This window comes from Syngnathus floridae, chromosome 12, assembly GCF_059516105.1.
Source record: "Syngnathus floridae isolate MCC-2025c chromosome 12, RoL_Sflo_1.0, whole genome shotgun sequence".
Lineage (NCBI taxonomy): Eukaryota > Metazoa > Chordata > Actinopteri > Syngnathiformes > Syngnathidae > Syngnathus > Syngnathus floridae.
In genome coordinates this window covers 11,380,639-11,521,374 of record NC_142424.1, presented here as the reverse complement: position 1 = coordinate 11,521,374, position 140,736 = coordinate 11,380,639, and positions in this window count along the sequence as shown.

Sequence of the window (140,736 nt, the reverse complement as noted above, 5' to 3'; positions counted from 1 at the left end):
ATGTGCTCCTCCCGTCGCTCTGGTTGGGTGCGCATAGTAAAAAGTGCTCTTGGCAGCTAGAGAGTGCCGCGTTGACCACTGCGCATGAAGAAATAAGCACTTGCAACGTTTGGTTTAGGTTTTAGGTGCATTTTTAATTTTATTGCTTAAATCGCATTTTCTCGACGAGCTGAGCACGTTTTCTGAAATGTGCTCCTCCCGTCGCTCTGGTTGGGTGCGCACAGTAAAAAGTGCTCTTGGCAGCTCGGGAGTGCCGCTTTGACCACTGCGCATGAAGAAATAAGCACCTGCAACGTTTGGTTTAGGTTTTAGGTGCATTTTTAATTTTATTGCTTAAATCGCATTTTCTCGACGAGCTGAGCACGTTTTCTGAAATGTGCTCCTCCCGTCGCTCTGGTTGGGCGCGCATAGTAAAAAGTGCTCCTGGCAGCTAGAGAGTGCCGCGTTGACCACTGCGCATGAAGAAATAAGCACCTGCAACGTTTGGTTTAGGTTTTAGGTGCATTTTTAATCTTATTGCTTAAATCGCATTTTCTCGACGAGCTGAGCACGTTTTCTGAAATGTGCTCCTCCCGTCACTCTGGTTGGGTGCGCACAGTAAAAAGTGCTCTTGGCAGCTAGGGAGTGCCGCGTTGAGCACTGCGCACGAAGAAATAAGCACTTGCAACGTTTGGTTTAGGTTTTAGGTGCATTTTTAATTTTATTGCTTAAATCGCATTTTCTCGACGAGCTGAGCACGTTTTCTGAAATGTGCTCCTCCCGTCACTCTGGTTGGGTGTGCACAGTAAAAAGTGCTCTTGGCAGCTAGAGAGTGCCGCGTTGACCACTGCGCATGAAGAAATAAGCACCTGCAACGTTTGGTTTAGGTTTTAGGTGCATTTTTAATTTTATTGCTTAAATCGCATTTTCTCGACGAGCTGAGCACGTTTTCTGAAATGTGCTCCTCCCGTCGCTCTGGTTGGGTGCGCACAGTAAAAAGAGCTCCTGGCAGCTAGGGAGTGCCGCGTTGACCACTGCGCACGAAGAAATAAGCACCTGCAACGTTTGGTTTAGGTTTTAGGTGCATTTTTAATTTTATTGCTTAAATCGCATTCTCTCGACGAGCTGAGCACGTTTTCTGAAATGTGCTCCTCCCGTCGCTCTGGTTGGGTGCGCACAGTAAAAAGTGCTCTTGGCAGCTCGGGAGTGCCGCGTTGACCACTGCGCATGAAGAAATAAGCACCTGTAACGTTTGGTTTAGGTTTTAGGTGCATTTTTTATTTTATTGCTTAAATCGCATTGTCTCGACGAGCTGAGCACGTTTTCTGAAATGTGCTCCTCCCGTCGCTCTGGTTGGGTGCACACAGTAAAAAGAGCTCCTGGCAGCTAGGGAGTGCCGCGTTGACCACTGCGCACGAAGAAATAAGCACCTGCAACGTTTGGTTTAGGTTTTAGGTGCATGTTTTATTTTATTGCTTAAATCGCATTCTCTCGACGAGCTGAGCACGTTTTCTGAAATGTGCTCCTCCCGTCGCTCTGGTTGGGTGCGCGTAGTAAAAAGTGCTCCTGGCAGCTAGAGAGTGCCGCGTTGACCACTGCGCATGAAGAAATAAGCACCTGCAACGTTTGGTTTAGGTTTTAGGTGCATTTTTAATTTTATTGCTTAAATCGCATTTTCTCGACGAGCTGAGCACGTTTTCTGAAATGTGCTCCTCCCGTCACTCTGGTTGGGTGCGCACAGTAAAAAGTGCTCTTGGCAGCTAGAGAGTGCCGCGTTGACCACTGCGCATGAAGAAATAAGCACCTGCAACGTTTGGTTTAGGTTTTAGGTGCATTTTTAATTTTATTGCTTAAATCGCATTTTCTCGACGAGCTGAGCACGTTTTCTGAAATGTGCTCATCCCGTCACTCTGGTTGGGTGCGCACAGTAAAAAGTGCTCCTGGCAGCTAGGGAGTGCCGCGTTGAGCACTGCGCACGAAGAAATAAGCACCTGCAACGTTTGGTTTAGGTTTTAGGTGCATTTTTAATTTTATTGCTTAAATCGCATTTTCTCGACGAGCTGAGCACGTTTTCTGAAATGTGCTCCTCCCGTCACTCTGGTTGGGTGCGCACAGTAAAAAGTGCTCCTGGCAGCTAGGGAGTGCCGCGTTGAGCACTGCGCACGAAGAAATAAGCACCTGCAACGTTTGGTTTAGGTTTTAGGTGCATTTTTAATTTTATTGCTTAAATCGCATTTTCTCGACGAGCTGAGCACGTTTTCTGAAATGTGCTCATCCCGTCACTCTGGTTGGGTGCGCACAGTAAAAAGTGCTCCTGGCAGCTAGGGAGTGCCGCGTTGAGCACTGCGCACGAAGAAATAAGCACCTGCAACGTTTGGTTTAGGTTTTAGGTGCATTTTTAATTTTATTGCTTAAATCGCATTTTCTCGACGAGCTGAGCACGTTTTCTGAAATGTGCTCCTCCCGTCACTCTGGTTGGGTGTGCACAGTAAAAAGTGCTCTTGGCAGCTAGAGAGTGCCGCGTTGACCACTGCGCATGAAGAAATAAGCACCTGCAACGTTTGGTTTAGGTTTTAGGTGCATTTTTAATTTTATTGCTTAAATCGCATTTTCTCGACGAGCTGAGCACGTTTTCTGAAATGTGCTCCTCCCGTCGCTCTGGTTGGGTGCGCACAGTAAAAAGAGCTCCTGGCAGCTAGGGAGTGCCGCGTTGACCACTGCGCACGAAGAAATAAGCACCTGCAACGTTTGGTTTAGGTTTTAGGTGCATTTTTAATTTTATTGCTTAAATCGCATTCTCTCGACGAGCTGAGCACGTTTTCTGAAATGTGCTCCTCCCGTCGCTCTGGTTGGGTGCGCACAGTAAAAAGTGCTCTTGGCAGCTCGGGAGTGCCGCGTTGACCACTGCGCATGAAGAAATAAGCACCTGCAACGTTTGGTTTAGGTTTTAGGTGCATTTTTTATTTTATTTCTTAAATCGCATTGTCTCGACGAGCTGAGCACGTTTTCTGAAATGTGCTCCTCCCGTCGCTCTGGTTGGGTGCACACAGTAAAAAGAGCTCCTGGCAGCTAGGGAGTGCCGCGTTGACCACTGCGCACGAAGAAATAAGCACCTGCAACGTTTGGTTTAGGTTTTAGGTGCATGTTTTATTTTATTGCTTAAATCGCATTCTCTCGACGAGCTGAGCACGTTTTCTGAAATGTGCTCCTCCCGTCGCTCTGGTTGGGTGCGCGTAGTAAAAAGTGCTCCTGGCAGCTAGAGAGTGCCGCGTTGACCACTGCGCATGAAGAAATAAGCACCTGCAACGTTTGGTTTAGGTTTTAGGTGCATTTTTAATTTTATTGCTTAAATCGCATTTTCTCGACGAGCTGAGCACGTTTTCTGAAATGCGCTCCTCCCGTCACTCTGGTTGGGTGCGCACAGTAAAAAGAGCTCCTGGCAGCTAGGGAGTTCCGCGCTGACCACTGCGCACGAAGAAATAAGAACCTGCAACGTTTGGTTTAGGTTTTAGGTGCATTTTTTCTTTTATTGCTTAAATCGCATTCTCCTGACGAGCTGAGCACGTTTTCTGAAATGTGCTCCTCCCGTCGCTCTGGTTGGGTGCACACAGTAAAAAGAGCTCCTGGCAGCTAGGGAGTGCCGCGTTGACCGCTGCGCACGAAGAAATAAGCACCTGCAACGTTTGGTTTAGGTTTTAGGTGCATTTTTTATTTTATTGCTTAAATCGCATTCTCTCGACGAGCTGAGCACTTTTTCTGAAATGTGCTCCTCCCGTCGCTCTGGTTGGGTGCGCGTAGTAAAAAGTGCTCCTGGCAGCTAGAGAGTGCCGCGTTGACCACTGCGCATGAAGAAATAAGCACCTGCAACGTTTGGTTTAGGTTTTAGGTGCATTTTTAATTTTGTTGCTTAAATCGCATTCTCTCGACGAGCTGAGCACGTTTTCTGAAATGTGCTCCTCCCGTCACTCTGGTTGGGTGCGCACAGTAAAACGTGCTCTTGGCAGCTAGAGAGTGCCGCGTTGAGCACTACGCACGAAGAAATAAGCACCTGCAACGTTTGGTTTAGGTTTTAGCTGCATTTTTAATTTTATTGCTTAAATCGCATTTTCTCGACGAGCTGAGCACGTTTTCTGAAATGTGCTCCTCCCGTCACTCTGGTTGGGTGCGCACAGTAAAAAGAGCTCCTGGCAGCTAGAGAGTTCCGCGTTGAACACTGCGCACGAAGAAATAAGCACCTGCAACGTTTGGTTTAGGTTTTAGGTGCATTTTTAATTTTATTGCTTAAATCGCATTCTCTCGACGAACTGAGCACGTTTTCTGAAATGTGCTCCTCCCGTCGCTCTGGTTGGGTGCGCACAGTAAAAAGAGCTCCTGGCAGCTAGGGAGTGCCGCGTTGACCACTGCGCACGAAGAAATAAGCACCTGCAACGTTTGGTTTAGGTTTTAGATGCATTTTTTATTTTATTGCTTAAATCGCATTCTCTCGACGAGCTGAGCACGTTTTCTGAAATGTGCTCCTCCCGTCACTCTGGTTGGGTGCGCACAGTAAAAAGTGCTCCTGGCAGCTAGGGAGTGCCGCGTTGAGCACTACGCACGAAGAAATAAGCACCTGCAACGTTTGGTTTAGGTTTTAGCTGCATTTTTAATTTTATTGCTTAAATCGCATTTTCTCGACGAGCTGAGCACGTTTTCTGAAATGTGCTCCTCCCGTCGCTCTGGTTGGGTGCGCACAGTAAAAAGAGCTCCTGGCAGCTAGGGAGTTCCGCGTTGACCACTGCGCACGAAGAAATAAGCACCTGCAACGTTTGGTTTAGGTTTTAGGTGCATTTTTAATTTTATTGCTTAAATCGCATTCTCTCGACGAGCTGAGCACGTTTTCTGAAATGTGCTCCTCCCGTCGCTCTGGTTGGGTGCGCACAGTAAAAAGTGCTCTTGGCAGCTCGGGAGTGCCGCGTTGACCACTGCGCATGAAGAAATTAGCACCTGCAACGTTTGGTTTAGGTTTTAGGTGCATTTTTAATTTTATTGCTTAAATCGCATTTTCTCGACGAGCTGAGCACGTTTTCTGAAATGTGCTCCTCCCGTCGCTCTGGTTGGGCGCGCATAGTAAAAAGTGCTCCTGGCAGCTAGAGAGTGCCGCGTTGACCACTGCGCATGAAGAAATAAGCACCTGCAACGTTTGGTTTAGGTTTTAGGTGCATTTTTAATTTTATTGCTTAAATCGCATTCTCTCGACGAGCTGAGCAGGTTTTCTGAAATGTGCTCCTCCCGTCGCTCTGGTTGGGCGCGCATAGTAAAAAGTGCTCCTGGCAGCTAGAGAGTGCCGCGTTGACCACTGCGCATGAAGAAATAAGCACCTGCAACGTTTGGTTTAGGTTTTAGGTGCATTTTTAATTTTATTGCTTACTTCGCATTTTCTCGACAAGCTGAGCACGTTTTCTGAAATGTGCTCCTCCCGTCGCTCTGGTTGGGTGCGCATAGGAAAAAGTGCTCCTGGCAGCTAGAGAGTTCCGCGTTGACCACTGCGCATGAAGAAATAAGCACCTGCAACGTTTGGTTTAGGTTTTAGGTGCATTTTTAATTTTATTGCTTAAATCGCATTCTCTCGACGAGCTGAGCACGTTTTCTGAAATGTGCTCCTCCCGTCGCTCTGGTTGGGTGCGCACAGTAAAAAGTGCTCTTGGCAGCTCGGGAGTGCCGCGTTGACCACTGCGCATGAAGAAATAAGCACCCGCAACGTTTGGTTTAGGTTTTAGGTGCATTTTTAATTTTATTGCTTAAATCGCATTTTCTCGACGAGCTGAGCACGTTTTCTGAAATGTGCTCCTCCCGTCGCTCTGGTTGGGTGCGCGTAGTAAAAAGTGCTCCTGGCAGCTAGGGAGTGCCGCGTTGACCACTGCGCATGAAGAAATAAGCACCTGCAACGTTTGGTTTAGGTTTTAGGTGCATTTTTAATTTTATTGCTTAAATCGCATTCTCTCGACGAGCTGAGCACGTTTTCTGAAATGTGCTCCTCCCGTCGCTCTGGTTGGGTGCTTACAGTAAAAAGAGCTCCTGGCAGCTAGGGAGTTCCGCGTTGACCACTGCGCACGAAGAAATAAGCACCTGCAACGTTTGGTTTAGGTTTTAGGTGCATTTTTAATTTTATTGCTTAAATCGCATTCTCTCGACGAGCTGAGCACGTTTTCTGAAATGTGCTCCTCCCGTCGCTCTGGTTGGGTGCGCACAGTAAAAAGTGCTCTTGGCAGCTCGGGAGTGCCGCGTTGACCACTGCGCATGAAGAAATAAGCACCTGCAACGTTTGGTTTAGGTTTTAGGTGCATTTTTAATTTTATTGCTTAAATCGCATTTTCTCGACGAGCTGAGCACGTTTTCTGAAATGTGCTCCTCCCGTCGCTCTGGTTGGGCGCGCATAGTAAAAAGTGCTCCTGGCAGCTAGAGAGTGCCGCGTTGACCACTGCGCAAGAAGAAATAAGCACCTGCAACGTTTGGTCTAGGTTTTAGGTGCATTTTTAATTTTATTGCTTAAATCGCATTTTCTCGACAAGCTGAGCACGTTTTCTGAAATGTGCTCCTTCCGTCGCTCTGGTTGGGTGCGCACAGTAAAAAGAGCTCCTGGCAGCTAGGGAGTGCCGCGTTGACCACTGCGCACGAAGAAATAAGCACCTGCAACGTTTGGTTTAGGTTTTAGGTGCATTTTTAATTTTATTGCTTTAATCGCATTCTCTCGACGAGCTGAGCACGTTTTCTGAAATGTGCTCCTCCCGTCGCTCTGGTTGGGCGCGCATAGTAAAAAGTGCTCCTGGCAGCTAGAGAGTGCCGCGTTGACCACTGCGCATGAAGAAATAAGCACCTGCAACGTTTGGTTTAGGTTTTAGGTGCATTTTTAATTTTATTGCTTAAATCGCATTCTCTCGACGAGCTGAGCAGGTTTTCTGAAATGTGCTCCTCCCGTCGCTCTGGTTGTGCGCGCATAGTAAAAAGTGCTCCTGGCAGCGAGAGAGTGCCGCGTTGACCACTACTGCACATGAAGAAATAAGCACCTGCAACGTTTGGTTTAGGTTTTAGGTGCATTTTTAATTTTATTGCTTAAATCGCATTTTCTCGACGAGCTGAGCACGTTTTCTGAAATGTGCTCCTCCCGTCGCTCTGGTTGGGTGCGCATAGTAAAAAGTGCTCTTGGCAGCTAGAGAGTGCCGCGTTGACCACTGCGCATGAAGAAATAAGCACCTGCAACGTTTGGTTTAGGTTTTAGGTGCATTTTTAATTTTATTGCTTAAATCGCATTTTCTCGACGAGCTGAGCACGTTTTCTGAAATGTGCTCCTCCCGTCACTCTGGTTGGGTGCGCACAGTAAAAGGTGCTCCTGGCAGCTAGGGAGTGCCGCGTTGAGCACTGCGCACGAAGAAATAAGCACCTGCAACGTTTGGTTTAGGTTTTAGGTGCATTTTTAATTTTATTGCTTAAATCGCATTTTCTCGACGAGCTGAGCACGTTTTCTGAAATGTGCTCCTCCCGTCACTCTGGTTGGGTGCGCACAGTAAAAAGTGCTCCTGGCAGCTAGAGAGTGCCGCGTTGACCACTGCGCATGAAGAAATAAGCACCTGCAACGTTTGGTTTAGGTTTTAGGTGCATTTTTAATTTTATTGCTTAAATCGCATTTTCTCGACGAGCTGAGCACGTTTTCTGAAATGTGCTCCTCCCGTCGCTCTGGTTGGGTGCGCACAGTAAAAAGTGCTCTTGGCAGCTAGAGAGTGCCGCGTTGACCACTGCGCATGAAGAAATAAGCACCTGCAACGTTTGGTTTAGGTTTTAGGTGCATTTTTAATTTTATTGCTTAAATCGCATTTTCTCGACGAGCTGAGCACGTTTTCTGAAATGTGCTCCTCCCGTCACTCTGGTTGGGTGCGCACAGTAAAAAGTGCTCCTGGCAGCTAGGGAGTGCCGCGTTGAGCACTGCGCACGAAGAAATAAGCACCTGCAACGTTTGGTTTAGGTTTTAGGTGCATTTTTAATTTTATTGCTTAAATCGCATTTTCTCGACGAGCTGAGCACGTTTTCTGAAATGTGCTCATCCCGTCACTCTGGTTGGGTGCGCACAGTAAAAAGTGCTCCTGGCAGCTAGGGAGTGCCGCGTTGAGCACTGCGCACGAAGAAATAAGCACTTGCAACGTTTGGTTTAGGTTTTAGGTGCATTTTTAATTTTATTGCTTAAATCGCATTTTCTCGACGAGCTGAGCACGTTTTCTGAAATGTGCTCCTCCCGTCGCTCTGGTTGGGTGCGCACAGTAAAAAGTGCTCTTGGCAGCTCGGGAGTGCCGCTTTGACCACTGCGCATGAAGAAATAAGCACCTGCAACGTTTGGTTTAGGTTTTAGGTGCATTTTTAATTTTATTGCTTAAATCGCATTTTCTCGACGAGCTGAGCACGTTTTCTGAAATGTGCTCCTCCCGTCGCTCTGGTTGGGCGCGCATAGTAAAAAGTGCTCCTGGCAGCTAGAGAGTGCCGCGTTGACCACTGCGCATGAAGAAATAAGCACCTGCAACGTTTGGTTTAGGTTTTAGGTGCATTTTTAATCTTATTGCTTAAATCGCATTTTCTCGACGAGCTGAGCACGTTTTCTGAAATGTGCTCCTCCCGTCACTCTGGTTGGGTGCGCACAGTAAAAAGTGCTCTTGGCAGCTAGAGAGTGCCGCGTTGACCACTGCGCATGAACAAATAAGCTCCTGCAACGTTTGGTTTAGGTTTTAGGTGCATTTTTAATTTTATTGCTTAAATTGCATTTTCTCGACGAGCTGAGCACGTTTTCTGAAATGTGCTCCTCCCGTCGCTCTGGTTGTGCGCGCATAGTAAAAAGTGCTCCTGGCAGCTAGAGAGTGCCGCGTTGACCACTGCACATGGAGAAATAAGCACCTGCAACGTTTGGTTTAGGTTTTAGGTGCATTTTTAATTTTATTGCTTAAATCGCATTGTCTCGACGAGCTGAGCACGTTTTCTGAAATGTGCTCCTCCCGTCGCTCTGGTTGGGTGCACACAGTAAAAAGAGCTCCTGGCAGCTAGGGAGTGCCGCGTTGACCACTGCGCACGAAGAAATAAGCACCTGCAACGTTTGGTTTAGGTTTTAGGTGCATGTTTTATTTTATTGCTTAAATCGCATTCTCTCGACGAGCTGAGCACGTTTTCTGAAATGTGCTCCTCCCGTCGCTCTGGTTGGGTGCGCGTAGTAAAAAGTGCTCCTGGCAGCTAGAGAGTGCCGCGTTGACCACTGCGCATGAAGAAATAAGCACCTGCAACGTTTGGTTTAGGTTTTAGGTGCATTTTTAATTTTATTGCTTAAATCGCATTTTCTCGACGAGCTGAGCACGTTTTCTGAAATGTGCTCCTCCCGTCACTCTGGTTGGGTGCGCACAGTAAAAAGTGCTCTTGGCAGCTCGGGAGTGCCGCGTTGACCACTGCGCATGAAGAAATAAGCACCTGCAACGTTTGGTTTAGGTTTTAGGTGCATTTTTTATTTTATTGCTTAAATCGCATTGTCTCGACGAGCTGAGCACGTTTTCTGAAATGTGCTCCTCCCGTCGCTCTGGTTGGGTGCACACAGTAAAAAGAGCTCCTGGCAGCTAGGGAGTGCCGCGTTGACCACTGCGCACGAAGAAATAAGCACCTGCAACGTTTGGTTTAGGTTTTAGGTGCATGTTTTATTTTATTGCTTAAATCGCATTCTCTCGACGAGCTGAGCACGTTTTCTGAAATGTGCTCCTCCCGTCGCTCTGGTTGGGTGCGCACAGTAAAAAGTGCTCTTGGCAGCTCGGGAGTGCCGCGTTGACCACTGCGCATGAAGAAATAAGCACCTGCAACGTTTGGTTTAGGTTTTAGGTGCATTTTTAATTTTATTGCTTAAATCGCATTTTCTCGACGAGCTGAGCACGTTTTCTGAAATGTGCTCCTCCCGTCGCTCTGGTTGGGCGCGCATAGTAAAAAGTGCTCCTGGCAGCTAGAGAGTGCCGCGTTGACCACTGCGCAAGAAGAAATAAGCACCTGCAACGTTTGGTTTAGGTTTTAGGTGCATTTTTAATTTTATTGCTTAAATCGCATTTTCTCGACAAGCTGAGCACGTTTTCTGAAATGTGCTCCTCCCGTCGCTCTGGTTGGGTGCGCACAGTAAAAAGAGCTCCTGGCAGCTAGGGAGTGCCGCGTTGACCACTGCGCACGAAGAAATAAGCACCTGCAACGTTTGGTTTAGGTTTTAGGTGCATTTTTAATTTTATTGCTTAAATCGCATTCTCTCGACGAGCTGAGCACGTTTTCTGAAATGTGCTCCTCCCGTCGCTCTGGTTGGGCGCGCATAGTAAAAAGTGCTCCTGGCAGCTAGAGAGTGCCGCGTTGACCACTGCGCATGAAGAAATAAGCACCTGCAACGTTTGGTTTAGGTTTTAGGTGCATTTTTAATTTTATTGCTTAATTCGCATTTTCTCGACAAGCTGAGCACGTTTTCTGAAATGTGCTCCTCCCGTCGCTCTGGTTGGGTGCGCATAGGAAAAAGTGCTCTTGGCAGCTAGAGAGTGCCGCGTTGACCACTGCGCTTGAAGAAATAACCACCTGCAACCTTTGGTTTAGGTTTTAGGTGCATTTTTAATTTTATTGCTTAAATCGCATTTTCTCGACAAGCTGAGCACGTTTTCTGAAATGTGCTCATCCCGTCGCTCTGGTTGGGTGCGCATAGGAAAAAGTGCTCCTGGCAGCTAGAGAGTGCCGCGTTGAGCACTACGCACGAAGAAATAAGCACCTGCAACGTTTGGTTTAGGTTTTAGCTGCATTTTTAATTTTATTGCTTAAATCGCATTTTCTCGACGAGCTGAGCACGTTTTCTGAAATGTGCTCCTCCCGTCGCTCTGGTTGGGTGCGCACAGTAAAAAGAGCTCCTGGCAGCTAGGGAGTTCCGCGTTGACCACTGCGCACGAAGAAATAAGCACCTGCAACGTTTGGTTTAGGTTTTAGGTGCATTTTTAATTTTATTGCTTAAATCGCATTCTCTCGACGAGCTGAGCACGTTTTCTGAAATGTGCTCCTCCCGTCGCTCTGGTTGGGTGCGCACAGTAAAAAGTGCTCTTGGCAGCTCGGGAGTGCCGCGTTGACCACTGCGCATGAAGAAATAAGCACCTGCAACGTTTGGTTTAGGTTTTAGGTGCATTTTTAATTTTATTGCTTAAATCGCATTTTCTCGACGAGCTGAGCACGTTTTCTGAAATGTGCTCCTCCCGTCGCTCTGGTTGGGCGCGCATAGTAAAAAGTGCTCCTGGCAGCTAGAGAGTGCCGCGTTGACCACTGCGCAAGAAGAAATAAGCACCTGCAACGTTTGGTCTAGGTTTTAGGTGCATTTTTAATTTTATTGCTTAAATCGCATTTTCTCGACAAGCTGAGCACGTTTTCTGAAATGTGCTCCTTCCGTCGCTCTGGTTGGGTGCGCACAGTAAAAAGAGCTCCTGGCAGCTAGGGAGTGCCGCGTTGACCACTGCGCACGAAGAAATAAGCACCTGCAACGTTTGGTTTAGGTTTTAGGTGCATTTTTAATTTTATTGCTTAAATCGCATTTTCTCGACGAGCTGAGCACGTTTTCTGAAATGGGCTCCTCCCGTCACTCTGGTTGGGTGCGCACAGTAAAAAGAGCTCCTGGCAGCTAGGGAGATCCGCGTTGACCACTGCGCACGAAGAAATAAGCACCTGCAACGTTTGGTTTAGGTTTTAGGTGCATTTTTTATTTTATTGCTTAAATCGCATTCTCTCGACGAGCTGAGCACGTTTTCTGAAATGTGCTCCTCCCGTCGCTCTGGTTTGGTGCACACAGTAAAAAGAGCTCCTGGCAGCTAGGGAGTGCCGCGTTGACCGCTGCGCACGAAGAAATAAGCACCTGCAACGTTTGGTTTAGGTTTTAGGTGCATTTTTTATTTTATTGCTTAAATCGCATTCTCTCGACGAGCTGAGCACGTTTTCTGAAATGTGCTCCTCCCGTCGCTCTGGTTGGGTGCGCGTAGTAAAAAGTGCTCCTGGCAGCTAGAGAGTGCCGCGTTGACCACTGCGCATGAAAAAATAAGCACCTGCAACGTTTGGTTTAGGTTTTAGGTGCATTTTTAATTTTATTGCTTAAATCGCATTTTCTCGACGAGCTGAGCACGTTTTCTGAAATGTGCTCCTCCCGTCGCTCTGGTTGGGTGCGCACAGTATAAAGAGCTCCTGGCAGCTCGGGAGTGCCGCGTTGACCACTGCGCACAAAGAAATAAGCACCTGCAACGTTTGGTTTAGGTTTTAGGTGCATTTTTTATTTTATTGCTTAAATCGCATTCTCTCGACGAGCTGAGCACGTTTTCTGAAATGTGCTCCTCCCGTCGCTCTGGTTGGGTGCGCGTAGTAAAAAGTGCTCCTGGCAGCTAGAGAGTGCCGCGTTGACCACTGCGCATGAAGAAATAAGCACCTGCAACGTTTGGTTTAGGTTTTAGGTGCATTTTTAATTTTATTGCTTAAATCGCATTTTCTCGACGAGCTGAGCACGTTTTCTGAAATGTGCTCCTCCCGTCGCTCTGGTTGGGTGCGCACAGTAAAAAGTGCTCTTGGCAGCTAGAGAGTGCCGCGTTGACCACTGCGCATGAAGAAATAAGCACCTGCAACGTTTGGTTTAGGTTTTAGGTGCATTTTTAATTTTATTGCTTAAATCGCATTTTCTCGACGAGCTGAGCACGTTTTCTGAAATGTGCTCCTCCCGTCACTCAGGTTGGGTGCGCACAGTAAAAAGTGCTCCTGGCAGCTAGAGAGTGCCGCGTTGACCACTGCGCATGAAGAAATAAGCACCTGCAACGTTTGGTTTAGGTTTTAGGTGCATTTTTAATCTTATTGCTTAAATCGCATTTTCTCGACGAGCTGAACACGTTTTCTGAAATGTGCTCCTCCCGTCACTCTGGTTGGGTGCGCACAGTAAAAAGTGCTCTTGGCAGCTAGAGAGTGCCGCGTTGACCACTGCGCACGAAGAAATAAGCACCATCAACGTTTGGTTTAGGTTTTAGGTGCATTTTTAATTTTATTGCTTAAATCGCATTTTCTCGACGAGCTGAGCACGTTTTCTGAAATGGGCTCCTCCCGTCGCTCTGGTTGGGTGCGCACAGTAAAAAGAGCTCCTGGCAGCTAGGGAGTTCCGCGTTGACCACTGCGCACGAAGAAATAAGCACCTGCAACGTTTGGTTTAGGTTTTAGGTGCATTTTTTATTTTATTGCTTAAATCGCATTCTCCTGACGAGCTGAGCATGTTTTCTGAAATGTGCTCCTCCCGTCGCTCTGGTTGGGTGCACACAGTAAAAAGAGCTCCTGGCAGCTAGGGAGTGCCGCGTTGACCGCTGCGCACGAAGAAATAAGCACCTGCAACGTTTGGTTTAGGTTTTAGGTGCATTTTTTATTTTATTGCTTAAATCGCATTCTCTCGACGAGCTGAGCACGTTTTCTGAAATGTGCTCCTCCCGTCGCTCTGGTTGGGTGCGCGTAGTAAAAAGTGCTCCTGGCAGCTAGAGAGTGCCGCGTTGACCACTGCGCATGAAGAAATAAGCACCTGCAACGTTTGGTTTAGGTTTTAGGTGCATTTTTAATTTTGTTGCTTAAATCGCATTCTCTCGACGAGCTGAGCACGTTTTCTGAAATGTGCTCCTCCCGTCACTCTGGTTGGGTGCGCACAGTAAAAAGTGCTCTTGGCAGCTAGAGAGTGCCGCGTTGAGCACTACGCACGAAGAAATAAGCACCTGCAACGTTTGGTTTAGGTTTTAGGTGCATTTTTAATTTTATTGCTTAAATCGCATTTTCTCGACGAGCTGAGCACGTTTTCTGAAATGTGCTCCTCCCGTCACTCTGGTTGGGTGCGCACAGTAAAAAGAGCTCCTGGCAGCTAGAGAGTTCCGCGTTGAACACTGCGCACGAAGAAATAAGCACCTGCAACGTTTGGTTTAGGTTTTAGGTGCATTTTTAATTTTATTGCTTAAATCGCATTCTCTCGACGAGCTGAGCACGTTTTCTGAAATGTGCTCCTCCCGTCGCTCTGGTTGGGTGCGCACAGTAAAAAGTGCTCTTGGCAGCTCGGGAGTGCCGCTTTGACCACTGCGCATGAAGAAATAAGCACCTGCAACGTTTGGTTTAGGTTTTAGGTGCATTTTTAATTTTATTGCTTAAATCGCATTTTCTCGACGAGCTGAGCACGTTTTCTGAAATGTGCTCCTCCCGTCGCTCTGGTTGGGCGCGGATAGTAAAAAGTGCTCCTGGCAGCTAGAGAGTGCCGCGTTGACCACTGCGCATGAAGAAATAAGCACCTGCAACGTTTGGTTTAGGTTTTAGGTGCATTTTTAATCTTATTGCTTAAATCGCATTTTCTCGACGAGCTGAGCACGTTTTCTGAAATGTGCTCCTCCCGTCACTCTGGTTGGGTGCGCACAGTAAAAAGTGCTCTTGGCAGCTAGAGAGTGCCGCGTTGACCACTGCGCATGAAGAAATAAGCACCTGCAACGTTTGGTTTAGGTTTTAGGTGCATTTTTAATCTTATTGCTTAAATCGCATTTTCTCGACGAGCTGAACACGTTTTCTGAAATGTGCTCCTCCCGTCACTCTGGTTGGGTGCGCACAGTAAAAAGTGCTCTTGGCAGCTAGAGAGTGCCGCGTTGACCACTGCGCACGAAGAAATAAGCACCATCAACGTTTGGTTTAGGTTTTAGGTGCATTTTTAATTTTATTGCTTAAATCGCATTTTCTCGACGAGCTGAGCACGTTTTCTGAAATGGGCTCCTCCCGTCGCTCTGGTTGGGTGCGCACAGTAAAAAGAGCTCCTGGCAGCTAGGGAGTTCCGCGTTGACCACTGCGCACGAAGAAATAAGCACCTGCAACGTTTGGTTTAGGTTTTAGGTGCATTTTTTATTTTATTGCTTAAATCGCATTCTCCTGACGAGCTGAGCATGTTTTCTGAAATGTGCTCCTCCCGTCGCTCTGGTTGGGTGCACACAGTAAAAAGAGCTCCTGGCAGCTAGGGAGTGCCGCGTTGACCGCTGCGCACGAAGAAATAAGCACCTGCAACGTTTGGTTTAGGTTTTAGGTGCATTTTTTATTTTATTGCTTAAATCGCATTCTCTCGACGAGCTGAGCACGTTTTCTGAAATGTGCTCCTCCCGTCGCTCTGGTTGGGTGCGCGTAGTAAAAAGTGCTCCTGGCAGCTAGAGAGTGCCGCGTTGACCACTGCGCATGAAGAAATAAGCACCTGCAACGTTTGGTTTAGGTTTTAGGTGCATTTTTAATTTTGTTGCTTAAATCGCATTCTCTCGACGAGCTGAGCACGTTTTCTGAAATGTGCTCCTCCCGTCACTCTGGTTGGGTGCGCACAGTAAAAAGTGCTCTTGGCAGCTAGAGAGTGCCGCGTTGAGCACTACGCACGAAGAAATAAGCACCTGCAACGTTTGGTTTAGGTTTTAGGTGCATTTTTAATTTTATTGCTTAAATCGCATTTTCTCGACGAGCTGAGCACGTTTTCTGAAATGTGCTCCTCCCGTCACTCTGGTTGGGTGCGCACAGTAAAAAGAGCTCCTGGCAGCTAGAGAGTTCCGCGTTGAACACTGCGCACGAAGAAATAAGCACCTGCAACGTTTGGTTTAGGTTTTAGGTGCATTTTTAATTTTATTGCTTAAATCGCATTCTCTCGACGAGCTGAGCACGTTTTCTGAAATGTGCTCCTCCCGTCGCTCTGGTTGGGTGCGCACAGTAAAAAGTGCTCTTGGCAGCTCGGGAGTGCCGCTTTGACCACTGCGCATGAAGAAATAAGCACCTGCAACGTTTGGTTTAGGTTTTAGGTGCATTTTTAATTTTATTGCTTAAATCGCATTTTCTCGACGAGCTGAGCACGTTTTCTGAAATGTGCTCCTCCCGTCGCTCTGGTTGGGCGCGGATAGTAAAAAGTGCTCCTGGCAGCTAGAGAGTGCCGCGTTGACCACTGCGCATGAAGAAATAAGCACCTGCAACGTTTGGTTTAGGTTTTAGGTGCATTTTTAATCTTATTGCTTAAATCGCATTTTCTCGACGAGCTGAGCACGTTTTCTGAAATGTGCTCCTCCCGTCACTCTGGTTGGGTGCGCACAGTAAAAAGTGCTCTTGGCAGCTAGAGAGTGCCGCGTTGACCACTGCGCATGAACAAATAAGCTCCTGCAACGTTTGGTTTAGGTTTTAGGTGCATTTTTAATTTTATTGCTTAAATTGCATTTTCTCGACGAGCTGAGCACGTTTTCTGAAATGTGCTCCTCCCGTCGCTCTGGTTGTGCGCGCATAGTAAAAAGTGCTCCTGGCAGCTAGAGAGTGCCGCGTTGACCACTGCACATGGAGAAATAAGCACCTGCAACGTTTGGTTTAGGTTTTAGGTGCATTTTTAATTTTATTGCTTAAATCGCATTTTCTCGACGAGCTGAGCACGTTTTCTGAAATGTGCTCCTCCCGTCGCTCTGGTTGGGTGCGCACAGTAAAAAGTGCTCTTGGCAGCTAGAGAGTGCCGCGTTGACCACTGCGCATGAAGAAATAAGCACCTGCAACGTTTGGTTTAGGTTTTAGGTGCATTTTTAATTTTATTGCTTAAATCGCATTTTCTCGACGAGCTGAGCACGTTTTCTGAAATGTGCTCCTCCCGTCACTCTGGTTGGGTGCGCACAGTAAAAAGTGCTCCTGGCAGCTAGAGAGTGCCGCGTTGACCACTGCGCATGAAGAAATAAGCACCTGCAACGTTTGGTTTAGGTTTTAGGTGCATTTTTAATCTTATTGCTTAAATCGCATTTTCTCGACGAGCTGAACACGTTTTCTGAAATGTGCTCCTCCCGTCACTCTGGTTGGGTGCGCACAGTAAAAAGTGCTCTTGGCAGCTAGAGAGTGCCGCGTTGACCACTGCGCACGAAGAAATAAGCACCATCAACGTTTGGTTTAGGTTTTAGGTGCATTTTTAATTTTATTGCTTAAATCGCATTTTCTCGACGAGCTGAGCACGTTTTCTGAAATGGGCTCCTCCCGTCGCTCTGTTTGGGTGCGCACAGTAAAAAGAGCTCCTGGCAGCTAGGGAGTTCCGCGTTGACCACTGCGCACGAAGAAATAAGCACCTGCAACGTTTGGTTTAGGTTTTAGGTGCATTTTTTATTTTATTGCTTAAATCGCATTCTCCTGACGAGCTGAGCACGTTTTCTGAAATGTGCTCCTCCCGTCGCTCTGGTTGGGTGCACACAGTAAAAAGAGCTCCTGGCAGCTAGGGAGTGCCGCGTTGACCGCTGCGCACGAAGAAATAAGCACCTGCAACGTTTGGTTTAGGTTTTAGGTGCATTTTTTATTTTATTGCTTAAATCGCATTCTCTCGACGAGCTGAGCACGTTTTCTGAAATGTGCTCCTCCCGTCGCTCTGGTTGGGTGCGCGTAGTAAAAAGTGCTCCTGGCAGCTAGAGAGTGCCGCGTTGACCACTGCGCATGAAGAAATAAGCACCTGCAACGTTTGGTTTAGGTTTTAGGTGCATTTTTAATTTTGTTGCTTAAATCGCATTCTCTCGACGAGCTGAGCACGTTTTCTGAAATGTGCTCCTCCCGTCACTCTGGTTGGGTGCGCACAGTAAAACGTGCTCTTGGCAGCTAGAGAGTGCCGCGTTGAGCACTACGCACGAAGAAATAAGCACCTGCAACGTTTGGTTTAGGTTTTAGCTGCATTTTTAATTTTATTGCTTAAATCGCATTTTCTCGACGAGCTGAGCACGTTTTCTAAAATGTGCTCCTCCCGTCACTCTGGTTGGGTGCGCACAGTAAAAAGAGCTCCTGGCAGCTAGAGAGTTCCGCGTTGAACACTGCGCACGAAGAAATAAGCACCTGCAACGTTTGGTTTAGGTTTTAGGTGCATTTTTAATTTTATTGCTTAAATCGCATTCTCTCGACGAGCTGAGCACGTTTTCTGAAATGTGCTCCTCCCGTCGCTCTGGTTGGGTGCGCACAGTAAAAAGAGCTCCTGGCAGCTAGGGAGTGCCGCGTTGACCACTGCGCACGAAGAAATAAGCACCTGCAACGTTTGGTTTAGGTTTTAGATGCATTTTTTATTTTATTGCTTAAATCGCATTCTCTCGACGAGCTGAGCACGTTTTCTGAAATGTGCTCCTCCCGTCACTCTGGTTGGGTGCGCACAGTAAAAAGTGCTCCTGGCAGCTAGGGAGTGCCGCGTTGAGCACTACGCACGAAGAAATAAGCACCTGCAACGTTTGGTTTAGGTTTTAGCTGCATTTTTAATTTTATTGCTTAAATCGCATTTTCTCGACGAGCTGAGCACGTTTTCTGAAATGTGCTCCTCCCGTCGCTCTGGTTGGGTGCGCACAGTAAAAAGAGCTCCTGGCAGCTAGGGAGTTCCGCGTTGACCACTGCGCACGAAGAAATAAGCACCTGCAACGTTTGGTTTAGGTTTTAGGTGCATTTTTAATTTTATTGCTTAAATCGCATTCTCTCGACGAGCTGAGCACGTTTTCTGAAATGTGCTCCTCCCGTCGCTCTGGTTGGGTGCGCACAGTAAAAAGTGCTCTTGGCAGCTCGGGAGTGCCGCGTTGACCACTGCGCATGAAGAAATTAGCACCTGCAACGTTTGGTTTAGGTTTTAGGTGCATTTTTAATTTTATTGCTTAAATCGCATTTTCTCGACGAGCTGAGCACGTTTTCTGAAATGTGCTCCTCCCGTCGCTCTGGTTGGGCGCGCATAGTAAAAAGTGCTCCTGGCAGCTAGAGAGTGCCGCGTTGACCACTGCGCATGAAGAAATAAGCACCTGCAACGTTTGGTTTAGGTTTTTCGGTGCATTTTTAATTTTATTGCTTAAATCGCATTCTCTCGACGAGCTGAGCAGGTTTTCTGAAATGTGCTCCTCCCGTCGCTCTGGTTGGGCGCGCATAGTAAAAAGTGCTCCTGGCAGCTAGAGAGTGCCGCGTTGACCACTGCGCATGAAGAAATAAGCACCTGCAACGTTTGGTTTAGGTTTTAGGTGCATTTTTAATTTTATTGCTTAATTCGCATTTTCTCGACAAGCTGAGCACGTTTTCTGAAATGTGCTCCTCCCGTCGCTCTGGTTGGGTGCGCATAGGAAAAAGTGCTCCTGGCAGCTAGAGAGTTCCGCGTTGACCACTGCGCATGAAGAAATAAGCACCTGCAACGTTTGGTTTAGGTTTTAGGTGCATTTTTAATTTTATTGCTTAAATCGCATTCTCTCGACGAGCTGAGCACGTTTTCTGAAATGTGCTCCTCCCGTCGCTCTGGTTGGGTGCGCACAGTAAAAAGTGCTCTTGGCAGCTCGGGAGTGCCGCGTTGACCACTGCGCATGAAGAAATAAGCACCCGCAACGTTTGGTTTAGGTTTTAGGTGCATTTTTAATTTTATTGCTTAAATCGCATTTTCTCGACGAGCTGAGCACGTTTTCTGAAATGTGCTCCTCCCGTCACTCTGGTTGGGTGCGCACAGTAAAAAGTGCTCTTGGCAGCTAGAGAGTGCCGCGTTGACCACTGCGCACGAAGAAATAAGCACCATCAACGTTTGGTTTAGGTTTTAGGTGCATTTTTAATTTTATTGCTTAAATCGCATTTTCTCGACGAGCTGAGCACGTTTTCTGAAATGGGCTCCTCCCGTCGCTCTGGTTGGGTGCGCACAGTAAAAAGAGCTCCTGGCAGCTAGGGAGTTCCGCGTTGACCACTGCGCACGAAGAAATAAGCACCTGCAACGTTTGGTTTAGGTTTTAGGTGCATTTTTTATTTTATTGCTTAAATCGCATTCTCCTGACGAGCTGAGCATGTTTTCTGAAATGTGCTCCTCCCGTCGCTCTGGTTGGGTGCACACAGTAAAAAGAGCTCCTGGCAGCTAGGGAGTGCCGCGTTGACCGCTGCGCACGAAGAAATAAGCACCTGCAACGTTTGGTTTAGGTTTTAGGTGCATTTTTAATTTTATTGCTTAAATCGCATTTTCTCGACGAGCTGAGCACGTTTTCTGAAATGTGCTCCTCCCGTCGCTCTGGTTGGGCGCGCATAGTAAAAAGTGCTCCTGGCAGCTAGAGAGTGCCGCGTTGACCACTGCGCATGAAGAAATAAGCACCTGCAACGTTTGGTTTAGGTTTTAGGTGCATTTTTAATCTTATTGCTTAAATCGCATTTTCTCGACGAGCTGAGCACGTTTTCTGAAATGTGCTCCTCCCGTCACTCTGGTTGGGTGCGCACAGTAAAAAGTGCTCTTGGCAGCTAGAGAGTGCCGCGTTGACCACTGCGCATGAACAAATAAGCTCCTGCAACGTTTGGTTTAGGTTTTAGGTGCATTTTTAATTTTATTGCTTAAATTGCATTTTCTCGACGAGCTGAGCACGTTTTCTGAAATGTGCTCCTCCCGTCGCTCTGGTTGTGCGCGCATAGTAAAAAGTGCTCCTGGCAGCTAGAGAGTGCCGCGTTGACCACTGCACATGGAGAAATAAGCACCTGCAACGTTTGGTTTAGGTTTTAGGTGCATTTTTAATTTTATTGCTTAAATCGCATTTTCTCGACGAGCTGAGCACGTTTTCTGAAATGTGCTCCTCCCGTCGCTCTGGTTGGGTGCGCACAGTAAAAAGTGCTCTTGGCAGCTAGAGAGTGCCGCGTTGACCACTGCGCATGAAGAAATAAGCACCTGCAACGTTTGGTTTAGGTTTTAGGTGCATTTTTAATTTTATTGCTTAAATCGCATTTTCTCGACGAGCTGAGCACGTTTTCTGAAATGTGCTCCTCCCGTCACTCTGGTTGGGTGCACACAGTAAAAAGTGCTCCTGGCAGCTAGAGAGTTCCGCGTTGACCACTGCGCATGAAGAAATAAGCACCTGCAACGTTTGGTTTAGGTTTTAGGTGCATTTTTAATCTTATTGCTTAAATCGCATTTTCTCGACGAGCTGAACACGTTTTCTGAAATGTGCTCCTCCCGTCACTCTGGTTGGGTGCGCACAGTAAAAAGTGCTCTTGGCAGCTAGAGAGTGCCGCGTTGACCACTGCGCACGCAGAAATAAGCACCATCAACGTTTGGTTTAGGTTTTAGGTGCATTTTTAATTTTATTGCTTAAATCGCATTTTCTCGACGAGCTGAGCACGTTTTCTGAAATGGGCTCCTCCCGTCGCTCTGGTTGGGTGCGCACAGTAAAAAGAGCTCCTGGCAGCTAGGGAGTTCCGCGTTGACCACTGCGCACGAAGAAATAAGCACCTGCAACGTTTGGTTTAGGTTTTAGGTGCATTTTTTATTTTATTGCTTAAATCGCATTCTCCTGACGAGCTGAGCACGTTTTCTGAAATGTGCTCCTCCCGTCGCTCTGGTTGGGTGCACACAGTAAAAAGAGCTCCTGGCAGCTAGGGAGTGCCGCGTTGACCGCTGCGCACGAAGAAATAAGCACCTGCAACGTTTGGTTTAGGTTTTAGGTGCATTTTTTATTTTATTGCTTAAATCGCATTCTCTCGACGAGCTGACCACGTTTTCTGAAATGTGCTCCTCCCGTCGCTCTGGTTGGGTGCGCGTAGTAAAAAGTGCTCCTGGCAGCTAGAGAGTGCCGCGTTGACCACTGCGCATGAAGAAATAAGCACCTGCAACGTTTGGTTTAGGTTTTAGGTGCATTTTTAATTTTGTTGCTTAAATCGCATTCTCTCGACGAGCTGAGCACGTTTTCTGAAATGTGCTTCTCCCGTCACTCTGGTTGGGTGCGCACAGTAAAACGTGCTCTTGGCAGCTAGAGAGTGCCGCGTTGAGCACTACGCACGAAGAAATAAGCACCTGCAACGTTGGGTTTAGGTTTTAGCTGCATTTTTAATTTTATTGCTTAAATCGCATTTTCTCGACGAGCTGAGCACGTTTTCTGAAATGTGCTCCTCCCGTCACTCTGGTTGGGTGCGCACAGTAAAAAGAGCTCCTGGCAGCTAGAGAGTTCCGCGTTGAACACTGCGCACGAAGAAATAAGCACCTGCAACGTTTGGTTTAGGTTTTAGGTGCATTTTTAATTTTATTGCTTAAATCGCATTCTCTCGACGAGCTGAGCACGTTTTCTGAAATGTGCTCCTCCCGTCGCTCTGGTTGGGTGCGCACAGTAAAAAGAGCTCCTGGCAGCTAGGGAGTGCCGCGTTGACCACTGCGCACGAAGAAATAAGCACCTGCAACGTTTGGTTTAGGTTTTAGATGCATTTTTTATTTTATTGCTTAAATCGCATTCTCTCGACGAGCTGAGCACGTTTTCTGAAATGTGCTCCTCCCGTCACTCTGGTTGGGTGCGCACAGTAAAAAGTGCTCCTGGCAGCTAGGGAGTGCCGCGTTGAGCACTACGCACGAAGAAATAAGCACCTGCAACGTTTGGTTTAGGTTTTAGCTGCATTTTTAATTTTATTGCTTAAATCGCATTTTCTCGACGAGCTGAGCACGTTTTCTGAAAAGTGCTCCTCCCGTCGCTCTGGTTGGGTGCGCACAGTAAAAAGAGCTCCTGGCAGCTAGGGAGTTCCGCGTTGACCACTGCGCACGAAGAAATAAGCACCTGCAACGTTTGGTTTAGGTTTTAGGTGCATTTTTAATTTTATTGCTTAAATCGCATTCTCTCGACGAGCTGAGCACGTTTTCTGAAATGTGCTCCTCCCGTCGCTCTGGTTGGGTGCGCACAGTAAAAAGTGCTCTTGGCAGCTCGGGAGTGCCGCGTTGACCACTGCGCATGAAGAAATTAGCACCTGCAACGTTTGGTTTAGGTTTTAGGTGCATTTTTAATTTTATTGCTTAAATCGCATTTTCTCGACGAGCTGAGCACGTTTTCTGAAATGTGCTCCTCCCGTCGCTCTGGTTGGGCGCGCATAGTAAAAAGTGCTCCTGGCAGCTAGAGAGTGCCGCGTTGACCACTGCGCATGAAGAAATAAGCACCTGCAACGTTTGGTTTAGGTTTTAGGTGCATTTTTAATTTTATTGCTTAAATCGCATTCTCTCGACGAGCTGAGCAGGTTTTCTGAAATGTGCTCCTCCCGTCGCTCTGGTTGGGCGCGCATAGTAAAAAGTGCTCCTGGCAGCTAGAGAGTGCCGCGTTGACCACTGCGCATGAAGAAATAAGCACCTGCAACGTTTGGTTTAGGTTTTAGGTGCATTTTTAATTTTATTGCTTAATTCGCATTTTCTCGACAAGCTGAGCACGTTTTCTGAAATGTGCTCCTCCCGTCGCTCTGGTTGGGTGCGCATAGGAAAAAGTGCTCCTGGCAGCTAGAGAGTTCCGCGTTGACCACTGCGCATGAAGAAATAAGCACCTGCAACGTTTGGTTTAGGTTTTAGGTGCATTTTTAATTTTATTGCTTAAATCGCATTCTCTCGACGAGCTGAGCACGTTTTCTGAAATGTGCTCCTCCCGTCGCTCTGGTTGGGTGCGCACAGTAAAAAGTGCTCTTGGCAGCTCGGGAGTGCCGCGTTGACCACTGCACATGAAGAAATAAGCACCCGCAACGTTTGGTTTAGGTTTTAGGTGCATTTTTAATTTTATTGCTTAAATCGCATTTTCTCGACGAGCTGAGCACGTTTTCTGAAATGTGCTCCTCCCGTCGCTCTGGTTGGGTGCGCGTAGTAAAAAGTGCTCCTGGCAGCTAGAGAGTGCCGCGTTGACCACTGCGCATGAAGAAATAAGCACCTGCAACGTTTGGTTTAGGTTTTAGGTGCATTTTTAATTTTGTTGCTTAAATCGCATTCTCTCGACGAGCTGAGCACGTTTTCTGAAATGTGCTCCTCCCGTCACTCTGGTTGGGTGCGCACAGTAAAACGTGCTCTTGGCAGCTAGAGAGTGCCGCGTTGAGCACTACGCACGAAGAAATAAGCACCTGCAACGTTTGGTTTAGGTTTTAGCTGCATTTTTAATTTTATTGCTTAAATCGCATTTTCTCGACGAGCTGAGCACGTTTTCTAAAATGTGCTCCTCCCGTCACTCTGGTTGGGTGCGCACAGTAAAAAGAGCTCCTGGCAGCTAAGGAGTTCCGCGTTGAACACTGCGCACGAAGAAATAAGCACCTGCAACGTTTGGTTTAGGTTTTAGGTGCATTTTTAATTTTATTGCTTAAATCGCATTCTCTCGACGAGCTGAGCACGTTTTCTGAAATGTGCTCCTCCCGTCGCTCTGGTTGGGTGCGCACAGTAAAAAGAGCTCCTGGCAGCTAGGGAGTGCCGCGTTGACCACTGCGCACGAAGAAATAAGCACCTGCAACGTTTGGTTTAGGTTTTAGGTGCATTTTTAATTTTATTGCTTAAATCGCATTCTCTCGACGAGCTGAGCACGTTTTCTGAAATGTGCTCCTCCCGTCGCTCTGGTTGGGTGCGCACAGTAAAAAGTGCTCTTGGCAGCTCGGGAGTGCCGCGTTGACCACTGCGCATGAAGAAATTAGCACCTGCAACGTTTGGTTTAGGTTTTAGGTGCATTTTTAATTTTATTGCTTAAATCGCATTTTCTCGACGAGCTGAGCACGTTTTCTGAAATGTGCTCCTCCCGTCGCTCTGGTTGGGCGCGCATAGTAAAAAGTGCTCCTGGCAGCTAGAGAGTGCCGCGTTGACCACTGCGCATGAAGAAATAAGCACCTGCAACGTTTGGTTTAGGTTTTTCGGTGCATTTTTAATTTTATTGCTTAAATCGCATTCTCTCGACGAGCTGAGCAGGTTTTCTGAAATGTGCTCCTCCCGTCGCTCTGGTTGGGCGCGCATAGTAAAAAGTGCTCCTGGCAGCTAGAGAGTGCCGCGTTGACCACTGCGCATGAAGAAATAAGCACCTGCAACGTTTGGTTTAGGTTTTAGGTGCATTTTTAATTTTATTGCTTAATTCGCATTTTCTCGACAAGCTGAGCACGTTTTCTGAAATGTGCTCCTCCCGTCGCTCTGGTTGGGTGCGCATAGGAAAAAGTGCTCCTGGCAGCTAGAGAGTTCCGCGTTGACCACTGCGCATGAAGAAATAAGCACCTGCAACGTTTGGTTTAGGTTTTAGGTGCATTTTTAATTTTATTGCTTAAATCGCATTCTCTCGACGAGCTGAGCACGTTTTCTGAAATGTGCTCCTCCCGTCGCTCTGGTTGGGTGCGCACAGTAAAAAGTGCTCTTGGCAGCTCGGGAGTGCCGCGTTGACCACTGCGCATGAAGAAATAAGCACCCGCAACGTTTGGTTTAGGTTTTAGGTGCATTTTTAATTTTATTGCTTAAATCGCATTTTCTCGACGAGCTGAGCACGTTTTCTGAAATGTGCTCCTCCCGTCACTCTGGTTGGGTGCGCACAGTAAAAAGTGCTCTTGGCAGCTAGAGAGTGCCGCGTTGACCACTGCGCACGAAGAAATAAGCACCATCAACGTTTGGTTTAGGTTTTAGGTGCATTTTTAATTTTATTGCTTAAATCGCATTTTCTCGACGAGCTGAGCACGTTTTCTGAAATGGGCTCCTCCCGTCGCTCTGGTTGGGTGCGCACAGTAAAAAGAGCTCCTGGCAGCTAGGGAGTTCCGCGTTGACCACTGCGCACGAAGAAATAAGCACCTGCAACGTTTGGTTTAGGTTTTAGGTGCATTTTTTATTTTATTGCTTAAATCGCATTCTCCTGACGAGCTGAGCATGTTTTCTGAAATGTGCTCCTCCCGTCGCTCTGGTTGGGTGCACACAGTAAAAAGAGCTCCTGGCAGCTAGGGAGTGCCGCGTTGACCGCTGCGCACGAAGAAATAAGCACCTGCAACGTTTGGTTTAGGTTTTAGGTGCATTTTTAATTTTATTGCTTAAATCGCATTTTCTCGACGAGCTGAGCACGTTTTCTGAAATGTGCTCCTCCCGTCGCTCTGGTTGGGCGCGCATAGTAAAAAGTGCTCCTGGCAGCTAGAGAGTGCCGCGTTGACCACTGCGCATGAAGAAATAAGCACCTGCAACGTTTGGTTTAGGTTTTAGGTGCATTTTTAATCTTATTGCTTAAATCGCATTTTCTCGACGAGCTGAGCACGTTTTCTGAAATGTGCTCCTCCCGTCACTCTGGTTGGGTGCGCACAGTAAAAAGTGCTCTTGGCAGCTAGAGAGTGCCGCGTTGACCACTGCGCATGAACAAATAAGCTCCTGCAACGTTTGGTTTAGGTTTTAGGTGCATTTTTAATTTTATTGCTTAAATTGCATTTTCTCGACGAGCTGAGCACGTTTTCTGAAATGTGCTCCTCCCGTCGCTCTGGTTGTGCGCGCATAGTAAAAAGTGCTCCTGGCAGCTAGAGAGTGCCGCGTTGACCACTGCACATGGAGAAATAAGCACCTGCAACGTTTGGTTTAGGTTTTAGGTGCATTTTTAATTTTATTGCTTAAATCGCATTTTCTCGACGAGCTGAGCACGTTTTCTGAAATGTGCTCCTCCCGTCGCTCTGGTTGGGTGCGCACAGTAAAAAGTGCTCTTGGCAGCTAGAGAGTGCCGCGTTGACCACTGCGCATGAAGAAATAAGCACCTGCAACGTTTGGTTTAGGTTTTAGGTGCATTTTTAATTTTATTGCTTAAATCGCATTTTCTCGACGAGCTGAGCACGTTTTCTGAAATGTGCTCCTCCCGTCACTCTGGTTGGGTGCGCACAGTAAAAAGTGCTCCTGGCAGCTAGAGAGTTCCGCGTTGACCACTGCGCATGAAGAAATAAGCACCTGCAACGTTTGGTTTAGGTTTTAGGTGCATTTTTAATCTTATTGCTTAAATCGCATTTTCTCGACGAGCTGAACACGTTTTCTGAAATGTGCTCCTCCCGTCACTCTGGTTGGGTGCGCACAGTAAAAAGTGCTCTTGGCAGCTAGAGAGTGCCGCGTTGACCACTGCGCACGCAGAAATAAGCACCATCAACGTTTGGTTTAGGTTTTAGGTGCATTTTTAATTTTATTGCTTAAATCGCATTTTCTCGACGAGCTGAGCACGTTTTCTGAAATGGGCTCCTCCCGTCGCTCTGGTTGGGTGCGCACAGTAAAAAGAGCTCCTGGCAGCTAGGGAGTTCCGCGTTGACCACTGCGCACGAAGAAATAAGCACCTGCAACGTTTGGTTTAGGTTTTAGGTGCATTTTTTATTTTATTGCTTAAATCGCATTCTCCTGACGAGCTGAGCACGTTTTCTGAAATGTGCTCCTCCCGTCGCTCTGGTTGGGTGCACACAGTAAAAAGAGCTCCTGGCAGCTAGGGAGTGCCGCGTTGACCGCTGCGCACGAAGAAATAAGCACCTGCAACGTTTGGTTTAGGTTTTAGGTGCATTTTTTATTTTATTGCTTAAATCGCATTCTCTCGACGAGCTGACCACGTTTTCTGAAATGTGCTCCTCCCGTCGCTCTGGTTGGGTGCGCGTAGTAAAAAGTGCTCCTGGCAGCTAGAGAGTGCCGCGTTGACCACTGCGCATGAAGAAATAAGCACCTGCAACGTTTGGTTTAGGTTTTAGGTGCATTTTTAATTTTGTTGCTTAAATCGCATTCTCTCGACGAGCTGAGCACGTTTTCTGAAATGTGCTCCTCCCGTCACTCTGGTTGGGTGCGCACAGTAAAACGTGCTCTTGGCAGCTAGAGAGTGCCGCGTTGAGCACTACGCACGAAGAAATAAGCACCTGCAACGTTTGGTTTAGGTTTTAGCTGCATTTTTAATTTTATTGCTTAAATCGCATTTTCTCGACGAGCTGAGCACGTTTTCTGAAATGTGCTCCTCCCGTCACTCTGGTTGGGTGCGCACAGTAAAAAGAGCTCCTGGCAGCTAGAGAGTTCCGCGTTGAACACTGCGCACGAAGAAATAAGCACCTGCAACGTTTGGTTTAGGTTTTAGGTGCATTTTTAATTTTATTGCTTAAATCGCATTCTCTCGACGAGCTGAGCACGTTTTCTGAAATGTGCTCCTCCCGTCGCTCTGGTTGGGCGCGCACAGTAAAAAGAGCTCCTGGCAGCTAGGGAGTGCCGCGTTGACCACTGCGCACGAAGAAATAAGCACCTGCAACGTTTGGTTTAGGTTTTAGATGCATTTTTTATTTTATTGCTTAAATCGCATTCTCTCGACGAGCTGAGCACGTTTTCTGAAATGTGCTCCTCCCGTCACTCTGGTTGGGTGCGCACAGTAAAAAGTGCTCCTGGCAGCTAGGGAGTGCCGCGTTGAGCACTACGCACGAAGAAATAAGCACCTGCAACGTTTGGTTTAGGTTTTAGCTGCATTTTTAATTTTATTGCTTAAATCGCATTTTCTCGACGAGCTGAGCACGTTTTCTGAAAAGTGCTCCTCCCGTCGCTCTGGTTGGGTGCGCACAGTAAAAAGAGCTCCTGGCAGCTAGGGAGTTCCGCGTTGACCACTGCGCACGAAGAAATAAGCACCTGCAACGTTTGGTTTAGGTTTTAGGTGCATTTTTAATTTTATTGCTTAAATCGCATTCTCTCGACGAGCTGAGCACGTTTTCTGAAATGTGCTCCTCCCGTCGCTCTGGTTGGGTGCGCACAGTAAAAAGTGCTCTTGGCAGCTCGGGAGTGCCGCGTTGACCACTGCGCATGAAGAAATTAGCACCTGCAACGTTTGGTTTAGGTTTTAGGTGCATTTTTAATTTTATTGCTTAAATCGCATTTTCTCGACGAGCTGAGCACGTTTTCTGAAATGTGCTCCTCCCGTCGCTCTGGTTGGGCGCGCATAGTAAAAAGTGCTCCTGGCAGCTAGAGAGTGCCGCGTTGACCACTGCGCATGAAGAAATAAGCACCTGCAACGTTTGGTTTAGGTTTTAGGTGCATTTTTAATTTTATTGCTTAAATCGCATTCTCTCGACGAGCTGAGCAGGTTTTCTGAAATGTGCTCCTCCCGTCGCTCTGGTTGGGCGCGCATAGTAAAAAGTGCTCCTGGCAGCTAGAGAGTGCCGCGTTGACCACTGCGCATGAAGAAATAAGCACCTGCAACGTTTGGTTTAGGTTTTAGGTGCATTTTTAATTTTATTGCTTAATTCGCATTTTCTCGACAAGCTGAGCACGTTTTCTGAAATGTGCTCCTCCCGTCGCTCTGGTTGGGTGCGCATAGGAAAAAGTGCTCCTGGCAGCTAGAGAGTTCCGCGTTGACCACTGCGCATGAAGAAATAAGCACCTGCAACGTTTGGTTTAGGTTTTAGGTGCATTTTTAATTTTATTGCTTAAATCGCATTCTCTCGACGAGCTGAGCACGTTTTCTGAAATGTGCTCCTCCCGTCGCTCTGGTTGGGTGCGCACAGTAAAAAGTGCTCTTGGCAGCTCGGGAGTGCCGCGTTGACCACTGCACATGAAGAAATAAGCACCCGCAACGTTTGGTTTAGGTTTTAGGTGCATTTTTAATTTTATTGCTTAAATCGCATTTTCTCGACGAGCTGAGCACGTTTTCTGAAATGTGCTCCTCCCGTCGCTCTGGTTGGGTGCGCGTAGTAAAAAGTGCTCCTGGCAGCTAGGGAGTGCCGCGTTGACCACTGCGCATGAAGAAATAAGCACCTGCAACGTTTGGTTTAGGTTTTAGGTGCATTTTTAATTTTATTGCTTAAATCGCATTCTCTCGACGAGCTGAGCACGTTTTCTGAAATGTGCTCCTCCCGTCGCTCTGGTTGGGTGCTTACAGTAAAAAGAGCTCCTGGCAGCTAGGGAGTTCCGCGTTGACCACTGCGCACGAAGAAATAAGCACCTGCAACGTTTGGTTTAGGTTTTAGGTGCATTTTTAATTTTATTGCTTAAATCGCATTCTCTCGACGAGCTGAGCACGTTTTCTGAAATGTGCTCCTCCCGTCGCTCTGGTTGGGTGCGCACAGTAAAAAGTGCTCTTGGCAGCTCGGGAGTGCCGCGTTGACCACTGCGCATGAAGAAATAAGCACCTGCAACGTTTGGTTTAGGTTTTAGGTGCATTTTTAATTTTATTGCTTAAATCGCATTTTCTCGACGAGCTGAGCACGTTTTCTGAAATGTGCTCCTCCCGTCGCTCTGGTTGGGCGCGCATAGTAAAAAGTGCTCCTGGCAGCTAGAGAGTGCCGCGTTGACCACTGCGCAAGAAGAAATAAGCACCTGCAACGTTTGGTCTAGGTTTTAGGTGCATTTTTAATTTTATTGCTTAAATCGCATTTTCTCGACAAGCTGAGCACGTTTTCTGAAATGTGCTCCTCCCGTCGCTCTGGTTGGGTGCGCACAGTAAAAAGAGCCCCTGGCAGCTAGGGAGTGCCGCGTTGACCACTGCGCACGAAGAAATAAGCACCTGCAACGTTTGGTTTAGGTTTTAGGTGCATTTTTAATTTTATTGCTTTAATCGCATTCTCTCGACGAGCTGAGCACGTTTTCTGAAATGTGCTCCTCCCGTCGCTCTGGTTGGGCGCGCATAGTAAAAAGTGCTCCTGGCAGCTAGAGAGTGCCGCGTTGACCACTGCGCATGAAGAAATAAGCACCTGCAACGTTTGGTTTAGGTTTTAGGTGCATTTTTAATTTTATTGCTTAAATCGCATTCTCTCGACGAGCTGAGCAGGTTTTCTGAAATGTGCTCCTCCCGTCGCTCTGGTTGTGCGCGCATAGTAAAAAGTGCTCCTGGCAGCGAGAGAGTGCCGCGTTGACCACTGCACATGAAGAAATAAGCACCTGCAACGTTTGGTTTAGGTTTTAGGTGCATTTTTAATTTTATTGCTTAAATCGCATTTTCTCGACGAGCTGAGCACGTTTTCTGAAATGTGCTCCTCCCGTCGCTCTGGTTGGGTGCGCATAGTAAAAAGTGCTCTTGGCAGCTAGAGAGTGCCGCGTTGACCACTGCGCATGAAGAAATAAGCACCTGCAACGTTTGGTTTAGGTTTTAGGTGCATTTTTAATTTTATTGCTTAAATCGCATTTTCTCGACGAGCTGAGCACGTTTTCTGAAATGTGCTCCTCCCGTCACTCTGGTTGGGTGCGCACAGTAAAAAGTGCTCCTGGCAGCTAGGGAGTGCCGCGTTGAGCACTGCGCACGAAGAAATAAGCACCTGCAACGTTTGGTTTAGGTTTTAGGTGCATTTTTAATTTTATTGCTTAAATCGCATTTTCTCGACGAGCTGAGCACGTTTTCTGAAATGTGCTCCTCCCGTCACTCTGGTTGGGTGCGCACAGTAAAAAGTGCTCCTGGCAGCTAGAGAGTGCCGCGTTGACCACTGCGCATGAAGAAATAAGCACCTGCAACGTTTGGTTTAGGTTTTAGGTGCATTTTTAATTTTATTGCTTAAATCGCATTTTCTCGACGAGCTGAGCACGTTTTCTGAAATGTGCTCCTCCCGTCGCTCTGGTTGGGTGCGCACAGTAAAAAGTGCTCTTGGCAGCTAGAGAGTGCCGCGTTGACCACTGCGCATGAAGAAATAAGCACCTGCAACGTTTGGTTTAGGTTTTAGGTGCATTTTTAATTTTATTGCTTAAATCGCATTTTCTCGACGAGCTGAGCACGTTTTCTGAAATGTGCTCCTCCCGTCACTCTGGTTGGGTGCGCACAGTAAAAAGTGCTCCTGGCAGCTAGGGAGTGCCGCGTTGAGCACTGCGCACGAAGAAATAAGCACCTGCAACGTTTGGTTTAGGTTTTAGGTGCATTTTTAATTTTATTGCTTAAATCGCATTTTCTCGACGAGCTGAGCACGTTTTCTGAAATGTGCTCATCCCGTCACTCTGGTTGGGTGCGCACAGTAAAAAGTGCTCCTGGCAGCTAGGGAGTGCCGCGTTGAGCACTGCGCACGAAGAAATAAGCACCTGCAACGTTTGGTTTAGGTTTTAGGTGCATTTTTAATTTTATTGCTTAAATCGCATTTTCTCGACGAGCTGAGCACGTTTTCTGAAATGTGCTCCTCCCGTCACTCGGGTTGGGTGCGCACAGTAAAAAGTGCTCCTGGCAGCTAGAGAGTGCCGCGTTGACCACTGCGCATGAAGAAATAAGCACCTGCAACGTTTGGTTTAGGTTTTAGGTGCATTTTTAATTTTATTGCTTAAATCGCATTTTCTCGACGAGCTGAGCACGTTTTCTGAAATGTGCTCCTCCCGTCGCTCTGGTTGGGTGCGCACAGTAAAAAGTGCTCTTGGCAGCTAGAGAGTGCCGCGTTGACCACTGCGCATGAAGAAATAAGCACCTGCAACGTTTGGTTTAGGTTTTAGGTGCATTTTTAATTTTATTGCTTAAATCGCATTTTCTCGACGAGCTGAGCACGTTTTCTGAAATGTGCTCCTCCCGTCACTCTGGTTGGGTGCGCACAGTAAAAAGTGCTCCTGGCAGCTAGGGAGTGCCGCGTTGAGCACTGCGCACGAAGAAATAAGCACCTGCAACGTTTGGTTTAGGTTTTAGGTGCATTTTTAATTTTATTGCTTAAATCGCATTTTCTCGACGAGCTGAGCACGTTTTCTGAAATGTGCTCATCCCGTCACTCTGGTTGGGTGCGCACAGTAAAAAGTGCTCCTGGCAGCTAGGGAGTGCCGCGTTGAGCACTGCGCACGAAGAAATAAGCACTTGCAACGTTTGGTTTAGGTTTTAGGTGCATTTTTAATTTTATTGCTTAAATCGCATTTTCTCGACGAGCTGAGCACGTTTTCTGAAATGTGCTCCTCCCGTCGCTCTGGTTGGGTGCGCACAGTAAAAAGTGCTCTTGGCAGCTCGGGAGTGCCGCTTTGACCACTGCGCATGAAGAAATAAGCACCTGCAACGTTTGGTTTAGGTTTTAGGTGCATTTTTAATTTTATTGCTTAAATCGCATTTTCTCGACGAGCTGAGCACGTTTTCTGAAATGTGCTCCTCCCGTCGCTCTGGTTGGGCGCGCATAGTAAAAAGTGCTCCTGGCAGCTAGAGAGTGCCGCGTTGACCACTGCGCATGAAGAAATAAGCACCTGCAACGTTTGGTTTAGGTTTTAGGTGCATTTTTAATCTTATTGCTTAAATCGCATTTTCTCGACGAGCTGAGCACGTTTTCTGAAATGTGCTCCTCCCGTCACTCTGGTTGGGTGCGCACAGTAAAAAGTCCTCTTGGCAGCTAGAGAGCGCCGCGTTGACCACTGCGCATGAACAAATAAGCTCCTGCAACGTTTGGTTTAGGTTTTAGGTGCATTTTTAATTTTATTGCTTAAATTGCATTTTCTCGACGAGCTGAGCACGTTTTCTGAAATGTGCTCCTCCCGTCACTCTGGTTGGGTGCGCACAGTAAAAAGTGCTCCTGGCAGCTAGGGAGTGCCGCGTTGAGCACTGCGCACGAAGAAATAAGCACCTGCAACGTTTGGTTTAGGTTTTAGGTGCATTTTTAATTTTATTGCTTAAATCGCATTTTCTCGACGAGCTGAGCACGTTTTCTGAAATGTGCTCATCCCGTCACTCTGGTTGGGTGCGCACAGTAAAAAGTGCTCCTGGCAGCTAGGGAGTGCCGCGTTGAGCACTGCGCACGAAGAAATAAGCACTTGCAACGTTTGGTTTAGGTTTTAGGTGCATTTTTAATTTTATTGCTTAAATCGCATTTTCTCGACGAGCTGAGCACGTTTTCTGAAATGTGCTCCTCCCGTCACTCTGGTTGGGTGTGCACAGTAAAAAGTGCTCTTGGCAGCTAGAGAGTGCCGCGTTGACCACTGCGCATGAAGAAATAAGCACCTGCAACGTTTGGTTTAGGTTTTAGGTGCATTTTTAATTTTATTGCTTAAATCGCATTTTCTCGACGAGCTGAGCACGTTTTCTGAAATGTGCTCCTCCCGTCGCTCTGGTTGGGTGCGCACAGTAAAAAGAGCTCCTGGCAGCTAGGGAGTGCCGCGTTGACCACTGCGCACGAAGAAATAAGCACCTGCAACGTTTGGTTTAGGTTTTAGGTGCATTTTTAATTTTATTGCTTAAATCGCATTCTCTCGACGAGCTGAGCACGTTTTCTGAAATGTGCTCCTCCCGTCGCTCTGGTTGGGTGCGCACAGTAAAAAGTGCTCTTGGCAGCTCGGGAGTGCCGCGTTGACCACTGCGCATGAAGAAATAAGCACCTGTAACGTTTGGTTTAGGTTTTAGGTGCATTTTTTATTTTATTGCTTAAATCGCATTGTCTCGACGAGCTGAGCACGTTTTCTGAAATGTGCTCCTCCCGTCGCTCTGGTTGGGTGCACACAGTAAAAAGAGCTCCTGGCAGCTAGGGAGTGCCGCGTTGACCACTGCGCACGAAGAAATAAGCACCTGCAACGTTTGGTTTAGGTTTTAGGTGCATGTTTTATTTTATTGCTTAAATCGCATTCTCTCGACGAGCTGAGCACGTTTTCTGAAATGTGCTCCTCCCGTCGCTCTGGTTGGGTGCGCGTAGTAAAAAGTGCTCCTGGCAGCTAGAGAGTGCCGCGTTGACCACTGCGCATGAAGAAATAAGCACCTGCAACGTTTGGTTTAGGTTTTAGGTGCATTTTTAATTTTATTGCTTAAATCGCATTTTCTCGACGAGCTGAGCACGTTTTCTGAAATGTGCTCCTCCCGTCACTCTGGTTGGGTGCGCACAGTAAAAAGTGCTCTTGGCAGCTAGAGAGTGCCGCGTTGACCACTGCGCATGAAGAAATAAGCACCTGCAACGTTTGGTTTAGGTTTTAGGTGCATTTTTAATTTTATTGCTTAAATCGCATTTTCTCGACGAGCTGAGCACGTTTTCTGAAATGTGCTCATCCCGTCACTCTGGTTGGGTGCGCACAGTAAAAAGTGCTCCTGGCAGCTAGGGAGTGCCGCGTTGAGCACTGCGCACGAAGAAATAAGCACCTGCAACGTTTGGTTTAGGTTTTAGGTGCATTTTTAATTTTATTGCTTAAATCGCATTTTCTCGACGAGCTGAGCACGTTTTCTGAAATGTGCTCCTCCCGTCACTCTGGTTGGGTGCGCACAGTAAAAAGTGCTCCTGGCAGCTAGGGAGTGCCGCGTTGAGCACTGCGCACGAAGAAATAAGCACCTGCAACGTTTGGTTTAGGTTTTAGGTGCATTTTTAATTTTATTGCTTAAATCGCATTTTCTCGACGAGCTGAGCACGTTTTCTGAAATGTGCTCATCCCGTCACTCTGGTTGGGTGCGCACAGTAAAAAGTGCTCCTGGCAGCTAGGGAGTGCCGCGTTGAGCACTGCGCACGAAGAAATAAGCACCTGCAACGTTTGGTTTAGGTTTTAGGTGCATTTTTAATTTTATTGCTTAAATCGCATTTTCTCGACGAGCTGAGCACGTTTTCTGAAATGTGCTCCTCCCGTCACTCTGGTTGGGTGTGCACAGTAAAAAGTGCTCTTGGCAGCTAGAGAGTGCCGCGTTGACCACTGCGCATGAAGAAATAAGCACCTGCAACGTTTGGTTTAGGTTTTAGGTGCATTTTTAATTTTATTGCTTAAATCGCATTTTCTCGACGAGCTGAGCACGTTTTCTGAAATGTGCTCCTCCCGTCGCTCTGGTTGGGTGCGCACAGTAAAAAGAGCTCCTGGCAGCTAGGGAGTGCCGCGTTGACCACTGCGCACGAAGAAATAAGCACCTGCAACGTTTGGTTTAGGTTTTAGGTGCATTTTTAATTTTATTGCTTAAATCGCATTCTCTCGACGAGCTGAGCACGTTTTCTGAAATGTGCTCCTCCCGTCGCTCTGGTTGGGTGCGCACAGTAAAAAGTGCTCTTGGCAGCTCGGGAGTGCCGCGTTGACCACTGCGCATGAAGAAATAAGCACCTGCAACGTTTGGTTTAGGTTTTAGGTGCATTTTTTATTTTATTGCTTAAATCGCATTGTCTCGACGAGCTGAGCACGTTTTCTGAAATGTGCTCCTCCCGTCGCTCTGGTTGGGTGCACACAGTAAAAAGAGCTCCTGGCAGCTAGGGAGTGCCGCGTTGACCACTGCGCACGAAGAAATAAGCACCTGCAACGTTTGGTTTAGGTTTTAGGTGCATGTTTTATTTTATTGCTTAAATCGCATTCTTTCGACGAGCTGAGCACGTTTTCTGAAATGTGCTCCTCCCGTCGCTCTGGTTGGGTGCGCGTAGTAAAAAGTGCTCCTGGCAGCTAGAGAGTGCCGCGTTGACCACTGCGCATGAAGAAATAAGCACCTGCAACGTTTGGTTTAGGTTTTAGGTGCATTTTTAATTTTATTGCTTAAATCGCATTTTCTCGACGAGCTGAGCACGTTTTCTGAAATGCGCTCCTCCCGTCACTCTGGTTGGGTGCGCACAGTAAAAAGTGCTCCTGGCAGCTAGGGAGTGCCGCGTTGAGCACTGCGCACGAAGAAATAAGCACCTGCAACGTTTGGTTTAGGTTTTAGGTGCATTTTTAATTTTATTGCTTAAATCGCATTTTCACGACGAGCTGAGCACGTTTTCTGAAATGTGCTCATCCCGTCACTCTGGTTGGGTGCGCACAGTAAAAAGTGCTCCTGGCAGCTAGGGAGTGCCGCGTTGAGCACTGCGCACGAAGAAATAAGCACCTGCAACGTTTGGTTTAGGTTTTAGGTGCATTTTTAATTTTATTGCTTAAATCGCATTTTCTCGACGAGCTGAGCACGTTTTCTGAAATGTGCTCCTCCCGTCACTCTGGTTGGGTGTGCACAGTAAAAAGTGCTCTTGGCAGCTAGAGAGTGCCGCGTTGACCACTGCGCATGAAGAAATAAGCACCTGCAACGTTTGGTTTAGGTTTTAGGTGCATTTTTAATTTTATTGCTTAAATCGCATTTTCTCGACGAGCTGAGCACGTTTTCTGAAATGTGCTCCTCCCGTCGCTCTGGTTGGGTGCGCACAGTAAAAAGAGCTCCTGGCAGCTAGGGAGTGCCGCGTTGACCACTGCGCACGAAGAAATAAGCACCTGCAACGTTTGGTTTAGGTTTTAGGTGCATTTTTAATTTTATTGCTTAAATCGCATTCTCTCGACGAGCTGAGCACGTTTTCTGAAATGTGCTCCTCCCGTCGCTCTGGTTGGGTGCGCACAGTAAAAAGTGCTCTTGGCAGCTCGGGAGTGCCGCGTTGACCACTGCGCATGAAGAAATAAGCACCTGCAACGTTTGGTTTAGGTTTTAGGTGCATTTTTTATTTTATTGCTTAAATCGCATTGTCTCGACGAGCTGAGCACGTTTTCTAGAATGTGCTCCTCCTGTCGCTCTGGTTGGGTGCACACAGTAAAAAGAGCTCCTGGCAGCTAGGGAGTGCCGCGTTGACCACTGCGCACGAAGAAATAAGCACCTGCAACGTTTGGTTTAGGTTTTAGGTGCATGTATTATTTTATTGCTTGAATCGCATTCTCTCGACGAGCTGAGCACGTTTTCTGAAATGTGCTCCTCCCGTCGCTCTGGTTGGGTGCGCGTAGTAAAAAGTGCTCCTGGCAGCTAGGGAGTGCCGCGTTGACCACTGCGCAAGAAGAAATAAGCACCTGCAACGTTTGGTTTAGGTTTTAGGTGCATTTTTAATTTTATTGCTTAAATCGCATTTTCTCGACAAGCTGAGCACGTTTTCTGAAATGTGCTCCTCCCGTCGCTCTGGTTGGGTGCGCACAGTAAAAAGAGCTCCTGGCAGCTAGGGAGTGCCGCGTTGACCACTGCGCACGAAGAAATAAGCACCTGCAACGTTTGGTTTAGGTTTTAGGTGCATTTTTAATTTTATTGCTTAAATCGCATTCTCTCGACGAGCTGAGCACGTTTTCTGAAATGTGCTCCTCCCGTCGCTCTGGTTGGGCGCGCATAGTAAAAAGTGCTCCTGGCAGCTAGAGAGTGCCGCGTTGACCACTGCGCATGAAGAAATAAGCACCTGCAACGTTTGGTTTAGGTTTTAGGTGCATTTTTAATTTTATTGCTTAATTCGCATTTTCTCGACAAGCTGAGCACGTTTTCTGAAATGTGCTCCTCCCGTCGCTCTGGTTGGGTGCGCATAGGAAAAAGTGCTCTTGGCAGCTAGAGAGTGCCGCGTTGACCACTGCGCTTGAAGAAATAACCACCTGCAACCTTTGGTTTAGGTTTTAGGTGCATTTTTAATTTTATTGCTTAAATTGCATTTTCTCGACAAGCTGAGCACGTTTTCTGAAATGTGCTCCTCCCGTCGCTCTGGTTGGGTGCGCATAGGAAAAAGTGCTCCTGGCAGCTAGAGAGTGCCGCGTTGAGCACTACGCACGAAGAAATAAGCACCTGCAACGTTTGGTTTAGGTTTTAGGTGCATTTTTAATTTTATTGCTTAAATCGCATTTTCTCGACGAGCTGAGCACGTTTTCTGAAATGTGCTCCTCCCGTCGCTCTGGTTGGGCGCGCATAGTAAAAAGTGCTCCTGGCAGCTAGAGAGTGCCGCGTTGACCACTGCGCAAGAAGAAATAAGCACCTGCAACGTTTGGTCTAGGTTTGAGGTGCATTTTTAATTTTATTGCTTAAATCGCATTTTCTCGACAAGCTGAGCACGTTTTCTGAAATGTGCTCCTTCCGTCGCTCTGGTTGGGTGCGCACAGTAAAAAGAGCTCCTGGCAGCTAGGGAGTGCCGCGTTGACCACTGCGCACGAAGAAATAAGCACCTGCAACGTTTGGTTTAGGTTTTAGGTGCATTTTTAATTTTATTGCTTAAATCGCATTTTCTCGACGAGCTGAGCACGTTTTCTGAAATGGGCTCCTCCCGTCGCTCTGGTTGGGTGCGCACAGTAAAAAGAGCTCCTGGCAGCTAGGGAGATCCGCGTTGACCACTGCGCACGAAGAAATAAGCACCTGCAACGTTTGGTTTAGGTTTTAGGTGCATTTTTAATCTTATTGCTTAAATCGCATTTTCTCGACGAGCTGAGCACGTTTTCTGAAATGTGCTCCTCCCGTCACTCTGGTTGGGTGCGCACAGTAAAAAGTGCTCTTGGCAGCTAGAGAGTGCCGCGTTGACCACTGCGCATGAAAAAATAAGCTCCTGCAACGTTTGGTTTAGGTTTTAGGTGCATTTTTAATTTTATTGCTTAAATTGCATTTTCTCGACGAGCTGAGCACGTTTTCTGAAATGTGCTCCTCCCGTCGCTCTGGTTGTGCGCGCATAGTAAAAAGTGCTCCTGGCAGCTAGAGAGTGCCGCGTTGACCACTGCACATGGAGAAATAAGCACCTGCAACGTTTGGTTTAGGTTTTAGGTGCATTTTTAATTTTATTGCTTAAATCGCATTTTCTCGACGAGCTGAGCACGTTTTCTGAAATGTGCTCCTCCCGTCGCTCTGGTTGGGTGCGCACAGTAAAAAGTGCTCTTGGCAGCTAGAGAGTGCCGCGTTGACCACTGCGCATGAAGAAATAAGCACCTGCAACGTTTGGTTTAGGTTTTAGGTGCATTTTTAATTTTATTGCTTAAATCGCATTTTCTCGACGAGCTGAGCACGTTTTCTGAAATGTGCTCCTCCCGTCACTCTGGTTGGGTGCGCACAGTAAAAAGTGCTCCTGGCAGCTAGAGAGTGCCGCGTTGACCACTGCGCATGAAGAAATAAGCACCTGCAACGTTTGGTTTAGGTTTTAGGTGCATTTTTAATCTTATTGCTTAAATCGCATTTTCTCGACGAGCTGAACACGTTTTCTGAAATGTGCTCCTCCCGTCACTCTGGTTGGGTGCGCACAGTAAAAAGTGCTCTTGGCAGCTAGAGAGTGCCGCGTTGACCACTGCGCACGAAGAAATAAGCACCATCAACGTTTGGTTTAGGTTTTAGGTGCATTTTTAATTTTATTGCTTAAATCGCATTTTCTCGACGAGCTGAGAACGTTTTCTGAAATGGGCTCCTCCCGTCGCTCTGGTTGGGTGCGCACAGTAAAAAGAGCTCCTGGCAGCTAGGGAGTTCCGCGTTGACCACTGCGCACGAAGAAATAAACACCTGCAACGTTTGGTTTAGGTTTTAGGTGCATTTTTTATTTTATTGCTTAAATCGCATTCTCCTGACGAGCTGAGCACGTTTTCTGAAATGTGCTCCTCCCGTCGCTCTGGTTGGGTGCACACAGTAAAAAGAGCTCCTGGCAGCTAGGGAGTGCCGCGTTGACCGCTGCGCACGAAGAAATAAGCACCTGCAACGTTTGGTTTAGGTTTTAGGTGCATTTTTTATTTTATTGCTTAAATCGCATTCTCTCGACGAGCTGAGCACGTTTTCTGAAATGTGCTCCTCCCGTCGCTCTGGTTGGGTGCGCGTAGTAAAAAGTGCTCCTGGAAGCTAGAGAGTGCTGCGTTGACCACTGCGCATGAAGAAATAAGCACCTGCAACGTTTGGTTTAGGTTTTAGGTGCATTTTTAATTTTGTTGCTTAAATCGCATTCTCTCGACGAGCTGAGCACGTTTTCTGAAATGTGCTCCTCCCGTCACTCTGGTTGGGTGCGCACAGTAAAAAGTGCTCTTGGCAGCTAGAGAGTGCCGCGTTGAGCACTACGCACGAAGAAATAAGCACCTGCAACGTTTGGTTTAGGTTTTAGCTGCATTTTTAATTTTATTGCTTAAATCGCATTTTCTCGACGAGCTGAGCACGTTTTCTGAAATGTGCTCCTCCCGTCACTCTGGTTGGGTGCGCACAGTAAAAAGAGCTCCTGGCAGCTAGAGAGTTCCGCGTTGAACACTGCGCACGAAGAAATAAGCACCTGCAACGTTTGGTTTAGGTTTTAGGTGCATTTTTAATTTTATTGCTTAAATCGCATTCTCTCGACGAGCTGAGCACGTTTTCTGAAATGTGCTCCTCCCGTCGCTCTGGTTGGGTGCGCACAGTAAAAAGTGCTCTTGGCAGCTCGGGAGTGCCGCTTTGACCACTGCGCATGAAGAAATAAGCACCTGCAACGTTTGGTTTAGGTTTTAGGTGCATTTTTAATTTTATTGCTTAAATCGCATTTTCTCGACGAGCTGAGCACGTTTTCTGAAATGTGCTCCTCCCGTCGCTCTGGTTGGGCGCGCATAGTAAAAAGTGCTCCTGGCAGCTAGAGAGTGCCGCGTTGACCACTGCGCAAGAAGAAATAAGCACCTGCAACGTTTGGTTTAGGTTTTAGGTGCATTTTTAATTTTATTGCTTAAATCGCATTTTCTCGACAAGCTGAGCACGTTTTCTAAAATGTGCTCCTCCCGTCGCTCTGGTTGGGTGCGCACAGTAAAAAGTGCTCTTGGCAGCTCGGGAGTGCCGCGTTGACCACTGCGCATGAAGAAATAAGCACCTGCAACGTTTGGTTTAGGTTTTAGGTGCATTTTTAATTTTATTGCTTAAATCGCATTTTCTCGACGAGCTGAGCACGTTTTCTGAAATGTGCTCCTCCCGTCGCTCTGGTTGGGCGTGCATAGTAAAAAGTGCTCCTGGCAGCTAGAGAGTGCCGCGTTGACCACTGCGCAAGAAGAAATAAGCACCTGCAACGTTTGGTTTAGGTTTTAGGTGCATTTTTAATTTTATTGCTTAAATCGCATTCTCTCGACGAGCTGAGCACGTTTTCTGAAATGTGCTCCTCCCGTCGCTCTGGTTGGGTGCGCACAGTAAAAAGAGCTCCTGGCAGCTAGGGAGTGCCGCGTTGACCACTGCGCACGAAGAAATAAGCACCTGCAACGTTTGGTTTAGGTTTTAGGTGCATTTTTAATTTTATTGCTTAAATCGCATTCTCTCGACGAGCTGAGCACGTTTTCTGAAATGTGCTCCTCCCGTCACTCTGGTTGGGTGCGCACAGTAAAAAGAGCTCCTGGCAGCTAGGGAGTTCCGCGTTGACCACTGCGCACGAAGAAATAAGCACCTGCAACGTTTGGTTTAGGTTTTAGGTGCATTTTTTATTTTATTGCTTAAATCGCATTCTCCTGACGAGCTGAGCACGTTTTCTGAAATGTGCTCCTCCCGTCGCTCTGGTTGGGTGCACATAGTAAAAAGAGCTCCTGGCAGCTAGGGAGTGCCGCGTTGACCGCTGCGCACGAAGAAATAAGCACCTGCAACGTTTGGTTTAGGTTTTAGGTGCATTTTTTATTTTATTGCTTTAATCGCATTCTCTCGACGAGCTGAGCACGTTTTCTGAAATGTGCTCCTCCCGTCGCTCTGGTTGGGTGCGCGTAGTAAAAAGTGCTCCTGGCAGCTAGAGAGTGCCGCGTTGACCACTGCGCATGAAGAAATAAGCACCTGCAACGTTTGGTTTAGGTTTTAGGTGCATTTTTAATTTTATTGCTTAAATCGCATTCTCTCGACGAGCTGAGCACGTTTTCTGAAATGTGCTCCTCCCGTCGCTCTGGTTGGGTGCGCGTAGTAAAAAGTGCTCCTGGCAGCTAGAGAGTGCCGCGTTGACCACTGCGCATGAAGAAATAAGCACCTGCAACGTTTGGTTTAGGTTTTAGGTGCATTTTTAATCTTATTGCTTAAATCGCATTTTCTCGACGAGCTGAGCACGTTTTCTGAAATGTGCTCCTCCCGTCACTCTGGTTGGGTGCGCACAGTAAAAAGTGCTCTTGGCAGCTAGAGAGTGCCGCGTTGACCACTGCGCATGAAGAAATAAGCACCTGCAACGTTTGGTTTAGGTTTTAGGTGCATTTTTAATTTTATTGCTTAAATCGCATTTTCTCGACGAGCTGAGCACGTTTTCTGAAATGTGCTCCTCCCGTCACTCTGGTTGGGTGCGCACAGTAAAAAGTGCTCTTGGCAGCTAGAGAGTGCCGCGTTGACCACTGCGCATGAAGAAATAAGCACCTGCAACGTTTGGTTTAGGTTTTAGGTGCATTTTTAATTCTATTGCTTAAATCGCATTTTCTCGACGAGCTGAGCACGTTTTCTGAAATGTGCTCCTCCCGTCACTCTGGTTGGGTGCGCATAGTAAAAAGTGCTCTTGGCAGCTAAAGAGTGCCGCGTTGACCACTGCGCACAAAGAAATAAGCACCTGCAACGTTTGGTTTAGGTTTTAGGTGCATTTTAAATTTTATTGCTTAAATCGCATTTTCTCGACGAGCTGAGCACGTTTTCTGAAATGTGCTCCTCCCGTCGCTCTGGTTGTGCGCGCATAGTAAAAAGTGCTCCTGGCAGCTAGAGAGTGCCGCGTTGACCACTGCACATGAAGAAATAAGCACCTGCAACGTTTGGTTTAGGTTTTAGGTGCATGTTTTATTTTATTGCTTAAATCGCATTCTCTCGACGAGCTGAGCACGTTTTCTGAAATGTGCTCCTCCCGTTGCTCTGGTTGGGTGCGCGTAGTAAAAAGTGCTCTTGGCAGCTCGGGAGTGCCGCGTTGACCACTGCGCATGAAGAAATAAGCACCTGCAACGTTTGGTTTAGGTTTTAGGTGCATTTTTAATTTTATTGCTTAAATCGCATTTTCTCGACGAGCTGAGCACGTTTTCTGAAATGTGCTCCTCCCGTCGCTCTGGTTGGGCGTGCATAGTAAAAAGTGCTCCTGGCAGCTAGAGAGTGCCGCGTTGACCACTGCGCAAGAAGAAATAAGCACCTGCAACGTTTGGTTTAGGTTTTAGGTGCATTTTTAATTTTATTGCTTAAATCGCATTCTCTCGACGAGCTGAGCACGTTTTCTGAAATGTGCTCCTCCCGTCGCTCTGGTTGGGTGCGCACAGTAAAAAGAGCTCCTGGCAGCTAGGGAGTGCCGCGTTGACCACTGCGCACGAAGAAATAAGCACCTGCAACGTTTGGTTTAGGTTTTAGGTGCATTTTTAATTTTATTGCTTAAATCGCATTCTCTCGACGAGCTGAGCACGTTTTCTGAAATGTGCTCCTCCCGTCACTCTGGTTGGGTGCGCACAGTAAAAAGAGCTCCTGGCAGCTAGGGAGTTCCGCGTTGACCACTGCGCACGAAGAAATAAGCACCTGCAACGTTTGGTTTAGGTTTTAGGTGCATTTTTTATTTTATTGCTTAAATCGCATTCTCCTGACGAGCTGAGCACGTTTTCTGAAATGTGCTCCTCCCGTCGCTCTGGTTGGGTGCACATAGTAAAAAGAGCTCCTGGCAGCTAGGGAGTGCCGCGTTGACCGCTGCGCACGAAGAAATAAGCACCTGCAACGTTTGGTTTAGGTTTTAGGTGCATTTTTTATTTTATTGCTTTAATCGCATTCTCTCGACGAGCTGAGCACGTTTTCTGAAATGTGCTCCTCCCGTCGCTCTGGTTGGGTGCGCGTAGTAAAAAGTGCTCCTGGCAGCTAGAGAGTGCCGCGTTGACCACTGCGCATGAAGAAATAAGCACCTGCAACGTTTGGTTTAGGTTTTAGGTGCATTTTTAATTTTATTGCTTAAATCGCATTCTCTCGACGAGCTGAGCACGTTTTCTGAAATGTGCTCCTCCCGTCACTCTGGTTGGGTGCGCATAGTAAAAAGTGCTCTTGGCAGCTAAAGAGTGCCGCGCTGACCACTGCGCACAAAGAAATAAGCACCTGCAACGTTTGGTTTAGGTTTTAGGTGCATTTTAAATTTTATTGCTTAAATCGCATTTTCTCGACGAGCTGAGCACGTTTTCTGAAATGTGCTCCTCCCGTCGCTCTGGTTGTGCGCGCATAGTAAAAAGTGCTCCTGGCAGCTAGAGAGTGCCGCGTTGACCACTGCACATGAAGAAATAAGCACCTGCAACGTTTGGTTTAGGTTTTAGGTGCATGTTTTATTTTATTGCTTAAATCGCATTCTCTCGACGAGCTGAGCACGTTTTCTGAAATGTGCTCCTCCCGTTGCTCTGGTTGGGTGCGCGTAGTAAAAAGTGCTCCTGGCAGCTAGAGAGTGCCGCGTTGACCACTGCGCATGAAGAAATAAGCACCTGCAACGTTTGGTTTAGGTTTTAGGTGCATTTTTAATTTTATTGCTTAAATCGCATTTTCTCGACGAGCTGAGCACGTTTTCTGAAATGTGCTCCTCCCTTCGCTCTGGTTGGGTGCGCACAGTAAAAAGAGCTCCTGGCAGCTAGGGAGTTCCGCGTTGACCACTGCGCACGAAGAAATAAGCACCTGCAACGTTTGGTTTAGGTTTTAGGTGCATTTTTAATTTTATTGCTTAAATCGCATTCTCTCGACGAGCTGAGCACGTTTTCTGAAATGTGCTCCACCCGTCGCTCTGGTTGGGTGCGCACAGTAAAAAGTGCTCTTGGCAGCTCGGGAGTGCCGCGTTGACCACTGCGCATGAAGAAATAAGCACCTGCAACGTTTGGTTTAGGTTTTAGGTGCATTTTTAATTTTATTGCTTAAATCGCATTTTCTCGACGAGCTGAGCACGTTTTCTGAAATGTGCTCCTCCCGTCGCTCTGGTTGGGCGCGCATAGTAAAAAGTGCTCCTGGCAGCTAGAGAGTGCCGCGTTGACCACTGCGCAAGAAGAAATAAGCACCTGCAACGTTTGGTTTAGGTTTTAGGTGCATTTTTAATTTTATTGCTTAAATCGCATTTTCTCGACAAGCTGAGCACGTTTTCTGAAATGTGCTCCTCCCGTCGCTCTGGTTGGGTGCGCACAGTAAAAAGAGCTCCTGGCAGCTAGGGAGTGCCGCGTTGACCACTGCGCACGAAGAAATAAGCACCTGCAACGTTTGGTTTAGGTTTTAGGTGCATTTTTAATTTTATTGCTTAAATCGCATTCTCTCGACGAGCTGAGCACGTTTTCTGAAATGTGCTCCTCCCGTCGCTCTGGTTGGGCGCGCATAGTAAAAAGTGCTCCTGGCAGCTAGAGAGTGCCGCGTTGACCACTGCGCATGAAGAAATAAGCACCTGCAACGTTTGGTTTATGTTTTAGGTGCATTTTTAATTTTATTGCTTAATTCGCATTTTCTCGACAAGCTGAGCACGTTTTCTGAAATGTGCTCCTCCCGTCGCTCTGGTTGGGTGCGCATAGGAAAAAGTGCTCTTGGCAGCTAGAGAGTGCCGCGTTGACCACTGCGCTTGAAGAAATAACCACCTGCAACCTTTGGTTTAGGTTTTAGGTGCATTTTTAATTTTATTGCTTAAATCGCATTTTCTCGACAAGCTGAGCACGTTTTCTGAAATGTGCTCCTCCCGTCGCTCTGGTTGGGTGCGCATAGGAAAAAGTGCTCCTGGCAGCTAGAGAGTGCCGCGTTGAGCACTACGCACGAAGAAATAAGCACCTGCAACGTTTGGTTTAGGTTTTAGCTGCATTTTTAATTTTATTGCTTAAATCGCATTTTCTCGACGAGCTGAGCACGTTTTCTGAAATGTGCTCCTCCCGTCGCTCTGGTTGGGTGCGCACAGTAAAAAGAGCTCCTGGCAGCTAGGGAGTTCCGCGTTGACCACTGCGCACGAAGAAATAAGCACCTGCAACGTTTGGTTTAGGTTTTAGGTGCATTTTTAATTTTATTGCTTAAATCGCATTCTCTCGACGAGCTGAGCACGTTTTCTGAAATGTGCTCCTCCCGTCGCTCTGGTTGGGTGCGCACAGTAAAAAGTGCTCTTGGCAGCTCGGGAGTGCCGCGTTGACCACTGCGCATGAAGAAATAAGCACCTGCAACGTTTGGTTTAGGTTTTAGGTGCATTTTTAATTTTATTGCTTAAATCGCATTTTCTCGACGAGCTGAGCACGTTTTCTGAAATGTGCTCCTCCCGTCGCTCTGGTTGGGCGCGCATAGTAAAAAGTGCTCCTGGCAGCTAGAGAGTGCCGCGTTGACCACTGCGCAAGAAGAAATAAGCACCTGCAACGTTTGGTCTAGGTTTTAGGTGCATTTTTAATTTTATTGCTTAAATCGCATTTTCTCGACAAGCTGAGCACGTTTTCTGAAATGTGCTCCTTCCGTCGCTCTGGTTGGGTGCGCACAGTAAAAAGAGCTCCTGGCAGCTAGGGAGTGCCGCGTTGACCACTGCGCACGAAGAAATAAGCACCTGCAACGTTTGGTTTAGGTTTTAGGTGCATTTTTAATTTTATTGCTTAAATCGCATTCTCTCGACGAGCTGAGCACGTTTTCTGAAATGTGCTCCTCCCGTCGCTCTGGTTGGGCGCGCATAGTAAAAAGTGCTCCTGGCAGCTAGAGAGTGCCGCGTTGACCACTGCGCATGAAGAAATAAGCACCTGCAACGTTTGGTTTAGGTTTTAGGTGCATTTTTAATTTTATTGCTTAAATCGCATTTTCTCGACAAGCTGAGCACGTTTTCTGAAATGTGCTCCTCCCGTCACTCTGGTTGGGTGCGCAGAGTAAAAAGTGCTCTTGGCAGCTAGAGAGTGCCGCGTTGACCACTGCGCATGAAGAAATAACCACCTGCAACGTTTGGTTTAGGTTTTAGGTGCATTTTTAATTTTATTGCTTATATCGCATTTTCTCGACGAGCTGAGCACGTTTTCTGAAATGTGCTCCTCCCGTCACTCTGGTTGGGTGCGCATAGTAAAAAGTGCTCTTGGCAGCTAAAGATTGCCGCGTTGACCACTGCGCACAAAGAAATAAGCACCTGCAACGTTTGGTTTAGGTTTTAGGTGCATTTTAAATTTTATTGATTAAATCGCATTTTCTCGACGAGCTGAGCAAGTTTTCTGAAATGTGCTCCTCCCGTCGCTCTGGTTGTGCGCGCATAGTAAAAAGTGCTCCTGGCAGCTAGAGAGTTCCGCGTTGACCACTGCGCATGAAGAAATAAGCACCTGCAACGTTTGGTTTAGGTTTTAGGTGCATTTTTAATTTTATTGCTTAAATCGCATTCTCTCGACGAGCTGAGCACGTTTTCTGAAATGTGCTCCTCCCGTCGCTCTGGTTGGGTGCGCACAGTAAAAAGTGCTCTTGGCAGCTCGGGAGTGCCGCGTTGACCACTGCGCATGAAGAAATAAGCACCCGCAACGTTTGGTTTAGGTTTTAGGTGCATTTTTAATTTTATTGCTTAAATCGCATTTTCTCGACGAGCTGAGCACGTTTTCTGAAATGTGCTCCTCCCGTCACTCTGGTTGGGTGCGCACAGTAAAAAGTGCTCTTGGCAGCTAGAGAGTGCCGCGTTGACCACTGCGCACGAAGAAATAAGCACCATCAACGTTTGGTTTAGGTTTTAGGTGCATTTTTAATTTTATTGCTTAAATCGCATTTTCTCGACGAGCTGAGCACGTTTTCTGAAATGGGCTCCTCCCGTCGCTCTGGTTGGGTGCGCACAGTAAAAAGAGCTCCTGGCAGCTAGGGAGTTCCGCGTTGACCACTGCGCACGAAGAAATAAGCACCTGCAACGTTTGGTTTAGGTTTTAGGTGCATTTTTTATTTTATTGCTTAAATCGCATTCTCCTGACGAGCTGAGCATGTTTTCTGAAATGTGCTCCTCCCGTCGCTCTGGTTGGGTGCACACAGTAAAAAGAGCTCCTGGCAGCTAGGGAGTGCCGCGTTGACCGCTGCGCACGAAGAAATAAGCACCTGCAACGTTTGGTTTAGGTTTTAGGTGCATTTTTTATTTTATTGCTTAAATCGCATTCTCTCGACGAGCTGAGCACGTTTTCTGAAATGTGCTCCTCCCGTCGCTCTGGTTGGGTGCGCGTAGTAAAAAGTGCTCCTGGCAGCTAGAGAGTGCCGCGTTGACCACTGCGCATGAAGAAATAAGCACCTGCAACGTTTGGTTTAGGTTTTAGGTGCATTTTTAATTTTGTTGCTTAAATCGCATTCTCTCGACGAGCTGAGCACGTTTTCTGAAATGTGCTCCTCCCGTCACTCTGGTTGGGTGCGCACAGTAAAAAGTGCTCTTGGCAGCTAGAGAGTGCCGCGTTGAGCACTACGCACGAAGAAATAAGCACCTGCAACGTTTGGTTTAGGTTTTAGCTGCATTTTTAATTTTATTGCTTAAATCGCATTTTCTCGACGAGCTGAGCACGTTTTCTGAAATGTGCTCCTCCCGTCACTCTGGTTGGGTGCGCACAGTAAAAAGAGCTCCTGGCAGCTAGAGAGTTCCGCGTTGAACACTGCGCAAGAAGAAATAAGCACCTGCAACGTTTGGTTTAGGTTTTAGGTGCATTTTTAATTTTATTGCTTAAATCGCATTCTCTCGACGAGCTGAGCACGTTTTCTGAAATGTGCTCCTCCCGTCGCTCTGGTTGGGTGCGCACAGTAAAAAGTGCTCTTGGCAGCTCGGGAGTGCCGCTTTGACCACTGCGCATGAAGAAATAAGCACCTGCAACGTTTGGTTTAGGTTTTAGGTGCATTTTTAATTTTATTGCTTAAATCGCATTTTCTCGACGAGCTGAGCACGTTTTCTGAAATGTGCTCCTCCCGTCGCTCTGGTTGGGCGCGCATAGTAAAAAGTGCTCCTGGCAGCTAGAGAGTGCCGCGTTGACCACTGCGCATGAAGAAATAAGCACCTGCAACGTTTGGTTTAGGTTTTAGGTGCATTTTTAATCTTATTGCTTAAATCGCATTTTCTCGACGAGCTGAGCACGTTTTCTGAAATGTGCTCCTCCCCTCACTCTGGTTGGGTGCGCACAGTAAAAAGTGCTCTTGGCAGCTAGAGAGTGCCGCGTTGACCACTGCGCATGAACAAATAAGCTCCTGCAACGTTTGGTTTAGGTTTTAGGTGCATTTTTAATTTTATTGCTTAAATTGCATTTTCTCGACGAGCTGAGCACGTTTTCTGAAATGTGCTCCTCCCGTCGCTCTGGTTGTGCGCGCATAGTAAAAAGTGCTCCTGGCAGCTAGAGAGTGCCGCGTTGACCACTGCACATGGAGAAATAAGCACCTGCAACGTTTGGTTTAGGTTTTAGGTGCATTTTTAATTTTATTGCTTAAATCGCATTTTCTCGACGAGCTGAGCACGTTTTCTGAAATGTGCTCCTCCCGTCGCTCTGGTTGGGTGCGCACAGTAAAAAGTGCTCTTGGCAGCTAGAGAGTGCCGCGTTGACCACTGCGCATGAAGAAATAAGCACCTGCAACGTTTGGTTTAGGTTTTAGGTGCATTTTTATTTTTATTGCTTAAATCGCATTTTCTCGACGAGCTGAGCACGTTTTCTGAAATGTGCTCCTCCCGTCACTCTGGTTGGGTGCGCACAGTAAAAAGTGCTCCTGGCAGCTAGAGAGTGCCGCGTTGACCACTGCGCATGAAGAAATAAGCACCTGCAACGTTTGGTTTAGGTTTTAGGTGCATTTTTAATCTTATTGCTTAAATCGCATTTTCTCGACGAGCTGAACACGTTTTCTGAAATGTGCTCCTCCCGTCACTCTGGTTGGGTGCGCACAGTAAAAAGTGCTCTTGGCAGCTAGAGAGTGCCGCGTTGACCACTGCGCACGCAGAAATAAGCACCATCAACGTTTGGTTTAGGTTTTAGGTGCATTTTTAATTTTATTGCTTAAATCGCATTTTCTCGACGAGCTGAGCACGTTTTCTGAAATGGGCTCCTCCCGTCGCTCTGGTTGGGTGCGCACAGTAAAAAGAGCTCCTGGCAGCTAGGGAGTTCCGCGTTGACCACTGCGCACGAAGAAATAAGCACCTGCAACGTTTGGTTTAGGTTTTAGGTGCATTTTTTATTTTATTGCTTAATTCGCATTCTCCTGACGAGCTGAGCACGTTTTCTGAAATGTGCTCCTCCCGTCGCTCTGGTTGGGTGCACACAGTAAAAAGAGCTCCTGGCAGCTAGGGAGTGCCGCGTTGACCGCTGCGCACGAAGAAATAAGCACCTGCAACGTTTGGTTTAGGTTTTAGGTGCATTTTTTATTTTATTGCTTAAATCGCATTCTCTCGACGAGCTGACCACGTTTTCTGAAATGTGCTCCTCCCGTCGCTCTGGTTGGGTGCGCGTAGTAAAAAGTGCTCCTGGCAGCTAGAGAGTGCCGCGTTGACCACTGCGCATGAAGAAATAAGCACCTGCAACGTTTGGTTTAGGTTTTAGGTGCATTTTTAATTTTGTTGCTTAAATCGCATTCTCTCGACGAGCTGAGCACGTTTTCTGAAATGTGCTCCTCCCGTCACTCTGGTTGGGTGCGCACAGTAAAACGTGCTCTTGGCAGCTAGAGAGTGCCGCGTTGAGCACTACGCACGAAGAAATAAGGACCTGCAACGTTTGGTTTAGGTTTTAGCTGCATTTTTAATTTTATTGCTTAAATCGCATTTTCTCGACGAGCTGAGCACGTTTTCTGAAATGTGCTCCTCCCGTCACTCTGGTTGGGTGCGCACAGTAAAAAGAGCTCCTGGCAGCTAGAGAGTTCCGCGTTGAACACTGCGCACGAAGAAATAAGCACCTGCAACGTTTGGTTTAGGTTTTAGGTGCATTTTTAATTTTATTGCTTAAATCGCATTCTCTCGACGAGCTGAGCACGTTTTCTGAAATGTGCTCCTCCCGTCGCTCTGGTTGGGTGCGCACAGTAAAAAGAGCTCCTGGCAGCTAGGGAGTGCCGCGTTGACCACTGCGCACGAAGAAATAAGCACCTGCAACGTTTGGTTTAGGTTTTAGATGCATTTTTTATTTTATTGCTTAAATCGCATTCTCTCGACGAGCTGAGCACGTTTTCTGAAATGTGCTCCTCCCGTCACTCTGGTTGGGTGCGCACAGTAAAAAGTGCTCCTGGCAGCTAGGGAGTGCCGCGTTGAGCACTACGCACGAAGAAATAAGCACCTGCAACGTTTGGTTTAGGTTTTAGCTGCATTTTTAATTTTATTGCTTAAATCGCATTTTCTCGACGAGCTGAGCACGTTTTCTGAAAAGTGCTCCTCCCGTCGCTCTGGTTGGGTGCGCACAGTAAAAAGAGCTCCTGGCAGCTAGGGAGTTCCGCGTTGACCACTGCGCACGAAGAAATAAGCACCTGCAACGTTTGGTTTAGGTTTTAGGTGCATTTTTAATTTTATTGCTTAAATCGCATTCTCTCGACGAGCTGAGCACGTTTTCTGAAATGTGCTCCTCCCGTCGCTCTGGTTGGGTGCGCACAGTAAAAAGTGCTCTTGGCAGCTCGGGAGTGCCGCGTTGACCACTGCGCATGAAGAAATAAGCACCTGCAACGTTTGGTTTAGGTTTTAGGTGCATTTTTAATTTTATTGCTTAAATCGCATTTTCTCGACGAGCTGAGCACGTTTTCTGAAATGTGCTCCTCCCGTCGCTCTGGTTGGGCGCGCATAGTAAAAAGTGCTCCTGGCAGCTAGAGAGTGCCGCGTTGACCACTGCGCACGAAGAAATAAGCACCTGCAACGTTTGGTTTAGGTTTTAGGTGCATTTTTAATTTTATTGCTTAAATCGCATTCTCTCGACGAGCTGAGCACGTTTTCTGAAATGTGCTCCTCCCGTCACTCTGGTTGGGTGCGCACAGTAAAAAGTGCTCCTGGCAGCTAGGGAGTGCCGCGTTGAGCACTACGCACGAAGAAATAAGCACCTGCAACGTTTGGTTTAGGTTTTAGCTGCATTTTTAATTTTATTGCTTAAATCGCATTTTCTCGACGAGCTGAGCACGTTTTCTGAAATGTGCTCCTCCCGTCGCTCTGGTTGGGTGCGCACAGTAAAAAGAGCTCCTGGCAGCTAGGGAGTTCCGCGTTGACCACTGCGCACGAAGAAATAAGCACCTGCAACGTTTGGTTTAGGTTTTAGGTGCATTTTTAATTTTATTGCTTAAATCGCATTCTCTCGACGAGCTGAGCACGTTTTCTGAAATGTGCTCCTCCCGTCGCTCTGGTTGGGTGCGCACAGTAAAAAGTGCTCTTGGCAGCTCGGGAGTGCCGCGTTGACCACTGCGCATGAAGAAATAAGCACCTGCAACGTTTGGTTTAGGTTTTAGGTGCATTTTTAATTTTATTGCTTAAATCGCATTTTCTCGACGAGCTGAGCACGTTTTCTGAAATGTGCTCCTCCCGTCGCTCTGGTTGGGCGCGCATAGTAAAAAGTGCTCCTGGCAGCTAGAGAGTGCCGCGTTGACCACTGCGCACGAAGAAATAAGCACCTGCAACGTTTGGTTTAGGTTTTAGGTGCATTTTTAATTTTATTGCTTAAATCGCATTCTCTCGACGAGCTGAGCACGTTTTCTGAAATGTGCTCCTCCCGTCACTCTGGTTGGGTGCGCACAGTAAAAAGTGCTCCTGGCAGCTAGGGAGTGCCGCGTTGAGCACTACGCACGAAGAAATAAGCACCTGCAACGTTTGGTTTAGGTTTTAGCTGCATTTTTAATTTTATTGCTTAAATCGCATTTTCTCGACGAGCTGAGCACGTTTTCTGAAATGTGCTCCTCCCGTCGCTCTGGTTGGGTGCGCACAGTAAAAAGAGCTCCTGGCAGCTAGGGAGTTCCGCGTTGACCACTGCGCACGAAGAAATAAGCACCTGCAACGTTTGGTTTAGGTTTTAGGTGCATTTTTAATTTTATTGCTTAAATCGCATTCTCTCGACGAGCTGAGCACGTTTTCTGAAATGTGCTCCTCCCGTCGCTCTGGTTGGGTGCGCACAGTAAAAAGTGCTCTTGGCAGCTCGGGAGTGCCGCGTTGACCACTGCGCATGAAGAAATAAGCACCTGCAACGTTTGGTTTAGGTTTTAGGTGCATTTTTAATTTTATTGCTTAAATCGCATTTTCTCGACGAGCTGAGCACGTTTTCTGAAATGTGCTCCTCCCGTCGCTCTGGTTGGGCGCGCATAGTAAAAAGTGCTCCTGGCAGCTAGAGAGTGCCGCGTTGACCACTGCGCAAGAAGAAATAAGCACCTGCAACGTTTGGTTTAGGTTTTAGGTGCATTTTTAATTTTATTGCTTAAATCGCATTTTCTCGACAAGCTGAGCACGTTTTCTGAAATGTGCTCCTCCCGTCGCTCTGGTTGGGTGCGCACAGTAAAAAGAGCTCCTGGCAGCTAGGGAGTGCCGCGTTGACCATTGCGCACGAAGAAATAAGCACCTGCAACGTTTGGTTTAGGTTTTAGGTGCATTTTTAATTTTATTGCTTAAATCGCATTCTCTCGACGAGCTGAGCACGTTTTCTGAAATGTGCTCCTCCCGTCGCTCTGGTTGGGCGCGCATAGTAAAAAGTGCTCCTGGCAGCTAGAGAGTGCCGCGTTGACCACTGCGCATGAAGAAATAAGCACCTGCAACGTTTGGTTTAGGTTTTAGGTGCATTTTTAATTTTATTGCTTAATTCGCATTTTCTCGACAAGCTGAGCACGTTTTCTGAAATGTGCTCCTCCCGTCGCTCTGGTTGGGTGCGCATAGGAAAAAGTGCTCTTGGCAGCTAGAGAGTGCCGCGTTGACCACTGCGCTTGAAGAAATAACCACCTGCAACGTTTGGTTTAGGTTTTAGGTGCATTTTTAATTTTATTGCTTAAATCGCATTTTCTCGACAAGCTGAGCACGTTTTCTGAAATGTGCTCCTCCCGTCGCTCTGGTTGGGTGCGCATAGGAAAAAGTGCTCCTGGCAGCTAGAGAGTTCCGCGTTGACCACTGCGCATGAAGAAATAAGCACCTGCAACGTTTGGTTTAGGTTTTAGGTGCATTTTAAATTTTATTGCTTAAATCGCATTTTCTCGACAAGCTGAGCACGTTTTCTGAAATGTGCTCCTCCCGTCGCTCTGGTTGGGTGCGCATAGGAAAAAGTGCTCTTGGCAGCTAGAGAGTGCCGCGTTGACCACTGCGCTTGAAGAAATAACCACCTGCAACGTTTGGTTTAGGTTTTGGGTGCATTTTTAATTTTATTGCTTAAATCGCATTTTCTCGACGAGCTGAGCACGTTTTCTGAAATGTGCTCCTCCCGTCACTCTGGTTGGGTGCGCATAGTAAAAAGTGCTCTTGGCAGCTAGGGAGTGCCGCGTTGACCACTGCACATGAAGAAATAAGCACCTGCAACGTTTGGTTTAGGTTTTAGGTGCATTTTTAATTTTATTGCTTAAATCGCATTTTCTCGACGAGCTGAGCACGTTTTCTGAAATGTGCTCCTCCCGTCACTCTGGTTGGGTGCGCACAGTAAAAAGTGCTCTTGGCAGCTAGAGAGTGCCGCGTTGACCACTGCGCATGAAGAAATAAGCACCTGCAACGTTTGGTTTAGGTTTTAGGTGCATTTTTAATTTTATTGCTTAAATCGCATTTTCTCGACGAGCTGAGCACGTTTTCTGAAATGTGCTCCTCCCGTCACTCTGGTTGGGTGCGCACAGTAAAAAGTGCTCCTGGCAGCTAGGGAGTGCCGCGTTGAGCACTGCGCACGAAGAAATAAGCACCTGCAACGTTTGGTTTAGTTTTTAGGTGCATTTTTAATTTTATTGCTTAAATCGCATTTTCTCGACCAGCTGAGCACGTTTTCTGAAATGTGCTCCTCCCGTCACTCTGGTTGGGTGCGCACAGTAAAAAGTGCTCCTGGCAGCTAGGGAGTGCCGCGTTGAGCACTGCGCACGAAGAAATAAGCACCTGCAACGTTTGGTTTAGGTTTTAGGTGCATTTTTAATTTTATTGCTTAAATCGCATTTTCTCGACGAGCTGAGCACGTTTTCTGAAATGTGCTCCTCCCGTCACTCTGGTTGGGTGCGCACAGTAAAAAGTGCTCTTGGCAGCTAGAGAGTGCCGCGTTGACCACTGCGCATGAAGAAATAAGCACCTGCAACGTTTGGTTTAGGTTTTAGGTGCATTTTTAATTTTATTGCTTGAATCGCATTTTCTCGACGAGCTGAGCACGTTTTCTGAAATGTGCTCCTCCCGTCGCTCTGGTTGGGTGCGCACAGTAAAAAGAGCTCCTGGCAGCTAGGGAGTGCCGCGTTGACCACTGCGCACGAAGAAATAAGCACCTGCAACGTTTGGTTTAGGTTTTAGGTGCATTTTTAATTTTATTGCTTAAATCGCATTCTCTCGACGAGCTGAGCACGTTTTCTGAAATGTGCTCCTCCCGTCGCTCTGGTTGGGTGCGCACAGTAAAAAGAGCTCCTGGCAGCTAGGGAGTGCCGCGTTGACCACTGCGCACGAAGAAATAAGCACCAGCAACGTTTGGTTTAGGTTTTAGGTGCATTTTTTATTTTATTTCTTAAATCGCATTCTCTCAACGAGCTGAGCACGTTTTCTGAAATGTGCTCCTCCCGTCGCTCTGGTTGGGTGCACACAGTAAAAAGAGCTCCTGGCAGCTAGGGAGTGCCGCGTTGACCACTGCACATGAAGAAATAAGCACCTGCAACGTTTGGTTTAGGTTTTAGGTGCATTTTTAATTTTATTGCTTAAATCGCATTTTCTCGACGAGCTGAGCACGTTTTCTGAAATGTGCTCCTCCCGTCACTCTGGTTGGGTGCGCACAGTAAAAAGTGCTCTTGGCAGCTAGAGAGTGCCGCGTTGACCACTGCGCATGAAGAAATAAGCACCTGCAACGTTTGGTTTAGGTTTTAGGTGCATTTTTAATTTTATTGCTTAAATCGCATTTTCTCGACGAGCTGAGCACGTTTTCTGAAATGTGCTCCTCCCGTCACTCTGGTTGGGTGCGCACAGTAAAAAGTGCTCCTGGCAGCTAGGGAGTGCCGCGTTGAGCACTGCGCACGAAGAAATAAGCACCTGCAACGTTTGGTTTAGTTTTTAGGTGCATTTTTAATTTTATTGCTTAAATCGCATTTTCTCGACCAGCTGAGCACGTTTTCTGAAATGTGCTCCTCCCGTCACTCTGGTTGGGTGCGCACAGTAAAAAGTGCTCCTGGCAGCTAGGGAGTGCCGCGTTGAGCACTGCGCACGAAGAAATAAGCACCTGCAACGTTTGGTTTAGGTTTTAGGTGCATTTTTAATTTTATTGCTTAAATCGCATTTTCTCGACGAGCTGAGCACGTTTTCTGAAATGTGCTCCTCCCGTCACTCTGGTTGGGTGCACACAGTAAAAAGTGCTCTTGGCAGCTAGAGAGTGCCGCGTTGACCACTGCGCATGAAGAAATAAGCACCTGCAACGTTTGGTTTAGGTTTTACGTAGGTGCATTTTTAATTTTATTGCTTAAATCGCATTTTCTCGACGAGCTGAGCACGTTTTCTGAAATGTGCTCCTCCCGTCGCTCTGGTTGGGTGCGCACAGTAAAAAGAGCTCCTGGCAGCTAGGGAGTGCCGCGTTGACCACTGCGCACGAAGAAATAAGCACCTGCAACGTTTGGTTTAGGTTTTAGGTGCATTTTTAATTTTATTGCTTAAATCGCATTCTCTCGACGAGCTGAGCACGTTTTCTGAAATGTGCTCCTCCCGTCGCTCTGGTTGGGTGCGCACAGTAAAAAGAGCTCCTGGCAGCTAGGGAGTGCCGCGTTGACCACTGCGCACGAAGAAATAAGCACCAGCAACGTTTGGTTTAGGTTTTAGGTGCATTTTTTATTTTATTTCTTAAATCGCATTCTCTCGACGAGCTGAGCACGTTTTCTGAAATGTGCTCCTCCCGTCGCTCTGGTTGGGTGCACACAGTAAAAAGAGCTCCTGGCAGCTAGGGAGTGCCGCGTTGACCACTGCGCACGAAGAAATAAGCACCTGCAACGTTTGGTTTAGGGTTTAGGTGCATTTTTTATTTTATTGCTTAAATCGCATTCTCTCGACGAGCTGAGCACGTTTTCTGAAATGTGCTCCTCCCGTCGCTCTGGTTGGGTGCGCGTAGTAAAAAGTGCTCCTGGCAGCTAGAGAGTGCCGCGTTGACCACTGCGCATGAAGAAATAAGCACCTGCAACGTTTGGTTTAGGTTTTAGGTGCATTTTTAATTTTATTGCTTAAATCGCATTTTCTCGACGAGCTGAGCACGTTTTCTGAAATGTGCTCCTCCCGTCGCTCTGGTTGGGTGCTTACAGTAAAAAGAGCTCCTGGCAGCTAGGGAGTTCCGCGTTGACCACTGCGCACGAAGAAATAAGCACCTGCAACGTTTGGTTTAGGTTTTAGGTGCATTTTTAATTTTATTGCTTAAATCGCATTCTCTCGACGAGCTGAGCACGTTTTCTGAAATGTGCTCCTCCCGTCGCTCTGGTTGGGTGCGCACAGTAAAAAGTGCTCTTGGCAGCTCGGGAGTGCCGCGTTGACCACTGCGCATGAAGAAATAAGCACCTGCAACGTTTGGTTTAGGTTTTAGGTGCATTTTTAATTTTATTGCTTAAATCGCATTTTCTCGACGAGCTGAACACGTTTTCTGAAATGTGCTCCTCCCGTCGCTCTGGTTGGGCGTGCATAGTAAAAAGTGCTCCTGGCAGCTAGAGAGTGCCGCGTTGACCACTGCGCAAGAAGAAATAAGCACCTGCAACGTTTGGTTTAGGTTTTAGGTGCATTTTTAATTTTATTGCTTAAATCGCATTCTCTCGACGAGCTGAGCACGTTTTCTGAAATGTGCTCCTCCCGTCGCTCTGGTTGGGTGCGCACAGTAAAAAGAGCTCCTGGCAGCTAGGGAGTGCCGCTTTGACCACTGCGCACGAAGAAATAAGCACCTGCAACGTTTGGTTTAGGTTTTAGGTGCATTTTTAATTTTATCGCTTAAATCGCATTCTCACGACGAGCTGAGCACGTTTTCTGAAATGTGCTCCTCCCGTCACTCTGGTTGGGTGCGCACAGTAAAAAGTGCTCCTGGCAGCTAGGGAGTGCCGCGTTGAGCACTACGCACGAAGAAATAAGCACCTGCAACGTTTGGTTTAGGTTTTAGCTGCATTTTTAATTTTATTGCTTAAATCGCATTTTCTCGACGAGCTGAGCACGTTTTCTGAAATGTGCTCCTCCCTTCGCTCTGGTTGGGTGCGCACAGTAAAAAGAGCTCCTGGCAGCTAGGGAGTTCCGCGTTGACCACTGCGCACGAAGAAATAAGCACCTGCAACGTTTGGTTTAGGTTTTAGGTGCATTTTTAATTTTATTGCTTAAATCGCATTCTCTCGACGAGCTGAGCACGTTTTCTGAAATGTGCTCCTCCCGTCGCTCTGGTTGGGTGCGCACAGTAAAAAGTGCTCTTGGCAGCTCGGGAGTGCCGCGTTGACCACTGCGCATGAAGAAATAAGCACCTGCAACGTTTGGTTTAGGTTTTAGGTGCATTTTTAATTTTATTGCTTAAATCGCATTTTCTCGACGAGCTGAGCACGTTTTCTGAAATGTGCTCCTCCCGTCGCTCTGGTTGGGCGCGCATAGTAAAAAGTGCTCCTGGCAGCTAGAGAGTGCCGCGTTGACCACTGCGCAAGAAGAAATAAGCACCTGCAACGTTTGGTTTAGGTTTTAGGTGCATTTTTAATTTTATTGCTTAAATCGCATTTTCTCGACGAGCTGAGCACGTTTTCTGAAATGTGCTCCTCCCGTCACTCTGGTTGGGTGCGCACAGTAAAAAGTGCTCCTGGCAGCTAGGGAGTGCCGCGTTGAGCACTGCGCACGAAGAAATAAGCACCTGCAACGTTTGGTTTAGGTTTTAGGTGCATTTTTAATTTTATTGCTTAAATCGCTTTTTCTCGACGAGCTGAGCACGTTTTCTGAAATGTGCTCCTCCCGTCACTCTGGTTGGGTGCGCACAGTAAAAAGTGCTCTTGGGATCTAGAGAGTGCCGCGTTGACCACTGCGCATGAAGAAATAAGCACCTGCAACGTTTGGTTTAGGTTTTAGGTGCATTTTTAATTTTATTGCTTAAATCGCATTTTCTCGACGAGCTGAGCACGTTTTCTGAAATGTGCTCCTCCCGTCGCTCTGGTTGGGTGCGCACAGTAAAAAGTGCTCCTGGCAGCTAGGGAGTGCCGCGTTGAGCACTGCGCACGAAGAAATAAGCACCTGCAACGTTTGGTTTAGGTTTTAGGTGCATTTTTAATTTTATTGCTTAAATCGCATTTTCTCGACGAGCTGAGCACGTTTTCTGAAATGGGCTCCTCCCGTCGCTCTGGTTGGGTGCGCACAGTAAAAAGAGCTCCTGGCAGCTAGGGAGATCCGCGTTGACCACTGCGCACGAAGAAATAAGCACCTGCAACGTTTGGTTTAGGTTTTAGGTGCATTTTTTATTTTATTGCTTAAATCGCATTCTCTCGACGAGCTGAGCACGTTTTCTGAAATATGCTCCTCCCGTCGCTCTGGTTGGGTGCGCGTAGTAAAAAGTGCTCCTGGCAGCTAGAGAGTACCGCGTTGACCACTGCGCATAAAGAAATAAGCACCTGCAACGTTTGGTTTAGGTTTTAGGTGCATTTTTAATTTTATTGCTTAAATCGCATTTTCTCGACGAGCTGAGCACGTTTTCTGAAATGTTCTCCTCCCGTCACTCTGGTTGGGTGCGCATAGTAAAAAGTGCTCTTGGCAGCTAAAGAGTGCCGCGTTGACCACTGCGCACAAAGAAATAAGCACCTGCAACGTTTGGTTTAGGTTTTAGGTGCATTTTAAATTTTATTGCTTAAATCGCATTTTCTCGACGAGCTGAGCACGTTTTCTGAAATGTGCTCCTCCCGTCACTCTGGTTGGGTGCGCACAGTAAAAAGTGCTCTTGGCAGCTAGAGAGTGCCGCGTTGACCACTGCACATGAAGAAATAAGCACCTGCAACGTTTGGTTTAGGTTTTAGGTGCATTTTTAATTTTATTGCTTAAATCGCATTTTCTCGACGAGCTGAGCACGTTTTCTGAAATGTGCTCCTCCCGTCGCTCTGGTTGGGTGCGCACAGTAAAAAGTGCTCTTGGCAGCTAGAGAGTGCCGCGTTGACCACTGCGCATGAAGAAATAAGCACCTGCAACGTTTGGTTTAGGTTTTAGGTGCATTTTTAATTTTATTGCTTAAATCGCATTTTCTCGACGAGCTGAGCACGTTTTCTGAAATGTGCTCCTCCCGTCGCTCTGGTTGGGTGCGCACAGTAAAAAGTGCTCCTGGCAGCTAGGGAGTGCCGCGTTGAGCACTGCGCACGAAGAAATAAGCACCTGCAACGTTTGGTTTAGGTTTTAGGTGCATTTTTAATTTTATTGCTTAAATCGCATTTTCTCGACGAGCTGAGCACGTTTTCTGAAATGGGCTCCTCCCGTCGCTCTGGTTGGGTGCGCACAGTAAAAAGAGCTCCTGGCAGCTAGGGAGATCCGCGTTGACCACTGCGCACGAAGAAATAAGCACCTGCAACGTTTGGTTTAGGTTTTAGGTGCATTTTTTATTTTATTGCTTAAATCGCATTCTCTCGACGAGCTGAGCACGTTTTCTGAAATATGCTCCTCCCGTCGCTCTGGTTGGGTGCGCGTAGTAAAAAGTGCTCCTGGCAGCTAGAGAGTACCGCGTTGACCACTGCGCATAAAGAAATAAGCACCTGCAACGTTTGGTTTAGGTTTTAGGTGCATTTTTAATTTTATTGCTTAAATCGCATTTTCTCGACGAGCTGAGCACGTTTTCTGAAATGTTCTCCTCCCGTCACTCTGGTTGGGTGCGCATAGTAAAAAGTGCTCTTGGCAGCTAAAGAGTGCCGCGTTGACCACTGCGCACAAAGAAATAAGCACCTGCAACGTTTGGTTTAGGTTTTAGGTGCATTTTAAATTTTATTGCTTAAATCGCATTTTCTCGACGAGCTGAGCACGTTTTCTGAAATGTGCTCCTCCCGTCACTCTGGTTGGGTGCGCACAGTAAAAAGTGCTCTTGGCAGCTAGAGAGTGCCGCGTTGACCACTGCACATGAAGAAATAAGCACCTGCAACGTTTGGTTTAGGTTTTAGGTGCATTTTTAATTTTATTGCTTAAATCGCATTTTCTCGACGAGCTGAGCACGTTTTCTGAAATGTGCTCCTCCCGTCGCTCTGGTTGGGTGCGCACAGTAAAAAGTGCTCTTGGCAGCTAGAGAGTGCCGCGTTGACCACTGCGCATGAAGAAATAAGCACCTGCAACGTTTGGTTTAGGTTTTAGGTGCATTTTTAATTTTATTGCTTAAATCGCATTTTCTCGACGAGCTGAGCACGTTTTCTGAAATGTGGTCCTCCCGTCACTCTGGTTGGGTGCGCACAGTAAAAAGTGCACCTGGCAGCTAGGGAGTGCCGCGTTGAGCACTGCGCACGAAGAAATAAGCACCTGCAACGTTTGGTTTAGGTTTTAGGTGCATTTTTAATTTTATTGCTTAAATCGCATTTTCTCGACGAGCTGAGCACGTTTTCTGAAATGTGCTCCTCCCGTCACTCTGGTTGGGTGCGCACAGTAAAAAGTGCTCCTGGCAGCTAGGGAGTGCCGCGTTGAGCACTGCGCACGAAGAAATAAGCACCTGCAACGTTTGGTTTAGGTTTTAGGTGTATTTTTAATTTTATTGCTTAAATCGCATTATCTCGACGAGCTGAGCACGTTTTCTGAAATGTGCTCCTCCCGTCGCTCTGGTTGGGTGCGCGTAGTAAAAAGTGCTCCTGGCAGCTAGAGAGTGCCGCGTTGACCGCTGCGCATGAAGAAATAAGCACCTGCAACGTTTGGTTTAGGTTTTAGGTGCATTTTTAATTTTATTGCTTAAATCGCATTTTCTCGACGAGCTGAGCACGTTTTCTGAAATGTGCTCCTCCCGTCGCTCTGGTTGGGTGCGCACAGTAAAAAGAGCTCCTGGCAGCTAGGGAGTGCCGCGTTGACCACTGCGCACGAAGAAATAAGCACCTGCAACGCTTGGTTTAGGTTTTAGATGCATTTTTTATTTTATTGCTTAAATCGCATTCTCTCGACGAGCTGAGCACGTTTTCTGAAATGTGCTCCTCCCGTCACTCTGGTTGGGTGCGCACAGTAAAAAGTGCTCCTGGCAGCTAGGGAGTGCCGCGTTGAGCACTACGCAAGAAGAAATAAGCACCTGCAACGTTTGGTTTAGGTTTTAGGTGCATTTTTAATTTTATTGCTTAAATCGCATTTTCTCGACGAGCTGAGCACGTTTTCTGAAATGTGCTCCTCCCGTCGCTCTGGTTGGGTGCGCACAGTAAAAAGAGCTCCTGGCAGCTAGGGAGTGCCGCGTTGACCACTGCGCACGAAGAAATAAGCACCTGCAACGTTTGGTTTAGGTTTTAGGTGCATTTTTAATTTTATTGCTTAAATCGCATTCTCTCGACGAGCTGAGCACGTTTTCTGAAATGTGCTCATCCCGTCGCTCTGGTTGGGCGCGCATAGTAAAAAGTGCTCCTGGCAGCTAGAGAGTGCCGCGTTGACCACTGCGCATGAAGAAATAAGCACCTGCAACGTTTGGTTTAGGTTTTAGGTGCATTTTTAATTTTATTGCTTAATTCGCATTTTCTCGACAAGCTGAGCACGTTTTCTGAAATGTGCTCCTCCCGTCGCTCTGGTTGGGTGCGCATAGGAAAAAGTGCTCTTGGCAGCTAGAGAGTGCCGCGTTGACCACTGCGCTTGAAGAAATAACCACCTGCAACGTTTGGTTTAGGTTTTAGGTGCATTTTTAATTTTATTGCTTAAATCGCATTTTCTCGACAAGCTGAGCACGTTTTCTGAAATGTGCTCCTCCCGTCGCTCTGGTTGGGTGCGCACAGTAAAAAGTGCTCTTGGCAGCTAGAGAGTGCCGCGTTGACCACTGCGCATGAAGAAATAAGCACCTGCAACGTTTGGTTTAGGTTTTAGGTGCATTTTTAATTTTATTGCTTAAATCGCATTTTCTCGACGAGCTGAGCACGTTTTCTGAAATGTGCTCCTCCCGTCACTCTGGTTTGGTGCGCACAGTAAAAAGTGCTCCTGGCAGCTAGGGAGTGCCGCGTTGAGCACTGCGCACGAAGAAATAAGAACCTGCAACGTTTGGTTTAGGTTTTAGGTGCATTTTTAATTTTATTGCTTAAATCGCATTTTCTCGACGAGCTGAGCACGTTTTCTGAAATGTGCTCCTCCCGTCACTCTGGTTGGGTGCGCACAGTAAAAAGTGCTCTTGGCAGCTAGAGAGTGCCGCGTTGACCACTGCGCATGAAGAAATAAGCACCTGCAACGTTTGGTTTAGGTTTTAGGTGCATTTTTAATTTTATTGCTTAAATCGCATTTTCTCGACGAGCTGAGCACGTTTTCTGAAATGTGCTCCTCCCGTCGCTCTGGTTGGGCGTGCATAGTAAAAAGTGCTCCTGGCAGCTAGAGAGTGCCGCGTTGACCACTGCGCAAGAAGAAATAAGCACCTGCAACGTTTGGTTTAGGTTTTAGGTGCATTTTTAATTTTATTGCTTAAATCGCATTCTCTCGACGAGCTGAGCACGTTTTCTGAAATGTGCTCCTCCCGTCGCTCTGGTTTGGTGCGCACAGTAAAAAGAGCTCCTGGCAGCTAGGGAGTGCCGCTTTGACCACTGCGCACGAAGAAATAAGCACCTGCAACGTTTGGTTTAGGTTTTAGGTGCATTTTTAATTTTATTGCTTAAATCGCATTCTCTCGACGAGCTGAGCACGTTTTCTGAAATGTGCTCCTCCCGTCACTCAGGTTGGGTGCGCACAGTAAAAAGTGCTCCTGGCAGCTAGGGAGTGCCGCGTTGAGCACTACGCACGAAGAAATAAGCACCTGCAACGTTTGGTTTAGGTTTTAGCTGCATTTTTAATTTTATTGCTTAAATCGCATTTTCTCGACGAGCTGAGCACGTTTTCTGAAATGTGCTCCTCCCTTCGCTCTGGTTGGGTGCGCACAGTAAAAAGAGCTCCTGGCAGCTAGGGAGTTCCGCGTTGACCACTGCGCACAAAGAAATAAGCACCTGGAACGTTTGGTTTAGGTTTTAGGTGCATTTTTAATTTTATTGCTTAAATCGCATTCTCTCGACGAGCTGAGCACGTTTTCTGAAATGTGCTCCTCCCGTCGCTCTGGTTGGGTGCGCACAGTAAAAAGTGCTCTTGGCAGCTCGGGAGTGCCGCGTTGACCACTGCGCATGAAGAAATAAGCACCTGCAACGTTTGGTTTAGGTTTTAGGTGCATTTTTAATTTTATTGCTTAAATCGCATTTTCTCGACGAGCTGAGCACGTTTTCTGAAATGTGCTCCTCCCGTCGCTCTGGTTGGGCGCGCATAGTAAAAAGTGCTCCTGGCAGCTAGAGAGTGCCGCGTTGACCACTGCGCAAGAAGAAATAAGCACCTGCAACGTTTGGTTTAGGTTTTAGGTGCATTTTTAATTTTATTGCTTAAATCGCATTTTCTCGACAAGCTGAGCACGTTTTCTGAAATGTGCTCCTCCCGTCGCTCTGGTTGGGTGCGCACAGTAAAAAGAGCTCCTGGCAGCTAGGGAGTGCCGCGTTGACCACTGCGCACGAAGAAATAAGCACCTGCAACGTTTGGTTTAGGTTTTAGGTGCATTTTTAATTTTATTGCTTAAATCGCATTCTCTCGACGACCTGAGCACGTTTTCTGAAATGTGCTCCTCCCGTCACTCTGGTTGGGTGCGCACAGTAAAAAGTGCTCCTGGCAGCTAGGGAGTGCCGCGTTGAGCACTACGCACGAAGAAATAAGCACCTGCAACGTTTGGTTTAGGTTTTAGCTGCATTTTTAATTTTATTGCTTAAATCGCATTTTCTCGACGAGCTGAGCACGTTTTCTGAAATGTGCTCCTCTCGTCGCTCTGGTTGGGTGCGCACAGTAAAAAGAGCTCCTGGCAGCTAGGGAGTGCCGCGTTGACCACTGCGCACGAAGAAATAAGCACCTGCAACGTTTGGCTTAGGTTTTAGGTGCATTTTTAATTTTATTGCTTAAATCGCATTCTCTCGACGAGCTGAGCACGTTTTCTGAAATGTGCTCCTCCCGTCGCTCTGGTTGGGCGCGCATAGTAAAAAGTGCTCCTGGCACCTAGAGAGTGCCGCGTTGACCACTGCGCATGAAGAAATAAGCACCTGCAACGTTTGGTTTAGGTTTTAGGTGCATTTTTAATTTTATTGCTTAAATCGCATTTTCTCGACAAGCTGAGCACGTTTTCTGAAATGTGCTCCTCCCGTCACTCTGATTGGGTGCGCATAGGAAAAAGTGCTCCTGGCAGCTAGAGAGTTCCGCGTTGACCACTGCGCATGAAGAAATAAGCACCTGCAACGTTTGGTTTAGGTTTTAGGTGCATTTTAAATTTTATTGCTTAAATCGCATTTTCTCGACAAGCTGAGCACGTTTTCTGAAATGTGCTCCTCCCGTCGCTCTGGTTGGGTGCGCATAGGAAAAAGTGCTCTTGGCAGCTAGAGAGTGCCGCGTTGACCACTGCGCTTGAAGAAATAACCACCTGCAACGTTTGGTTTAGGTTTTGGGTGCATTTTTAATTTTATTGCTTAAATCGCATTTTCTCGACGAGCTGAGCACGTTTTCTGAAATGTGCTCCTCCCGTCACTCTGGTTGGGTGCGCATAGTAAAAAGTGCTCTTGGCAGCTAGGGAGTGCCGCGTTGACCACTGCACATGAAGAAATAAGCACCTGCAACGTTTGGTTTAGGTTTTAGGTGCATTTTTAATTTTATTGCTTAAATCGCATTTTCTCGACGAGCTGAGCACGTTTTCTGAAATGTGCTCCTCCCGTCACTCTGGTTGGGTGCGCACAGTAAAAAGTGCTCTTGGCAGCTAGAGAGTGCCGCGTTGACCACTGCGCATGAAGAAATAAGCACCTGCAACGTTTGGTTTAGGTTTTAGGTGCATTTTTAATTTTATTGCTTAAATCGCATTTTCTCGACGAGCTGAGCACGTTTTCTGAAATGTGCTCCTCCCGTCACTCTGGTTGGGTGCGCACAGTAAAAAGTGCTCCTGGCAGCTAGGGAGTGCCGCGTTGAGCACTGCGCACGAAGAAATAAGCACCTGCAACGTTTGGTTTAGTTTTTAGGTGCATTTTTAATTTTATTGCTTAAATCGCATTTTCTCGACCAGCTGAGCAAGTTTTCTGAAATGTGCTCCTCCCGTCGCTCTGGTTGTGCGCGCATAGTAAAAAGTGCTCCTGGCAGCGAGAGAGTGCCGCGTTGACCACTGCACATGAAGAAATAAGCACCTGCAACGTTTGGTTTAGGTTTTAGGTGCATTTTTAATTTTATTGCTTAAATCGCATTTTCTCGACGAGCTGAGCACGTTTTCTGAAATGTGCTCCTCCCGTCGCTCTGGTTGGGTGCGCATAGTAAAAAGTGCTCTTGGCAGCTAGAGAGTGCCGCGTTGACCACTGCGCATGAAGAAATAAGCACCTGCAACGTTTGGTTTAGGTTTTAGGTGCATTTTTAATTTTATTGCTTAAATCGCATTTTCTCGACGAGCTGAGCACGTTTTCTGAAATGTGCTCCTCCCGTCACTCTGGTTGGGTGCGCACAGTAAAAAGTGCTCCTGGCAGCTAGGGAGTGCCGCGTTGAGCACTGCGCACGAAGAAATAAGCACCTGCAACGTTTGGTTTAGGTTTTAGGTGCATTTTTAATTTTATTGCTTAAATCGCATTTTCTCGACGAGCTGAGCACATTTTCTGAAATGTGCTCCTCCCGTCACTCTGGTTGGGTGCGCACAGTAAAAAGTGCTCTTGGGATCTAGAGAGTGCCGCGTTGACCACTGCGCATGAAGAAATAAGCACCTGCAACGTTTGGTTTAGGTTTTAGGTGCATTTTTAATTTTATTGCTTAAATCGCATTTTCTCGACGAGCTGAGCACGTTTTCTGAAATGTGCTCCTCCCGTCACTCTGGTTGGGTGCGCACAGTAAAAAGTGCTCCTGGCAGCTAGGGAGTGCCGCGTTGAGCACTGCGCACGAAGAAATAAGCACCTGCAACGTTTGGTTTAGGTTTTAGGTGCATTTTTAATTTTATTGCTTAAATCGCATTTTCTCGACGAGCTGAGCACGTTTTCTGAAATGGGCTCCTCCCGTCGCTCTGGTTGGGTGCGCACAGTAAAAAGAGCTCCTGGCAGCTAGGGAGATCCGCGTTGACCACTGCGCACGAAGAAATAAGCACCTGCAACGTTTGGTTTAGGTTTTAGGTGCATTTTTTATTTTATTGCTTAAATCGCATTCTCTCGACGAGCTGAGCACGTTTTCTGAAATGTGCTCCTCCCGTCGGTCTGGTTGGGTGCGCGTAGTAAAAAGTGCTCCTGGCAGCTAGAGAGTGCCGCGTTGACCACTGCGCATGAAGAAATAAGCACCTGCAACGTTTGGTTTAGGTTTTAGGTGCATTTTTAATTTTATTGCTTAAATCGCATTTTCTCGACGAGCTGAGCACGTTTTCTGAAATGTGCTCCTCCCGTCGCTCTGGTTGGGTGCGCACAGTAAAAAGAGCTCCTGGCAGCTAGGGAGTGCCGCGTTGACCACTGCGCACAAAGAAATAAGCACCTGCAACGTTTGGTTTAGGTTTTAGGTGCATTTTTTATTGTATTGCTTAAATCGCATTCTCTCGACGAGCTGAGCACGTTTTCTGAAATGTGCTCCTCCCGTCGCTCTGGTTGGGTGCGCGTAGTAAAAAGTGCTCCTGGCAGCTAGAGAGTGCCGCGTTGACCACTGCGCATGAAGAAATAAGCACCTGCAACGTTTGGTTTAGGTTTTAGGTGCATTTTTAATCTTATTGCTTAAATCGCATTTTCTCGACGAGCTGAGCACGTTTTCTGAAATGTGCTCCTCCCGTCGCTCTGGTTGGGTGCGCACAGTAAAAAGTGCTCTTGGCAGCTAGAGAGTGCCGCGTTGACCACTGCGCATGAAGAAATAAGCACCTGCAACGTTTGGTTTAGGTTTTAGGTGCATTTTTAATTTTATTGCTTAAATCGCATTTTCTCGACGAGCTGAGCACGTTTTCTGAAATGTGGTCCTCCCGTCACTCTGGTTGGGTGCGCACAGTAAAAAGTGCTCCTGGCAGCTAGGGAGTGCCGCGTTGAGCACTGCGCACGAAGAAATAAGCACCTGCAACGTTTGGTTTAGGTTTTAGGTGCATTTTTAATTTTATTGCTTAAATCGCATTTTCTCGACGAGCTGAGCACGTTTTCTGAAATGTGCTCCTCCCGTCGCTCTGGTTGGGTGCGCACAGTAAAAAGAGCTCCTGGCAGCTAGGGAGTGCCGCGTTGACCACTGCGCACGAAGAAATAAGCACCTGCAACGTTTGGTTTAGGTTTTAGATGCATTTTTTATTTTATTGCTTAAATCGCATTCTCTCGACGAGCTGAGCACGTTTTCTGAAATGTGGTCCTCCCGTCACTCTGGTTGGGTGCGCACAGTAAAAAGTGCTCCTGGCAGCTAGGGAGTGCCGCGTTGAGCACTGCGCACGAAGAAATAAGCACCTGCAACGTTTGGTTTAGGTTTTAGGTGCATTTTTAATTTTATTGCTTAAATCGCATTTTCTCGACGAGCTGAGCACGTTTTCTGAAATGTGCTCCTCCCGTCACTCTGGTTGGGTGCGCACAGTAAAAAGTGCTCCTGGCAGCTAGGGAGTGCCGCGTTGAGCACTGCGCACGAAGAAATAAGCACCTGCAACGTTTGGTTTAGGTTTTAGGTGCATTTTTAATTTTATTGCTTAAATCGCATTTTCTCGACGAGCTGAGCACGTTTTCTGAAATGTGCTCCTCCCGTCGCTCTGGTTGGGTGCGCACAGTAAAAAGAGCTCCTGGCAGCTAGGGAGTGCCGCGTTGACCACTGCGCACGAAGAAATAAGCACCTGCAACGTTTGGTTTAGGTTTTAGGTGCATTTTTAATTTTATTGCTTAAATCGCATTCTCTCGACGAGCTGAGCACGTTTTCTGAAATGTGCTCCTCCCGTCGCTCTGGTTGGGCGCGCATAGTAAAAAGTGCTCCTGGCAGCTAGAGAGTGCCGCGTTGACCACTGCGCATGAAGAAATAAGCACCTGCAACGTTTGGTTTAGGTTTTAGGTGCATTTTTAATTTTATTGCTTAATTCGCATTTTCTCGACAAGCTGAGCACGTTTTCTGAAATGTGCTCCTCCCGTCGCTCTGGTTGGGTGCGCATAGGAAAAAGTGCTCTTGGCAGCTAGAGAGTGCCGCGTTGACCACTGCGCTTGAAGAAATAACCACCTGCAACGTTTGGTTTAGGTTTTAGGTGCATTTTTAATTTTATTGCTTAAATCGCATTTTCTCGACAAGCTGAGCACGTTTTCTGAAATGTGCTCCTCCCGTCGCTCTGGTTGGGTGCGCATAGGAAAAAGTGCTCCTGGCAGCTAGAGAGTTCCGCGTTGACCACTGCGCATGAAGAAATAAGCACCTGCAACGTTTGGTTTAGGTTTTAGGTGCATTTTTAATTTTATTGCTTAAATCGCATTTTCTCGACAAGCTGAGCACGTTTTCTGAAATGTGCTCCTCCCGTCGCTCTGGTTGGGTGCGCATAGGAAAAAGTGCTCTTGGCAGCTAGAGAGTGCTGCGTTGACCACTGCGCTTGAAGAAATAACCACCTGCAACGTTTGGTTTAGGTTTTGGGTGCATTTTTAATTTTATTGCTAAAATCGCATTTTCTCGACGAGCTGAGCACGTTTTCTGAAATGTGCTCCTCCCGTCACTCTGGTTGGGTGCGCATAGTAAAAAGTGCTCTTGGCAGCTAGGGAGTGCCGCGTTGACCACTGCACATGAAGAAATAAGCACCTGAAACCTTTGGTTTAGGTTTTAGGTGCATTTTTAATTTTATTGCTTAAATCGCATTTTCTCGACGAGCTGAGCACGTTTTCTGAAATGTGCTCCTCCCGTCACTCTGGTTGGGTGCGCACAGTAAAAAGTGCTCTTGGCAGCTAGAGAGTGCCGCGTTGACCACTGCGCATGAAGAAATAAGCACCTGCAACGTTTGGTTTAGGTTTTAGGTGCATTTTTAATTTTATTGCTTAAATCGCATTTTCTCGACGAGCTGAGCACGTTTTCTGAAATGTGCTCCTCCCGTCACTCTGGTTGGGTGCGCACAGTAAAAAGTGCTCCTGGCAGCTAGGGAGTGCCGCGTTGAGCACTGCGCACGAAGAAATAAGCACCTGCAACGTTTGGTTTAGGTTTTAGGTGCATTTTTAATTTTATTGCTTAAATCGCATTTTCTCGACCAGCTGAGCACGTTTTCTGAAATGTGCTCCTCCCGTCACTCTGTTTTGGTGCGCACAGTAAAAAGTGCTCCTGGCAGCTAGGGAGTGCCGCGTTGAGCACTGCGCACGAAGAAATAAGAACCTGCAACGTTTGGTTTAGGTTTTAGGTGCATTTTTAATTTTATTGCTTAAATCGCATTTTCTCGACGAGCTGAGCACGTTTTCTGAAATGTGCTCCTCCCGTCACTCTGGTTGGGTGCGCACAGTAAAAAGTGCTCTTGGCAGCTAGAGAGTGCCGCGTTGACCACTGCGCATGAAGAAATAAGCACCTGCAACGTTTGGTTTAGGTTTTAGGTGCATTTTTAATTTTATTGCTTAAATCGCATTTTCTCGACGAGCTGAGCACGTTTTCTGAAATGTGCTCCTCCCGTCGCTCTGGTTGGGTGCGCACAGTAAAAAGAGCTCCTGGCAGCTAGGGAGTGCCGCGTTGACCACTGCGCACGAAGAAATAAGCACCTGCAACGTTTGGTTTAGGTTTTAGGTGCATTTTTAATTTTATTGCTTAAATCGCATTCTCTCGACGAGCTGAGCACGTTTTCTGAAATGTGCTCCTCCCGTCGCTCTGGTTGGGTGCGCACAGTAAAAAGAGCTCCTGGCAGCTAGGGAGTTCCGCGTTGACCACTGCGCACGAAGAAATAAGCACCTGCAACGTTTGGTTTAGGTTTTAGGTGCATTTTTTATTTTATTGCTTAAATCGCATTCTCTCGACGAGCTGAGCACGTTTTCTGAAATGTGCTCCTCCCGTCGCTCTGGTTGGGTGCGCGTAGTAAAAAGTGCTCCTGGCAGCTAGAGAGTGCCGCGTTGACCACTGCGCATGAAGAAATAAGCACCTGCAAAGTTTGGTTTAGGTTTTAGGTGCATTTTTAATTTTATTGCTTAAATCGCATTTTCTCGACAAGCTGAGCACGTTTTCTGAAATGTGCTCCTCCCGTCACTCTGGTTGGGTGTGCACAGTAAAAAGTGCTCTTGGCAGCTAGAGAGTGCCGCGTTGACCACTGCGCATGAAGAAATAACCACCTGCAACGTTTGGTTTAGGTTTTAGGTGCATTTTTAATTTTATTGCTTAAATCGCATTTTCTCGACGAGCTGAGCACGTTTTCTGAAATGTGCTCCTCCCGTCACTCTGGTTGGGTGCGCATAGTAAAAAGTGCTCTTGGCAGCTAAAGAGTGCCGCGTTGACCACTGCGCACAAAGAAATAAGCACCTGCAACGTTTGGTTTAGGTTTTAGGTGCATTTTAAATTTTATTGCTTAAATCGCATTTTCTCGACGAGCTGAGCAAGATTTCTGAAATGTGCTCCTCCCGTCGCTCTGGTTGTGCGCGCATAATAAAAAGTGCTCCTGGCAGCGAGAGAGTGCCGCGTTGACCACTGCACATGAAGAAATAAGCACCTGCAACGTTTGGTTTAGGTTTTAGGTGCATTTTTAATTTTATTGCTTGAATCGCATTTTCTCGACGAGCTGAGCACGTTTTCTGAAATGTGCTCCTCCCGTCGCTCTGGTTGGGTGCGCATAGTAAAAAGTGCTCTTGGCAGCTAGAGAGTGCCGCGTTGACCACTGCGCATGAAGAAATAAGCACCTGCAACGTTTGGTTTAGGTTTTATGTGCATTTTTAATTTTATTGCTTAAATCGCATTTTCTCGACGAGCTGAGCACGTTTTCTGAAATGTGCTCCTCCCGTCACTCTGGTTGGGTGCGCACAGTAAAAAGTGCTCCTGGCAGCTAGGGAGTGCCGCGTTGAGCACTGCGTACGAAGAAATAAGCACCTGCAACGTTTGGTTTAGGTTTTAGGTGCATTTTTAATTTTATTGCTTAAATCGCATTTTCTCGACGAGCTGAGCACGTTTTCTGAAATGTGCTCCTCCCGTCACTCTGGTTGGGTGCGCACAGTAAAAAGTGCTCTTGGCAGCTAGAGAGTGCCGCGTTGACCACTGCGCATGAAGAAATAAGCACCTGCAACGTTTGGTTTAGGTTTTAGGTGCATTTTTAATTTTATTGCTTAAATCGCATTTTCTCGACGAGCTGAGCACGTTTTCTGATATGTGCTCCTCCCGTCACTCTGGTTGGGTGCGCACAGTAAAAAGTGCTCTTGGCAGCTAGAGAGTGCCGCGTTGACCACTGCGCATGAAGAAATAACCACCTGCAACGTTTGGTTTAGGTTTTAGGTGCATTTTTAATTTTATTGCTTAAATCGCATTTTCTCGACGAGCTGAGCACGTTTTCTGAAATGTGCTCCTCCCGTCGCTCTGGTTGGGTGCGCATAGGAAAAAGTGCTCCTGGCAGCTAGAGAGTTCCGCGTTGACGACTGCGCATGAAGAAATAAGCACCTGCAACGTTTGGTTTAGGTTTTAGGTGCATTTTTAATTTTATTGCTTAAATCGCATTTTCTCGACAAGCTGAGCACGTTTTCTGAAATGTGCTCCTCCCGTCGCTCTGGTTGGGTGCGCATAGGAAAAAGTGCTCTTGGCAGCTAGAGAGTGCTGCGTTGACCACTGCGCTTGAAGAAATAACCACCTGCAACGTTTGGTTTAGGTTTTGGGTGCATTTTTAATTTTATTGCTAAAATCGCATTTTCTCGACGAGCTGAGCACGTTTTCTGAAATGTGCTCCTCCCGTCACTCTGGTTGGGTGCGCATAGTAAAAAGTGCTCTTGGCAGCTAGGGAGTGCCGCGTTGACCACTGCACATGAAGAAATAAGCACCTGAAACCTTTGGTTTAGGTTTTAGGTGCATTTTTAATTTTATTGCTTAAATCGCATTTTCTCGACGAGCTGAGCACGTTTTCTGAAATGTGCTCCTCCCGTCACTCTGGTTGGGTGCGCACAGTAAAAAGTGCTCTTGGCAGCTAGAGAGTGCCGCGTTGACCACTGCGCATGAAGAAATAAGCACCTGCAACGTTTGGTTTAGGTTTTAGGTGCATTTTTAATTTTATTGCTTAAATCGCATTTTCTCGACGAGCTGAGCACGTTTTCTGAAATGTGCTCCTCCCGTCACTCTGGTTGGGTGCGCACAGTAAAAAGTGCTCCTGGCAGCTAGGGAGTGCCGCGTTGAGCACTGCGCACGAAGAAATAAGCACCTGCAACGTTTGGTTTAGGTTTTAGGTGCATTTTTAATTTTATTGCTTAAATCGCATTTTCTCGACCAGCTGAGCACGTTTTCTGAAATGTGCTCCTCCCGTCACTCTGTTTTGGTGCGCACAGTAAAAAGTGCTCCTGGCAGCTAGGGAGTGCCGCGTTGAGCACTGCGCACGAAGAAATAAGAACCTGCAACGTTTGGTTTAGGTTTTAGGTGCATTTTTAATTTTATTGCTTAAATCGCATTTTCTCGACGAGCTGAGCACGTTTTCTGAAATGTGCTCCTCCCGTCACTCTGGTTGGGTGCGCACAGTAAAAAGTGCTCTTGGCAGCTAGAGAGTGCCGCGTTGACCACTGCGCATGAAGAAATAAGCACCTGCAACGTTTGGTTTATGTTTTAGGTGCATTTTTAATTTTATTGCTTAAATCGCATTTTCTCGACGAGCTGAGCACGTTTTCTGAAATGTGCTCCTCCCGTCGCTCTGGTTGGGTGCGCACAGTAAAAAGAGCTCCTGGCAGCTAGGGAGTTCCGCGTTGACCACTGCGCACGAAGAAATAAGCACCTGCAACGTTTGGTTTAGGTTTTAGGTGCATTTTTTATTTTATTGCTTAAATCGCATTCTCTCGACGAGCTGAGCACGTTTTCTGAAATGTGCTCCTCCCGTCGCTCTGGTTGGGTGCGCGTAGTAAAAAGTGCTCCTGGCAGCTAGAGAGTGCCGCGTTGACCACTGCGCATGAAGAAATAAGCACCTGCAAAGTTTGGTTTAGGTTTTAGGTGCATTTTTAATTTTATTGCTTAAATCGCATTTTCTCGACAAGCTGAGCACGTTTTCTGAAATGTGCTCCTCCCGTCACTCTGGTTGGGTGTGCACAGTAAAAAGTGCTCTTGGCAGCTAGAGAGTGCCGCGTTGACCACTGCGCATGAAGAAATAACCACCTGCAACGTTTGGTTTAGGTTTTAGGTGCATTTTTAATTTTATTGCTTAAATCGCATTTTCTCGACGAGCTGAGCACGTTTTCTGAAATGTGCTCCTCCCGTCACTCTGGTTGGGTGCGCATAGTAAAAAGTGCTCTTGGCAGCTAAAGAGTGCCGCGTTGACCACTGCGCACAAAGAAATAAGCACCTGCAACGTTTGGTTTAGGTTTTAGGTGCATTTTAAATTTTATTGCTTAAATCGCATTTTCTCGACGAGCTGAGCAAGATTTCTGAAATGTGCTCCTCCCGTCGCTCTGGTTGTGCGCGCATAATAAAAAGTGCTCCTGGCAGCGAGAGAGTGCCGCGTTGACCACTGCACATGAAGAAATAAGCACCTGCAACGTTTGGTTTAGGTTTTAGGTGCATTTTTAATTTTATTGCTTGAATCGCATTTTCTCGACGAGCTGAGCACGTTTTCTGAAATGTGCTCCTCCCGTCGCTCTGGTTGGGTGCGCATAGTAAAAAGTGCTCTTGGCAGCTAGAGAGTGCCGCGTTGACCACTGCGCATGAAGAAATAAGCACCTGCAACGTTTGGTTTAGGTTTTATGTGCATTTTTAATTTTATTGCTTAAATCGCATTTTCTCGACGAGCTGAGCACGTTTTCTGAAATGTGCTCCTCCCGTCACTCTGGTTGGGTGCGCACAGTAAAAAGTGCTCCTGGCAGCTAGGGAGTGCCGCGTTGAGCACTGCGTACGAAGAAATAAGCACCTGCAACGTTTGGTTTAGGTTTTAGGTGCATTTTTAATTTTATTGCTTAAATCGCATTTTCTCGACGAGCTGAGCACGTTTTCTGAAATGTGCTCCTCCCGTCACTCTGGTTGGGTGCGCACAGTAAAAAGTGCTCTTGGCAGCTAGAGAGTGCCGCGTTGACCACTGCGCATGAAGAAATAAGCACCTGCAACGTTTGGTTTAGGTTTTAGGTGCATTTTTAATTTTATTGCTTAAATCGCATTTTCTCGACGAGCTGAGCACGTTTTCTGAAATGTGCTCCTCCCGTCACTCTGGTTGGGTGCGCACAGTAAAAAGTGCTCTTGGCAGCTAGAGAGTGCCGCGTTGACCACTGCGCATGAAGAAATAACCACCTGCAACGTTTGGTTTAGGTTTTAGGTGCATTTTTAATTTTATTGCTTAAATCGCATTTTCTCGACGAGCTGAGCACGTTTTCTGAAATGTGCTCCTCCCGTCGCTCTGGTTGGGTGCGCATAGGAAAAAGTGCTCCTGGCAGCTAGAGAGTTCCGCGTTGACGACTGCGCATGAAGAAATAAGCACCTGCAACGTTTGGTTTAGGTTTTAGGTGCATTTTTAATTTTATTGCTTAAATCGCATTTTCTCGACAAGCTGAGCACGTTTTCTGAAATGTGCTCCTCCCGTCGCTCTGGTTGGGTGCGCATAGGAAAAAGTGCTCTTGGCAGCTAGAGAGTGCTGCGTTGACCACTGCGCTTGAAGAAATAACCACCTGCAACGTTTGGTTTAGGTTTTGGGTGCATTTTTAATTTTATTGCTAAAATCGCATTTTCTCGACGAGCTGAGCACGTTTTCTGAAATGTGCTCCTCCCGTCACTCTGGTTGGGTGCGCATAGTAAAAAGTGCTCTTGGCAGCTAGGGAGTGCCGCGTTGACCACTGCACATGAAGAAATAAGCACCTGAAACCTTTGGTTTAGGTTTTAGGTGCATTTTTAATTTTATTGCTTAAATCGCATTTTCTCGACGAGCTGAGCACGTTTTCTGAAATGTGCTCCTCCCGTCACTCTGGTTGGGTGCGCACAGTAAAAAGTGCTCTTGGCAGCTAGAGAGTGCCGCGTTGACCACTGCGCATGAAGAAATAAGCACCTGCAACGTTTGGTTTAGGTTTTAGGTGCATTTTTAATTTTATTGCTTAAATCGCATTTTCTCGACGAGCTGAGCACGTTTTCTGAAATGTGCTCCTCCCGTCACTCTGGTTGGGTGCGCACAGTAAAAAGTGCTCCTGGCAGCTAGGGAGTGCCGCGTTGAGCACTGCGCACGAAGAAATAAGCACCTGCAACGTTTGGTTTAGGTTTTAGGTGCATTTTTAATTTTATTGCTTAAATCGCATTTTCTCGACCAGCTGAGCACGTTTTCTGAAATGTGCTCCTCCCTTCGCTCTGGTTGGGTGCGCACAGTAAAAAGAGCTCCTGGCAGCTAGGGAGTTCCGCGTTGACCACTGCGCACGAAGAAATAAGCACCTGCAACGTTTGGTTTAGGTTTTAGGTGCATTTTTAATTTTATTGCTTAAATCGCATTCTCTCGACGAGCTGAGCACGTTTTCTGAAATGTGCTCCTCCCGTCGCTCTGGTTGGGTGCGCACAGTAAAAAGTGCTCTTGGCAGCTCGGGAGTGCCGCGTTGACCACTGCGCATGAAGAAATAAGCACCTGCAACGTTTGGTTTAGGTTTTAGGTGCATTTTTAATTTTATTGCTTAAATCGCATTTTCTCGACGAGCTGAGCACGTTTTCTGAAATGTGCTCCTCCCGTCGCTCTGGTTGGGCGCGCATAGTAAAAAGTGCTCCTGGCAGCTAGAGAGTGCCGCGTTGACCACTGCGCAAGAAGAAATAAGCACCTGCAACGTTTGGTTTAGGTTTTAGGTGCATTTTTAATTTTATTGCTTAAATCGCATTTTCTCGACGAGCTGAGCACGTTTTCTGAAATGTGCTCCTCCCGTCACTCTGGTTGGGTGCGCACAGTAAAAAGTGCTCCTGGCAGCTAGGGAGTGCCGCGTTGAGCACTGCGCACGAAGAAATAAGCACCTGCAACGTTTGGTTTAGGTTTTAGGTGCATTTTTAATTTTATTGCTTAAATCGCTTTTTCTCGACGAGCTGAGCACGTTTTCTGAAATGTGCTCCTCCCGTCACTCTGGTTGGGTGCGCACAGTAAAAAGTGCTCTTGGGATCTAGAGAGTGCCGCGTTGACCACTGCGCATGAAGAAATAAGCACCTGCAACGTTTGGTTTAGGTTTTAGGTGCATTTTTAATTTTATTGCTTAAATCGCATTTTCTCGACGAGCTGAGCACGTTTTCTGAAATGTGCTCCTCCCGTCGCTCTGGTTGGGTGCGCACAGTAAAAAGTGCTCCTGGCAGCTAGGGAGTGCCGCGTTGAGCACTGCGCACGAAGAAATAAGCACCTGCAACGTTTGGTTTAGGTTTTAGGTGCATTTTTAATTTTATTGCTTAAATCGCATTTTCTCGACGAGCTGAGCACGTTTTCTGAAATGGGCTCCTCCCGTCGCTCTGGTTGGGTGCGCACAGTAAAAAGAGCTCCTGGCAGCTAGGGAGATCCGCGTTGACCACTGCGCACGAAGAAATAAGCACCTGCAACGTTTGGTTTAGGTTTTAGGTGCATTTTTTATTTTATTGCTTAAATCGCATTCTCTCGACGAGCTGAGCACGTTTTCTGAAATATGCTCCTCCCGTCGCTCTGGTTGGGTGCGCGTAGTAAAAAGTGCTCCTGGCAGCTAGAGAGTACCGCGTTGACCACTGCGCATAAAGAAATAAGCACCTGCAACGTTTGGTTTAGGTTTTAGGTGCATTTTTAATTTTATTGCTTAAATCGCATTTTCTCGACGAGCTGAGCACGTTTTCTGAAATGTTCTCCTCCCGTCACTCTGGTTGGGTGCGCATAGTAAAAAGTGCTCTTGGCAGCTAAAGAGTGCCGCGTTGACCACTGCGCACAAAGAAATAAGCACCTGCAACGTTTGGTTTAGGTTTTAGGTGCATTTTAAATTTTATTGCTTAAATCGCATTTTCTCGACGAGCTGAGCACGTTTTCTGAAATGTGCTCCTCCCGTCACTCTGGTTGGGTGCGCACAGTAAAAAGTGCTCTTGGCAGCTAGAGAGTGCCGCGTTGACCACTGCACATGAAGAAATAAGCACCTGCAACGTTTGGTTTAGGTTTTAGGTGCATTTTTAATTTTATTGCTTAAATCGCATTTTCTCGACGAGCTGAGCACGTTTTCTGAAATGTGCTCCTCCCGTCGCTCTGGTTGGGTGCGCACAGTAAAAAGTGCTCTTGGCAGCTAGAGAGTGCCGCGTTGACCACTGCGCATGAAGAAATAAGCACCTGCAACGTTTGGTTTAGGTTTTAGGTGCATTTTTAATTTTATTGCTTAAATCGCATTTTCTCGACGAGCTGAGCACGTTTTCTGAAATGTGCTCCTCCCGTCGCTCTGGTTGGGTGCGCACAGTAAAAAGTGCTCCTGGCAGCTAGGGAGTGCCGCGTTGAGCACTGCGCACGAAGAAATAAGCACCTGCAACGTTTGGTTTAGGTTTTAGGTGCATTTTTAATTTTATTGCTTAAATCGCATTTTCTCGACGAGCTGAGCACGTTTTCTGAAATGGGCTCCTCCCGTCGCTCTGGTTGGGTGCGCACAGTAAAAAGAGCTCCTGGCAGCTAGGGAGATCCGCGTTGACCACTGCGCACGAAGAAATAAGCACCTGCAACGTTTGGTTTAGGTTTTAGGTGCATTTTTTATTTTATTGCTTAAATCGCATTCTCTCGACGAGCTGAGCACGTTTTCTGAAATATGCTCCTCCCGTCGCTCTGGTTGGGTGCGCGTAGTAAAAAGTGCTCCTGGCAGCTAGAGAGTACCGCGTTGACCACTGCGCATAAAGAAATAAGCACCTGCAACGTTTGGTTTAGGTTTTAGGTGCATTTTTAATTTTATTGCTTAAATCGCATTTTCTCGACGAGCTGAGCACGTTTTCTGAAATGTTCTCCTCCCGTCACTCTGGTTGGGTGCGCATAGTAAAAAGTGCTCTTGGCAGCTAAAGAGTGCCGCGTTGACCACTGCGCACAAAGAAATAAGCACCTGCAACGTTTGGTTTAGGTTTTAGGTGCATTTTAAATTTTATTGCTTAAATCGCATTTTCTCGACGAGCTGAGCACGTTTTCTGAAATGTGCTCCTCCCGTCACTCTGGTTGGGTGCGCACAGTAAAAAGTGCTCTTGGCAGCTAGAGAGTGCCGCGTTGACCACTGCACATGAAGAAATAAGCACCTGCAACGTTTGGTTTAGGTTTTAGGTGCATTTTTAATTTTATTGCTTAAATCGCATTTTCTCGACGAGCTGAGCACGTTTTCTGAAATGTGCTCCTCCCGTCGCTCTGGTTGGGTGCGCACAGTAAAAAGTGCTCTTGGCAGCTAGAGAGTGCCGCGTTGACCACTGCGCATGAAGAAATAAGCACCTGCAACGTTTGGTTTAGGTTTTAGGTGCATTTTTAATTTTATTGCTTAAATCGCATTTTCTCGACGAGCTGAGCACGTTTTCTGAAATGTGGTCCTCCCGTCACTCTGGTTGGGTGCGCACAGTAAAAAGTGCACCTGGCAGCTAGGGAGTGCCGCGTTGAGCACTGCGCACGAAGAAATAAGCACCTGCAACGTTTGGTTTAGGTTTTAGGTGCATTTTTAATTTTATTGCTTAAATCGCATTTTCTCGACGAGCTGAGCACGTTTTCTGAAATGTGCTCCTCCCGTCACTCTGGTTGGGTGCGCACAGTAAAAAGTGCTCCTGGCAGCTAGGGAGTGCCGCGTTGAGCACTGCGCACGAAGAAATAAGCACCTGCAACGTTTGGTTTAGGTTTTAGGTGTATTTTTAATTTTATTGCTTAAATCGCATTATCTCGACGAGCTGAGCACGTTTTCTGAAATGTGCTCCTCCCGTCGCTCTGGTTGGGTGCGCGTAGTAAAAAGTGCTCCTGGCAGCTAGAGAGTGCCGCGTTGACCGCTGCGCATGAAGAAATAAGCACCTGCAACGTTTGGTTTAGGTTTTAGGTGCATTTTTAATTTTATTGCTTAAATCGCATTTTCTCGACGAGCTGAGCACGTTTTCTGAAATGTGCTCCTCCCGTCGCTCTGGTTGGGTGCGCACAGTAAAAAGAGCTCCTGGCAGCTAGGGAGTGCCGCGTTGACCACTGCGCACGAAGAAATAAGCACCTGCAACGCTTGGTTTAGGTTTTAGATGCATTTTTTATTTTATTGCTTAAATCGCATTCTCTCGACGAGCTGAGCACGTTTTCTGAAATGTGCTCCTCCCGTCACTCTGGTTGGGTGCGCACAGTAAAAAGTGCTCCTGGCAGCTAGGGAGTGCCGCGTTGAGCACTACGCAAGAAGAAATAAGCACCTGCAACGTTTGGTTTAGGTTTTAGGTGCATTTTTAATTTTATTGCTTAAATCGCATTTTCTCGACGAGCTGAGCACGTTTTCTGAAATGTGCTCCTCCCGTCGCTCTGGTTGGGTGCGCACAGTAAAAAGAGCTCCTGGCAGCTAGGGAGTGCCGCGTTGACCACTGCGCACGAAGAAATAAGCACCTGCAACGTTTGGTTTAGGTTTTAGGTGCATTTTTAATTTTATTGCTTAAATCGCATTCTCTCGACGAGCTGAGCACGTTTTCTGAAATGTGCTCATCCCGTCGCTCTGGTTGGGCGCGCATAGTAAAAAGTGCTCCTGGCAGCTAGAGAGTGCCGCGTTGACCACTGCGCATGAAGAAATAAGCACCTGCAACGTTTGGTTTAGGTTTTAGGTGCATTTTTAATTTTATTGCTTAATTCGCATTTTCTCGACAAGCTGAGCACGTTTTCTGAAATGTGCTCCTCCCGTCGCTCTGGTTGGGTGCGCATAGGAAAAAGTGCTCTTGGCAGCTAGAGAGTGCCGCGTTGACCACTGCGCTTGAAGAAATAACCACCTGCAACGTTTGGTTTAGGTTTTAGGTGCATTTTTAATTTTATTGCTTAAATCGCATTTTCTCGACAAGCTGAGCACGTTTTCTGAAATGTGCTCCTCCCGTCGCTCTGGTTGGGTGCGCACAGTAAAAAGTGCTCTTGGCAGCTAGAGAGTGCCGCGTTGACCACTGCGCATGAAGAAATAAGCACCTGCAACGTTTGGTTTAGGTTTTAGGTGCATTTTTAATTTTATTGCTTAAATCGCATTTTCTCGACGAGCTGAGCACGTTTTCTGAAATGTGCTCCTCCCGTCACTCTGGTTTGGTGCGCACAGTAAAAAGTGCTCCTGGCAGCTAGGGAGTGCCGCGTTGAGCACTGCGCACGAAGAAATAAGAACCTGCAACGTTTGGTTTAGGTTTTAGGTGCATTTTTAATTTTATTGCTTAAATCGCATTTTCTCGACGAGCTGAGCACGTTTTCTGAAATGTGCTCCTCCCGTCACTCTGGTTGGGTGCGCACAGTAAAAAGTGCTCTTGGCAGCTAGAGAGTGCCGCGTTGACCACTGCGCATGAAGAAATAAGCACCTGCAACGTTTGGTTTAGGTTTTAGGTGCATTTTTAATTTTATTGCTTAAATCGCATTTTCTCGACGAGCTGAGCACGTTTTCTGAAATGTGCTCCTCCCGTCGCTCTGGTTGGGCGTGCATAGTAAAAAGTGCTCCTGGCAGCTAGAGAGTGCCGCGTTGACCACTGCGCAAGAAGAAATAAGCACCTGCAACGTTTGGTTTAGGTTTTAGGTGCATTTTTAATTTTATTGCTTAAATCGCATTCTCTCGACGAGCTGAGCACGTTTTCTGAAATGTGCTCCTCCCGTCGCTCTGGTTTGGTGCGCACAGTAAAAAGAGCTCCTGGCAGCTAGGGAGTGCCGCTTTGACCACTGCGCACGAAGAAATAAGCACCTGCAACGTTTGGTTTAGGTTTTAGGTGCATTTTTAATTTTATTGCTTAAATCGCATTCTCTCGACGAGCTGAGCACGTTTTCTGAAATGTGCTCCTCCCGTCACTCAGGTTGGGTGCGCACAGTAAAAAGTGCTCCTGGCAGCTAGGGAGTGCCGCGTTGAGCACTACGCACGAAGAAATAAGCACCTGCAACGTTTGGTTTAGGTTTTAGCTGCATTTTTAATTTTATTGCTTAAATCGCATTTTCTCGACGAGCTGAGCACGTTTTCTGAAATGTGCTCCTCCCTTCGCTCTGGTTGGGTGCGCACAGTAAAAAGAGCTCCTGGCAGCTAGGGAGTTCCGCGTTGACCACTGCGCACGAAGAAATAAGCACCTGGAACGTTTGGTTTAGGTTTTAGGTGCATTTTTAATTTTATTGCTTAAATCGCATTCTCTCGACGAGCTGAGCACGTTTTCTGAAATGTGCTCCTCCCGTCGCTCTGGTTGGGTGCGCACAGTAAAAAGTGCTCTTGGCAGCTCGGGAGTGCCGCGTTGACCACTGCGCATGAAGAAATAAGCACCTGCAACGTTTGGTTTAGGTTTTAGGTGCATTTTTAATTTTATTGCTTAAATCGCATTTTCTCGACGAGCTGAGCACGTTTTCTGAAATGTGCTCCTCCCGTCGCTCTGGTTGGGCGCGCATAGTAAAAAGTGCTCCTGGCAGCTAGAGAGTGCCGCGTTGACCACTGCGCAAGAAGAAATAAGCACCTGCAACGTTTGGTTTAGGTTTTAGGTGCATTTTTAATTTTATTGCTTAAATCGCATTTTCTCGACAAGCTGAGCACGTTTTCTGAAATGTGCTCCTCCCGTCGCTCTGGTTGGGTGCGCACAGTAAAAAGAGCTCCTGGCAGCTAGGGAGTGCCGCGTTGACCACTGCGCACGAAGAAATAAGCACCTGCAACGTTTGGTTTAGGTTTTAGGTGCATTTTTAATTTTATTGCTTAAATCGCATTCTCTCGACGACCTGAGCACGTTTTCTGAAATGTGCTCCTCCCGTCACTCTGGTTGGGTGCGCACAGTAAAAAGTGCTCCTGGCAGCTAGGGAGTGCCGCGTTGAGCACTACGCACGAAGAAATAAGCACCTGCAACGTTTGGTTTAGGTTTTAGCTGCATTTTTAATTTTATTGCTTAAATCGCATTTTCTCGACGAGCTGAGCACGTTTTCTGAAATGTGCTCCTCTCGTCGCTCTGGTTGGGTGCGCACAGTAAAAAGAGCTCCTGGCAGCTAGGGAGTTCCGCGTTGACCACTGCGCACGAAGAAATAAGCACCTGCAACGTTTGGTTTAGGTTTTAGGTGCATTTTTAATTTTATTGCTTAAATCGCATTCTCTCGACGAGCTGAGCACGTTTTCTGAAATGTGCTCCTCCCGTCGCTCTGGTTGGGTGCGCACAGTAAAAAGTGCTCTTGGAAACTCGGGAGTGCCGCGTTGACCACTGCGCATGAAGAAATAAGCAACTGCAACGTTTGGTTTAGGTTTTAGGTGCATTTTTAATTTTATTGCTTAAATCGCATTTTCTCGACGAGCTGAGCACGTTTTCTGAAATGTGCTCCTCCCGTCGCTCTGGTTGGGCGCGCATAGTAAAAAGTGCTCCTGGCAGCTAGAGAGTGCCGCGTTGACCACTGCGCAAGAAGAAATAAGCACCTGCAACGTTTGGTCTAGGTTTTAGGTGCATTTTTAATTTTATTGCTTAAATCGCATTTTCTCGACAAGCTGAGCACGTTTTCTGAAATGTGCTCCTTCCGTCGCTCTGGTTGGGTGCGCACAGTAAAAAGAGCTCCTGGCAGCTAGGGAGTGCCGCGTTGACCACTGCGCACGAAGAAATAAGCACCTGCAACGTTTGGCTTAGGTTTTAGGTGCATTTTTAATTTTATTGCTTAAATCGCATTCTCTCGACGAGCTGAGCACGTTTTCTGAAATGTGCTCCTCCCGTCGCTCTGGTTGGGCGCGCATAGTAAAAAGTGCTCCTGGCACCTAGAGAGTGCCGCGTTGACCACTGCGCATGAAGAAATAAGCACCTGCAACGTTTGGTTTAGGTTTTAGGTGCATTTTTAATTTTATTGCTTAAATCGCATTTTCTCGACAAGCTGAGCACGTTTTCTGAAATGTGCTCCTCCCGTCACTCTGATTGGGTGCGCATAGGAAAAAGTGCTCCTGGCAGCTAGAGAGTTCCGCGTTGACCACTGCGCATGAAGAAATAAGCACCTGCAACGTTTGGTTTAGGTTTTAGGTGCATTTTAAATTTTATTGCTTAAATCGCATTTTCTCGACAAGCTGAGCACGTTTTCTGAAATGTGCTCCTCCCGTCGCTCTGGTTGGGTGCGCATAGGAAAAAGTGCTCTTGGCAGCTAGAGAGTGCCGCGTTGACCACTGCGCTTGAAGAAATAACCACCTGCAACGTTTGGTTTAGGTTTTGGGTGCATTTTTAATTTTATTGCTTAAATCGCATTTTCTCGACGAGCTGAGCACGTTTTCTGAAATGTGCTCCTCCCGTCACTCTGGTTGGGTGCGCATAGTAAAAAGTGCTCTTGGCAGCTAGGGAGTGCCGCGTTGACCACTGCACATGAAGAAATAAGCACCTGCAACGTTTGGTTTAGGTTTTAGGTGCATTTTTAATTTTATTGCTTAAATCGCATTTTCTCGACGAGCTGAGCACGTTTTCTGAAATGTGCTCCTCCCGTCACTCTGGTTGGGTGCGCACAGTAAAAAGTGCTCTTGGCAGCTAGAGAGTGCCGCGTTGACCACTGCGCATGAAGAAATAAGCACCTGCAACGTTTGGTTTAGGTTTTAGGTGCATTTTTAATTTTATTGCTTAAATCGCATTTTCTCGACGAGCTGAGCACGTTTTCTGAAATGTGCTCCTCCCGTCACTCTGGTTGGGTGCGCACAGTAAAAAGTGCTCCTGGCAGCTAGGGAGTGCCGCGTTGAGCACTGCGCACGAAGAAATAAGCACCTGCAACGTTTGGTTTAGTTTTTAGGTGCATTTTTAATTTTATTGCTTAAATCGCATTTTCTCGACCAGCTGAGCAAGTTTTCTGAAATGTGCTCCTCCCGTCGCTCTGGTTGTGCGCGCATAGTAAAAAGTGCTCCTGGCAGCGAGAGAGTGCCGCGTTGACCACTGCACATGAAGAAATAAGCACCTGCAACGTTTGGTTTAGGTTTTAGGTGCATTTTTAATTTTATTGCTTAAATCGCATTTTCTCGACGAGCTGAGCACGTTTTCTGAAATGTGCTCCTCCCGTCGCTCTGGTTGGGTGCGCATAGTAAAAAGTGCTCTTGGCAGCTAGAGAGTGCCGCGTTGACCACTGCGCATGAAGAAATAAGCACCTGCAACGTTTGGTTTAGGTTTTAGGTGCATTTTTAATTTTATTGCTTAAATCGCATTTTCTCGACGAGCTGAGCACGTTTTCTGAAATGTGCTCCTCCCGTCACTCTGGTTGGGTGCGCACAGTAAAAAGTGCTCCTGGCAGCTAGGGAGTGCCGCGTTGAGCACTGCGCACGAAGAAATAAGCACCTGCAACGTTTGGTTTAGGTTTTAGGTGCATTTTTAATTTTATTGCTTAAATCGCATTTTCTCGACGAGCTGAGCACATTTTCTGAAATGTGCTCCTCCCGTCACTCTGGTTGGGTGCGCACAGTAAAAAGTGCTCTTGGGATCTAGAGAGTGCCGCGTTGACCACTGCGCATGAAGAAATAAGCACCTGCAACGTTTGGTTTAGGTTTTAGGTGCATTTTTAATTTTATTGCTTAAATCGCATTTTCTCGACGAGCTGAGCACGTTTTCTGAAATGTGCTCCTCCCGTCACTCTGGTTGGGTGCGCACAGTAAAAAGTGCTCCTGGCAGCTAGGGAGTGCCGCGTTGAGCACTGCGCACGAAGAAATAAGCACCTGCAACGTTTGGTTTAGGTTTTAGGTGCATTTTTAATTTTATTGCTTAAATCGCATTTTCTCGACGAGCTGAGCACGTTTTCTGAAATGGGCTCCTCCCGTCGCTCTGGTTGGGTGCGCACAGTAAAAAGAGCTCCTGGCAGCTAGGGAGATCCGCGTTGACCACTGCGCACGAAGAAATAAGCACCTGCAACGTTTGGTTTAGGTTTTAGGTGCATTTTTTATTTTATTGCTTAAATCGCATTCTCTCGACGAGCTGAGCACGTTTTCTGAAATGTGCTCCTCCCGTCGGTCTGGTTGGGTGCGCGTAGTAAAAAGTGCTCCTGGCAGCTAGAGAGTGCCGCGTTGACCACTGCGCATGAAGAAATAAGCACCTGCAACGTTTGGTTTAGGTTTTAGGTGCATTTTTAATTTTATTGCTTAAATCGCATTTTCTCGACGAGCTGAGCACGTTTTCTGAAATGTGCTCCTCCCGTCGCTCTGGTTGGGTGCGCACAGTAAAAAGAGCTCCTGGCAGCTAGGGAGTGCCGCGTTGACCACTGCGCACAAAGAAATAAGCACCTGCAACGTTTGGTTTAGGTTTTAGGTGCATTTTTTATTGTATTGCTTAAATCGCATTCTCTCGACGAGCTGAGCACGTTTTCTGAAATGTGCTCCTCCCGTCGCTCTGGTTGGGTGCGCGTAGTAAAAAGTGCTCCTGGCAGCTAGAGAGTGCCGCGTTGACCACTGCGCATGAAGAAATAAGCACCTGCAACGTTTGGTTTAGGTTTTAGGTGCATTTTTAATCTTATTGCTTAAATCGCATTTTCTCGACGAGCTGAGCACGTTTTCTGAAATGTGCTCCTCCCGTCGCTCTGGTTGGGTGCGCACAGTAAAAAGTGCTCTTGGCAGCTAGAGAGTGCCGCGTTGACCACTGCGCATGAAGAAATAAGCACCTGCAACGTTTGGTTTAGGTTTTAGGTGCATTTTTAATTTTATTGCTTAAATCGCATTTTCTCGACGAGCTGAGCACGTTTTCTGAAATGTGGTCCTCCCGTCACTCTGGTTGGGTGCGCACAGTAAAAAGTGCTCCTGGCAGCTAGGGAGTGCCGCGTTGAGCACTGCGCACGAAGAAATAAGCACCTGCAACGTTTGGTTTAGGTTTTAGGTGCATTTTTAATTTTATTGCTTAAATCGCATTTTCTCGACGAGCTGAGCACGTTTTCTGAAATGTGCTCCTCCCGTCGCTCTGGTTGGGTGCGCACAGTAAAAAGAGCTCCTGGCAGCTAGGGAGTGCCGCGTTGACCACTGCGCACGAAGAAATAAGCACCTGCAACGTTTGGTTTAGGTTTTAGATGCATTTTTTATTTTATTGCTTAAATCGCATTCTCTCGACGAGCTGAGCACGTTTTCTGAAATGTGGTCCTCCCGTCACTCTGGTTGGGTGCGCACAGTAAAAAGTGCTCCTGGCAGCTAGGGAGTGCCGCGTTGAGCACTGCGCACGAAGAAATAAGCACCTGCAACGTTTGGTTTAGGTTTTAGGTGCATTTTTAATTTTATTGCTTAAATCGCATTTTCTCGACGAGCTGAGCACGTTTTCTGAAATGTGCTCCTCCCGTCACTCTGGTTGGGTGCGCACAGTAAAAAGTGCTCCTGGCAGCTAGGGAGTGCCGCGTTGAGCACTGCGCACGAAGAAATAAGCACCTGCAACGTTTGGTTTAGGTTTTAGGTGCATTTTTAATTTTATTGCTTAAATCGCATTTTCTCGACGAGCTGAGCACGTTTTCTGAAATGTGCTCCTCCCGTCGCTCTGGTTGGGTGCGCACAGTAAAAAGAGCTCCTGGCAGCTAGGGAGTGCCGCGTTGACCACTGCGCACGAAGAAATAAGCACCTGCAACGTTTGGTTTAGGTTTTAGGTGCATTTTTAATTTTATTGCTTAAATCGCATTCTCTCGACGAGCTGAGCACGTTTTCTGAAATGTGCTCCTCCCGTCGCTCTGGTTGGGCGCGCATAGTAAAAAGTGCTCCTGGCAGCTAGAGAGTGCCGCGTTGACCACTGCGCATGAAGAAATAAGCACCTGCAACGTTTGGTTTAGGTTTTAGGTGCATTTTTAATTTTATTGCTTAATTCGCATTTTCTCGACAAGCTGAGCACGTTTTCTGAAATGTGCTCCTCCCGTCGCTCTGGTTGGGTGCGCATAGGAAAAAGTGCTCTTGGCAGCTAGAGAGTGCCGCGTTGACCACTGCGCTTGAAGAAATAACCACCTGCAACGTTTGGTTTAGGTTTTAGGTGCATTTTTAATTTTATTGCTTAAATCGCATTTTCTCGACAAGCTGAGCACGTTTTCTGAAATGTGCTCCTCCCGTCGCTCTGGTTGGGTGCGCATAGGAAAAAGTGCTCCTGGCAGCTAGAGAGTTCCGCGTTGACCACTGCGCATGAAGAAATAAGCACCTGCAACGTTTGGTTTAGGTTTTAGGTGCATTTTTAATTTTATTGCTTAAATCGCATTTTCTCGACAAGCTGAGCACGTTTTCTGAAATGTGCTCCTCCCGTCGCTCTGGTTGGGTGCGCATAGGAAAAAGTGCTCTTGGCAGCTAGAGAGTGCTGCGTTGACCACTGCGCTTGAAGAAATAACCACCTGCAACGTTTGGTTTAGGTTTTGGGTGCATTTTTAATTTTATTGCTAAAATCGCATTTTCTCGACGAGCTGAGCACGTTTTCTGAAATGTGCTCCTCCCGTCACTCTGGTTGGGTGCGCATAGTAAAAAGTGCTCTTGGCAGCTAGGGAGTGCCGCGTTGACCACTGCACATGAAGAAATAAGCACCTGAAACCTTTGGTTTAGGTTTTAGGTGCATTTTTAATTTTATTGCTTAAATCGCATTTTCTCGACGAGCTGAGCACGTTTTCTGAAATGTGCTCCTCCCGTCACTCTGGTTGGGTGCGCACAGTAAAAAGTGCTCTTGGCAGCTAGAGAGTGCCGCGTTGACCACTGCGCATGAAGAAATAAGCACCTGCAACGTTTGGTTTAGGTTTTAGGTGCATTTTTAATTTTATTGCTTAAATCGCATTTTCTCGACGAGCTGAGCACGTTTTCTGAAATGTGCTCCTCCCGTCACTCTGGTTGGGTGCGCACAGTAAAAAGTGCTCCTGGCAGCTAGGGAGTGCCGCGTTGAGCACTGCGCACGAAGAAATAAGCACCTGCAACGTTTGGTTTAGGTTTTAGGTGCATTTTTAATTTTATTGCTTAAATCGCATTTTCTCGACCAGCTGAGCACGTTTTCTGAAATGTGCTCCTCCCGTCACTCTGTTTTGGTGCGCACAGTAAAAAGTGCTCCTGGCAGCTAGGGAGTGCCGCGTTGAGCACTGCGCACGAAGAAATAAGAACCTGCAACGTTTGGTTTAGGTTTTAGGTGCATTTTTAATTTTATTGCTTAAATCGCATTTTCTCGACGAGCTGAGCACGTTTTCTGAAATGTGCTCCTCCCGTCACTCTGGTTGGGTGCGCACAGTAAAAAGTGCTCTTGGCAGCTAGAGAGTGCCGCGTTGACCACTGCGCATGAAGAAATAAGCACCTGCAACGTTTGGTTTAGGTTTTAGGTGCATTTTTAATTTTATTGCTTAAATCGCATTTTCTCGACGAGCTGAGCACGTTTTCTGAAATGTGCTCCTCCCGTCGCTCTGGTTGGGTGCGCACAGTAAAAAGAGCTCCTGGCAGCTAGGGAGTGCCGCGTTGACCACTGCGCACGAAGAAATAAGCACCTGCAACGTTTGGTTTAGGTTTTAGGTGCATTTTTAATTTTATTGCTTAAATCGCATTCTCTCGACGAGCTGAGCACGTTTTCTGAAATGTGCTCCTCCCGTCGCTCTGGTTGGGTGCGCACAGTAAAAAGAGCTCCTGGCAGCTAGGGAGTTCCGCGTTGACCACTGCGCACGAAGAAATAAGCACCTGCAACGTTTGGTTTAGGTTTTAGGTGCATTTTTTATTTTATTGCTTAAATCGCATTCTCTCGACGAGCTGAGCACGTTTTCTGAAATGTGCTCCTCCCGTCGCTCTGGTTGGGTGCGCGTAGTAAAAAGTGCTCCTGGCAGCTAGAGAGTGCCGCGTTGACCACTGCGCATGAAGAAATAAGCACCTGCAAAGTTTGGTTTAGGTTTTAGGTGCATTTTTAATTTTATTGCTTAAATCGCATTTTCTCGACAAGCTGAGCACGTTTTCTGAAATGTGCTCCTCCCGTCACTCTGGTTGGGTGTGCACAGTAAAAAGTGCTCTTGGCAGCTAGAGAGTGCCGCGTTGACCACTGCGCATGAAGAAATAACCACCTGCAACGTTTGGTTTAGGTTTTAGGTGCATTTTTAATTTTATTGCTTAAATCGCATTTTCTCGACGAGCTGAGCACGTTTTCTGAAATGTGCTCCTCCCGTCACTCTGGTTGGGTGCGCATAGTAAAAAGTGCTCTTGGCAGCTAAAGAGTGCCGCGTTGACCACTGCGCACAAAGAAATAAGCACCTGCAACGTTTGGTTTAGGTTTTAGGTGCATTTTAAATTTTATTGCTTAAATCGCATTTTCTCGACGAGCTGAGCAAGATTTCTGAAATGTGCTCCTCCCGTCGCTCTGGTTGTGCGCGCATAATAAAAAGTGCTCCTGGCAGCGAGAGAGTGCCGCGTTGACCACTGCACATGAAGAAATAAGCACCTGCAACGTTTGGTTTAGGTTTTAGGTGCATTTTTAATTTTATTGCTTGAATCGCATTTTCTCGACGAGCTGAGCACGTTTTCTGAAATGTGCTCCTCCCGTCGCTCTGGTTGGGTGCGCATAGTAAAAAGTGCTCTTGGCAGCTAGAGAGTGCCGCGTTGACCACTGCGCATGAAGAAATAAGCACCTGCAACGTTTGGTTTAGGTTTTATGTGCATTTTTAATTTTATTGCTTAAATCGCATTTTCTCGACGAGCTGAGCACGTTTTCTGAAATGTGCTCCTCCCGTCACTCTGGTTGGGTGCGCACAGTAAAAAGTGCTCCTGGCAGCTAGGGAGTGCCGCGTTGAGCACTGCGTACGAAGAAATAAGCACCTGCAACGTTTGGTTTAGGTTTTAGGTGCATTTTTAATTTTATTGCTTAAATCGCATTTTCTCGACGAGCTGAGCACGTTTTCTGAAATGTGCTCCTCCCGTCACTCTGGTTGGGTGCGCACAGTAAAAAGTGCTCTTGGCAGCTAGAGAGTGCCGCGTTGACCACTGCGCATGAAGAAATAAGCACCTGCAACGTTTGGTTTAGGTTTTAGGTGCATTTCTAATTTTATTGCTTAAATCGCATTTTCTCGACGAGCTGAGCACGTTTTCTGATATGTGCTCCTCCCGTCACTCTGGTTGGGTGCGCACAGTAAAAAGTGCTCTTGGCAGCTAGAGAGTGCCGCGTTGACCACTGCGCATGAAGAAATAACCACCTGCAACGTTTGGTTTAGGTTTTAGGTGCATTTTTAATTTTATTGCTTAAATCGCATTTTCTCGACGAGCTGAGCACGTTTTCTGAAATGTGCTCCTCCCGTCGCTCTGGTTGGGTGCGCATAGGAAAAAGTGCTCCTGGCAGCTAGAGAGTTCCGCGTTGACGACTGCGCATGAAGAAATAAGCACCTGCAACGTTTGGTTTAGGTTTTAGGTGCATTTTTAATTTTATTGCTTAAATCGCATTTTCTCGACAAGCTGAGCACGTTTTCTGAAATGTGCTCCTCCCGTCGCTCTGGTTGGGTGCGCATAGGAAAAAGTGCTCTTGGCAGCTAGAGAGTGCTGCGTTGACCACTGCGCTTGAAGAAATAACCACCTGCAACGTTTGGTTTAGGTTTTGGGTGCATTTTTAATTTTATTGCTAAAATCGCATTTTCTCGACGAGCTGAGCACGTTTTCTGAAATGTGCTCCTCCCGTCACTCTGGTTGGGTGCGCATAGTAAAAAGTGCTCTTGGCAGCTAGGGAGTGCCGCGTTGACCACTGCACATGAAGAAATAAGCACCTGAAACCTTTGGTTTAGGTTTTAGGTGCATTTTTAATTTTATTGCTTAAATCGCATTTTCTCGACGAGCTGAGCACGTTTTCTGAAATGTGCTCCTCCCGTCACTCTGGTTGGGTGCGCACAGTAAAAAGTGCTCTTGGCAGCTAGAGAGTGCCGCGTTGACCACTGCGCATGAAGAAATAAGCACCTGCAACGTTTGGTTTAGGTTTTAGGTGCATTTTTAATTTTATTGCTTAAATCGCATTTTCTCGACGAGCTGAGCACGTTTTCTGAAATGTGCTCCTCCCGTCACTCTGGTTGGGTGCGCACAGTAAAAAGTGCTCCTGGCAGCTAGGGAGTGCCGCGTTGAGCACTGCGCACGAAGAAATAAGCACCTGCAACGTTTGGTTTAGGTTTTAGGTGCATTTTTAATTTTATTGCTTAAATCGCATTTTCTCGACCAGCTGAGCACGTTTTCTGAAATGTGCTCCTCCCGTCACTCTGTTTTGGTGCGCACAGTAAAAAGTGCTCCTGGCAGCTAGGGAGTGCCGCGTTGAGCACTGCGCACGAAGAAATAAGAACCTGCAACGTTTGGTTTAGGTTTTAGGTGCATTTTTAATTTTATTGCTTAAATCGCATTTTCTCGACGAGCTGAGCACGTTTTCTGAAATGTGCTCCTCCCGTCACTCTGGTTGGGTGCGCACAGTAAAAAGTGCTCTTGGCAGCTAGAGAGTGCCGCGTTGACCACTGCGCATGAAGAAATAAGCACCTGCAACGTTTGGTTTATGTTTTAGGTGCATTTTTAATTTTATTGCTTAAATCGCATTTTCTCGACGAGCTGAGCACGTTTTCTGAAATGTGCTCCTCCCGTCGCTCTGGTTGGGTGCGCACAGTAAAAAGAGCTCCTGGCAGCTAGGGAGTTCCGCGTTGACCACTGCGCACGAAGAAATAAGCACCTGCAACGTTTGGTTTAGGTTTTAGGTGCATTTTTTATTTTATTGCTTAAATCGCATTCTCTCGACGAGCTGAGCACGTTTTCTGAAATGTGCTCCTCCCGTCGCTCTGGTTGGGTGCGCGTAGTAAAAAGTGCTCCTGGCAGCTAGAGAGTGCCGCGTTGACCACTGCGCATGAAGAAATAAGCACCTGCAAAGTTTGGTTTAGGTTTTAGGTGCATTTTTAATTTTATTGCTTAAATCGCATTTTCTCGACAAGCTGAGCACGTTTTCTGAAATGTGCTCCTCCCGTCACTCTGGTTGGGTGTGCACAGTAAAAAGTGCTCTTGGCAGCTAGAGAGTGCCGCGTTGACCACTGCGCATGAAGAAATAACCACCTGCAACGTTTGGTTTAGGTTTTAGGTGCATTTTTAATTTTATTGCTTAAATCGCATTTTCTCGACGAGCTGAGCACGTTTTCTGAAATGTGCTCCTCCCGTCACTCTGGTTGGGTGCGCATAGTAAAAAGTGCTCTTGGCAGCTAAAGAGTGCCGCGTTGACCACTGCGCACAAAGAAATAAGCACCTGCAACGTTTGGTTTAGGTTTTAGGTGCATTTTAAATTTTATTGCTTAAATCGCATTTTCTCGACGAGCTGAGCAAGATTTCTGAAATGTGCTCCTCCCGTCGCTCTGGTTGTGCGCGCATAATAAAAAGTGCTCCTGGCAGCGAGAGAGTGCCGCGTTGACCACTGCACATGAAGAAATAAGCACCTGCAACGTTTGGTTTAGGTTTTAGGTGCATTTTTAATTTTATTGCTTGAATCGCATTTTCTCGACGAGCTGAGCACGTTTTCTGAAATGTGCTCCTCCCGTCGCTCTGGTTGGGTGCGCATAGTAAAAAGTGCTCTTGGCAGCTAGAGAGTGCCGCGTTGACCACTGCGCATGAAGAAATAAGCACCTGCAACGTTTGGTTTAGGTTTTATGTGCATTTTTAATTTTATTGCTTAAATCGCATTTTCTCGACGAGCTGAGCACGTTTTCTGAAATGTGCTCCTCCCGTCACTCTGGTTGGGTGCGCACAGTAAAAAGTGCTCCTGGCAGCTAGGGAGTGCCGCGTTGAGCACTGCGTACGAAGAAATAAGCACCTGCAACGTTTGGTTTAGGTTTTAGGTGCATTTTTAATTTTATTGCTTAAATCGCATTTTCTCGACGAGCTGAGCACGTTTTCTGAAATGTGCTCCTCCCGTCACTCTGGTTGGGTGCGCACAGTAAAAAGTGCTCTTGGCAGCTAGAGAGTGCCGCGTTGACCACTGCGCATGAAGAAATAAGCACCTGCAACGTTTGGTTTAGGTTTTAGGTGCATTTTTAATTTTATTGCTTAAATCGCATTTTCTCGACGAGCTGAGCACGTTTTCTGAAATGTGCTCCTCCCGTCACTCTGGTTGGGTGCGCACAGTAAAAAGTGCTCTTGGCAGCTAGAGAGTGCCGCGTTGACCACTGCGCATGAAGAAATAACCACCTGCAACGTTTGGTTTAGGTTTTAGGTGCATTTTTAATTTTATTGCTTAAATCGCATTTTCTCGACGAGCTGAGCACGTTTTCTGAAATGTGCTCCTCCCGTCGCTCTGGTTGGGTGCGCATAGGAAAAAGTGCTCCTGGCAGCTAGAGAGTTCCGCGTTGACGACTGCGCATGAAGAAATAAGCACCTGCAACGTTAGGTTTAGGTTTTAGGTGCATTTTTAATTTTATTGCTTAAATCGCATTTTCTCGACAAGCTGAGCACGTTTTCTGAAATGTGCTCCTCCCGTCGCTCTGGTTGGGTGCGCATAGGAAAAAGTGCTCTTGGCAGCTAGAGAGTGCTGCGTTGACCACTGCGCTTGAAGAAATAACCACCTGCAACGTTTGGTTTAGGTTTTGGGTGCATTTTTAATTTTATTGCTAAAATCGCATTTTCTCGACGAGCTGAGCACGTTTTCTGAAATGTGCTCCTCCCGTCACTCTGGTTGGGTGCGCATAGTAAAAAGTGCTCTTGGCAGCTAGGGAGTGCCGCGTTGACCACTGCACATGAAGAAATAAGCACCTGAAACCTTTGGTTTAGGTTTTAGGTGCATTTTTAATTTTATTGCTTAAATCGCATTTTCTCGACGAGCTGAGCACGTTTTCTGAAATGTGCTCCTCCCGTCACTCTGGTTGGGTGCGCACAGTAAAAAGTGCTCTTGGCAGCTAGAGAGTGCCGCGTTGACCACTGCGCATGAAGAAATAAGCACCTGCAACGTTTGGTTTAGGTTTTAGGTGCATTTTTAATTTTATTGCTTAAATCGCATTTTCTCGACGAGCTGAGCACGTTTTCTGAAATGTGCTCCTCCCGTCACTCTGGTTGGGTGCGCACAGTAAAAAGTGCTCCTGGCAGCTAGGGAGTGCCGCGTTGAGCACTGCGCACGAAGAAATAAGCACCTGCAACGTTTGGTTTAGGTTTTAGGTGCATTTTTAATTTTATTGCTTAAATCGCATTTTCTCGACCAGCTGAGCACGTTTTCTGAAATGTGCTCCTCCCGTCACTCTGTTTTGGTGCGCACAGTAAAAAGTGCTCCTGGCAGCTAGGGAGTGCCGCGTTGAGCACTGCGCACGAAGAAATAAGAACCTGCAACGTTTGGTTTAGGTTTTAGGTGCATTTTTAATTTTATTGCTTAAATCGCATTTTCTCGACGAGCTGAGCACGTTTTCTGAAATGTGCTCCTCCCGTCACTCTGGTTGGGTGCGCACAGTAAAAAGTGCTCTTGGCAGCTAGAGAGTGCCGCGTTGACCACTGCGCATGAAGAAATAAGCACCTGCAACGTTTGGTTTAGGTTTTAGGTGCATTTTTAATTTTATTGCTTAAATCGCATTTTCTCGACGAGCTGAGCACGTTTTCTGAAATGTGCTCCTCCCGTCGCTCTGGTTGGGTGCGCACAGTAAAAAGAGCTCCTGGCAGCTAGGGAGTGCCGCGTTGACCACTGCGCACGAAGAAATAAGCACCTGCAACGTTTGGTTTAGGTTTTAGGTGCATTTTTAATTTTATTGCTTAAATCGCATTCTCTCGACGAGCTGAGCACGTTTTCTGAAATGTGCTCCTCCCGTCGCTCTGGTTGGGTGCGCACAGTAAAAAGAGCTCCTGGCAGCTAGGGAGTTCCGCGTTGACCACTGCGCACGAAGAAATAAGCACCTGCAACGTTTGGTTTAGGTTTTAGGTGCATTTTTTATTTTATTGCTTAAATCGCATTCTCTCGACGAGCTGAGCACGTTTTCTGAAATGTGCTCCTCCCGTCGCTCTGGTTGGGTGCGCGTAGTAAAAAGTGCTCCTGGCAGCTAGAGAGTGCCGCGTTGACCACTGCGCATGAAGAAATAAGCACCTGCAAAGTTTGGTTTAGGTTTTAGGTGCATTTTTAATTTTATTGCTTAAATCGCATTTTCTCGACAAGCTGAGCACGTTTTCTGAAATGTGCTCCTCCCGTCGCTCTGGTTGGGTGCGCACAGTAAAAAGAGCTCCTGGCAGCTAGGGAGTGCCGCGTTGACCACTGCGCACGAAGAAATAAGCACCTGCAACGTTTGGTTTAGGTTTTAGGTGCATTTTTAATTTTAATGCTTAAATCGCATTCTCTCGACGAGCTGAGCACGTTTTCTGAAATGTGCTCCTCCCGTCGCTCTGGTTGGGCGCGCATAGTAAAAAGTGCTCCTGGCAGCTAGAGAGTGCCGCGTTGACCACTGCGCATGAAGAAATAAGCACCTGCAACGTTTGGTTTAGGTTTTAGGTGCATTTTTAATTTTATTGCTTAAATTGCATTTTCTCGACGAGCTGAGCACGTTTTCTGAAATGTGCTACTCCCGTCGCTCTGGTTGGGTGCGCACAGTAAAAAGTGCTCTTGGCAGCTAGAGAGTGCCGCGTTGACCACTGCGCATGAAGAAATAACCACCTGCAACGTTTGGTTTAGGTTTTAGGTGCATTTTTAATTTTATTGCTTAAATCGCATTTTCTCGACGAGCTGAGCACGTTTTCTGAAATGTGCTCCTCCCGTCACTCTGGTTGGGTGCGCACAGTAAAAAGTGCTCTTGGCAGCTAAAGAGTGCCGCGTTGACCACTGCGCACAAAGAAATAAGCACCTGCAACGTTTGGTTTAGGCTTTAGGTGCATTTTAAATTTTATTGCTTAAATCGCATTTTCTCGACGAGCTGAGCAAGTTTTCTGAAATGTGCTCCTCCCGTCGCTCTGGTTGTGCGCGCATAGTAAAAAGTGCTCCTGGCAGCGAGAGAGTGCCGCGTTGACCACTGCACATGAAGAAATAAGCACCTGCAACGTTTGGTTTAGGTTTTAGGTGCATTTTTAATTTTATTGCTTAAATCGCATTTTCTCGACGAGCTGAGCACGTTTTCTGAAATGTGTTCCTCCCGTCGCTCTGGTTGGGTGCGCATAGTAAAAAGTGCTCTTGGCAGCTAGAGAGTGCCGCGTTGACCACTGCGCATGAAGAAATAAGCACCTGCAACGTTTGGTTTAGGTTTTAGGTGAATTTTTAATTTTATTGCTTAAATCGCATTTTCTCGACGAGCTGAGCACGTTTTCTGAAATGTGCTCCTCCCGTCACTCTGGTTGGGTGCACACAGTAAAAAGTGCTCCTGGCAGCTAGGGAGTGCCGCGTTGACCACTGCGCAAGAAGAAATAAGCACCTGCAACGTTTGGTTTAGGTTTTAGGTGCATTTTTAATTTTATTGCTTAAATCGCATTTTCTCGACAAGCTGAGCACGTTTTCTGAAATGTGCTCCTCCCGTCGCTCTGGTTGGGTGCGCACAGTAAAAAGAGCTCCTGGCAGCTAGGGAGTGCCGCGTTGACCACTGCGCACGAAGAAATAAGCACCTTCAACGTTTGGTTTAGGTTTTAGGTGCATTTTTAATTTTATTGCTTAAATCGCATTCTCTCGACGAGCTGAGCACGTTTTCTGAAATGTGCTCCTCCCGTCGCTCTGGTTGGGCGCGCATAGTAAAAAGTGCTCCTGGCAGCTAGAGAGTGCCGCGTTGACCACTGCGCATGAAGAAATAAGCACCTGCAACGTTTGGTTTAGGTTTTAGGTGCATTTTTAATTTTATATCTTAATTCGCATTTTCTCGACAAGCTGAGCACGTTTTCTGAAATGTGCTCCTCCCGTCGCTCTGGTTGGGTGCGCATAGGAAAAAGTGCTCTTGGCAGCTAGAGAGTGCCGCGTTGACCACTGCGCTTGAAGAAATAACCACCTGCAACGTTTGGTTTAGGTTTTAGGTGCATTTTTAATTTTATTGCTTAAATCGCATTTTCTCGACAAGCTGAGCACGTTTTCTGAAATGTGCTCCTCCCGTCGCTCTGGTTGGGTGCGCATAGGAAAAAGTGCTCCTGGCAGCTAGAGAGTTCCGCGTTGACCACTGCGCATGAAGAAATAAGCACCTGCAACGTTTGGTTTAGGTTTTAGGTGCATTTTTAATTTTATTGCTTAAATCGCATTCTCTCGACGAGCTGAGCACGTTTTCTGAAATGTGCTCCTCCCGTCGCTCTGGTTGGGTGCGCACAGTAAAAAGTGCTCTTGGCAGCTCGGGAGTGCCGCGTTGACCACTGCGCATGAAGAAATAAGCACCCGCAACGTTTGGTTTAGGTTTTAGGTGCATTTTTAATTTTATTGCTTAAATCGCATTTTCTCGACGAGCTGAGCACGTTTTCTGAAATGTGCTCCTCCCGTCGCTCTGGTTGGGCGCGCATAGTAAAAAGTGCTCCTGGCAGCTAGAGAGTGCCGCGTTGACCACTGCGCAAGATGAAATAAGCACCTGCAACGTTTGGTTTAGGTTTTAGCTGCATTTTTAATTTTATTGCTTAAATCGCATTTTCTCGACAAGCTGAGCACGTTTTCTGAAATGTGCTCCTCCCGTCGCTCTGGTTGGGTGCGCACAGTAAAAAGAGCTCCTGGCAGCTAGGGAGTGCCGCGTTGACCACTGCGCACGAAGAAATAAGCACCTGCAACGTTTGGTTTAGGTTTTAGGTGCATTTTTAATTTTATTGCTTAAATCGCATTCTCTCGACGAGCTGAGCACGTTTTCTGAAATGTGGTCCTCCCGTCACTCTGGTTGGGTGCGCACAGTAAAAAGTCCTCCTGGCAGCTAGGGAGTGCCGCGTTGAGCACTACGCACGAAGAAATAAGCACCTGCAACGTTTGGTTTAGGTTTTAGCTGCATTTTTAATTTTATTGCTTAAATCGCATTTTCTCGACGAGCTGAGCACGTTTTCTGAAATGTGCTCCTCCCGTCGCTCTGGTTGGGTGCGCACAGTAAAAAGAGCTCCTGGCAGCTAGGGAGTTCCGCGTTGACCACTGCGCACGAAGAAATAAGCACCTGCAACGTTTGGTTTAGGTTTTAGGTGCATTTTTAATTTTATTGCGTAAATCGCATTCTCTCGACGAGCTGAGCACGTTTTCTGAAATGTGCTCCTCCCGTCGCTCTGGTTGGGTGCGCACAGTAAAAAGTGCTCTTGGCAGCTCGGGAGTGCCGCGTTGACCACTGCGCATGAAGAAATAAGCACCTGCAACGTTTGGTTTAGGTTTTAGGTGCATTTTTAATTTTATTGCTTAAATCGCATTTTCTCGACGAGCTGAGCACGTTTTCTGAAATGTGCTCCTCCCGTCGCTCTGGTTGGGCGCGCATAGTAAAAAGTGCTCCTGGCAGCTAGAGAGTGCCGCGTTGACCACTGCGCAAGAAGAAATAAGCACCTGCAACGTTTGGTCTAGGTTTTAGGTGCATTTTTAATTTTATTGCTTAAATCGCATTTTCTCGACAAGCTGAGCACGTTTTCTGAAATGTGCTCCTTCCGTCGCTCTGGTTGGGTGCGCACAGTAAAAAGAGCTCCTGGCAGCTAGGGAGTGCCGCGTTGACCACTGCGCACGAAGAAATAAGCACCTGCAACGTTTGGTTTAGGTTTTAGGTGCATTTTTAATTTTATTGCTTAAATCGCATTCTCTCGACGAGCTGAGCACGTTTTCTGAAATGTGCTCCTCCCGTCGCTCTGGTTGGGCGCGCATAGTAAAAAGTGCTCCTGGCAGCTAGAGATTGCCGCGTTGACCACTGCGCATGAAGAAATAAGCACCTGCAACGTTTGGTTTAAGTTTTAGGTGCATTTTTAATTTTATTGCTTAAATCGCATTTTCTCGACAAGCTGAGCACGTTTTCTGAAATGTGCTCCTCCCGTCACTCTGGTTGGGTGCGCACAGTAAAAAGTGCTCTTGGCAGCTAGAGAGTGCCGCGTTGACCACTGCGCATGAAGAAATAACCACCTGCAACGTTTGGTTTAGGTTTTAGGTGCATTTTTAATTTTATTGCTTAAATCGCATTTTCTCGACGAGCTGAGTACGTTTTCTGAAATGTGCTCCTCCCGTCACTCTGGTTGGGTGCGCACAGTAAAAAGTGCTCTTGGCAGCTAAAGAGTGCCGCGTTGACCACTGCGCACAAAGAAATAAGCACCTGCAACGTTTGGTTTAGGTTTTAGGTGCATTTTAAATTTTATTGCTTAAATCGCATTTTCTCGACGAGCTGAGCAAGTTTTCTGAAATGTGCTCCTCCCGTCGCTCTGGTTGTGCGCGCATAGTAAAAAGTGCTCTTGGCAGCTAAAGAGTGCGGCGTTGACCACTGCGCACAAAGAAATAAGCACCTGCAACGTTTGGTTTAGGTTTTAGGTGCATTTTAAATTTTATTGCTTAAATCGCATTTTCTCGACGAGCTGAGCACGTTTTCTGAAATGTGCTCCTCCCGTCGCTCTGGTTGGGTGCGCACAGTAAAAAGAGCTCCTGGCAGCTAGGGAGTTCCGCGTTGACCACTGCGCACGAAGAAATAAGCACCTGCAACGTTTGGTTTAGGTTTTAGGTGCATTTTTAATTTTATTGCTTAAATCGCATTTTCTCGACGAGCTGAGCACGTTTTCTGAAATGTGCTCCTCCCGTCACTCTGGTTGGGTGCGCATAGTAAAAAGTGCTCTTGGCAGCTAAAGAGTGCGGCGTTGACCACTGCGCACAAAGAAATAAGCACCTGCAACGTTTGGTTTAGGTTTTAGGTGCATTTTAAATTTTATTGCTTAAATCGCATTTTCTCGACGAGCTGAGCACGTTTTCTGAAATGTGCTCCTCCCGTCGCTCTGGTTGTGCGCGCATAGTAAAAAGTGCTCCTGGCAGCTAGAGAGTGCCGCGTTGACCACTGCACATGAAGAAATAAGCACCTGCAACGTTTGGTTTAGGTTTTAGGTGCATTTTTAATTTTATTGCTTAAATCGCATTGTCTCGACGAGCTGAGCACGTTTTCTAAAATGTGCTCCTCCCGTCGCTCTGGTTGGGTGCGCACAGTAAAAAGTGCTCTTGGCAGCTAGAGAGTGCCGCGTTGACCACTGCGCATGAAGAAATAAGCACCTGCAACGTTTGGTTTAGGTTTTAGGTGCATTTTTAATTTTATTGCTTAAATCGCATTTTCTCGACGAGCTGAGCACGTTTTCTGAAATGTGCTCCTCCCGTCACTCTGGTTGGGTGCGCATAGTAAAAAGTGCTCCTGGCAGCTAGAGAGTGCCGCGTTGACCACTGCGCAAGAAGAAATAAGCACCTGCAACGTTTGGTTTAGGTTTTAGCTGCATTTTTAATTTTATTGCTTAAATCGCATTTTCTCGACAAGCTGAGCACGTTTTCTGAAATGTGCTCCTCCCGTCGCTCTGGTTGGGTGCGCACAGTAAAAAGAGCTCCTGGCAGCTAGGGAGTGCCGCGTTGACCACTGCGCACGAAGAAATAAGCACCTGCAACGTTTGGTTTAGGTTTTAGGTGCATTTTTAATTTTATTGCTTAAATCGCATTCTCTCGACGAGCTGAGCACGTTTTCTGAAATGTGCTCCTCCCGTCACTCTGGTTGGGTGCGCACAGTAAAAAGTGCTCCTGGCAGCTAGGGAGTGCCTCGTTGAGCACTACGCACGAAGAAATAAGCACCTGCAACGTTTGGTTTAGGTTTTAGCTGCATTTTTAATTTTATTGCTTAAATCGCATTTTCTCGACGAGCTGAGCACGTTTTCTGAAATGTGCTCCTCCCGTCGCTCTGGTTGGGTGCGCACAGTAAAAAGAGCTCCTGGCAGCTAGGGAGTTCCGCGTTGACCACTGCGCACGAAGAAATAAGCACCTGCAACGTTTGGTTTAGGTTTTAGGTGCATTTTTAATTTTATTGCGTAAATCGCATTCTCTCGACGAGCTGAGCACGTTTTCTGAAATGTGCTCCTCCCGTCGCTCTGGTTGGGTGCGCACAGTAAAATGTGCTCTTGGCAGCTCGGGAGTGCCGCGTTGACCACTGCGCATGAAGAAATAAGCACCTGCAACGTTTGGTTTAGGTTTTAGGTGCATTTTTAATTTTATTGCTTAAATCGCATTTTCTCGACGAGCTGAGCACGTTTTCTGAAATGTGCTCCTCCCGTCGCTCTGGTTGGGCGCGCATAGTAAAAAGTGCTCCTGGCAGCTAGAGAGTGCCGCGTTGACCACTGCGCAAGAAGAAATAAGCACCTGCAACGTTTGGTCTAGGTTTTAGGTGCATTTTTAATTTTATTGCTTAAATCGCATTTTCTCGACAAGCTGAGCACGTTTTCTGAAATGTGCTCCTTCCGTCGCTCTGGTTGGGTGCGCACAGTAAAAAGAGCTCCTGGCAGCTAGGGAGTGCCGCGTTGACCACTGCGCACGAAGAAATAAGCACCTGCAACGTTTGGTTTAGGTTTTAGGTGCATTTTTAATTTTATTGCTTAAATCGCATTCTCTCGACGAGCTGAGCACGTTTTCTGAAATGTGCTCCTCCCGTCGCTCTGGTTGGGCGCGCATAGTAAAAAGTGCTCCTGGCAGCTAGAGAGTGCCGCGTTGACCACTGCGCATGAAGAAATAAGCACCTGCAACGTTTGGTTTAGGTTTTAGGTGCATTTTTAATTTTATTGCTTAAATCGCATTTTCTCGACAAGCTGAGCACGTTTTCTGAAATGTGCTCCTCCCGTCACTCTGGTTGGGTGCGCACAGTAAAAAGTGCTCTTGGCAGCTAGAGAGTGCCGCGTTGACCACTGCGCATGAAGAAATAACCACCTGCAACGTTTGGTTTAGGTTTTAGGTGCATTTTTAATTTTATTGCTTAAATCGCATTTTCTCGACGAGCTGAGCACGTTTTCTGAAATGTGCTCCTCCCGTCACTCTGGTTGGGTGCGCATAGTAAAAAGTGCTCTTGGCAGCTAAAGAGTGCCGCGTTGACCACTGCGCACAAAGAAATAAGCACCTGCAACGTTTGGTTTAGGTTTTAGGTGCATTTTAAATTTTATTGCTTAAATCGCATTTTCTCGACGAGCTGAGCAAGTTTTCTGAAATGTGCTCCTCCCGTCGCTCTGGTTGTGCGCGCATAGTAAAAAGTGCTCCTGGCAGCGAGAGAGTGCCGCGTTGACCACTGCGCACGAAGAAATAAGCACCTGCAACGTTTGGTTTAGGTTTTAGGTGCATTTTTAATTTTATTGCTTAAATCGCATTTTCTCGACGAGCTGAGCACGTTTTCTGAAATGTGCTCCTCCCGTCACTCTGGTTGGGTGCGCACAGTAAAAAGTGCTCTTGGCAGCTAGAGAGTGCCGCGTTGACCACTGCGCATGAAGAAATAAGCACCTGCAACGTTTGGTTTAGGTTTTAGGTGCATTTTTAATTTTATTGCTTAAATCGCATTTTCTCGACGAGCTGAGCACGTTTTCTGAAATGTGCTCCTCCCGTCACTCTGGTTGGGTGCGCACAGTAAAAAGTGCTCTTGGCAGCTAGAGAGTGCCGCGTTGACCACTGCGCATGAAGAAATAACCACCTGCAACGTTTGGTTTAGGTTTTAGGTGCATTTTTAATTTTATTGCTTAAATCGCATTTTCTCGACGAGCTGAGCACGTTTTCTGAAATATGCTCCTCCCGTCACTCTGGTTGGGTGCGCATAGTAAAAAGTGCTCTTGGCAGCTAAAGAGTGCCGCGTTGACCACTGCGCACAAAGAAATAAGCACCTGCAACGTTTGGTTTAGGTTTTAGCTGCATTTTAAATTTTATTGCTTAAATCGCATTTTCTCGACGAGCTGAGCACGTTTTCTGAAATGTGCTCCTCCCGTCGCTCTGGTTGTGCGCGCATAGTAAAAAGTGCTCCTGGCAGCTAGGGAGTGCCGCGTTGAGCACTACGCACGAAGAAATAAGCACCTGCAACGTTTGGTTTAGGTTTTAGCTGCATTTTTAATTTTATTGCTTAAATCGCATTTTCTCGACGAGCTGAGCACGTTTTCTGAAATGTGCTCCTCCCGTCGCTCTGGTTGGGTGCGCACAGTAAAAAGAGCTCCTGGCAGCTAGGGAGTTCCGCGTTGACCACTGCGCACGAAGAAATAAGCACCTGCAACGTTTGGTTTAGGTTTTAGGTGCATTTTTAATTTTATTGCGTAAATCGCATTCTCTCGACGAGCTGAGCACGTTTTCTGAAATGTGCTCCTCCCGTCGCTCTGGTTGGGTGCGCACAGTAAAAAGTGCTCTTGGCAGCTCGGGAGTGCCGCGTTGACCACTGCGCATGAAGAAATAAGCACCTGCAACGTTTGGTTTAGGTTTTAGGTGCATTTTTAATTTTATTGCTTAAATCGCATTTTCTCGACGAGCTGAGCACGTTTTCTGAAATGTGCTCCTCCCGTCGCTCTGGTTGGGCGCGCATAGTAAAAAGTGCTCCTGGCAGCTAGAGAGTGCCGCGTTGACCACTGCGCAAGAAGAAATAAGCACCTGCAACGTTTGGTCTAGGTTTTAGGTGCATTTTTAATTTTATTGCTTAAATCGCATTTTCTCGACAAGCTGAGCACGTTTTCTGAAATGTGCTCCTTCCGTCGCTCTGGTTGGGTGCGCACAGTAAAAAGAGCTCCTGGCAGCTAGGGAGTGCCGCGTTGACCACTGCGCACGAAGAAATAAGCACCTGCAACGTTTGGTTTAGGTTTTAGGTGCATTTTTAATTTTATTGCTTAAATCGCATTCTCTCGACGAGCTGAGCACGTTTTCTGAAATGTGCTCCTCCCGTCACTCTGGTTGGGTGCGCACAGTAAAAAGAGCTCCTGGCAGCTAGAGAGTTCCGCGTTGAACACTGCGCACGAAGAAATAAGCACCTGCAACGTTTGGTTTAGGTTTTAGGTGCATTTTTAATTTTATTGCTTAAATCGCATTCTCTCGACGAGCTGAGCACGTTTTCTGAAATGTGCTCCTCCCGTCGCTCTGGTTGGGTGCGCACAGTAAAAAGTGCTCTTGGCAGCTCGGGAGTGCCGCTTTGACCACTGCGCATGAAGAAATAAGCACCTGCAACGTTTGGTTTAGGTTTTAGGTGCATTTTTAATTTTATTGCTTAAATCGCATTTTCTCGACGAGCTGAGCACGTTTTCTGAAATGTGCTCCTCCCGTCGCTCTGGTTGGGTGCGCACAGTAAAAAGAGCTCCTGGCAGCTAGGGAGTGCCGCGTTGACCACTGCGCACGAAGAAATAAGCACCTGCAACGTTTGGTTTAGGTTTTAGATGCATTTTTTATTTTATTGCTTAAATCGCATTCTCTCGACGAGCTGAGCACGTTTTCTGAAATGTGCTCCTCCCGTCACTCTGGTTGGGTGCGCACAGTAAAAAGTGCTCCTGGCAGCTAGGGAGTGCCGCGTTGAGCACTACGCACGAAGAAATAAGCACCTGCAACGTTTGGTTTAGGTTTTAGCTGCATTTTTAATTTTATTGCTTAAATCGCATTTTCTCGACGAGCTGAGCACGTTTTCTGAAATGTGCTCCTCCCGTCGCTCTGGTTAAGTGCGCACAGTAAAAAGAGCTCCTGGCAGCTAGGGAGTTCCGCGTTGACCACTGCGCACGAAGAAATAAGCACCTGCAACGTTTGGTTTAGGTTTTAGGTGCATTTTTAATTTTATTGCTTAAATCGCATTCTCTCGACGAGCTGAGCACGTTTTCTGAAATGTGCTCCTCCCGTCGCTCTGGTTGGGTGCGCACAGTAAAAAGTGCTCTTGGCAGCTCGGGAGTGCCGCGTTGACCACTGCGCATGAAGAAATAAGCACCTGCAACGTTTGGTTTAGGTTTTAGGTGCATTTTTAATTTTATTGCTTAAATCGCATTTTCTCGACAAGCTGAGCACGTTTTCTGAAATGTGCTTCTCCCGTCGCTCTGGTTGGGTGCGCATAGGAAAAAGTGCTCCTGGCAGCTAGAGAGTGCCGCGTTGACCACTGCGCAAGATGAAATAAGCACCTGCAACGTTTGGTTTAGGTTTTAGCTGCATTTTTAATTTTATTGCTTAAATCGCATTTTCTCGACAAGCTGAGCACGTTTTCTGAAATGTGCTCCTCCCGTCGCTCTGGTTGGGTGCGCACAGTAAAAAGAGCTCCTGGCAGCTAGGGAGTGCCGCGTTGACCACTGCGCACGAAGAAATAAGCACCTGCAACGTTTGGTTTAGGTTTTAGGTGCATTTTTAATTTTATTGCTTAAATCGCATTCTCTCGACGAGCTGAGCACGTTTTCTGAAATGTGCTCCTCCCGTCACTCTGGTTGGGTGCGCACAGTAAAAAGTGCTCCTGGCAGCTAGGGAGTGCCGCGTTGAGCACTACGCACGAAGAAATAAGCACCTGCAACGTTTGGTTTAGGTTTTAGCTGCATTTTTAATTTTATTGCTTAAATCGCATTTTCTCGACGAGCTGAGCACGTTTTCTGAAATGTGCTCCTCCCGTCGCTCTGGTTGGGTGCGCACAGTAAAAAGAGCTCCTGGCAGCTAGGGAGTTCCGCGTTGACCACTGCGCACGAAGAAATAAGCACCTGCAACGTTTGGTTTAGGTTTTAGGTGCATTTTTAATTTTATTGCGTAAATCGCATTCTCTCGACGAGCTGAGCACGTTTTCTGAAATGTGCTCCTCCCGTCGCTCTGGTTGGGTGCGCACAGTAAAAAGTGCTCTTGGCAGCTCGGGAGTGCCGCGTTGACCACTGCGCATGAAGAAATAAGCACCTGCAACGTTTGGTTTAGGTTTTAGGTGCATTTTTAATTTTATTGCTTAAATCGCATTTTCTCGACGAGCTGAGCACGTTTTCTGAAATGTGCTCCTCCCGTCGCTCTGGTTGGGCGCGCATAGTAAAAAGTGCTCCTGGCAGCTAGAGAGTGCCGCGTTGACCACTGCGCAAGAAGAAATAAGCACCTGCAACGTTTGGTCTAGGTTTTAGGTGCATTTTTAATTTTATTGCTTAAATCGCATTTTCTCGACAAGCTGAGCACGTTTTCTGAAATGTGCTCCTTCCGTCGCTCTGGTTGGGTGCGCACAGTAAAAAGAGCTCCTGGCAGCTAGGGAGTGCCGCGTTGACCACTGCGCACGAAGAAATAAGCACCTGCAACGTTTGGTTTAGGTTTTAGGTGCATTTTTAATTTTATTGCTTAAATCGCATTCTCTCGACGAGCTGAGCACGTTTTCTGAAATGTGCTCCTCCCGTCGCTCTGGTTGGGCGCGCATAGTAAAAAGTGCTCCTGGCAGCTAGAGAGTGCCGCGTTGACCACTGCGCATGAAGAAATAAGCACCTGCAACGTTTGGTTTAGGTTTTAGGTGCATTTTTAATTTTATTGCTTAAATCGCATTTTCTCGACAAGCTGAGCACGTTTTCTGAAATGTGCTCCTCCCGTCACTCTGGTTGGGTGCGCACAGTAAAAAGTGCTCTTGGCAGCTAGAGAGTGCCGCGTTGACCACTGCGCATGAAGAAATAACCACCTGCAACGTTTGGTTTAGGTTTTAGGTGCATTTTTAATTTTATTGCTTAAATCGCATTTTCTCGACGAGCTGAGCACGTTTTCTGAAATGTGCTCCTCCCGTCACTCTGGTTGGGTGCGCATAGTAAAAAGTGCTCTTGGCAGCTAAAGAGTGCCGCGTTGACCACTGCGCACAAAGAAATAAGCACCTGCAACGTTTGGTTTAGGTTTTAGGTGCATTTTAAATTTTATTGCTTAAATCGCATTTTCTCGACGAGCTGAGCAAGTTTTCTGAAATGTGCTCCTCCCGTCGCTCTGGTTGTGCGCGCATAGTAAAAAGTGCTCCTGGCAGCGAGAGAGTGCCGCGTTGACCACTGCGCACGAAGAAATAAGCACCTGCAACGTTTGGTTTAGGTTTTAGGTGCATTTTTAATTTTATTGCTTAAATCGCATTTTCTCGACGAGCTGAGCACGTTTTCTGAAATGTGCTCCTCCCGTCACTCTGGTTGGGTGCGCACAGTAAAAAGTGCTCTTGGCAGCTAGAGAGTGCCGCGTTGACCACTGCGCATGAAGAAATAAGCACCTGCAACGTTTGGTTTAGGTTTTAGGTGCATTTTTAATTTTATTGCTTAAATCGCATTTTCTCGACGAGCTGAGCACGTTTTCTGAAATGTGCTCCTCCCGTCACTCTGGTTGGGTGCGCACAGTAAAAAGTGCTCTTGGCAGCTAGAGAGTGCCGCGTTGACCACTGCGCATGAAGAAATAACCACCTGCAACGTTTGGTTTAGGTTTTAGGTGCATTTTTAATTTTATTGCTTAAATCGCATTTTCTCGACGAGCTGAGCACGTTTTCTGAAATATGCTCCTCCCGTCACTCTGGTTGGGTGCGCATAGTAAAAAGTGCTCTTGGCAGCTAAAGAGTGCCGCGTTGACCACTGCGCACAAAGAAATAAGCACCTGCAACGTTTGGTTTAGGTTTTAGCTGCATTTTAAATTTTATTGCTTAAATCGCATTTTCTCGACGAGCTGAGCACGTTTTCTGAAATGTGCTCCTCCCGTCGCTCTGGTTGTGCGCGCATAGTAAAAAGTGCTCCTGGCAGCTAGGGAGTGCCGCGTTGAGCACTACGCACGAAGAAATAAGCACCTGCAACGTTTGGTTTAGGTTTTAGCTGCATTTTTAATTTTATTGCTTAAATCGCATTTTCTCGACGAGCTGAGCACGTTTTCTGAAATGTGCTCCTCCCGTCGCTCTGGTTGGGTGCGCACAGTAAAAAGAGCTCCTGGCAGCTAGGGAGTTCCGCGTTGACCACTGCGCACGAAGAAATAAGCACCTGCAACGTTTGGTTTAGGTTTTAGGTGCATTTTTAATTTTATTGCGTAAATCGCATTCTCTCGACGAGCTGAGCACGTTTTCTGAAATGTGCTCCTCCCGTCGCTCTGGTTGGGTGCGCACAGTAAAAAGTGCTCTTGGCAGCTCGGGAGTGCCGCGTTGACCACTGCGCATGAAGAAATAAGCACCTGCAACGTTTGGTTTAGGTTTTAGGTGCATTTTTAATTTTATTGCTTAAATCGCATTTTCTCGACGAGCTGAGCACGTTTTCTGAAATGTGCTCCTCCCGTCGCTCTGGTTGGGCGCGCATAGTAAAAAGTGCTCCTGGCAGCTAGAGAGTGCCGCGTTGACCACTGCGCAAGAAGAAATAAGCACCTGCAACGTTTGGTCTAGGTTTTAGGTGCATTTTTAATTTTATTGCTTAAATCGCATTTTCTCGACAAGCTGAGCACGTTTTCTGAAATGTGCTCCTTCCGTCGCTCTGGTTGGGTGCGCACAGTAAAAAGAGCTCCTGGCAGCTAGGGAGTGCCGCGTTGACCACTGCGCACGAAGAAATAAGCACCTGCAACGTTTGGTTTAGGTTTTAGGTGCATTTTTAATTTTATTGCTTAAATCGCATTCTCTCGACGAGCTGAGCACGTTTTCTGAAATGTGCTCCTCCCGTCACTCTGGTTGGGTGCGCACAGTAAAAAGAGCTCCTGGCAGCTAGAGAGTTCCGCGTTGAACACTGCGCACGAAGAAATAAGCACCTGCAACGTTTGGTTTAGGTTTTAGGTGCATTTTTAATTTTATTGCTTAAATCGCATTCTCTCGACGAGCTGAGCACGTTTTCTGAAATGTGCTCCTCCCGTCGCTCTGGTTGGGTGCGCACAGTAAAAAGTGCTCTTGGCAGCTCGGGAGTGCCGCTTTGACCACTGCGCATGAAGAAATAAGCACCTGCAACGTTTGGTTTAGGTTTTAGGTGCATTTTTAATTTTATTGCTTAAATCGCATTTTCTCGACGAGCTGAGCACGTTTTCTGAAATGTGCTCCTCCCGTCGCTCTGGTTGGGTGCGCACAGTAAAAAGAGCTCCTGGCAGCTAGGGAGTGCCGCGTTGACCACTGCGCACGAAGAAATAAGCACCTGCAACGTTTGGTTTAGGTTTTAGATGCATTTTTTATTTTATTGCTTAAATCGCATTCTCTCGACGAGCTGAGCACGTTTTCTGAAATGTGCTCCTCCCGTCACTCTGGTTGGGTGCGCACAGTAAAAAGTGCTCCTGGCAGCTAGGGAGTGCCGCGTTGAGCACTACGCACGAAGAAATAAGCACCTGCAACGTTTGGTTTAGGTTTTAGCTGCATTTTTAATTTTATTGCTTAAATCGCATTTTCTCGACGAGCTGAGCACGTTTTCTGAAATGTGCTCCTCCCGTCGCTCTGGTTAAGTGCGCACAGTAAAAAGAGCTCCTGGCAGCTAGGGAGTTCCGCGTTGACCACTGCGCACGAAGAAATAAGCACCTGCAACGTTTGGTTTAGGTTTTAGGTGCATTTTTAATTTTATTGCTTAAATCGCATTCTCTCGACGAGCTGAGCACGTTTTCTGAAATGTGCTCCTCCCGTCGCTCTGGTTGGGTGCGCACAGTAAAAAGTGCTCTTGGCAGCTCGGGAGTGCCGCGTTGACCACTGCGCATGAAGAAATAAGCACCTGCAACGTTTGGTTTAGGTTTTAGGTGCATTTTTAATTTTATTGCTTAAATCGCATTTTCTCGACAAGCTGAGCACGTTTTCTGAAATGTGCTTCTCCCGTCGCTCTGGTTGGGTGCGCATAGGAAAAAGTGCTCCTGGCAGCTAGAGAGTGCCGCGTTGACCACTGCGCAAGATGAAATAAGCACCTGCAACGTTTGGTTTAGGTTTTAGCTGCATTTTTAATTTTATTGCTTAAATCGCATTTTCTCGACAAGCTGAGCACGTTTTCTGAAATGTGCTCCTCCCGTCGCTCTGGTTGGGTGCGCACAGTAAAAAGAGCTCCTGGCAGCTAGGGAGTGCCGCGTTGACCACTGCGCACGAAGAAATAAGCACCTGCAACGTTTGGTTTAGGTTTTAGGTGCATTTTTAATTTTATTGCTTAAATCGCATTCTCTCGACGAGCTGAGCACGTTTTCTGAAATGTGCTCCTCCCGTCACTCTGGTTGGGTGCGCACAGTAAAAAGTGCTCCTGGCAGCTAGGGAGTGCCGCGTTGAGCACTACGCACGAAGAAATAAGCACCTGCAACGTTTGGTTTAGGTTTTAGCTGCATTTTTAATTTTATTGCTTAAATCGCATTTTCTCGACGAGCTGAGCACGTTTTCTGAAATGTGCTCCTCCCGTCGCTCTGGTTGGGTGCGCACAGTAAAAAGAGCTCCTGGCAGCTAGGGAGTTCCGCGTTGACCACTGCGCACGAAGAAATAAGCACCTGCAACGTTTGGTTTAGGTTTTAGGTGCATTTTTAATTTTATTGCGTAAATCGCATTCTCTCGACGAGCTGAGCACGTTTTCTGAAATGTGCTCCTCCCGTCGCTCTGGTTGGGTGCGCACAGTAAAAAGTGCTCTTGGCAGCTCGGGAGTGCCGCGTTGACCACTGCGCATGAAGAAATAAGCACCTGCAACGTTTGGTTTAGGTTTTAGGTGCATTTTTAATTTTATTGCTTAAATCGCATTTTCTCGACGAGCTGAGCACGTTTTCTGAAATGTGCTCCTCCCGTCGCTCTGGTTGGGCGCGCATAGTAAAAAGTGCTCCTGGCAGCTAGAGAGTGCCGCGTTGACCACTGCGCAAGAAGAAATAAGCACCTGCAACGTTTGGTCTAGGTTTTAGGTGCATTTTTAATTTTATTGCTTAAATCGCATTTTCTCGACAAGCTGAGCACGTTTTCTGAAATGTGCTCCTTCCGTCGCTCTGGTTGGGTGCGCACAGTAAAAAGAGCTCCTGGCAGCTAGGGAGTGCCGCGTTGACCACTGCGCACGAAGAAATAAGCACCTGCAACGTTTGGTTTAGGTTTTAGGTGCATTTTTAATTTTATTGCTTAAATCGCATTCTCTCGACGAGCTGAGCACGTTTTCTGAAATGTGCTCCTCCCGTCGCTCTGGTTGGGCGCGCATAGTAAAAAGTGCTCCTGGCAGCTAGAGAGTTCCGCGTTGACCACTGCGCAAGAAGAAATAAGCACCTGCAACGTTTGGTTTAGGTTTTAGCTGCATTTTTAATTTTATTGCTTAAATCGCATTTTCTCGACAAGCTGAGCACGTTTTCTGAAATGTGCTCCTCCCGTCGCTCTGGTTGGGTGCGCACAGTAAAAAGAGCTCCTGGCAGCTAGGGAGTGCCGCGTTGACCACTGCGCACGAAGAAATAAGCACCTGCAACGTTTGGTTTAGGTTTTAGGTGCATTTTTAATTTTATTGCTTAAATCGCATTCTCTCGACGAGCTGAGCACGTTTTCTGAAATGTGCTCCTCCCGTCACTCTGGTTGGGTGCGCACAGTAAAAAGTGCTCCTGGCAGCTAGGGAGTGCCGCGTTGAGCACTACGCACGAAGAAATAAGCACCTGCAACGTTTGATATAGGTTTTAGCTGCATTTTTAATTTTATTGCTTAAATCGCATTTTCTCGACGAGCTGAGCACGTTTTCTGAAATGTGCTCCTCCCGTCGCTCTGGTTGGGTGCGCACAGTAAAAAGAGCTCCTGGCAGCTAGGGAGTTCCGCGTTGACCACTGCGCACGAAGAAATAAGCACCTGCAACGTTTGGTTTAGGTTTTAGGTGCATTTTTAATTTTATTGCGTAAATCGCATTCTCTCGACGAGCTGAGCACGTTTTCTGAAATGTGCTCCTCCCGTCGCTCTGGTTGGGTGCGCACAGTAAAAAGTGCTCTTGGCAGCTCGGGAGTGCCGCGTTGACCACTGCGCATGAAGAAATAAGCACCTGCAACGTTTGGTTTAGGTTTTAGGTGCATTTTTAATTTTATTGCTTAAATCGCATTTTCTCGACGAGCTGAGCACGTTTTCTGAAATGTGCTCCTCCCGTCGCTCTGGTTGGGCCCGCATAGTAAAAAGTGCTCCTGGCAGCTAGAGAGTGCCGCGTTGACCACTGCGCAAGAAGAAATAAGCACCTGCAACGTTTGGTCTAGGTTTTAGGTGCATTTTTAATTTTATTGCTTAAATCGCATTTTCTCGACAAGCTGAGCACGTTTTCTGAAATGTGCTCCTTCCGTCGCTCTGGTTGGGTGCGCACAGTAAAAAGAGCTCCTGGCAGCTAGGGAGTGCCGCGTTGACCACTGCGCACGAAAATATAAGCACCTGCAACGTTTGGTTTAGGTTTTAGGTGCATTTTTAATTTTATTGCTTAAATCGCATTCTCTCGACGAGCTGAGCACGTTTTCTGAAATGTGCTCCTCCCGTCGCTCTGGTTGTGCGCGCATAGTAAAAAGTGCTCCTGGCAGCTAGAGAGTGCCGCGTTGACCACTGCACATGAAGAAATAAGCACCTGCAACGTTTGGTTTAGGTTTTAGGTGCATTTTTAATTTTATTGCTTAAATCGCATTTTCTCGACGAGCTGAGCACGTTTTCTGAAATGTGCTCCTCCCGTCGCTCTGGTTGGGTGCGCATAGTAAAAAGTGCTCTTGGCAGCTAGAGAGTGCCGCGTTGACCACTGCGCATGAAGAAATAAGCACCTGCAACGTTTGGTTTAGGTTTTAGGTGCATTTTTAATTTTATTGCTTAAATCGCATTTTCTCGACGAGCTGAGCACGTTTTCTGAAATGTGCTCCTCCCGTCACTCTGGTTGGGTGCGCACAGTAAAAAGTGCTCCTGGCAGCTAGGGAGTGCCGCGTTGAGCACTGCGCACGAAGAAATAAGCACCTGCAACGTTTGGTTTAGGTTTTAGGTGCATCTTTAATTTTATTGCTTAAATCGCATTTTCTCGACGAGCTGAGCACGTTTTCTGAAATGTGCTCCTCCCGTCACTCTGGTTGGGTGCGCACAGTAAAAAGTGCTCTTGGCAGCTAGAGAGTGCCGCGTTGACCACTGCGCATGAAGAAATAAGCACCTGCAACGTTTGGTTTAGGTTTTAGGTGCATTTTTAATTTTATTCCTTAAATCGCATTTTCTCGACGAGGTCAGCACGTTTTCTGAAATGTGCTCCTCCCGTCACTCTGGTTGGGTGCGCACAGTAAAAAGTGCTCCTGGCAGCTAGGGAGTGCCGCGTTGAGCACTGCGCACGAAGAAATAAGCACCTGCAACGTTTGGTTTAGGTTTTAGGTGCATTTTTAATTTTATTGCTTAAATCGCATTTTCTCGACGAGCTGAGCACGTTTTCTGAAATGTGCTCATCCCGTCACTCTGGTTGGGTGCGCACAGTAAAAAGTGCTCCTGGCAGCTAGGGAGTGCCGCGTTGAGCACTGCGCACGAAGAAATAAGCACCTGCAACGTTTGGTTTAGGTTTTAGGTGCATTTTTAATTTTATTGCTTAAATCGCATTTTCTCGACGAGCTGAGCACGTTTTCTGAAATGTGCTCCTCCCGTCACTCTGGTTGGGTGTGCACAGTAAAAAGTGCTCTTGGCAGCTAGAGAGTGCCGCGTTGACCACTGCGCATGAAGAAATAAGCACCTGCAACGTTTGGTTTAGGTTTTAGGTGCATTTTTAATTTTATTGCTTAAATCGCATTTTCTCGACGAGCTGAGCACGTTTTCTGAAATGTGCTCCTCCCGTCGCTCTGGTTGGGTGCGCACAGTAAAAAGAGCTCCTGGCAGCTAGGGAGTGCCGCGTTGACCACTGCGCACGAAGAAATAAGCACCTGCAACGTTTGGTTTAGGTTTTAGGTGCATTTTTAATTTTATTGCTTAAATCGCATTCTCTCGACGAGCTGAGCACGTTTTCTGAAATGTGCTCCTCCCGTCGCTCTGGTTGGGTGCGCACAGTAAAAAGTGCTCTTGGCAGCTCGGGAGTGCCGCGTTGACCACTGCGCATGAAGAAATAAGCACCTGCAACGTTTGGTTTAGGTTTTAGGTGCATTTTTTATTTTATTGCTTAAATCGCATTGTCTCGACGAGCTGAGCACGTTTTCTGAAATGTGCTCCTCCCGTCGCTCTGGTTGGGTGCACACAGTAAAAAGAGCTCCTGGCAGCTAGGGAGTGCCGCGTTGACCACTGCGCACGAAGAAATAAGCACCTGCAACGTTTGGTTTAGGTTTTAGGTGCATGTTTTATTTTATTGCTTAAATCGCATTCTCTCGACGAGCTGAGCACGTTTTCTGAAATGTGCTCCTCCCGTCGCTCTGGTTGGGTGCGCGTAGTAAAAAGTGCTCCTGGCAGCTAGGGAGTGCCGCGTTGACCACTGCGCACGAAGAAATAAGCACCTGCAACGTTTGGTTTAGGTTTTAGGTGCATTTTTAATTTTATTGCTTAAATCGCATTCTCTCGACGAGCTGAGCACGTTTTCTGAAATGTGCTCCTCCCGTCACTCTGGTTGGGTGCGCACAGTAAAAAGTGCTCCTGGCAGCTAGGGAGTGCCGCGTTGAGCACTACGCACGAAGAAATAAGCACCTGCAACGTTTGGTTTAGGTTTTAGCTGCATTTTTAATTTTATTGCTTAAATCGCATTTTCTCGACGAGCTGAGCACGTTTTCTGAAATGTGCTCCTCCCTTCGCTCTGGTTGGGTGCGCGTAGTAAAAAGAGCTCCTGGCAGCTAGGGAGTTCCGCGTTGACCACTGCGCATGAAGAAATAAGCACCTGCAACGTTTGGTTTAGGTTTTAGGTGCATTTTTAATTTTATTGCTTAAATCGCATTTTCTCGACGAGCTGAGCACGTTTTCTGAAATGTGCTCCTCCCGTCACTCTGGTTGGGTGCGCACAGTAAAAAGTGCTCTTGGCAGCTAGAGAGTGCCGCGTTGACCACTGCGCATGAAGAAATAAGCACCTGCAACGTTTGGTTTAGGTTTTAGGTGCATTTTTAATTTTATTGCTTAAATCGCATTTTCTCGACGAGCTGAGCACGTTTTCTGAAATGTGCTCCTCCCGTCACTCTGGTTGGGTGCGCACAGTGAAAAGTGCTCCTGGCAGCTAGGGAGTGCCGCGTTGAGCACTGCGCACGAAGAAATAAGCACCTGCAACGTTTGGTTTAGGTTTTAGGTGCATTTTTAATTTTATTGCTTAAATCGCATTTTCTCGACGAGCTGAGCACGTTTTCTGAAATGTGCTCCTCCCGTCACTCTGGTTGGGTGCGCACAGTAAAAAGTGCTCCTGGCAGCTAGGGAGTGCCGCGTTGAGCACTGCGCACGAAGAAATAAGCACCTGCAACGTTTGGTTTAGGTTTTAGGTGCATTTTTAATTTTATTGCTTAAATCGCATTTTCTCGACGAGCTGAGCACGTTTTCTGAAATGTGCTCATCCCGTCACTCTGGTTGGGTGCGCACAGTAAAAAGTGCTCCTGGCAGCTAGGGAGTGCCGCGTTGAGCACTGCGCACGAAGAAATAAGCACCTGCAACGTTTGGTTTAGGTTTTAGGTGCATTTTTAATTTTATTGCTTAAATCGCATTTTCTCGACGAGCTGAGCACGTTTTCTGAAATGTGCTCCTCCCGTCACTCTGGTTGGGTGTGCACAGTAAAAAGTGCTCTTGGCAGCTAGAGAGTGCCGCGTTGACCACTGCGCATGAAGAAATAAGCACCTGCAACGTTTGGTTTAGGTTTTAGGTGCATTTTTAATTTTATTGCTTAAATCGCATTTTCTCGACGAGCTGAGCACGTTTTCTGAAATGTGCTCCTCCCGTCGCTCTGGTTGGGTGCGCACAGTAAAAAGAGCTCCTGGCAGCTAGGGAGTGCCGCGTTGACCACTGCGCACGAAGAAATAAGCACCTGCAACGTTTGGTTTAGGTTTTAGGTGCATTTTTAATTTTATTGCTTAAATCGCATTCTCTCGACGAGCTGAGCACGTTTTCTGAAATGTGCTCCTCCCGTCGCTCTGGTTGGGTGCGCACAGTAAAAAGTGCTCTTGGCAGCTCGGGAGTGCCGCGTTGACCACTGCGCATGAAGAAATAAGCACCTGCAACGTTTGGTTTAGGTTTTAGGTGCATTTTTTATTTTATTGCTTAAATCGCATTGTCTCGACGAGCTGAGCACGTTTTCTGAAATGTGCTCCTCCCGTCGCTCTGGTTGGGTGCACACAGTAAAAAGAGCTCCTGGCAGCTAGGGAGTGCCGCGTTGACCACTGCGCACGAAGAAATAAGCACCTGCAACGTTTGGTTTAGGTTTTAGGTGCATGTTTTATTCTATTGCTTAAATCGCATTCTCTCGACGAGCTGAGCACGTTTTCTGAAATGTGCTCCTCCCGTCGCTCTGGTTGGGTGCGCGTAGTAAAAAGTGCTCCTGGCAGCTAGGGAGTGCCGCGTTGACCACTGCGCACGAAGAAATAAGCACCTGCAACGTTTGGTTTAGGTTTTAGGTGCATTTTTAATTTTATTGCTTAAATCGCATTCTCTCGACGAGCTGAGCACGTTTTCTGAAATGTGCTCCTCCCGTCACTCTGGTTGGGTGCGCACAGTAAAAAGTGCTCCTGGCAGCTAGGGAGTGCCGCGCTGAGCACTACGCACGAAGAAATAAGCACCTGCAACGTTTGGTTTAGGTTTTAGCTGCATTTTTTATTTTATTGCTTAAATCGCATTTTCTCGACGAGCTGAGCACGTTTTCTGAAATGTGCTCCTCCCTTCGCTCTGGTTGGGTGCGCACAGTAAAAAGAGCTCCTGGCAGCTAGGGAGTTCCGCGTTGACCACTGCGCACGAAGAAATAAGCACCTGCAACGTTTGGTTTAGGTTTTAGGTGCATTTTTAATTTTATTGCTTAAATCGCATTCTCTCGACGAGCTGAGCACGTTTTCTGAAATGTGCTCCTCCCGTCGCTCTGGTTGGGTGCGCACAGTAAAAAGTGCTCTTGGCAGCTCGGGAGTGCCGCGTTGACCACTGCGCATGAAGAAATAAGCACCTGCAACGTTTGGTTTAGGTTTTAGGTGCATTTTTAATTTTATTGCTTAAATCGCATTTTCTCGACGAGCTGAGCACGTTTTCTGAAATGTGCTCCTCCCGTCACTCTGGTTGGGTGCGCACAGTAAAAAGTGCTCCTGGCAGCTAGGGAGTTCCGCGTTGACCACTGCGCATGAAGAAATAAGCACCTGCAACGTTTGGTTTAGGTTTTAGGTGCATTTTTAATTTTATTGCTTAAATCGCATTTTCTCGACGAGCTGAGCACGTTTTCTGAAATGTGCTCCTCCCGTCACTCTGGTTGGGTGCGCACAGTAAAAAGTGCTCTTGGCAGCTAGAGAGTGCCGCGTTGACCACTGCGCATGAAGAAATAAGCACCTGCAACGTTTGGTTTAGGTTTTAGGTGCATTTTTAATTTTATTGCTTAAATCGCATTTTCTCGACGAGCTGAGCACGTTTTCTGAAATGTGCTCCTCCCGTCGCTCTGGTTGGGTGCACACAGTAAAAAGAGCTCCTGGCAGCTAGGGAGTGCCGCGTTGACCACTGCGCACGAATAAATAAGCACCTGCAACGTTTGGTTTAGGTTTTAGTTGCATTTTTAATTTTATTGCTTAGATCGCATTCTCTCGACGAGCTGAGCACGTTTTCTGAAATGTGCTCCTCCCGTCGCTCTGGTTGGGCGTGCATAGTAAAAAGTGCTCCTGGCAGCTAGAGAGTGCCGCGTTGACCACTGCGCAAGAAGAAATAAGCACCTGCAACGTTTGGTTTAGGTTTTAGGTGCATTTTTAATTTTATTGCTTAAATCGCATTCTCTCGACGAGCTGAGCACGTTTTCTGAAATGTGCTCCTCCCGTCGCTCTGGTTGGGTGCGCACAGTAAAAAGAGCTCCTGGCAGCTAGGGAGTGCCGCGTTGACCACTGCGCACGAAGAAATAAGCACCTGCAACGTTTGGTTTAGGTTTTAGCTGCATTTTTAATTTTATTGCTTAAATCGCATTCTCTCGACGAGCTGAGCACGTTTTCTGAAATGTGCTCCTCCCTTCGCTCTGGTTGGGTGCGCACAGTAAAAAGAGCTCCTGGCAGCTAGGGAGTTCCGCGTTGACCACTGCGCACGAAGAAATAAGCACCTGCAACGTTTGGTTTAGGTTTTAGGTGCATTTTTAATTTTATTGCTTAAATCGCATTCTCTCGACGAGCTGAGCACGTTTTCTGAAATGTGCTCCTCCCGTCGCTCTGGTTGGGTGCGCACAGTAAAAAGTGCTCTTGGCAGCTCGGGAGTGCCGCGTTGACCACTGCGCATGAAGAAATAAGCACCTGCAACGTTTGGTTTAGGTTTTAGGTGCATTTTTAATTTTATTGCTTAAATCGCATTTTCTCGACGAGCTGAGCACGTTTTCTGAAATGTGCTCCTCCCGTCGCTCTGGTTGGGCGCGCATAGTAAAAAGTGCTCCTGGCAGCTAGAGAGTGCCGCGTTGACCACTGCGCAAGAAGAAATGAGCACCTGCAACGTTTGGTTTAGGTTTTAGGTGCATTTTTAATTTTATTGCTTAAATCGCATTTTCTCGACAAGCTGAGCACGTTTTCTGAAATGTGCTCCTCCCGTCGCTCTGGTTGGGTGCGCACAGTAAAAAGAGCTCCTGGCAGCTAGGGAGTGCCGCGTTGACCACTGCGCACGAAGAAATAAGCACCTGCAACGTTTGGTTTAGGTTTTAGGTGCATTTTTAATTTTATTGCTTAAATCGCATTCTCTCGACGAGCTGAGCACGTTTTCTGAAATGTGCTCCTCCCGTCGCTCTGGTTGGGCGCGCATAGTAAAAAGTGCTCCTGGCAGCTAGAGAGTGCCGCGTTGACCACTGCGCATGAAGAAATAAGCACCTGCAACGTTTGGTTTAGGTTTTAGGTGCATTTTTAATTTTATATCTTAATTCGCATTTTCTCGACAAGCTGAGCACGTTTTCTGAAATGTGCTCCTCCCGTCGCTCTGGTTGGGTGCGCATAGGAAAAAGTGCTCTTGGCAGCTAGAGAGTGCCGCGTTGACCACTGCGCTTGAAGAAATAACCACCTGCAACGTTTGGTTTAGGTTTTAGGTGCATTTTTAATTTTATTGCTTAAATCGCATTTTCTCGACAAGCTGAGCACGTTTTCTGAAATGTGCTCCTCCCGTCGCTCTGGTTGGGTGCGCATAGGAAAAAGTGCTCCTGGCAGCTAGAGAGTTCCGCGTTGACCACTGCGCATGAAGATATAAGCACCTGCAACGTTTGGTTTAGGTTTTAGGTGCATTTTTAATTTTATTGCTTAAATCGCATTTTCTCGACGAGCTGAGCACGTTTTCTGAAATGTGCTCCTCCCGTCACTCTGGTTGGGTGCGCACAGTAAAAAGTGCTCCTGGCAGCTAGGGAGTGCCGCGTTGAGCACTGCGCACGAAGAAATAAGCACCTGCAACGTTTGGTTTAGGTTTTAGGTGCATTTTTAATTTTATTGCTTAAATCGCATTTTCTCGACGAGCTGAGCACGTTTTCTGAAATGTGCTCATCCCGTCACTCTGGTTGGGTGCGCACAGTAAAAAGTGCTCCTGGCAGCTAGGGAGTGCCGCGTTGAGCACTGCGCACGAAGAAATAAGCACCTGCAACGTTTGGTTTAGGTTTTAGGTGCATTTTTAATTTTATTGCTTAAATCGCATTTTCTCGACGAGCTGAGCACGTTTTCTGAAATGTGCTCCTCCCGTCACTCTGGTTGGGTGTGCACAGTAAAAAGTGCTCTTGGCAGCTAGAGAGTGCCGCGTTGACCACTGCGCATGAAGAAATAAGCACCTGCAACGTTTGGTTTAGGTTTTAGGTGCATTTTTAATTTTATTGCTTAAATCGCATTTTCTCGACGAGCTGAGCACGTTTTCTGAAATGTGCTCCTCCCGTCGCTCTGGTTGGGTGCGCACAGTAAAAAGAGCTCCTGGCAGCTAGGGAGTGCCGCGTTGACCACTGCGCACGAAGAAATAAGCACCTGCAACGTTTGGTTTAGGTTTTAGGTGCATTTTTAATTTTATTGCTTAAATCGCATTCTCTCGACGAGCTGAGCACGTTTTCTGAAATGTGCTCCTCCCGTCGCTCTGGTTGGGTGCGCACAGTAAAAAGTGCTCTTGGCAGCTCGGGAGTGCCGCGTTGACCACTGCGCATGAAGAAATAAGCACCTGCAACGTTTGGTTTAGGTTTTAGGTGCATTTTTTATTTTATTGCTTAAATCGCATTGTCTCGACGAGCTGAGCACGTTTTCTGAAATGTGCTCCTCCCGTCGCTCTGGTTGGGTGCACACAGTAAAAAGAGCTCCTGGCAGCTAGGGAGTGCCGCGTTGACCACTGCGCACGAAGAAATAAGCACCTGCAACGTTTGGTTTAGGTTTTAGGTGCATGTTTTATTTTATTGCTTAAATCGCATTCTCTCGACGAGCTGAGCACGTTTTCTGAAATGTGCTCCTCCCGTCGCTCTGGTTGGGTGCGCGTAGTAAAAAGTGCTCCTGGCAGCTAGGGAGTGCCGCGTTGACCACTGCGCACGAAGAAATAAGCACCTGCAACGTTTGGTTTAGGTTTTAGGTGCATTTTTAATTTTATTGCTTAAATCGCATTCTCTCGACGAGCTGAGCACGTTTTCTGAAATGTGCTCCTCCCGTCACTCTGGTTGGGTGCGCACAGTAAAAAGTGCTCCTGGCAGCTAGGGAGTGCCGCGTTGAGCACTAGGCACGAAGAAATAAGCACCTGCAACGTTTGGTTTAGGTTTTAGGTGCATTTTTAATTTTATTGCTTAAATCGCATTTTCTCGACGAGCTGAGCACGTTTTCTGAAATGTGCTCCTCCCGTCGCTCTGGTTGGGCGCGCATAGTAAAAAGTGCTCCTGGCAGCTAGAGAGTGCCGCGTTGACCACTGCGCAAGAAGAAATGAGCACCTGCAACGTTTGGTTTAGGTTTTAGGTGCATTTTTAATTTTATTGCTTAAATCGCATTTTCTCGACAAGCTGAGCACGTTTTCTGAAATGTGCTCCTCCCGTCGCTCTGGTTGGGTGCGCACAGTAAAAAGAGCTCCTGGCAGCTAGGGAGTGCCGCGTTGACCACTGCGCACGAAGAAATAAGCACCTGCAACGTTTGGTTTAGGTTTTAGGTGCATTTTTAATTTTATTGCTTAAATCGCATTCTCTCGACGAGCTGAGCACGTTTTCTGAAATGTGCTCCTCCCGTCGCTCTGGTTGGGCGCGCATAGTAAAAAGTGCTCCTGGCAGCTAGAGAGTGCCGCGTTGACCACTGCGCATGAAGAAATAAGCACCTGCAACGTTTGGTTTAGGTTTTAGGTGCATTTTTAATTTTATATCTTAATTCGCATTTTCTCGACAAGCTGAGCACGTTTTCTGAAATGTGCTCCTCCCGTCGCTCTGGTTGGGTGCGCATAGGAAAAAGTGCTCTTGGCAGCTAGAGAGTGCCGCGTTGACCACTGCGCTTGAAGAAATAACCACCTGCAACGTTTGGTTTAGGTTTTAGGTGCATTTTTAATTTTATTGCTTAAATCGCATTTTCTCGACAAGCTGAGCACGTTTTCTGAAATGTGCTCCTCCCGTCGCTCTGGTTGGGTGCGCATAGGAAAAAGTGCTCCTGGCAGCTAGAGAGTTCCGCGTTGACCACTGCGCATGAAGATATAAGCACCTGCAACGTTTGGTTTAGGTTTTAGGTGCATTTTTAATTTTATTGCTTAAATCGCATTCTCTCGACGAGCTGAGCACGTTTTCTGAAATGTGCTCCTCCCGTCGCTCTGGTTGGGTGCGCACAGTAAAAAGTGCTCTTGGCAGCTCGGGAGTGCCGCGTTGACCACTGCGCATGAAGAAATAAGCACCCGCAACGTTTGGTTTAGGTTTTAGGTGCATTTTTAATTTTATTGCTTAAATAGCATTTTCTCGACGAGCTGAGCACGTTTTCTGAAATGTGCTCCTCCCGTCGCTCTGGTTGGGCGCGCATAGTAAAAAGTGCTCCTGGCAGCTAGAGAGTGCCGCGTTGACCACTGCGCAAGAAGAAATAAGCACCTGCAACGTTTGGTTTAGGTTTTAGCTGCATTTTTAATTTTATTGCTTAAATCGCATTTTCTCGACAAGCTGAGCACGTTTTCTGAAATGTGCTCCTCCCGTCGCTCTGGTTGGGTGCGCACAGTAAAAAGAGCTCCTGGCAGCTAGGGAGTGCCGCGTTGACCACTGCGCACGAAGAAATAAGCACCTGCAACGTTTGGTTTAGGTTTTAGGTGCATTTTTAATTTTATTGCTTAAATCGCATTTTCTCGACGAGCTGAGCACGTTTTCTGAAATGTGCTCCTCCCGTCGCTCTGGTTGGGTGCACACAGTAAAAAGAGCTCCTGGCAGCTAGGGAGTGCCGCGTTGACCACTGCGCACGAATAAATAAGCACCTGCAACGTTTGGTTTAGGTTTTAGTTGCATTTTTAATTTTATTGCTTAGATCGCATTCTCTCGACGAGCTGAGCACGTTTTCTGAAATGTGCTCCTCCCGTCGCTCTGGTTGGGTGGGCACAGTAAAAAGAGCTCCTGGCAGCTAGGGAGTTCCGCGTTGACCACTGCGCACGAAGAAATAAGCACCAGCAAAGTTTGGTTTAGGTTTTAGGTGCATTTTTTAATTTATTTCTTAAATCGCATTCTCTCGACGAGCTGAGCACGTTTTCTGAAATGTGCTCCTCCCGTCGCTCTGGTTGGGTGCACACAGTAAAAAGAGCTCCTGGCAGCTAGGGAGTGCCGCGTTGACCACTGCGCACGAAGAAATAAGCACCTCCAACGTTTGGTTTAGGGTTTAGGTGCATTTTTTATTTTATTGCTTAAATCACATTCTCTCGACGAGCTGAGCACGTTTTCTGAAATGTGCTCCTCCCGTCGCTCTGGTTGGGTGTGCGTAGTAAAAAGTGCTCCTGGCAGCTAGAGAGTGCCGCGTTGACCACTGCGCATGAAGAAATAAGCACCTGCAACGTTTGGTTTAGGTTTTAGGTGCATTTTTAATTTTATTGCTTAAATCGCATTTTCTCGACGAGCTGAGCACGTTTTCTGAAATGTGCTCCTCCCGTCGCTCTGGTTTGGTGCGCACAGTAAAAAGAGCTCCTGGCAGCTAGGGAGTGCCGCGTTGACCACTGCGCACGAAGAAATAAGCACCTGCAACGTTTGGTTTAGGTTTTAGGTGCATTTTTAATTTTATTGCTTAAATCGCATTTTCTCGACGAGCTGAGCACGTTTTCTGAAATGTGCTCCTCCCGTCGCTCTGGTTTGGTGCGCACAGTAAAAAGAGCTCCTGGCAGCTAGGGAGTGCCGCGTTGACCACTGCGCACGAAGAAATAAGCACCTGGAACGTTTGGTTTAGGTTTTAGGTGCATTTTTTATTTTATTGCTTAAATCGCATTCTCTCGACGAGCTGAGCACGTTTTCTGAAATGTGCTCCTCCCGTCGCTCTGGTTGGGTGCGCGTAGTAAAAAGTGCTCCTGGCAGCTAGAGAGTGCCGCGTTGACCACTGCGCATGAAGAAATAAGCACCTGCAACGTTTGGTTTAGGTTTTAGGTGCATTTTTAATTTTGTTGCTTAAATTGCATTCTCTCGACGAGCTGAGCACGTTTTCTGAAATGTGCTCCTCCCGTCACTCTGGTTGGGTGCGCACAGTAAAAAGTGCTCTTGGCAGCTAGAGAGTGCCGCGTTGAGCACTACGCACGAAGAAATAAGCACCTGCAACGTTTGGTTTAGGTTTTAGCTGCATTTTTAATTTTATTGCTTAAATCGCATTTTCTCGACGAGCTGAGCACGTTTTCTGAAATGTGCTCCTCCCGTCACTCTGGTTGGGTGCGCACAGTAAAAAGAGCTCCTGGCAGCTAGAGAGTTCCGCGTTGAACACTGCGCACGAAGAAATAAGCACCTGCAACGTTTGGTTTAGGTTTTAGGTGCATTTTTAATTTTATTGCTTAAATCGCATTCTCTCGACGAGCTGAGCACGTTTTCTGAAATGTGCTCCTCCCGTCGCTCTGGTTGGGTGCGCACAGTAAAAAGTGCTCTTGGCAGCTCGGGAGTGCCGCTTTGACCACTGCGCATGAAGAAATAAGCACCTGCAACGTTTGGTTTAGGTTTTAGGTGCATTTTTAATTTTATTGCTTAAATCGCATTTTCTCGACAAGCTGAGCACGTTTTCTGAAATGTGCTCCTCCCGTCGCTCTGGTTGGGTGCGCACAGTAAAAAGTGCTCTTGGCAGCTCGGGAGTGCCGCGTTGACCACTGCGCATGAAGAAATAAGCACCTGCAACGTTTGGTTTAGGTTTTAGGTGCATTTTTAATTTTATTGCTTAAATCGCATTTTCTCGACGAGCTGAGCACGTTTTCTGAAATGTGCTCCTCCCGTCGCTCTGGTTGGGCGTGCATAGTAAAAAGTGCTCCTGGCAGCTAAGAGTGCCAGGTTGACCACTGCGCAAGAAGAAATAAGCACCTGCAACGTTTGGTTTAGGTTTTAGGTGCATTTTTAATTTTATTGCTTAAATCGCATTCTCTCGACGAGCTGAGCACGTTTTCTGAAATGTGCTCCTCCCGTCGCTCTGGTTGGGTGCGCACAGTAAAAAGAGCTCCTGGCAGCTAGGGAGTGCCGCGTTGACCACTGCGCACGAAGAAATAAGCACCTGCAACGTTTGGTTTAGGTTTTAGGTGCATTTTTAATTTTATTGCTTAAATCGCATTCTCTCGACGAGCTGAGCACGTTTTCTGAAATGTGCTCCTCCCGTCACTCTGGTTGGGTGCGCACAGTAAAAAGTGCTCCTGGCAGTTAGGGAGTGCCGCGTTGAGCACTACGCACGAAGAAATAAGCACCTGCAACGTTTGGTTTAGGTTTTAGCTGCATTTTTAATTTTATTGCTTAAATCGCATTTTCTCGACGAGCTGAGCACGTTTTCTGAAATGTGCTCCTCCCTTCGCTCTGGTTGGGTGCGCACAGTAAAAAGAGCTCCTGGCAGCTAGGGAGTTCCGCGTTGACCACTGCGCACGAAGAAATAAGCACCTGCAACGTTTGGTTTAGGTTTTAGGTGCATTTTTAATTTTATTGCTTAAATCGCATTCTCTCGACGAGCTGAGCACGTTTTCTGAAATGTGCTCCTCCCGTCGCTCTGGTTGGGTGCGCACAGTAAAAAGTGCTCTTGGCAGCTCGGGAGTGCCGCGTTGACCACTGCGCATGAAGAAATAAGCACCTGCAACGTTTGGTTTAGGTTTTAGGTGCATTTTTAATGTTATTGCTTAAATCGCATTTTCTCGACGAGCTGAGCACGTTTTCTGAAATGTGCTCCTCCCGTCGCTCTGGTTGGGTGCGCACAGTAAAAAGAGCTCCTGGCAGCTAGGGAGTGCCGCGTTGACCACTGCGCACGAAGAAATAAGCACCTGCAACGTTTGGTTTAGGTTTTAGGTGCATTTTTTATTTTATTGCTTAAATCGCATTCTCTCGACGAGCTGAGCACGTTTTCTGAAATGTGCTCCTCCCGTCGCTCTGGTTGGGTGTGCGTAGTAAAAAGTGCTCCTGGCAGCTAGAGAGTGCCGCGTTGACCACTGCGCATGAAGAAATAAGCACCTGCAACGTTTGGTTTAGGTTTTAGGTGCATTTTTAATTTTGTTGCTTAAATTGCATTCTCTCGACGAGCTGAGCACGTTTTCTGAAATGTGCTCCTCCCGTCACTCTGGTTGGGTGCGCACAGTAAAAAGTGCTCTTGGCAGCTAGAGAGTGCCGCGTTGAGCACTACGCACGAAGAAATAAGCACCTGCAACGTTTGGTTTAGGTTTTAGCTGCATTTTTAATTTTATTGCTTAAATCGCATTTTCTCGACGAGCTGAGCACGTTTTCTGAAATGTGCTCCTCCCGTCACTCTGGTTGGGTGCGCACAGAAAAAAGAGCTCCTGGCAGCTAGAGAGTTCCGCGTTGAACACTGCGCACGAAGAAATAAGCACCTGCAACGTTTGGTTTAGGTTTTAGGTGCATTTTTAATTTTATTGCTTAAATCGCATTCTCTCGACGAGCTGAGCACGTTTTCTGAAATGTGCTCCTCCCGTCGCTCTGGTTGGGTGCGCACAGTAAAAAGCGCTCTTGGCAGCTCGGGAGTGCCGCTTTGACCACTGCGCATGAAGAAATAAGCACCTGCAACGTTTGGTTTAGGTTTTAGGTGCATTTTTAATTTTATTGCTTAAATCGCATTTTCTCGACGAGCTGAGCACGTTTTCTGAAATGTGCTCCTCCCGTCGCTCTGGTTGGGCGCGCATAGTAAAAAGTGCTCCTGGCAGCTAGAGAGTGCCGCGTTGACCACTGCGCAAGAAGAAATAAGCACCTGCAACGTTTGGTTTAGGTTTTAGGTGCATTTTTAATTTTATTGCTTAAATCGCATTTTCTCGACAAGCTGAGCACGTTTTCTGAAATGTGCTCCTCCCGTCGCTCTGGTTGGGTGCGCACAGTAAAAAGTGCTCTTGGCAGCTAGAGAGTGCCGCGTTGACCACTGCGCATGAAGAAATAACCACCTGCAACGTTTGGTTTAGGTTTTAGGTGCATTTTTAATTTTATTGCTTAAATCGCATTTTCTCGACGAGCTGAGCACGTTTTCTGAAATGTGCTCCTCCCGTCACTCTGGTTGGGTGCGCATAGTAAAAAGTGCTCTTGGAAGCTAAAGAGTGCCGCGTTGACCACTGCGCATGAAGAAATAAGCACCTGCAACGTTTGGTTTAGGTTTTAGGTGCATTTTTAATTTTATTGCTTAAATCGCATTTTCTCGACGAGCTGAGCACGTTTTCTGAAATGTGCTCCTCCCGTCACTCTGGTTGGGTGCGCACAGTAAAAAGAGCTCCTGGCAGCTAGAGAGTTCCGCGTTGAACACTGCGCACGAAGAAATAAGCACCTGCAACGTTTGGTTTAGGTTTTAGGTGCATTTCTAATTTTATTGCTTAAATCGCATTTTCTCGACGAGCTGAGCAAGTTTTCTGAAATGTGCTCCTCCCGTCGCTCTGGTTGTGCGCGCATAGTAAAAAGTGCTCCTGGCAGCGAGAGAGTGCCGCGTTGACCACTGCACATGAAGAAATAAGCACCTGCAACGTTTGGTTTAGGTTTTAGGTGCATTTTACATTTTATTGCTTAAATCGCATTTTCTCGACGAGCTGAGCACGTTTTCTGAAATGTGCTCCTCCCGTCGCTCTGGTTGGGTGCGCATAGTAAAAAGTGCTCTTGGCAGCTAGAGAGTGCCGCGTTGACCACTGCGCATGAAGAAATAAGCACCTGCAACGTTTGGTTTAGGTTTTAGGTGCATTTTTAATTTTATTGCTTAAATCGCATTTTCTCGACGAGCTGAGCACGTTTTCTGAAATGTGCTCCTCCCGTCACTCTGGTTGGGTGCGCACAGTAAAAAGTGCTCCTGGCAGCTAGGGAGTGCCGCGTTGAGCACTGCGCACGAAGAAATAAGCACCTGCAACGTTTGGTTTAGGTTTTAGGTGCATTTTTAATTTTATTGCTTAAATCGCATTTTCTCGACGAGCTGAGCACGTTTTCTGAAATATGCTCCTCCCGTCACTCTGGTTGGGTGCGCACAGTAAAAAGTGCTCTTGGCAGCTAGAGAGTGCCGCGTTGACCACTGCGCATGAAGAAATAAGCACCTGCAACGTTTGGTTTAGGTTTTAGGTGCATTTTTAATTTTATTGCTTAAATCGCATTTTCTCGACGAGCTGAGCACGTTTTCTGAAATGTGCTCCTCCCGTCACTCTGGTTGGGTGCGCACAGTAAAAAGTGCTCCTGGCAGCTAGGGAGTGCCGCGTTGAGCACTGCGCACGAAGAAATAAGCACCTGCAACGTTTGGTTTAGGTTTTAGGTGCATTTTTAATTTTATTGCTTAAATCGCATTTTCTCGACGAGCTGAGCACGTTTTCTGAAATGGGCTCCTCCCGTCGCTCTGGTTGGGTGCGCACAGTAAAAAGAGCTCCTGGCAGCTAGGGAGATCCGCGTTGACCACTGCGCACGAAGAAATAGGCACCTGCAACGTTTGGTTTAGGTTTTAGGTGCATTTTTTATTTTATTGCTTAAATCGCATTCTCTCGACGAGCTGAGCACGTTTTCTGAAATGTGCTCCTCCCGTCGCTCTGGTTTGGTGCACACAGTAAAAAGAGCTCCTGGCAGCTAGGGAGTGCCGCGTTGACCGCTGCGCACGAAGAAATAAGCACCTGCAACGTTTGGTTTAGGTTTTAGGTGCATTTTTTATTTTATTGCTTAAATCGCATTCTCTCGACGAGCTGAGCACGTTTTCTGAAATGTGCTCCTCCCGTCGCTCTGGTTGGGTGCGCGTAGTCAAAAGTGCTCCTGGCAGCTAGAGAGTGCCGCGTTGACCACTGCGCATGAAGAAATAAGCACCTGCAACGTTTGGTTTAGGTTTTAGGTGCATTTTTAATTTTATTGCTTAAATCGCATTTTCTCGACGAGCTGAGCACGTTTTCTGAAATGTGCTCCTCCCGTCGCTCTGGTTGGGTGCGCACAGTAAAAAGAGCTCCTGGCAGCTCGGGAGTGCCGCGTTGACCACTGCGCACAAAGAAATAAGCACCTGCAACGTTTGGTTTAGGTTTTAGGTGCATTTTTTATTGTATTGCTTAAATCGCATTCTCTCGACGAGCTGAGCACGTTTTCTGAAATGTGCTCCTCCCGTCGCTCTGGTTGGGTGCGCGTAGTAAAAAGTGCTCCTGGCAGCTAGAGAGTGCCGCGTTGACCACTGCGCATGAAGAAATAAGCACCTGCAACGTTTGGTTTAGGTTTTAGGTGCATTTTTAATTTTATTGCTTAAATCGCATTTTCTCGACGAGCTGAGCACGTTTTCTGAAATGTGCTCCTCCCGTCACTCTGGTTGGGTGCGCACAGTAAAAAGTGCTCTTGGCAGCTAGAGAGTGCCGCGTTGAGCACTACGCACGAAGAAATAAGCACCTGCAACGTTTGGTTTAGGTTTTAGCTGCATTTTTAATTTTATTGCTTAAATCGCATTTTCTCGACGAGCTGAGCACGTTTTCTGAAATGTGCTCCTCCCGTCACTCTGGTTGGGTGCGCACAGTAAAAAGAGCTCCTGGCAGCTAGAGAGTTCCGCGTTGAACACTGCGCACGAAGAAATAAGCACCTGCAACGTTTGGTTTAGGTTTTAGGTGCATTTTTAATTTTATTGCTTAAATCGCATTCTCTCGACGAGCTGAGCACGTTTTCTGAAATGTGCTCCTCCCGTCGCTCTGGTTGGGTGCGCACAGTAAAAAGTGCTCTTGGCAGCTCGGGAGTGCCGCTTTGACCACTGCGCATGAAGAAATAAGCACCTGCAACGTTTGGTTTAGGTTTTAGGTGCATTTTTAATTTTATTGCTTAAATCGCATTTTCTCGACGAGCTGAGCACGTTTTCTGAAATGTGCTCCTCCCGTCGCTCTGGTTGTGCGCGCATAGTAAAAAGTGCTCCTGGCAGCTAGAGAGTGCCGCGTTGACCACTGCACATGAAGAAATAAGCACCTGCAACGTTTGGTTTAGGTTTTAGGTGCATGTTTTATTTTATTGCTTAAATCGCATTCTCTCGACGAGCTGAGCACGTTTTCTGAAATGTGCTCCTCCCGTCGCTCTGGTTGGGTGCGCGTAGTAAAAAGTGCTCCTGGCAGCTAGAGAGTGCCGCGTTGACCACTGCGCATGAAGAAATAAGCACCTGCAACGTTTGGTTTAGGTTTTAGGTGCATTTTTAATTTTATTGCTTAAATCGCATTTTCTCGACGAGCTGAGCACGTTTTCTGAAATGTGCTCCTCCCGTCGCTCTGGTTGGGTGCGCACAGTAAAAAGAGCTCCTGGCAGCTAGGGAGTTCCGCGTTGACCACTGCGCACGAAGAAATAAGCACCTGCAACGTTTGGTTTAGGTTTTAGGTGCATTTTTAATTTTATTGCTTAAATCGCATTCTCTCGACGAGCTGAGCACGTTTTCTGAAATGTGCTCCTCCCGTCGCTCTGGTTGGGTGCGCACAGTAAAAAGTGCTCCTGGCAGCTAGAGAGTGCCGCGTTGACCACTGCGCAAGAAGAAATAAGCACCTGCAACGTTTGGTTTAGGTTTTAGGTGCATTTTTAATTTTATTGCTTAAATCGCATTTTCTCGACAAGCTGAGCACGTTTTCTGAAATGTGCTCCTCCCGTCGCTCTGGTTGGGTGCGCACAGTAAAAAGAGCTCCTGGCAGCTAGGGAGTGCCGCGTTGACCACTGCGCACGAAGAAATAAGCACCTGCAACGTTTGGTTTAGGTTTTAGGTGCATTTTTAATTTTATTGCTTAAATCGCATTCTCTCGACGAGCTGAGCACGTTTTCTGAAATGTGCTCCTCCCGTCGCTCTGGTTGGGCGCGCATAGTAAAAAGTGCTCCTGGCAGCTAGAGAGTGCCGCGTTGACCACTGCGCATGATGAAATAAGCACCTGCAACGTTTGGTTTAGGTTTTAGGTGCATTTTTAATTTTATTGCTTAATTCGCATTTTCTCGACAAGCTGAGCACGTTTTCTGAAATGTGCTCCTCCCGTCGCTCTGGTTGGGTGCGCACAATAAAAAGTGCTCTTGGCAGCTCGGGAGTGCCGCGTTGACCACTGCGCATGAAGAAATAAGCACCTGCAACGTTTGGTTTAGGTTTTAGGTGCATTTTTAATTTTATTGCTTAAATCGCATTCTCTCGACGAGCTGAGCACGTTTTCTGAAATGTGCTCCTCCCGTCACTCTGGTTGGGTGCGCACAGTAAAAAGTGCTCCTGGCAGTTAGGGAGTGCCGCGTTGAGCACTACGCACGAAGAAATAAGCACCTGCAACGTTTGGTTTAGGTTTTAGCTGCATTTTTAATTTTATTGCTTAAATCGCATTTTCTCGACGAGCTGAGCACGTTTTCTGAAATGTGCTCCTCCCTTCGCTCTGGTTGGGTGCGCACAGTAAAAAGAGCTCCTGGCAGCTAGGGAGTTCCGCGTTGACCACTGCGCACGAAGAAATAAGCACCTGCAACGTTTGGTTTAGGTTTTAGGTGCATTTTTAATTTTATTGCTTAAATCGCATTCTCTCGACGAGCTGAGCACGTTTTCTGAAATGTGCTCCTCCCGTCGCTCTGGTTGGGTGCGCACAGTAAAAAGTGCTCTTGGCAGCTCGGGAGTGCCGCGTTGACCACTGCGCATGAAGAAATAAGCACCTGCAACGTTTGGTTTAGGTTTTAGGTGCATTTTTAATTTTATTGCTTAAATCGCATTTTCTCGACGAGCTGAGCACGTTTTCTGAAATGTGCTCCTCCCGTCGCTCTGGTTGGGTGCGCACAGTAAAAAGAGCTCCTGGCAGCTAGGGAGTGCCGCGTTGACCACTGCGCACGAAGAAATAAGCACCTGCAACGTTTGGTTTAGGTTTTAGGTGCATTTTTTATTTTATTGCTTAAATCGCATTCTCTCGACGAGCTGAGCACGTTTTCTGAAATGTGCTCCTCCCGTCGCTCTGGTTGGGTGTGCGTAGTAAAAAGTGCTCCTGGCAGCTAGAGAGTGCCGCGTTGACCACTGCGCATGAAGAAATAAGCACCTGCAACGTTTGGTTTAGGTTTTAGGTGCATTTTTAATTTTGTTGCTTAAATTGCATTCTCTCGACGAGCTGAGCACGTTTTCTGAAATGTGCTCCTCCCGTCGCTCTGGTTGGGTGCGCACAGTAAAAAGAGCTCCTGGCAGCTAGAGAGTTCCGCGTTGAACACTGCGCACGAAGAAATAAGCACCTGCAACGTTTGGTTTAGGTTTTAGGTGCATTTTTAATTTTATTGCTTAAATCGCATTCTCTCGACGAGCTGAGCACGTTTTCTGAAATGTGCTCCTCCCGTCGCTCTGGTTGGGTGCGCACAGTAAAAAGTGCTCTTGGCAGCTCGGGAGTGCCGCTTTGACCACTGCGCATGAAGAAATAAGCACCTGCAACGTTTGGTTTAGGTTTTAGGTGCATTTTTAATTTTATTGCTTAAATCGCATTTTCTCGACGAGCTGAGCACGTTTTCTGAAATGTGCTCCTCCCGTCGCTCTGGTTGGGCGTGCATAGTAAAAAGTGCTCCTGGCAGCTAGAGAGTGCCGCGTTGACCACTGCGCAAGAAGAAATAAGCACCTGCAACGTTTGGTTTAGGTTTTAGGTGCATTTTTAATTTTATTGCTTAAATCGCATTTTCTCGACAAGCTGAGCACGTTTTCTGAAATGTGCTCCTCCCGTCGCTCTGGTTCGGTGCGCACAGTAAAAAGTGCTCTTGGCAGCTAGAGAGTGCCGCGTTGACCACTGCGCATGAAGAAATAACCACCTGCAACGTTTGGTTTAGGTTTTAGGTGCATTTTTAATTTTATTGCTTAAATCGCATTTTCTCGACGAGCTGAGCACGTTTTCTGAAATGTGCTCCTCCCGTCACTCTGGTTGGGTGCGCATAGTAAAAAGTGCTCTTGGCAGCTAAAGAGTGCCGCGTTGACCACTGCGCACAAAGAAATAAGCACCTGCAACGTTTGGTTTAGGTTTTAGGTGCATTTTAAATTTTATTGCTTAAATCGCATTTTCTCGACGAGCTGAGCAAGTTTTCTGAAATGTGCTCCTCCCGTCGCTCTGGTTTTGCGCGCATAGTAAAAAGTGCTCCTGGCAGCGAGAGAGTGCCGCGTTGACCACTGCACATGAAGAAATAAGCACCTGCAACGTTTGGTTTAGGTTTTAGGTGCATTTTACATTTTATTGCTTAAATCGCATTTTCTCGACGAGCTGAGCACGTTTTCTGAAATGTGCTCCTCCCGTCGCTCTGGTTGTGCGCGCATAGTAAAAAGTGCTCCTGGCAGCTAGAGAGTGCCGCGTTGACCACTGCACATGAAGAAATAAGCACCTGCAACGTTTGGTTTAGGTTTTAGGTGCATGTTTTATTTTATTGCTTAAATCGCATTCTCTCGACGAGCTGAGCACGTTTTCTGAAATGTGCTCCTCCCGTCGCTCTGGTTGGGTGCGCGTAGTAAAAAGTGCTCCTGGCAGCTAGAGAGTGCCGCGTTGACCACTGCGCATGAAGAAATAAGCACCTGCAACGTTTGGTTTAGGTTTTAGGTGCATTTTTAATTTTATTGCTTAAATCGCATTTTCTCGACGAGCTGAGCACGTTTTCTGAAATGTGCTCCTCCCGTCGCTCTGGTTGGGTGCGCACAGTAAAAAGAGCTCCTGGCAGCTAGGGAGTTCCGCGTTGACCACTGCGCACGAAGAAATAAGCACCTGCAACGTTTGGTTTAGGTTTTAGGTGCATTTTTAATTTTATTGCTTAAATCGCATTCTCTCGACGAGCTGAGCACGTTTTCTGAAATGTGCTCCTCCCGTCGCTCTGGTTGGGTGCGCACAGTAAAAAGTGCTCTTGGCAGCTCGGGAGTGCCGCGTTGACCACTGCGCATGAAGAAATAAGCACCTGCAACGTTTGGTTTAGGTTTTAGGTGCATTTTTAATTTTATTGCTTAAATCGCATTTTCTCGACGAGCTGAGCACGTTTTCTGAAATGTGCTCCTCCCGTCGCTCTGGTTGGGCGCGCATAGTAAAAAGTGCTCCTGGCAGCTAGAGAGTGCCGCGTTGACCACTGCGCAAGAAGAAATAAGCACCTGCAACGTTTGGTTTAGGTTTTAGGTGCATTTTTAATTTTATTGCTTAAATCGCATTTTCTCGACAAGCTGAGCACGTTTTCTGAAATGTGCTCCTCCCGTCGCTCTGGTTGGGTGCACACAGTAAAAAGAGCTCCTGGCAGCTAGGGAGTGCCGCGTTGACCGCTGCGCACGAAGAAATAAGCACCTGCAACGTTTGGTTTAGGTTTTAGGTGCATTTTTTATTTTATTGCTTAAATCGCATTCTCTCGACGAGCTGAGCACGTTTTCTGAAATGTGCTCCTCCCGTCGCTCTGGTTGGGTGCGCGTAGTAAAAAGTGCTCCTGGCAGCTAGAGAGTGCCGCGTTGACCACTGCGCATGAAGAAATAAGCACCTGCAACGTTTGGTTTAGGTTTTAGGTGCATTTTTAATTTTATTGCTTAAATCGCATTCTCTCGACGAGCTGAGCACGTTTTCTGAAATGTGCTCCTCCCGTCACTCTGGTTGGGTGCGCACAGTAAAAAGTGCTCCTGGCAGCTAGGGAGTGCCGCGTTGAGCACTACGCACGAAGAAATAAGCACCTGCAACGTTTGGTTTAGGTTTTAGCTGCATTTTTAATTTTATTGCTTAAATCGCATTTTCTCGACGAGCTGAGCACGTTTTCTGAAATGTGCTCCTCCCTTCGCTCTGGTTGGGTGCGCACAGTAAAAAGAGCTCCTGGCAGCTAGGGAGTTCCGCGTTGACCACTGCGCACGAAGAAATAAGCACCTGTAACGTTTGGTTTAGGTTTTAGGTGCATTTTTAATTTTATTGCTTAAATCGCATTCTCTCGACGAGCTGAGCACGTTTTCTGAAATGTGCTCCTCCCGTCGCTCTGGTTGGGTGCGCACAGTAAAAAGTGCTCTTGGCAGCTCGGGAGTGCCGCGTTGACCACTGCGCATGAAGAAATAAGCACCTGCAACGTTTGGTTTAGGTTTTAGGTGCATTTTTAATTTTATTGCTTAAATCGCATTTTCTCGACGAGCTGAGCACGTTTTCTGAAATGTGCTCCTCCCGTCGCTCTGGTTGGGCGCGCATAGTAAAAAGTGCTCCTGGCAGCTAGAGAGTGCCGCGTTGACCACTGCGCAAGAAGAAATAAGCACCTGCAACGTTTGGTTTAGGTTTTAGGTGCATTTTTAATTTTATTGCTTAAATCGCATTTTCTCGACAAGCTGAGCACGTTTTCTGAAATGTGCTCCTCCCGTCGCTCTGGTTGGGTGCGCACAGTAAAAAGAGCTCCTGGCAGCTAGGGAGTGCCGCGTTGACCACTGCGCACGAAGAAATAAGCACCTGCAACGTTTGGTTTAGGTTTTAGGTGCATTTTTAATTTTATTGCTTAAATCGCATTCTCTCGACGAGCTGAGCACGTTTTCTGAAATGTGCTCCTCCCGTCGCTCTGGTTGGGCGCGCATAGTAAAAAGTGCTCCTGGCAGCTAGAGAGTGCCGCGTTGACCACTGCGCATGAAGAAATAAGCACCTGCAACGTTTGGTTTAGGTTTTAGGTGCATTTTTAATTTTATTGCTTAATTCGAATTTTCTCGACAAGCTGAGCACGTTTTCTGAAATGTGCTCCTCCCGTCGCTCTGGTTGGGTGCGCATAGGAAAAAGTGCTCTTGGCAGCTAGAGAGTGCCGCGTTGACCACTGCGCTTGAAGAAATAACCACCTGCAACCTTTGGTTTAGGTTTTAGGTGCATTTTTAATTTTATTGCTTAAATCGCATTTTCTCGACAAGCTGAGCACGTTTTCTGAAATGTGCTCCTCCCGTCGCTCTGGTTGGGTGCGCATAGGAAAAAGTGCTCCTGGCAGCTAGAGAGTGCCGCGTTGAGCACTACGCACGAAGAAATAAGCACCTGCAACGTTTGGTTTAGGTTTTAGCTGCATTTTTAATTTTATTGCTTAAATCGCATTTTCTCGACGAGCTGAGCACGTTTTCTGAAATGTGCTCCTCCCGTCGCTCTGGTTGGGTGCGCACAGTAAAAAGAGCTCCTGGCAGCTAGGGAGTTCCGCGTTGACCACTGCGCACGAAGAAATAAGCACCTGCAACGTTTGGTTTAGGTTTTAGGTGCATTTTTAATTTTATTGCTTAAATCGCATTCTCTCGACGAGCTGAGCACGTTTTCTGAAATGTGCTCCTCCCGTCGCTCTGGTTGGGTGCGCACAGTAAAAAGTGCTCTTGGCAGCTCGGGAGTGCCGCGTTGACCACTGCGCATGAAGAAATAAGCACCTGCAACGTTTGGTTTAGGTTTTAGGTGCATTTTTAATTTTATTGCTTAAATCGCATTTTCTCGACGAGCTGAGCACGTTTTCTGAAATGTGCTCCTCCCGTCGCTGTGGTTGGGCGCGCATAGTAAAAAGTGCTCCTGGCAGCTAGAGAGTGCCGCGTTGACCACTGCGCAAGAAGAAATAAGCACCTGCAACGTTTGGTCTAGGTTTTAGGTGCATTTTTAATTTTATTGCTTAAATCGCATTTTCTCGACAAGCTGAGCACGTTTTCTGAAATGTGCTCCTTCCGTCGCTCTGGTTGGGTGCGCACAGTAAAAAGAGCTCCTGGCAGCTAGGGAGTGCCGCGTTGACCACTGCGCACGAAGAAATAAGCACCTGCAACGTTTGGTTTAGGTTTTAGGTGCATTTTTAATTTTATTGCTTAAATCGCATTTTCTCGACGAGCTGAGCACGTTTTCTGAAATGGGCTCCTCCCGTCGCTCTGGTTGGGTGCGCACAGTAAAAAGAGCTCCTGGCAGCTAGGGAGATCCGCGTTGACCACTGCGCACGAAGAAATAAGCACCTGCAACGTTTGGTTTAGGTTTTAGGTGCATTTTTAATTTTATTGCTTAAATCGCATTTTCTCGACGAGCTGAGCACGTTTTCTGAAATGTGCTCCTCCCGTCGCTCTGGTTGGGTGCGCACAGTAAAAAGAGCTCCTGGCAGCTAGGGAGTGCCGCGTTGACCACTGCGCACGAAGAAATAAGCACCTGCAACGTTTGGTTTAGGTTTTAGGTGCATTTTTTATTTTATTGCTTAAATCGCATTCTCTCGACGAGCTGAGCACGTTTTCTGAAATGTGCTCCTCCCGTCGCTCTGGTTGGGTGCGCACAGTAAAAAGAGCTCCTGGCAGCTAGGGAGTGCCGCGTTGACCACTGCGCACGAAGAAATAAGCACCAGCAACGTTTGGTTTAGGTTTTAGGTGCATTTTTTATTTTATTTCTTAAATCGCATTCTCTCGACGAGCTGAGCACGTTTTCTGAAATGTGCTCCTCCCGTCGCTCTGGTTGGGTGCACACAGTAAAAAGAGCTCCTGGCAGCTAGGGAGTGCCGCGTTGACCACTGCGCACGAAGAAATAAGCACCTGCAACGTTTGGTTTAGGGTTTAGGTGCATTTTTTATTTTATTGCTTAAATCGCATTCTCTCGACGAGCTGAGCACGTTTTCTGAAATGTGCTCCTCCCGTCGCTCTGGTTGGGTGCGCGTAGTAAAAAGTGCTCCTGGCAGCTAGAGAGTGCCGCGTTGACCACTGCGCATGAAGAAATAAGCACCTGCAACGTTTGGTTTAGGTTTTAGGTGCATTTTTAATTTTATTGCTTAAATCGCATTTTCTCGACGAGCTGAGCACGTTTTCTGAAATGTGCTCCTCCCGTCGCTCTGGTTGGGTGCTTACAGTAAAAAGAGCTCCTGGCAGCTAGGGAGTTCCGCGTTGACCACTGCGCACGAAGAAATAAGCACCTGCAACGTTTGGTTTAGGTTTTAGGTGCATTTTTAATTTTATTGCTTAAATCGCATTCTCTCGACGAGCTGAGCACGTTTTCTGAAATGTGCTCCTCCCGTCGCTCTGGTTGGGTGCGCACAGTAAAAAGTGCTCTTGGCAGCTCGGGAGTGCCGCGTTGACCACTGCGCATGAAGAAATAAGCACCTGCAACGTTTGGTTTAGGTTTTAGGTGCATTTTTAATTTTATTGCTTAAATCGCATTTTCTCGACGAGCTGAACACGTTTTCTGAAATGTGCTCCTCCCGTCGCTCTGGTTGGGCGTGCATAGTAAAAAGTGCTCCTGGCAGCTAGAGAGTGCCGCGTTGACCACTGCGCAAGAAGAAATAAGCACCTGCAACGTTTGGTTTAGGTTTTAGGTGCATTTTTAATTTTATTGCTTAAATCGCATTCTCTCGACGAGCTGAGCACGTTTTCTGAAATGTGCTCCTCCCGTCGCTCTGGTTGGGTGCGCACAGTAAAAAGAGCTCCTGGCAGCTAGGGAGTGCCGCTTTGACCACTGCGCACGAAGAAATAAGCACCTGCAACGTTTGGTTTAGGTTTTAGGTGCATTTTTAATTTTATTGCTTAAATCGCATTCTCACGACGAGCTGAGCACGTTTTCTGAAATGTGCTCCTCCCGTCACTCTGGTTGGGTGCGCACAGTAAAAAGTGCTCCTGGCAGCTAGGGAGTGCCGCGTTGAGCACTACGCACGAAGAAATAAGCACCTGCAACGTTTGGTTTAGGTTTTAGCTGCATTTTTAATTTTATTGCTTAAATCGCATTTTCTCGACGAGCTGAGCACGTTTTCTGAAATGTGCTCCTCCCTTCGCTCTGGTTGGGTGCGCATAGTAAAAAGTGCTCTTGGCAGCTAAAGAGTGCCGCGTTGACCACTGCGCACAAAGAAATAAGCACCTGCAACGTTTGGTTTAGGTTTTAGGTGCATTTTAAATTTTATTGCTTAAATCGCATTTTCTCGACGAGCTGAGCAAGTTTTCTGAAATGTGCTCCTCCCGTCGCTCTGGTTTTGCGCGCATAGTAAAAAGTGCTCCTGGCAGCGAGAGAGTGCCGCGTTGACCACTGCACATGAAGAAATAAGCACCTGCAACGTTTGGTTTAGGTTTTAGGTGCATTTTACATTTTATTGCTTAAATCGCATTTTCTCGACGAGCTGAGCACGTTTTCTGAAATGTGCTCCTCCCGTCGCTCTGGTTGTGCGCGCATAGTAAAAAGTGCTCCTGGCAGCTAGAGAGTGCCGCGTTGACCACTGCACATGAAGAAATAATCACCTGCAACGTTTGGTTTAGGTTTTAGGTGCATGTTTTATTTTATTGCTTAAATCGCATTCTCTCGACGAGCTGAGCACGTTTTCTGAAATGTGCTCCTCCCGTCGCTCTGGTTGGGTGCGCGTAGTAAAAAGTGCTCCTGGCAGCTAGAGAGTGCCGCGTTGACCACTGCGCATGAAGAAATAAGCACCTGCAACGTTTGGTTTAGGTTTTAGGTGCATTTTTAATTTTATTGCTTAAATCGCATTTTCTCGACGAGCTGAGCACGTTTTCTGAAATGTGCTCCTCCCGTCGCTCTGGTTGGGTGCTTACAGTAAAAAGAGCTCCTGGCAGCTAGGGAGTTCCGCGTTGACCACTGCGCACGAAGAAATAAGCACCTGCAACGTTTGGTTTAGGTTTTAGGTGCATTTTTAATTTTATTGCTTAAATCGCATTCTCTCGACGAGCTGAGCACGTTTTCTGAAATGTGCTCCTCCCGTCGCTCTGGTTGGGTGCGCACAGTAAAAAGTGCTCTTGGCAGCTCGGGAGTGCCGCGTTGACCACTGCGCATGAAGAAATAAGCACCTGCAACGTTTGGTTTAGGTTTTAGGTGCATTTTTAATTTTATTGCTTAAATCGCATTTTCTCGACGAGCTGAACACGTTTTCTGAAATGTGCTCCTCCCGTCGCTCTGGTTGGGCGTGCATAGTAAAAAGTGCTCCTGGCAGCTAGAGAGTGCCGCGTTGACCACTGCGCAAGAAGAAATAAGCCCCTGCAACGTTTGGTTTAGGTTTTAGGTGCATTTTTAATTTTATTGCTTAAATCGCCTTCTCTCGACGAGCTGAGCACGTTTTCTGAAATGTGCTCCTCCCGTCGCTCTGGTTGGGTGCGCACAGTAAAAAGAGCTCCTGGCAGCTAGGGAGTGCCGCTTTGACCACTGCGCACGAAGAAATAAGCACCTGC